The sequence below is a fragment of the Engystomops pustulosus genome, chromosome 4 (assembly GCF_040894005.1).
Source record: "Engystomops pustulosus chromosome 4, aEngPut4.maternal, whole genome shotgun sequence".
NCBI lineage: Eukaryota > Metazoa > Chordata > Amphibia > Anura > Leptodactylidae > Engystomops > Engystomops pustulosus.
This window is the reverse complement of record NC_092414.1, coordinates 16,337,449-16,481,627: the sequence shown is the minus strand read 5'-3', so window position 1 is coordinate 16,481,627 and position 144,179 is coordinate 16,337,449. Positions and strand designations below refer to the sequence as shown.

Sequence of the window (144,179 nt, the reverse complement as noted above, 5' to 3'; positions counted from 1 at the left end):
GTAAGGGGTAACTCTACAACCAATGAGTGGCCTCCTCGGACCAGGACAACAAAGGAAGAGAGCATAATCATTCAACCGGGAGTCAGGGAAAACTCTACATCCAATGAGTGCCCTCCTGGGACCAGAACAACAAAGGAAGAGAGGATACTCATCCAACAGTGCTCCGATACTTCCAGTTTTAGGCCGTAAATTTCTGGGAGTCAGGGGAAACTCTATAACCAATGAGTGGCCTCCTCGGACCAGGACAGTAAAGGAAGAGGGCATACTCATCCCACAGTGCTCCAATACTCCCAGTTTTAGGACGTAAATTTCAGGGGGTAAGGGCTAACTCTACAACCCATGAGTCACCTCCTCGGACCAGGACAACAAAGGAAGAGATCATACTCATCCCACAGTGCTCCAATACTTCCAGTTTTAGGATGTAAATTTCAGGGGGTAAGGGGTAGCTCTACAACCAATGAGTGGCCTCCTCGGACCAGGACAACAAAGGAAGAGAGCATAATCATCCCACAGTGCTCCGATACTTCCAGTTTTAGGCCATAAATTGCTGGGAGTCAGGGGAAACTCTACAACCAATGAGTGGCCTCCTCGGACCAGGACAATAAAGGAAGAGAGCATACTCATCCCACAGTGCTCCGATACTTCCAGTTTTAGGCTGTATATTTCAGGGATAACTCTACAGCCAATGAGTGGCCTCCTCGGACCAGGACAACAAAGGAAGAAGGCATACTCATCCCACAGGGAGTCAGGGGAAACTCTACAACCAATGAGTGGCCTCCACAGACCAGGACAACAAAGGAAGAAGGCATACTCATCTCACTGGGAGTCAGAGGTAACTCTACAACCAATGATTGGCCTCCTCAAACCAGGACTACAAAGATAGTCACGTCTCATCACCAGGGCAGTGACATCCCAAGGGGGTACATGGCATCTCCTGGGATATCTTGGAACTTTAGACTAATTGCTGCTCCGGAAACTAAAAGTACTCGAGTGACTCGGGTATCGGGAGCAAAGGTGAAGCCCCTGAGACCACTGGTGGGTGAAGCAAGAATGAAATGGAATTGTCTCAAGGCCACACTGCCTTGTCTTTGCTGTGGTGCTCCCATTATAGGGCCGGTCAACTAAGAGGCCTCATGGATCGGCTAGTATGGTCTGCACACGGCCTGTTACCAGGAAATGGCATCCAGAAATATATATATTTGTGACAGGTTCCCTTTAAATCCTTCTCGCCACTCTCCGGGTGTGATAATACGAATATAAATCACCCCTTTAACTCCATTAAGTGGAAGTGATCCAATGACTTGGAGTTTTGGAGTGGGAAATGACTCAATATTCGGAATACATGTCTTATCCCTGACTCCTCCAATCAATCACCGGGCCGAGCCTTCAGCGACTTCTTCCTGGGATAATAGCGGCGGCGGCGCAGGTTTTTCGGAGCTGTCGTAGATTTGTTTATTAAATGACAAGATCCTGGGAGAGAAGCGCGATCATATTGTCAGGCGGCGGAAATGCTAATCTCCCCCAATCACGTCTCTTATCATTAGCCAATATCACAGGGATGTGAGGAAGAAGAGTGTAGCCCGTAATATATACATCTATATACATCCCCCGAAGGGGCCACCAGGACGGGAGTGATGAGCGACACCAGCGATTATAATAACCGCACGGATATTATACAAAGGGAACCATCAAAAAGAGATATGGAAACACAGCGCCGTGTTCAGGGACTTGTATCTGTGATTAATGGTGACAGAGAAACTACAGGAAGAGAAGGTACAGACTCATCTCATCCGGAATATCTTCTCCAGAGTATAGGAGACACCACAAAGGGAATAACAGGAGGACCCCAAATAATACAGGACTGAAATCTGTGTATTATCCCTGTACTCTGTGTATTATCCCTGTACTGTGACATCACTGTGTGTATTATCCCTGTACTGTGACATCACTGTGTGCATTATCTCTATACTGTGACATCACTGTGTGTATTATCCCTGTACTGTGACATCACTGTGTGCATTATCTCTGTACTGTGACATCACTGTGTGTATTATCCCTGTACTGTGACATCACTGTGTGTATTATCTCTGTACTGTGACATCACTGTGTGTATTATCCCCTGTACTGTGACATCACTGTGTGTATTATCCCAGTACTGTGACATCACTGTGTGTATTATCCCTGTACTGTGACATCGCTGTGTGTATTATCCCTGTACTGTGACATCACTGTGTGTATTATCCCTGTACTGTGACATCACTGTGTGTATTATCTCTGTACTGTGACATCACTGTGTGCATTATACCTGTACTGTGACATCACTGTGTGTATTATACCTGTACTGTGACATCACTGTGTGTATTATCCCTGTACTGTAACATCACTGTGTGTATTATCCCTGTACTGTGACATCACTGTATGTATTATCTCTGTACTGTGACGTCACTGTGTGTATTATCCCTGTACTGTGACATCACTGTGTGTATTATCCCTGTACTGTGACATCACTGTGTGTATTATTCCTGTACTGTGACATCACTGTGTGTATAATCCCTGTACTGTGAAATCACTGTGTGTATTATCCCTTTACTGTGACATCACTGTGTGCATTATCTCTGTACTGTGACATCACTGTGTGTATTATCTCTGTACTGTGACATCACTGTGTGTATTATCCCTGTACTGTGACATCACTGTGTGTATTATACCTGTACTGTGACATCACTGTGTGTATTATACCTGTACTGTGACATCACTGTGTGTATTATCCCTGTACTGTAACATCACTGTGTGTATTATCCCTGTACTGTGACATCACTGTATGTATTATCTCTGTACTGTGACGTCACTGTGTGTATTATCCCTGTACTGTGACATCACTGTGTATTATCCCTGTACTATGACATCACTGTGTGTATTATCCCTGTACTGTGATATCACTGTGTGTATTATCTCTGTACTGTGACATCACTGTGTGTATTATCCCTGTACTGTGACATCACTGTGTGTATTATTCCTGTACTGTGACATCACTGTGTGTATTATCCCTGTACTGTGACATCACTGTGTGTATTATCCCTTTACTGTGACATCACTGTGTGCATTATCTCTGTACTGTGACATCACTGTGTGTATTATCCCTGTACTGTGACATCACTGTGTGTATTATCCCTGTACTGTGACATCACTGTGTGTATTATCCCTGTACTGTGACATCACTGTGTGTATTATCTCTGTACTGTGACATCACTGTGTGTATTATCCTGTACTGTGACATCACTGTGTGTATTATCTCTATACTGTGACATCACTGTGTGTATTATCCATGTACTGTGACATCACTGTGTGTATTATCTCTATACTGTGACATCACTGTGTGTATTATCCCTGTACTGTGACATCACTGTGTGTATTATCCCTGTACTGTGATGTCACTGTGTGTATTATCTCTGTACTGTGACATCACTGTGTGTATTATCCTGTACTGTGACATCACTGTGTGTATTATCTCTATACTGTGACATCACTGTGTGTATTATCCCTGTACTGTGACATCACTGTGCACATTATCTCTGTACTGTGACATCACTGTGTGTATTATCCCTGTACTGTGACATCACTGTGTGTATTATCTCTGTACTGTGACATCACTGTGTGTATTATCCCTGTACTGTGACATCACTGTGTGTATTATCCCTGCACTGTGACATCACTGTGTGTATTATCCCTGTACTGTGACATCGCTGTGTGTATTATCCCTGTACTGTGACATCACTGTGTGTATTATCTCTGTACTGTGACATCACTGTGTATATTACCCCTGTACTGTGACATCACTGTGTGTATTATCCCTGTACTGTGACATCACTGTGTGTATTACCCCTATACTGTGACATCACTGTGTGTTATCCCTGTACTGTGACATCACTGTGTGTATTATCCCTGCACTGTGACATCACTGTGTATATTATCCCTGTACTGTGACATCGCTGTGTGTATTATCACTGTACTGTGACATCACTGTGTGTATTATCCCTGTACTGTGACATCACTGTGTGTTTTCTCCCTGTACTGTGACATCACTGTGTGTATTATCTATGTATTGTGACATCACTGTGTGTATTGTCCCCTGTACTGTGACATCACTGTGTGTATTATCTCTGTACTGTGACATCGCTGTGTGTATTATCCGTGTGACATCACTGAGTGTATTATCTCTGTACTGTGACGTCACTGTGTGTATTATCCGTGTACTGTGACATCACTGTGTGTATTATCCCTGTGACATCACTGTGTGTATTATCCCTGTACTGTGACATCACTGTGTGTAGTATCCCTGTACTGTGACATCACTGTGTGTATTATCCCTGTACTGTGACATCACTGTGTGTATTATCCCTGTACTGTGACATTACTGTGTGTATTATGCCTGTACTGTGACATCACTGTGTGTATTATCTCTGTACTGTGACATCACTGTGTGTATTATCTCTGTACTGTGACATCACTGTGTGTATTATCCCTGTACTGTGACATCACTGTGTGTATTATCCCTGCACTGTGACATCACTGTGTGTATTATCCCTGTACTGTGACATCGCTGTGTGTATTATCCCTGTACTGTGACATCACTGTGTGTATTATCTCTGTACTGTGACATCACTGTGTATATTACCCCTGTTCTGTGACATCACTGTGTGTATTATCCCTGTACTGTGACATCACTGTGTGTATTACCCCTATACTGTGACATCACTGTGTGTTATCCCTGTACTGTGACATCACTGTGTGTATTATCCCTGCACTGTGACATCACTGTGTATATTATCCCTGTACTGTGACATCGCTGTGTGTATTATCACTGTACTGTGACATCACTGTGTGTATTATCCCTGTACTGTGACATCACTGTGTGTTTTCTCCCTGTACTGTGACATTACTGTGTGTATTATCTATGTATTGTGACATCACTGTGTGTATTGTCCCCTGTACTGTGACATCACTGTGTGTATTATCTCTGTACTGTGACATCGCTGTGTGTATTATCCGTGTGACATCACTGAGTGTATTATCTCTGTACTGTGACGTCACTGTGTGTATTATCCGTGTACTGTGACATCACTGTGTGTATTATCCCTGTGACATCACTGTGTGTATTATCCCTGTACTGTGACATCACTGTGTGTAGTATCCCTGTACTGTGACATCACTGTGTGTATTATCCCTGTACTGTGACATCACTGTGTGTATTATCCCTGTACTGTGACATTACTGTGTGTATTATGCCTGTACTGTGACATCACTGTGTGTATTATCTCTGTACTGTGACATCACTGTGTGTATTATCTCTGTACTGTGACATCACTGTGTGTATTATCCCTGTACTGTGACATCACTGTGTATTATCCCTGTACTGTGATATCACTGTGTGTATTATCCCTGTACTGTGACATCACTGTGTGTATTATCCCTGTACTGTGACATCACTGTGTGTATTATCCCTGTACTGTGAGATCACTGTGTGTATTATCCCTGTACTGTGACATCACTGTGTGTATTATCCCTGTACTGTGACATCACTGTGTATTATCCCTGTACTGTGACATCACTGTGTGTATTATCCCTGTACTGTGACATCACTGTGTGTATTATCCCTGTACTGTAACATCACTGTGTGTATTATCCATGTACTGTGACATCACTGTGTGTATTATCCCTGTACTGTGACATTACTGTGTGTATTATGCCTGTACTGTGACATCACTGTGTGTATTATCTCTGTACTGTGACATCACTGTGTGTATTATCTCTGTACTGTAACATCACTGTGTGTATTATCCCTATACTGTGACATCACTGTGTGTATTATCCCTGTACTGTGACATCACTGTGTGTATTATCTCTGTACTGTGACATCACTGTGTGTATTATCTCTGTACTGTAACATCACTGTGTGTATTATCTCTATACTGTGACATCACTGTGTGTATTATCTCTATACTGTGACATCACTGTGTGTATTATCCCTGTACTGTGATGTCACTGTGTGTATTATCCGTGTACTGTAACATCACTGTGTGTATTATCCCTGTACTGTGACATCACTGTGTGTATTATCCCTGTACTGTGACATCACTGTGTGTATTATCCCTGTACTGTGACATCACTGTGTGTATTATCTCTATACTGTGACATCACTGTGTGTATTATCTCTGTACTGTGACATCACTGTGTGTATTATCTCTGTACTGTAACATCACTGTGTGTATTATCCCTGTACTGTGACATCACTGTGTGTATTATCTCTATACTGTGACATCACTGTGTGTATTATCTCTATACTGTGACATCACTGTGTGTATTATCCCTGTACTGTGAGATCACTGTGTGTATTATCCCTGTACTGTGACATCACTGTGTGTATTATCCCTGTACTGTGACATCACTGTGTGTATTACCCTTGTACTGTGACATCACTGTGTGTATTATCCCTGAACTGTGACATCACTGTGTATTATCCCTGTACTGTGACATCGCTGTGTGTATTATCCCTGTACTGTGACATCATTGTGTGTATTATCCCTGTACTGTGACATCACTGTGTGTATTATCCCTGTACTGTGACATCACTGTGTGTATTATCCCTGTACTGTGACATCACTGTGTGTATTATCCCCTGTACTGTGACATCACTGTGTGTATTATCCCTGTACTATGACATCACTGTGTGTATTATCCCTGTACTGTGACATCACTGTGTGTATTATCCCTGTACTGTGACATCACTGTGTGTATTATCCCTGTACTGTGACATCACTGTGTGTATTATCCCCTGTACTGTGACATCACTGTGTGTATTATCCCTGTACTATGACATCACTGTGTGTATTATCCCTGTACTGTGACATCACTGTGTGTATTATCTCTATACTGTGAAATCACTGTGTGTGTTATCCCTGTACTGTGACATCACTGTGTGTATTATCTCTGTACTGTGACATCACTATGTGTATTACCCCTGTACTGTGACATCACTGTGTGTATTATCCCTGTGACATCACTCTGTGTATTATCCCTGTACTGTGACATCACTGTGTGTATTATCCCTGTACTGTGATGTCACTGTGTGTATTATCTCTGTACGGTGACATCACTGTGTGTATTATCCCTGTACTGTAACATCACTGTGTGTATTATCCCTGTACTGTGACATCACTGTGTGTATTATTCCTGTACTGTGACGTCACTGTGTGTATTATCCCTGTACTGTGACATCACTGTGTGTATTAGTCCTGTACTGTGACATCACTGTGTGTATTATCTCTGTACTGTGACATCACTGTGTGTATTATCCCTGTACTGTAACATCACTGTGTGTATTATCCCTGTACTGTGACATCACTGTGTGTATTATTCCTGTACTGTGACGTCACTGTGTGTATTATCTCTGTACTGTGACATCACTATGTGTATTACCCCTGTACTGTGACATCGCTGTGTGTATTATCCCTGTGACATCACTCTGTGTATTATCCCTGTACTGTGACATCACTGTGTGTATTATCCCTGTACTGTGATGTCACTGTGTGTATTATCTCTGTACTGTGACATCACTGTGTGTATTATCCCTGTACTGTAACATCACTGTGTGTATTATCCCTGTACTGTGACATCACTGTGTGTATTATTCCTGTACTGTGACGTCACTGTGTGTATTATCCCTGTACTGTGACATCACTGTGTGTATTATTCCTGTACTGTGACGTCACTGTGTGTATTATCCCTGTACTGTGACATCACTGTGTGTATTATCCCTGTACTGTGACATCACTGTGTGTATTATCTCTGTACTGTGACATCACTGTGTGTATTATCTCTGTACTGTGACATCACTGTGTGTATTATCTCTGTACTGTGACATCACTGTGTGTATTATCCCTGTGCTGTGACATCACTGTGTGTATTATCCCTGTACTGTGACATCACTGTGTGTATTATCTCTGTACTGTGACATCACTGTGTATTATCCCTGTACTGTGACATCACTGTGTGTATTATCCCTGTACTGTGACATCACTGTGTGTATTATCCCTGTACTGTGACATCACTGTGTGTATTATCCCTGCACTGTGACATCACTGTGTGTATTATCCCTGTACTGTGACATCACTGTGTGTATTATCCCTGTACTGTGACATCACTTTGTGTATTATCCCTGTACTGTGACATCACTGTGTGTATTATCTCTGTACTGTGACATCACTGTGTGTATTGTCCCTGTACTGTGACATCACTGTGTGTATTATCTCTATACTGTGACATCACTGTGTGTGTTATCCCTGTACTGTGACATCGCTGTGTGTATTATCCCTGTGACATCACTCTGTGTATTATCTCTGTACTGTGACATCACTGTGTGTATTATCCCTGTACTGTGATGTCACTGTGTGTATTATCTCTGTACTGTGACATCACTGTGTGTATTATCTCTGTACAGTGACATCACTGTGTGTATTATCCCTGTGCTGTGTCATCGCTGTGTGTATTATCCCTGTACTGTGACATCGCTGTGTGTATTATCCCTGTACTGTGATGTCACTGTGTGTTATCCCTGTACTGTGACATCACTGTGTGTATTATCCCTGAACTGTGAAATCACTGTGTGTATTATCTCTGTACTGTGACATCACTGTGTGTTATCCCTGTACTGTGACATCACTGTGTGTATTATCCCTGTACTGTGACATCACTGTGTGTATTATCCCTGTACTGTGAGATCACTGTGTGTATTATCCCTGTACTGTGACATCACTGTGTATTATCCCTGTACTGTGACATCACTGTGTGTATTATCCCTGTACTGTAACATCACTGTGTGTATTATCCCTGTACTGTGACATCACTGTGTGTATTATCCCTGTACTGTGACATCACTGTGTGTATTATCTCTGTACTGTGACATCACTGTGTGTATTATCTCTGTACTGTGACATCACTATGTGTATTATCCCTGTACTGTGACATTACTGTGTGTATTATCCCTGTACTGTGACATCACTGTGTGTATTATCTCTGTACTGTGACATCACTGTGTGTATTATCCCTGTACTGTGACATCAATGTGTGTATTATCTCTATACTGTGACATCACTGTGTGTGTTATCCCTGTACTGTGACATCACTGTGTGTATTATCCCTGTACTGTGACATCACTGTGTGTATTATCTCTATACTGTGACATCACTGTGTGTGTTATCCCTGTACTGTGACATCGCTGTGTGTATTATCCCTGTGACATCACTCTGTGTATTATCTCTGTACTTTGACATCACTCTGTGTATTATCTCTGTACTGTGACATCACTGTGTGTATTATCTCTGTACAGTGACATCACTGTGTGTATTATCTCTGTACAGTGACATCACTGTGTGTATTATCTCTGTACTGTGACATCACTGTGTGTATTATCTCTGTACAGTGACATCACTGTGTGTATTATCTCTATACTGTGACATCACTGTGTGTGTTATCCCTGTACTGTGACATCGCTGTGTGTATTATCCCTGTGACATCACTCTGTGTATTATCTCTGTACTGTGACATCACTGTGTGTATTATCTCTGTACTGTGACATCACTGTGTGTATTATCTCTGTACAGTGACATCACTGTGTGTATTATCCCTGTACTGTGACATCACTTTGTGTATTATCCCTGTACTGTGACATCACTGTGTGTATTATCCCTGTACTGTGATATCACTGTGTGTATTATTCCTGTACTGTGACATCACTGTGTGTATTATCTCTGTACTGTGACATCACTGTGTGTATTACCTCTGTACTGTGACATCGCTGTGTGTATTATCCCTGTACTGTGACATCACTGTGTGTATTATCCCTGTACTGTGACGTCACTGTGTGTATTATCCCTGTACAGTGACATCACTGTGTGTATTATCCCTGTACTGTGACATCACTTTGTGTATTATCCCTGTACTGTGACATCACTGTGTGTATTATCCCTGTACTGTGACATCACTGTGTGTATTATCTCTATACTGTGACATCACTGTGTGTATTATCTCTGTACTGTGACATCACTGTGTGTATTATCTCTGTACTGTAACATCACTGTGTGTATTATCCCTGTACTGTGACATCACTGTGTGTATTATCTCTATACTGTGACATCACTGTGTGTATTATCTCTATACTGTGACATCACTGTGTGTATTATCCCTGTACTGTGAGATCACTGTGTGTATTATCCCTGTACTGTGACATCACTGTGTGTATTATCCCTGTACTGTGACATCACTGTGTGTATTACCCTTGTACTGTGACATCACTGTGTGTATTATCCCTGAACTGTGACATCACTGTGTATTATCCCTGTACTGTGACATCGCTGTGTGTATTATCCCTGTACTGTGACATCATTGTGTGTATTATCCCTGTACTGTGACATCACTGTGTGTATTATCCCTGTACTGTGACATCACTGTGTGTATTATCCCTGTACTGTGACATCACTGTGTGTATTATCCCCTGTACTGTGACATCACTGTGTGTATTATCCCTGTACTATGACATCACTGTGTGTATTATCCCTGTACTGTGACATCACTGTGTGTATTATCCCTGTACTGTGACATCACTGTGTGTATTATCCCTGTACTGTGACATCACTGTGTGTATTATCCCCTGTACTGTGACATCACTGTGTGTATTATCCCTGTACTATGACATCACTGTGTGTATTATCCCTGTACTGTGACATCACTGTGTGTATTATCTCTATACTGTGAAATCACTGTGTGTGTTATCCCTGTACTGTGACATCACTGTGTGTATTATCTCTGTACTGTGACATCACTATGTGTATTACCCCTGTACTGTGACATCACTGTGTGTATTATCCCTGTGACATCACTCTGTGTATTATCCCTGTACTGTGACATCACTGTGTGTATTATCCCTGTACTGTGATGTCACTGTGTGTATTATCTCTGTACGGTGACATCACTGTGTGTATTATCCCTGTACTGTAACATCACTGTGTGTATTATCCCTGTACTGTGACATCACTGTGTGTATTATTCCTGTACTGTGACGTCACTGTGTGTATTATCCCTGTACTGTGACATCACTGTGTGTATTAGTCCTGTACTGTGACATCACTGTGTGTATTATCTCTGTACTGTGACATCACTGTGTGTATTATCCCTGTACTGTAACATCACTGTGTGTATTATCCCTGTACTGTGACATCACTGTGTGTATTATTCCTGTACTGTGACGTCACTGTGTGTATTATCTCTGTACTGTGACATCACTATGTGTATTACCCCTGTACTGTGACATCGCTGTGTGTATTATCCCTGTGACATCACTCTGTGTATTATCCCTGTACTGTGACATCACTGTGTGTATTATCCCTGTACTGTGATGTCACTGTGTGTATTATCTCTGTACTGTGACATCACTGTGTGTATTATCCCTGTACTGTAACATCACTGTGTGTATTATCCCTGTACTGTGACATCACTGTGTGTATTATTCCTGTACTGTGACGTCACTGTGTGTATTATCCCTGTACTGTGACATCACTGTGTGTATTATTCCTGTACTGTGACGTCACTGTGTGTATTATCCCTGTACTGTGACATCACTGTGTGTATTATCCCTGTACTGTGACATCACTGTGTGTATTATCTCTGTACTGTGACATCACTGTGTGTATTATCTCTGTACTGTGACATCACTGTGTGTATTATCTCTGTACTGTGACATCACTGTGTGTATTATCCCTGTGCTGTGACATCACTGTGTGTATTATCCCTGTACTGTGACATCACTGTGTGTATTATCTCTGTACTGTGACATCACTGTGTATTATCCCTGTACTGTGACATCACTGTGTGTATTATCCCTGTACTGTGACATCACTGTGTGTATTATCCCTGTACTGTGACATCACTGTGTGTATTATCCCTGCACTGTGACATCACTGTGTGTATTATCCCTGTACTGTGACATCACTGTGTGTATTATCCCTGTACTGTGACATCACTTTGTGTATTATCCCTGTACTGTGACATCACTGTGTGTATTATCTCTGTACTGTGACATCACTGTGTGTATTGTCCCTGTACTGTGACATCACTGTGTGTATTATCTCTATACTGTGACATCACTGTGTGTGTTATCCCTGTACTGTGACATCGCTGTGTGTATTATCCCTGTGACATCACTCTGTGTATTATCTCTGTACTGTGACATCACTGTGTGTATTATCCCTGTACTGTGATGTCACTGTGTGTATTATCTCTGTACTGTGACATCACTGTGTGTATTATCTCTGTACAGTGACATCACTGTGTGTATTATCCCTGTGCTGTGTCATCGCTGTGTGTATTATCCCTGTACTGTGACATCGCTGTGTGTATTATCCCTGTACTGTGATGTCACTGTGTGTTATCCCTGTACTGTGACATCACTGTGTGTATTATCCCTGAACTGTGAAATCACTGTGTGTATTATCTCTGTACTGTGACATCACTGTGTGTTATCCCTGTACTGTGACATCACTGTGTGTATTATCCCTGTACTGTGACATCACTGTGTGTATTATCCCTGTACTGTGAGATCACTGTGTGTATTATCCCTGTACTGTGACATCACTGTGTATTATCCCTGTACTGTGACATCACTGTGTGTATTATCCCTGTACTGTGAGATCACTGTGTGTATTATCCCTGTACTGTGACATCACTGTGTATTATCCCTGTACTGTGACATCACTGTGTGTATTATCCCTGTACTGTAACATCACTGTGTGTATTATCTCTGTACTGTGACATCACTATGTGTATTATCCCTGTACTGTGACATTACTGTGTGTATTATCCCTGTACTGTGACATCACTGTGTGTATTATCTCTGTACTGTGACATCACTATGTGTATTATCCCTGTACTGTGACATTACTGTGTGTATTATCCCTGTACTGTGACATCACTGTGTGTATTATCTCTGTACTGTGACATCACTGTGTGTATTATCCCTGTACTGTGACATCAATGTGTGTATTATCTCTATACTGTGACATCACTGTGTGTATTATCCCTGTACTGTGACATCACTGTGTGTATTATCCCTGTACTGTGACATCACTGTGTGTATTATCTCTATACTGTGACATCACTGTGTGTGTTATCCCTGTACTGTGACATCGCTGTGTGTATTATCCCTGTGACATCACTCTGTGTATTATCTCTGTACTTTGACATCACTCTGTGTATTATCTCTGTACTGTGACATCACTGTGTGTATTATCTCTGTACAGTGACATCACTGTGTGTATTATCTCTGTACAGTGACATCACTGTGTGTATTATCTCTGTACTGTGACATCACTGTGTGTATTATCTCTGTACAGTGACATCACTGTGTGTATTATCTCTATACTGTGACATCACTGTGTGTGTTATCCCTGTACTGTGACATCGCTGTGTGTATTATCCCTGTGACATCACTCTGTGTATTATCTCTGTACTGTGACATCACTGTGTGTATTATCTCTGTACTGTGACATCACTGTGTGTATTATCTCTGTACAGTGACATCACTGTGTGTATTATCCCTGTACTGTGACATCACTTTGTGTATTATCCCTGTACTGTGACATCACTGTGTGTATTATCCCTGTACTGTGATATCACTGTGTGTATTATTCCTGTACTGTGACGTCACTGTGTGTATTATCCCTGTACAGTGACATCACTGTGTGTATTATCCCTGTACTGTGACATCACTTTGTGTATTATCCCTGTACTGTGACATCACTGTGTGTATTATCCCTGTACTGTGATATCACTGTGTGTATTATTCCTGTACTGTGACGTCACTGTGTGTATTATCCCTGTACTGTGACATCACTGTGTGTATTATCCCTGTACTGTGACATCACTGTGTATATTATCTCTGTACTGTGACATCACTGTGTGTATTATCTCTGTACTGTGACATCACTGTGTGTATTATCCCTGTGCTGTGACATCACTGTGTGTATTATCCCTGTACTGTGACATCACTGTGTGTATTATCTCTGTACTGTGACATCACTGTGTATTATCCCTGTACTGTGACAACACTGTGTGTATTATCCCTGTACTGTAACATCACTGTGTGTATTATCCCTGTACTGTGACGTCACTGTGTGTATTATCCCTGTACTGTGACATCACTGTGTGTATTATCCCTGTACTGTGACATCACTGTGTGTATTATCTCTGTACTGTGACATCACTGTGTGTATTATCCCTGTGCTGTGACATCACTGTGTGTATTATCCCTGTACTGTGACATCACTGTGTGTATTATCCCTGTACTGTGACATCACTGTGTGTATTATCTCTGTACTGTGACATCACTGTGTATTATCCCTGTACTGTGACATCACTGTGTGTATTATCCCTGTACTGTGACATCACTGTGTGTATTATCCCTGTACTGTAACATCACTGTGTGTATTATCCCTGTACTGTGACATCACTGTGTGTATTATTCCTGTACTGTGACGTCACTGTGTGTATTATCCCTGTACTGTGACATCACTGTGTGTATTATCTCTGTACTGTGACATCACTGTGTGTATTATCTCTGTACAGTGACATCACTGTGTGTATTATCTCTGTACTGTGACATCACTGTGTGTATTATCGCTGTACTGTGATATCACTGTGTGTATTATCCCTGTACTGTGACATCACTGTGTGTATTATCCCTGAACTGTGACATCACTGTGTGTATTATCTCTGTACTGTGACATCACTGTGTGTTATCCCTGTACTGTGACATCACTGTGTGTATTATCCCTGTACTGTGACATCACTGTGTGTTATCCCTGTACTGTGACATCACTGTGTGTATTATCCCTGTACTGTGACATCACTGTGTGTATTTTCCCTGTACTGTGACATCACTGTGTGTATTATCCCTGTACTGTGACATCACTGTGTGTATTATCCCTGTACTGTGACATCACTGTGTGTATTATCCCTGTACTGTGACATCACTGTGTGTATTATCTCTGTACTGTGACATTACTGTGTGTATTATCCCTGCACTGTGATGTCACTGTGTGTATTATCTCTATACTGTGACATCACTGTGTGTGTTATCCCTGTACTGTGACATCACTGTGTGTATTATCCCTGTACTGTGATGTCACTGTGTGTATTATCCGTGTACTGTGACATCACTGTGTGTATTATCCCTGCACTGTGATGTCACTGTGTGTATTATCTCTATACTGTGACATCACTGTGTGTGTTATCCCTGTACTGTGACATCACTGTGTGTATTATCCCTGTACTGTGATGTCACTGTGTGTATTATCCGTGTACTGTGACATCACTGTGTGTATTATCCGTGTACTGTGACATCACTGTGTGTATTATCCCTGTACTGTGACATTACTGTGTGTATTATCCCTGTACTGTGACATCACTGTGTGTATTATCCCTGCACTGTGATGTCACTGTGTGTATTATCTCTATACTGTGACATCACTGTGTGTGTTATCCCTGTACTGTGACATCACTGTGTGTATTATCCCTGTACTGTGACATTACTGTGTGTATTATCCCTGTACTGTGACATCACTGTGTGTATTATCCCTGTACTGTGACATCACTGTGTGTATTATCTCTGTACTGTGACATTACTGTGTGTATTATCCCTGCACTGTGATGTCACTGTGTGTATTATCCCTGTACTGTGATGTCACTGTGTGTATTATCCGTGTACTGTGACATCACTGTGTGTATTATCCCTGTACTTTGATGTCACTGTGTGTATTATCTCTGTACTGTGACATCACTGTGTGTATTATCCCTGTACTGTGACATCACTGTGTGTATTATCCCTGTACTGTGACATCACTGTGTGTATTATCCCTGTACTGTGATGTCACTGTGTGTATTATCCGTGTACTGTGACATCACTGTGTGTATTATCCCCTGTACTGTGACATCACTGTGTATTATCCCTGTACTGTGACATCACTGTGTGTATTATCTCTGTACTGTGACATCACTGTGTGTATTATCCCTGTACTGTGACATCACTGTGTGTATTATCCCTGTACTGTGACATCACTGTGTGTATTATCCCTGTACTGTGATGTCACTGTGTGTATTATCCGTGTACTGTGACATCACTGTGTGTATTATCCCCTGTACTGTGACATCACTGTGTATTATCCCTGTACTGTGACATCACTGTGTGTATTATCTCTGTACTGTGACATCACTGTGTGTATTATCCCCTGTACTGTGACATCACTGTGTGTATTATCCCTGTACTGTGACATCGCTGTGTGTATTATTCCTGTACTGTGACATCACTGTGTGTATTATCTCTGTACTGTGACATCACTGTGTGTATTATGCCTGTGCTGTGACATCACTGTGTGTATTATCCCTGTACTGTGACATCACTGTGTGTATTATCCCTGTACTGTGACATCACTGAGTGTATTATCCATGTACTGTGACATCACTGTGTGTATTATCCCTGTACTGTGATGTCACTGGGTGTATTATCTCTGTACTGTGACATCACTGTGTGTATTATCTCTGTACTGTGACATCACTGTGTGTATCATCTCTGTACAGGGACATCACTGTGTGTATTATCTCTGTACTGTGACATCACTGTGTGTATCATCTCTGTACAGGGACATCACTGTGTGCATTATCCCTGTTCTGTGACATCACTGTGTGTATTATCCCTGTACTGTGACATCACTGTGTGTATTATCTCTGTACTGTGACATCACTGTGTGTATTATCTCTGTACTGTGACATCACTGTGTGTATCATCTCTGTACAGGGACATCACTGTGTGTATTATCCCTGTACTGTGACATCACTGTGTGTATTTTCCCTGTACTGTGACATCACTGTGTGTATTATCCCTGTGCTGTGACATCACTGTGTTATTCTCCCTGTACTGTGACATCACTGTGTGTATTATCCCTGTACTGTGACATCGCTGTGTGTATTGTCCCTGTACTGTGACATCACTGTGTATTATCCCTGTACTGTGACATCACTGTGTGTATTATCCCTGTACTGTGACATCACTGTGTGTATTATCTCTGTACTGTGACATCACTGTGTGTATTATCCCTGTACTGTGACATCACTGTGTATTATCCCTGTACTGTGACATCACTGTGTGTATTATCCCTGTACTGTGACATCACTGTGTGTATTATCTCTGTACTGTGACATCACTGTGTGTATTAGCCCTGTACTGTGACATCACTGTGTGTATTATCTCTGTAATGTGACATCGCTGTGTGTAGTATCCCTGTACTGTGACATCGCTGTGTGTATTATCCCCTGTACTGTGACATCACTGTATATTATCCCTGTACTGTGACATCACTGTGTGTATTATCTCTGTACTGTGACATCACTGTGTGTATTATCCCTGTACTGTGACATCACTGTGTGTATTATCTCTGTACTGTGACATCACTGTGTGTATTATCCCTGTACTGTGACATCACTGTGTGTATTGTCTCTGTACTGTGACATCACTGTGTGTATTATCTCTGTACTGTGACATCACTGTGTGTATTATCCCTGTACTGTAACATCACTGTGTGTATTATCCCTGTACTGTGACATCACTGTGTGTATTATCCCTGTACTGTGACATCACTGTGTGTATTATCTCTGTACTGTGACGTCACTGTGTGTATTATCCCTGTACTGTGACATCACTGTGTGTATTATCTCTGTACTGTGACATCACTGTGTGTATTATCCCTGTACTGTGACATCACTGTGTGTATTATCTCTGTACTGTGACATCACTGTGTGTATTATTCCTGTACTGTGACATCACTGTGTGTATTATCCCTGTACTGTGACATCACTGTGTGTATTATCTCTGTACTGTGACGTCACTGTGTGTATTATCCCTGTACTGTGACATCACTGTGTGTATTATCTCTGTACTGTGACATCACTGTGTGTATTATCCCTGTACTGTGACATCACTGTGTGTATTATCCATTTACTGTGACATCACTGTGTGTATTATCCCTGTACTGTGACATCACTGTGTGTATTATCTCTATACTGTGACATCACTGTGTGTGTTATCCCTGTACTGTGACATCGCTGTGTGTATTATCCCTATGACATCACTCTGTGTATTATCCCTGTACTGTGACATCACTGTGTGTATTATCTCTATACTGTGACATCACTGTGTGTATTATCACTGTACTGTGATTTCACTGTGTGTATTATCTCTGTACTGTGACATCACTGTGTGTATTATTCCTGTACTGTGACGTCACTGTGTGTATTATCCCTGTACTGTGACATCACTGTGTGTATTATCCCTGTACTGTGACATCACTGTGTGTATTATCTCTGTACTGTGACATCACTGTGTGTATTATCTCTGTACTGTGACATCACTGTGTATTATCCCTGTAGTGTGACGTCACTGTGTGTATTATCCCTGTACTGTGACATCACTGTGTGTATTATCCCTGTACTGTGACATCACTGTGTGTATTATCCCTGTACTGTGACATCACTGTGTGTATTATCCCTGTACTGTGACATCACTGTGTGTATTATCTCTGTACTGTGACATCACTGTGTGTATTATCTCTGTAATTGACATCACTGTGTGTATTATCCCTGTACTGTGACATCACTGTGTGTATTATCCCTGTACTGTGACATCACTGTGTGTATTATCTCTGTACTGTGACATCACTGTGTGTGTTATCCCTGTACTGTGACATCGCTGTGTGTATTATCCCTGTGACATCACTCTGTGTATTATATCTGTACTGTGACATCACTGTGTGTATTATCCCTGTACTGTGATGTCACTGTGTGTAATATCTCTGTACTGTGACATCACTGTGTGTATTATCTCTGTACTGTGACATCACTGTGTGTATTATCCCTGTGCTGTGACATTACTGTGTGTATTATCCCTGTACTGTGACATCACTGTGTGTATTATCCCTGCACTGTGATGTCACTGTGTGTATTATCTCTATACTGTGACATCACTGTGTGTGTTATCCCTGTACTGTGACATCACTGTGTGTATTATCCCTGTACTGTGACATTACTGTGTGTATTATCCCTGTACTGTGACATCACTGTGTGTATTATCCCTGTACTGTGACATCACTGTGTGTATTATCTCTGTACTGTGACATTACTGTGTGTATTATCCCTGCACTGTGATGTCACTGTGTGTATTATCCCTGTACTGTGATGTCACTGTGTGTATTATCCGTGTACTGTGACATCACTGTGTGTATTATCCCTGTACTTTGATGTCACTGTGTGTATTATCTCTGTACTGTGACATCACTGTGTGTATTATCCCTGTACTGTGACATCACTGTGTGTATTATCCCTGTACTGTGACATCACTGTGTGTATTATCCCTGTACTGTGATGTCACTGTGTGTATTATCCGTGTACTGTGACATCACTGTGTGTATTATCCCCTGTACTGTGACATCACTGTGTATTATCCCTGTACTGTGACATCACTGTGTGTATTATCTCTGTACTGTGACATCACTGTGTGTATTATCCCTGTACTGTGACATCACTGTGTGTATTATCCCTGTACTGTGACATCACTGTGTGTATTATCCCTGTACTGTGATGTCACTGTGTGTATTATCCGTGTACTGTGACATCACTGTGTGTATTATCCCCTGTACTGTGACATCACTGTGTATTATCCCTGTACTGTGACATCACTGTGTGTATTATCTCTGTACTGTGACATCACTGTGTGTATTATCCCCTGTACTGTGACATCACTGTGTGTATTATCCCTGTACTGTGACATCGCTGTGTGTATTATTCCTGTACTGTGACATCACTGTGTGTATTATCTCTGTACTGTGACATCACTGTGTGTATTATGCCTGTGCTGTGACATCACTGTGTGTATTATCCCTGTACTGTGACATCACTGTGTGTATTATCCCTGTACTGTGACATCACTGAGTGTATTATCCATGTACTGTGACATCACTGTGTGTATTATCCCTGTACTGTGATGTCACTGGGTGTATTATCTCTGTACTGTGACATCACTGTGTGTATTATCTCTGTACTGTGACATCACTGTGTGTATCATCTCTGTACAGGGACATCACTGTGTGTATTATCTCTGTACTGTGACATCACTGTGTGTATCATCTCTGTACAGGGACATCACTGTGTGCATTATCCCTGTTCTGTGACATCACTGTGTGTATTATCCCTGTACTGTGACATCACTGTGTGTATTATCTCTGTACTGTGACATCACTGTGTGTATTATCTCTGTACTGTGACATCACTGTGTGTATCATCTCTGTACAGGGACATCACTGTGTGTATTATCCCTGTACTGTGACATCACTGTGTGTATTTTCCCTGTACTGTGACATCACTGTGTGTATTATCCCTGTGCTGTGACATCACTGTGTTATTCTCCCTGTACTGTGACATCACTGTGTGTATTATCCCTGTACTGTGACATCGCTGTGTGTATTGTCCCTGTACTGTGACATCACTGTGTATTATCCCTGTACTGTGACATCACTGTGTGTATTATCCCTGTACTGTGACATCACTGTGTGTATTATCTCTGTACTGTGACATCACTGTGTGTATTATCCCTGTACTGTGACATCACTGTGTATTATCCCTGTACTGTGACATCACTGTGTGTATTATCCCTGTACTGTGACATCACTGTGTGTATTATCTCTGTACTGTGACATCACTGTGTGTATTAGCCCTGTACTGTGACATCACTGTGTGTATTATCTCTGTAATGTGACATCGCTGTGTGTAGTATCCCTGTACTGTGACATCGCTGTGTGTATTATCCCCTGTACTGTGACATCACTGTATATTATCCCTGTACTGTGACATCACTGTGTGTATTATCTCTGTACTGTGACATCACTGTGTGTATTATCCCTGTACTGTGACATCACTGTGTGTATTATCTCTGTACTGTGACATCACTGTGTGTATTATCCCTGTACTGTGACATCACTGTGTGTATTGTCTCTGTACTGTGACATCACTGTGTGTATTATCTCTGTACTGTGACATCACTGTGTGTATTATCTCTGTACTGTGACGTCACTGTGTGTATTATCCCTGTACTGTGACATCACTGTGTGTATTATCTCTGTACTGTGACATCACTGTGTGTATTATCCCTGTACTGTGACATCACTGTGTGTATTATCCATGTACTGTGACATCACTGTGTGTATTATCCCTGTACTGTGACATCACTGTGTGTATTATCTCTATACTGTGACATCACTGTGTGTGTTATCCCTGTACTGTGACATCGCTGTGTGTATTATCCCTATGACATCACTCTGTGTATTATCCCTGTACTGTGACATCACTGTGTGTATTATCTCTATACTGTGACATCACTGTGTGTATTATCACTGTACTGTGATTTCACTGTGTGTATTATCTCTGTACTGTGACATCACTGTGTGTATTATTCCTGTACTGTGACGTCACTGTGTGTATTATCCCTGTACTGTGACATCACTGTGTGTATTATCCCTGTACTGTGACATCACTGTGTGTATTATCTCTGTACTGTGACATCACTGTGTGTATTATCTCTGTACTGTGACATCACTGTGTATTATCCCTGTAGTGTGACGTCACTGTGTGTATTATCCCTGTACTGTGACATCACTGTGTGTATTATCCCTGTACTGTGACATCACTGTGTGTATTATCCCTGTACTGTGACATCACTGTGTGTATTATCCCTGTACTGTGACATCACTGTGTGTATTATCTCTGTACTGTGACATCACTGTGTGTATTATCTCTGTACTGTGACATCACTGTGTGTATTATCCCTGTACTGTGACATCACTGTGTGTATTATCCCTGTACTGTGTGATCACTGTGTGTATTATCTCTGTACTGTGACATCACTGTGTGTGTTATCCCTGTACTGTGACATCGCTGTGTGTATTATCCCTGTGACATCACTCTGTGTATTATATCTGTACTGTGACATCACTGTGTGTATTATCCCTGTACTGTGATGTCACTGTGTGTATTATCTCTGTACTGTGACATCACTGTGTGTATTATCTCTGTACTGTGACATCACTGTGTGTATTATCCCTGTGCTGTGACATTACTGTGTGTATTATCCCTGTACTGTGACATCACTGTGTATTATCCCTGTACTGTGACATCACTGTGTGTATTATCCCTGTACTGTAACATCACTGTGTGTATTATCCCTGTACTGTGACATCACTGTGTGTATTATCCCTGTACTGTAACATCACTGTGTGTATTATCCCTGTACTGTGACATCACTGTGTGTATTATTCCTGTACTGTGACATCACTGTGTGTATTATCCCTGTACTGTGACATCACTGTGTGTATTATCCCTGTACTGTGACATCACTGTGTGTATTATCTCTGTACTGTGACATCACTGTGTGTATTATCTCTGTACTGTGACATCACTATGTGTATTATCCCTGTACTGTGACATTACTGTGTGTATTATCCCTGTACTGTGACATCACTGTGTGTATTATCCCTGTACTGTGACATCACTGTGTGTATTATCTCTGTACTGTGACATCACTGTGTGTATTATCCCTGTACTGTGACATCACTGTGTGTATTATCCCTGTACTGTGACATCACTGTGTGTATTATCTCTGTACTGTGACATCGCTGTGTGTATTATCCCTGTGACATCACTCTGTGTATTATCTCTGTACTGTGACATCACTGTGTGTATTATCCCTGTACTGTGATGTCACTGTGTGTATTATCTCTGTACTGTGACATCACTGTGTGTATTATCCCTGTGCTGTGACATCACTGTGTGTATTATCCCTGTACTGTGATATCACTGTGTGTATTATCTCTGTACTGTGACATCACTGTGTATTATGTCTGTAGTGTGACGTCACTGTGTGTATTATCCCTGTACTGTGACATCACTGTGTGTATTATCCCTGTACTGTGACATCACTGTGTGTATTATCCCTGTACTGTGACATCACTGTGTGTATTATCTCTGTACTGTGACATCACTGTGTATATTATCTCTGTACTGTGACATCACTGTGTGTATTATCCCTGTACTGTGACATCACTGTGTGTATTATCTCTGTACTGTGACATCACTGTGTATATTATCTCTGTACTGTGACATCACTGTGTGTGTTATCCCTGTACTGTGACATCGCTGTGTGTATTATCCCTGTGACATCACTCTGTGTATTATATCTGTACTGTGACATCACTGTGTGTATTATCCCTGTACTGTGATGTCACTGTGTGTATTATCTCTGTACTGTGACATCACTGTGTGTATTATCTCTGTACTGTGACATCACTGTGTGTATTATCTCTGTACTGTGACATCACTGTGTGTATTATCCCTGTGCTATGACATCGCTGTGTGTATTATCCCTGTACTGTGACATCACTGTGTGTATTATCCCTGTGCTATGACATCGCTGTGTGTATTATCCCTGTACTGTGACATCGCTGTGTGTATTATTCCTGTACTGTGACATCACTGTGTGTATTATCCCTGTACTGTGACATCACTGTGTGTATTATCCCTGTACTGTGACATCACTGTGTGTATTATCTCTGTACTGTGACATCACTGTGTGTATTACCTCTGTACTGTGACATCACTATGTGTATTATCCCTGTACTGTGACATTACTGTGTGTATTATCCCTGTACTGTGACATCACTGTGTGTATTATCCCTGTACTGTGACATCACTGTGTGTATTATCTCTGTACTGTGACATCACTGTGTGTATTATTCCTGTACTGTGACGTCACTGTGTGTATTATCCCTGTACTGTGACATCACTGTGTGTATTATCCCTGTACTGTGACATCACTGTGTATATTATCTCTGTACTGTGACATCACTGTGTGTGTTATCCCTGTACTGTGACATCGCTGTGTGTATTATCCCTGTGACATCACTCTGTGTATTATATCTGTACTGTGACATCACTGTGTGTATTATCCCTGTACTGTGATGTCACTGTGTGTATTATCTCTGTACTGTGATGTCACTGTGTGTATTATCCCTGTACTGTGATGTCACTGTGTGTATTATCTCTATACTGTGACATCACTGTGTGTATTATCTCTGTACTGTGACATCACTGTGTGTATTATCTCTGTACTGTGACATCACTGTGTGTATTATCCCTGTGCTATGACATCGCTGTGTGTATTATCCCTGTACTGTGACATCGCTGTGTGTATTATCCCTGTACTGTGATGTCACTGTGTGTATTATCTCTGTACTGTGACATCACTGTGTGTATTATCTCTGTACTGTGACATCACTGTGTGTATTATCCCTGTGCTGTGACATTACTGTGTGTATTATCCCTGTACTGTGACATCACTGTGTATTATCCCTGTACTGTGACATCACTGTGTGTATTATCCCTGTACTGTAACATCACTGTGTGTATTATCCCTGTACTGTGACATCACTGTGTGTATTATCCCTGTACTGTAACATCACTGTGTGTATTATCCCTGTACTGTGACATCACTGTGTGTATTATTCCTGTACTGTGACATCACTATGTGTATTATCCCTGTGACATCACTCTGTGTATTATCTCTGTACTGTGACATCACTGTGTGTATTATCCCTGTACTGTGATGTCACTGTGTGTATTATCTCTGTACTGTGACATCACTGTGTGTATTATCTCTGTACTGTGACATCACTGTGTGTATTATCTCTGTACAGTGACATCACTGTGTGTATTATCTCTGTACTGTGACATCACTGTGTGTATTATCTCTGTACTGTGACATCACTGTGTGTATTATCTCTGTACAGTGACATCACTGTGTGTATTATCCCTGTACTGTGACATCACTTTGTGTATTATCCCTGTACTGTGATATCACTGTGTGTATTATTCCTGTACTGTGACGTCACTGTGTGTATTATCCCTGTACTGTGACATCACTGTGTGTATTATCCCTGTACTGTGACATCACTGTGTATATTATCTCTGTACTGTGACATCACTGTGTGTATTATCTCTGTACTGTGACATCACTGTGTGTATTATCCCTGTGCTGTGACATCACTGTGTGTATTATCCCTGTACTGTGACATCACTGTGTGTATTATTCCTGTACTGTGACGTCACTGTGTGTATTATCCCTGTACTGTGACATCACTGTGTGTATTATCCCTGTACTGTGACATCACTGTGTGTATTATCTCTGTACTGTGACATCACTGTGTGTGTTATCCCTGTACTGTGACATCGCTGTGTGTATTATCCCTGTGACATCACTGTGTGTATTATCCCTGTACTGTGATGTCACTGTGTGTATTATCTCTGTACTGTGACATCACTGTGTGTATTATCTCTGTACTGTGACATCACTGTGTGTATTATCCCTGTGCTGTGACATCACTGTGTGTATTATCCCTGTACTGTGATGTCACTGTGTGTATTATCCCTGTACTGTGACATCACTGTGTGTATTATCTCTGTACTGTGACATCACTGTGTGTATTATCCCTGTACTGTGATATCACTGTGTGTATTATCCCTGTACTGTGACATCACTGTGTGTATTATCCCTGAACTGTGACATCACTGTGTGTATTATCTCTGTACTGTGACATCACTGTGTGTTATCCCTGTACTGTGACATCACTGTGTGTATTATCCCTGTACTGTGACATCACTGTGTGTGTTATCCCTGTACTGTGACATCACTGTTTGTATTATCCCTGTACTGTGACATCACTGTGTGTATTATCCCTGTACTGTGAGATCACTGTGTGTATTATCCCTGTACTGTGACATCACTGTGTATTATCCCTGTACTGTGACATCACTGTGTGTATTATCCCTGTACTGTAACATCACTGTGTGTATTTTCCCTGTACTGTGACATCACTGTGTGTATTATCCCTGTACTGTGACGTCACTGTGTGTATTATCCCTGTACTGTGACATCACTGTGTGTATTATCCCTGTACTGTGACATCACTGTGTGTATTATCTCTGTACTGTGACATTACTGTGTGTATTATCCCTGTACTGTGATGTCACTGTGTGTATTATCTCTATACTGTGACATCACTGTGTGTGTTATCCCTGTACTGTGACATCACTGTGTGTATTATCCCTGTACTGTGATGTCACTGTGTGTATTATCCCTGTACTGTGACATCACTGTGTGTATTATCCCTGTACTGTGACATCACTGTGTATTATCTCTGTACTGTGACATCACTGTGTGTATTATCCCTGTACTGTGACATCACTGTGTGTATTATCTCTGTACTGTGACATCACTGTGTGTATTATCCCCTGTACTGTGACATCACTGTGTGTATTATCCCTGTACTGTGACATCACTGTGTGTATTATCCCTGTACTGTGACATCGCTGTGTGTATTATTCCTGTACTGTGACATCACTGTGTGTATTATCTCTGTACTGTGACATCACTGTGTGTATTATCCCTGTACTGTGACATCACTGTGTGTATTATCTCTGTACTGTGACATCACTGTGTATATTATCTCTGTACTGTGACATCACTGTGTGTGTTATCCCTGTACTGTGACATCGCTGTGTGTATTATCCCTGTGACATCACTCTGTGTATTATATCTGTACTGTGACATCACTGTGTGTATTATCCCTGTACTGTGATGTCACTGTGTGTATTATCTCTGTACTGTGACATCACTGTGTGTATTATCTCTGTACTGTGACATCACTGTGTGTATTATCTCTGTACTGTGACATCACTGTGTGTATTATCCCTGTGCTATGACATCGCTGTGTGTATTATCCCTGTACTGTGACATCACTGTGTGTATTATCCCTGTGCTATGACATCGCTGTGTGTATTATCCCTGTACTGTGACATCGCTGTGTGTATTATCCCTGTACTGTGACATCACTGTGTGTATTATCCCTTTACTGTAACATCACTGTGTGTATTATCCCTGTACTGTGACATCACTGTATGTATTATCTCTGTACTGTGACGTCACTGTGTGTATTATCCCTGTACTGTGACATCACTGTGTGTATTATCCCTGTACTGTGACATCACTGTGTGTATTATCTCTGTACTGTGACATCACTGTGTGTATTATCCCTGTACTGTGACATCACTGTGTGTATTATTCCTGTACTGTGACATCACTGTGTGTATTATCCCTGTACTGTGACATCACTGTGTGTATTATCCCTGTACTGTGACATCACTGTGTGTATTATCTCTGTACTGTGACATCACTGTGTGTATTACCTCTGTACTGTGACATCACTATGTGTATTATCCCTGTACTGTGACATTACTGTGTGTATTATCCCTGTACTGTGACATCACTGTGTGTATTATCCCTGTACTGTGACATCACTGTGTGTATTATCTCTGTACTGTGACATCACTGTGTGTATTATTCCTGTACTGTGACGTCACTGTGTGTATTATCCCTGTACTGTGACATCACTGTGTGTATTATCCCTGTACTGTGACATCACTGTGTATATTATCTCTGTACTGTGACATCACTGTGTGTGTTATCCCTGTACTGTGACATCGCTGTGTGTATTATCCCTGTGACATCACTCTGTGTATTATATCTGTACTGTGACATCACTGTGTGTATTATCCCTGTACTGTGATGTCACTGTGTGTATTATCTCTGTACTGTGATGTCACTGTGTGTATTATCCCTGTACTGTGATGTCACTGTGTGTTTTATCTCTGTACTGTGACATCACTGTGTGTATTATCTCTGTACTGTGACATCACTGTGTGTATTATCTCTGTACTGTGACATCACTGTGTGTATTATCCCTGTGCTATGACATCGCTGTGTGTATTATCCCTGTACTGTGACATCGCTGTGTGTATTATCCCTGTACTGTGATGTCACTGTGTGTATTATCTCTGTACTGTGACATCACTGTGTGTATTATCTCTGTACTGTGACATCACTGTGTGTATTATCCCTGTGCTGTGACATTACTGTGTGTATTATCCCTGTACTGTGACATCACTGTGTATTATCCCTGTACTGTGACATCACTGTGTGTATTATCCCTGTACTGTAACATCACTGTGTGTATTATCCCTGTACTGTGACATCACTGTGTGTATTATCCCTGTACTGTAACATCACTGTGTGTATTATCCCTGTACTGTGACATCACTGTGTGTATTATTCCTGTACTGTGACATCACTATGTGTATTATCCCTGTGACATCACTCTGTGTATTATCTCTGTACTGTGACATCACTGTGTGTATTATCCCTGTACTGTGACATCACTGTGTGTATTATTCCTGTACTGTGACATCACTATGTGTATTATCCCTGTGACATCACTCTGTGTATTATCTCTGTACTGTGACATCACTGTGTGTATTATCTCTGTACTGTGACATCACTGTGTGTATTATCTCTGTACTGTGACATCACTGTGTGTATTATCTCTGTACTGTGACATCACTGTGTGTATTATCTCTGTACTGTGACATCACTGTGTGTATTATCTCTGTACAGTGACATCACTGTGTGTATTATCTCTGTACTGTGACATCACTGTGTGTATTATCTCTGTACTGTGACATCACTGTGTGTATTATCTCTGTACTGTGACGTCACTGTGTGTATTATCCCTGTACTGTGACATCACTGTGTGTATTATCCCTGTACTGTGACATCACTGTGTATATTATCTCTGTACTGTGACATCACTGTGTGTATTATCTCTGTACTGTGACATCACTGTGTGTATTATCCCTGTGCTGTGACATCACTGTGTGTATTATCCCTGTACTGTGACATCACTGTGTGTATTATTCCTGTACTGTGACGTCACTGTGTGTATTATCCCTGTACTGTGACATCACTGTGTGTATTATCCCTGTACTGTGACATCACTGTGTGTATTATCTCTGTACTGTGACATCACTGTGTGTGTTATCCCTGTACTGTGACATCGCTGTGTGTATTATCCCTGTGCTGTGACATCACTGTGTGTATTATCCCTGTACTGTGACATCACTGTGTGTATTATTCCTGTACTGTGACGTCACTGTGTGTATTATCCCTGTACTGTGACATCACTGTGTGTATTATCCCTGTACTGTGACATCACTGTGTGTATTATCTCTGTACTGTGACATCACTGTGTGTATTATCTCTGTACAGTGACATCACTGTGTGTATTATCTCTGTACTGTGACATCACTGTGTGTATTATCTCTGTACTGTGACATCACTGTGTGTATTATCTCTGTACAGTGACATCACTGTGTGTATTATCCCTGTACTGTGACATCACTTTGTGTATTATCCCTGTACTGTGATATCACTGTGTGTATTATTCCTGTACTGTGACATCACTGTGTGTATTATCCCTGTACTGTGATGTCACTGTGTGTATTATCTCTGTACTGTGACATCACTGTGTGTATTATCTCTGTACTGTGACATCACTGTGTGTATTATCTCTGTACAGTGACATCACTGTGTGTATTATCTCTGTACTGTGACATCACTGTGTGTATTATCTCTGTACTGTGACATCACTGTGTGTATTATCCCTGTGCTGTGACATCACTGTGTGTATTATCCCTGTACTGTGATGTCACTGTGTGTATTATCCCTGTACTGTGACATCACTGTGTGTATTATCTCTGTACTGTGACATCACTGTGTGTATTATCCCTGTACTGTGATGTCACTGTGTGTATTATCCCTGTACTGTGACATCACTGTGTGTATTATCTCTGTACTGTGACATCACTGTGTGTATTATCCCTGTACTGTGATATCACTGTGTGTATTATCCCTGTACTGTGACATCACTGTGTGTATTATCCCTGAACTGTGACATCACTGTGTGTATTATCTCTGTACTGTGACATCACTGTGTGTTATCCCTGTACTGTGACATCACTGTGTGTATTATCCCTGTACTGTGACATCACTGTGTGTGTTATCCCTGTACTGTGACATCACTGTTTGTATTATCCCTGTACTGTGACATCACTGTGTGTATTATCCCTGTACTGTGAGATCACTGTGTGTATTATCCCTGTACTGTGACATCACTGTGTATTATCCCTGTACTGTGACATCACTGTGTGTATTATCCCTGTACTGTAACATCACTGTGTGTATTTTCCCTGTACTGTGACATCACTGTGTGTATTATCCCTGTACTGTGACGTCACTGTGTGTATTATCCCTGTACTGTGACATCACTGTGTGTATTATCCCTGTACTGTGACATCACTGTGTGTATTATCTCTGTACTGTGACATTACTGTGTGTATTATCCCTGTACTGTGATGTCACTGTGTGTATTATCTCTATACTGTGACATCACTGTGTGTGTTATCCCTGTACTGTGACATCACTGTGTGTATTATCCCTGTACTGTGATGTCACTGTGTGTATTATCCCTGTACTGTGACATCACTGTGTGTATTATCCCTGTACTGTGACATCACTGTGTATTATCTCTGTACTGTGACATCACTGTGTGTATTATCCCTGTACTGTGACATCACTGTGTGTATTATCTCTGTACTGTGACATCACTGTGTGTATTATCCCCTGTACTGTGACATCACTGTGTGTATTATCCCTGTACTGTGACATCACTGTGTGTATTATCCCTGTACTGTGACATCGCTGTGTGTATTATTCCTGTACTGTGACATCACTGTGTGTATTATCTCTGTACTGTGACATCACTGTGTGTATTATCCCTGTACTGTGACATCACTGTGTGTATTATCTCTGTACTGTGACATCACTGTGTGTATTATCCCTGTACTGTGACATCACTGTGTGTATTATCCCTGTACTGTGACATCACTGAGTGTATTATCCATGTACTGTGACATCACTGTGTGTATTATCCCTGTACTGTGCTGTCACTGGGTGTATTATCTCTGTACTGTGACATCAATGAGTGTATTATCTCTGTACTGTGACATCACTGTGTGTATCATCTCTGTACAGGGACATCACTGTGTGTATTATCTCTGTACTGTGACATCACTGTGTGTATTATCCATGTGCTGTGACATTGCTGTGTGTATTATCCCTGTACTGTGACATCACTGTGTGTATTATCTCTGTACTGTGACATCACTGTGTGTATTATCCCTGTACTGTGACATCACTGTGTGTATTATCCCTGTACTGTGACATCACTGAGTGTATTATCCATGTTCTGTGACATCACTGTGTGTATTATCCCTGTACTGTGATGTCACTGTGTGTATTATCTCTGTACTGTGACATCACTGTGTGTATTATCTCTGTACTGTGACATCACTGTGTGTATCATCTCTGTACAGGGACATCACTGTGTGCATTATCCCTGTACTGTGACATCACTGTGTGTATTATCTCTGTACTGTGACATCACTGTGTGTATTATCTCTGTACTGTGACATCACTGTGTGTATTATACCTGTACTGTGATATCACTGTGTGTATTATCCCTGTACTGTGACATCACTGTGTGTATTTTCCCTGTACTGTGACATCACTGTGTGTATTATCCCTGTGCTGTGACATCACTGTGTTATTCTCCCTGTACTGTGACATCACTGTGTGTATTATCCCTGTACTGTGACATCGCTGTGTGTATTGTCCCTGTACTGTGACATCACTGTGTATTATCCCTGTACTGTGACATCACTGTGTGTATTATCCCTGTACTGTGACATCACTGTGTGTATTATCTCTGTACTGTGACATCACTGTGTGTATTATCCCTGTACTGTGACATCACTGTGTATTATCCCTGTACTGTGACATCACTGTGTGTATTATCCCTGTACTGTGACATCACTGTGTGTATTATCTCTGTACTGTGACATCACTGTGTGTATTAGCCCTGTACTGTGACATCACTGTGTGTATTATCTCTGTAATGTGACATCGCTGTGTGTAGTATCCCTGTACTGTGACATCGCTGTGTGTATTATCCCCTGTACTGTGACATCACTATATATTATCCCTGTACTGTGACATCACTGTGTGTATTATCTCTGTACTGTGACATCACTGTGTGTATTATCCCTGTACTGTGACATCACTGTGTGTATTATCTCTGTACTGTGACATCACTGTGTGTATTATCCCTGTACTGTGACATCACTGTGTGTATTGTCTCTGTACTGTGACATCACTGTGTGTATTATCTCTGTACTGTGACATCACTGTGTGTATTATCTCTGTACTGTGACGTCACTGTGTGTATTATCCCTGTACTGTGACATCACTGTGTGTATTATCTCTGTACTGTGACATCACTGTGTGTATTATCCCTGTACTGTGACATCACTGTGTGTATTATCCATGTACTGTGACATCACTGTGTGTATTATCCCTGTACTGTGACATCACTGTGTGTATTATCTCTGTACTGTGACATCACTGTGTGTATTATTCCTGTACTGTGACGTCACTGTGTGTATTATCCCTGTACTGTGACATCACTGTGTGTATTATCCCTGTACTGTGACATCACTGTGTGTATTATCTCTATACTGTGACATCACTGTGTGTATTATCACTGTACTGTGATTTCACTGTGTGTATTATCTCTGTACTGTGACATCACTGTGTGTATTATTCCTGTACTGTGACGTCACTGTGTGTATTATCCCTGTACTGTGACATCACTGTGTGTATTATCCCTGTACTGTGACATCACTGTGTGTATTATCTCTGTACTGTGACATCACTGTGTGTATTATCTCTGTACTGTGACATCACTGTGTGTATTATCCCTGTGCTGTGACATCACTGTGTGTATTATCCCTGTACTGTGATATCACTGTGTGTATTATCTCTGTACTGTGACATCACTGTGTATTATCCCTGTAGTGTGACGTCACTGTGTGTATTATCCCTGTACTGTGACATCACTGTGTGTATTATCCCTGTACTGTGACATCACTGTGTGTATTATCTCTGTACTGTGACATCACTGTGTGTATTATCCCTGTACTGTGACATCACTGTGTGTATTATCCCTGTACTGTGACATCACTGTGTGTATTATCTCTGTACTGTGACATCACTGTGTGTGTTATCCCTGTACTGTGACATCGCTGTGTGTATTATCCCTGTGACATCACTCTGTGTATTATATCTGTACTGTGACATCACTGTGTGTATTATCCCTGTACTGTGATGTCACTGTGTGTATTATCTCTGTACTGTGACATCACTGTGTGTATTATCTCTGTACTGTGACATCACTGTGTGTATTATCCCTGTGCTGTGACATTACTGTGTGTATTATCCCTGTACTGTGACATCACTGTGTATTATCCCTGTACTGTGACATCACTGTGTGTATTATCCCTGTACTGTAACATCACTGTGTGTATTATCCCTGTACTGTGACATCACTGTGTGTATTATCCCTGTACTGTAACATCACTGTGTGTATTATCCCTGTACTGTGACATCACTGTGTGTATTATTCCTGTACTGTGACATCACTGTGTGTATTATCCCTGTACTGTGACATCACTGTGTGTATTATCTCTGTACTGTGACATCACTGTGTGTATTATCTCTGTACTGTGACATCACTATGTGTATTATCCCTGTACTGTGACATTACTGTGTGTATTATCCCTGTACTGTGACATCACTGTGTGTATTATCCCTGTACTGTGACATCACTGTGTGTATTATCTCTGTACTGTGACATCACTGTGTGTATTATCCCTGTACTGTGACATCACTGTGTGTATTATCCCTGTACTGTGACATCACTGTGTGTATTATCTCTGTACTGTGACATCGCTGTGTGTATTATCCCTGTGACATCACTCTGTGTATTATCTCTGTACTGTGACATCACTGTGTGTATTATCCCTGTACTGTGATGTCACTGTGTGTATTATCTCTGTACTGTGATGTCACTGTGTGTATTATCTCTGTACTGTGACATCACTGTGTGTATTATCCCTGTACTGTGATATCACTGTGTGTATAATCTCTGTACTGTGACATCACTGTGTATTATCCCTGTAGTGTGACGTCACTGTGTGTATTATCCCTGTACTGTGACATCACTGTGTGTATTATCCCTGTACTGTGACGTCACTGTGTGTATTATCCCTGTACTGTGACATCACTGTGTGTATTATCCCTGTACTGTGACATCACTGTGTGTATTATCCCTGTACTGTGACATCACTGTGTGTATTATCTCTGTACTGTGACATCACTGTGTATATTATCTCTGTACTGTGACATCACTGTGTGTGTTATCCCTGTACTGTGACATCGCTGTGTGTATTATCCCTGTGACATCACTCTGTGTATTATATCTGTACTGTGACATCACTGTGTGTATTATCCCTGTACTGTGATGTCACTGTGTGTATTATCTCTGTACTGTGACATCACTGTGTGTATTATCTCTGTACTGTGACATCACTGTGTGTATTATCTCTGTACTGTGACATCACTGTGTGTATTATCCCTGTGCTATGACATCGCTGTGTGTATTATCCCTGTACTGTGACATCACTGTGTGTATTATCCCTGTGCTATGACATCGCTGTGTGTATTATCCCTGTACTGTGACATCACTGTGTGTATTATCCCTTTACTGTAACATCACTGTGTGTATTATCCCTGTACTGTGACATCACTGTGTGTATTATTCCTGTACTGTGACATCACTGTGTGTATTATCCCTGTACTGTGACATCACTGTGTGTATTATCCCTGTACTGTGACATCACTGTGTGTATTATCTCTGTACTGTGACATCACTGTGTGTATTACCTCTGTACTGTGACATCACTATGTGTATTATCCCTGTACTGTGACATTACTGTGTGTATTATCCCTGTACTGTGACATCACTGTGTGTATTATCCCTGTACTGTGACATCACTGTGTGTATTATCTCTGTACTGTGACATCACTGTGTGTATTATTCCTGTACTGTGACGTCACTGTGTGTGTTATCCCTGTACTGTGACATCGCTGTGTGTATTATCCCTGTGACATCACTGTGTGTATTATCCCTGTACTGTGATGTCACTGTGTGTATTATCTCTGTACTGTGACATCACTGTGTGTATTATCTCTGTACTGTGACATCACTGTGTGTATTATCTCTGTACAGTGACATCACTGTGTGTATTATCTCTGTACTGTGACATCACTGTGTGTATTATCTCTGTACTGTGACATCACTGTGTGTATTATCCCTGTGCTGTGACATCACTGTGTGTATTATCCCTGTACTGTGATGTCACTGTGTGTATTATCCCTGTACTGTGACATCACTGTGTGTATTATCTCTGTACTGTGACATCACTGTGTGTATTATCCCTGTACTGTGATGTCACTGTGTGTATTATCCCTGTACTGTGACATCACTGTGTGTATTATCTCTGTACTGTGACATCACTGTGTGTATTATCCCTGTACTGTGATATCACTGTGTGTATTATCCCTGTACTGTGACATCACTGTGTGTATTATCCCTGAACTGTGACATCACTGTGTGTATTATCTCTGTACTGTGACATCACTGTGTGTTATCCCTGTACTGTGACATTACTGTGTGTATTATCCCTGTACTGTGACATTACTGTGTGTATTATCCCTGTACTGTGACATTACTGTGTGTATTATCCCTGTACTGTGACATCACTGTGTGTATTATCCCTGTACTGTGACATCACTGTGTGTATTATCTCTGTACTGTGACATTACTGTGTGTATTATCCCTGTACTGTGATGTCACTGTGTGTATTATCTCTATACTGTGACATCACTGTGTGTGTTATCCCTGTACTGTGACATCACTGTGTGTATTATCCCTGTACTGTGATGTCACTGTGTGTATTATCCCTGTACTGTGACATCACTGTGTGTATTATCCCTGTACTGTGACATCACTGTGTATTATCTCTGTACTGTGACATCACTGTGTGTATTATCCCTGTACTGTGACATCACTGTGTGTATTATCCCTGTACTGTGATGTCACTGTGTGTATTATCCCTGTACTGTGACATCACTGTGTGTATTATCCCTGTACTGTGACATCACTGTGTGTATTATCCCTGTACTGTGACATCACTGTGTGTATTATCCCTGTACTGTGACATCGCTGTGTGTATTATTCCTGTACTGTGACATCACTGTGTGTATTATCTCTGTACTGTGACATCACTGTGTGTATTATCCCTGTACTGTGACATCACTGTGTGTATTATCTCTGTACTGTGACATCACTGTGTGTATTATCCCTGTACTGTGACATCACTGTGTGTATTATCCCTGTACTGTGACATCACTGAGTGTATTATCCATGTACTGTGACATCACTGTGTGTATTATCCCTGTACTGTGATGTCACTGGGTGTATTATCTCTGTACTGTGACATCAATGAGTGTATTATCTCTGTACTGTGACATCACTGTGTGTATCATCTCTGTACAGGGACATCACTGTGTGTATTATCTCTGTACTGTGACATCACTGTGTGTATTATCCATGTGCTGTGACATTGCTGTGTGTATTATCCCTGTACTGTGACATCACTGTGTGTATTAACTCTGTACTGTGACATCACTGTGTGTATTATCCCTGTACTGTGACATCACTGTGTGTATTATCCCTGTACTGTGACATCACTGAGTGTATTATCCATGTTCTGTGACATCACTGTGTGTATTATCCCTGTACTGTGATGTCACTGTGTGTATTATCTCTGTACTGTGACATCACTGTGTGTATTATCTCTGTACTGTGACATCACTGTGTGTATCATCTCTGTACAGGGACATCACTGTGTGCATTATCCCTGTACTGTGACATCACTGTGTGTATTATCTCTGTACTGTGACATCACTGTGTGTATTATACCTGTACTGTGACATCACTGTGTGTATTATCCCTGTACTGTGATATCACTGTGTGTATTATCCCTGTACTGTGACATCACTGTGTGTATTATCCTGTACTGTGACATCACTGTGTGTATTATCCCTGTACTGTGACATCGCTGTGTGTATTATCCCTGTACTGTGACATCACTGTGTGTATTATCCCTGTGCTGTGACATCACTGTGTGTATTCTCCCTGTACTGTGACATCGCTGTGTGTATTATCCCTGTACTGTGACATCACTATGTGTATTATCCCTGTGCTGTGACATCGCTGTGTGTATTATCCCTGTACTGTGACATCACTGTGTGTATTATCCCTGTGCTGTGACATCACTGTGTGTATTCTCCCTGTACTGTGACATCGCTGTGTGTATTATCCCTGTACTGTGACATCACTATGTGTATTATCCCTGTGCTGTGACATCACTGTGTGTATTCTCCCTGTACTGTGACATCGCTGTGTGTATTATCCCTGTACTATGACATCACTATGTGTATTATCCCTGTGCTGTGACATCGCTGTGTGTATTATCCCTGTACTGTGACATCACTGTGTGTATTATCCCTGTACTGTGACATCGCTGTGTGTATTATCCCTGTACTGTGACATCACTGTGTGTATTATCCCTGTACTGTAACATCGCTGTGTGTATTATCCCTGTACTGTGACATCACTGTGTGTATTATCTCTGTACTGTGACATCACTGTGTGTATTATCCCTGTACTTTGACATCACTGTGTGTATTATCTCTGTACTGTGACATCACTGTGTGTATTATCTCTGTACTGTGACATCACTGTGTGTATTATCCCTGTACTGTGACATCACTGTGTGTATTATCCCTGTACTGTGACATCGCTGTGTGTATTAGCCCTGTACTGTGACATCACTGTGTATTATCCCTGTACTGTGACATCACTGTGTGTATTATCCCTGTACTGTGACATCACTGTGTGTATTATCTCTGTACTGTGACATCACTGTGTGTATTATCCCTGTACTGTGACATCACTGTGTATTATCCCTGTACTGTGACATCACTGTGTGTATTATCCCTGTACTGTGACATCACTGTGTGTATTATCTCTGTACTGTGACATCACTGTGTGTATTATCCCTGTACTGTGACATCACTGTGTGTATTATCTCTGTACTGTGACATCACTGTGTGTATTAGCCCTGTACTGTGACATCACTGTGTGTATTATCTCTGTAATGTGACATCACTGTGTATTATCCCTGTACTGTGACATCACTGTGTGTATTATCCCTGTACTGTGACATCACTGTGTGTATTATCTCTGTACTGTGACATCACTGTGTGTATTATCCCTGTACTGTGACATCACTGTGTGTATTATCTCTGTACTGTGACATCACTGTGTGTATTATCCCTGTACTTTGACATCACTGTGTGTATTATCTCTGTACTGTGACATCACTGTGTGTATTATCTCTGTACTGTGACATCACTGTGTGTATTATCTCTGTACTGTGACATCACTGTGTGTATTATCCCTGTACTGTGACATCACTGTGTGTATTATCTCTGTACTGTGACATCACTGTGTGTATTATCCCTGTACTGTGACATCACTGTGTGTATTATCCTGTACTGTAACATCACTGTGTGTATTATCCCTTTACTGTGACATCACTGTGTGTATTATCTCTGTACTGTGATGTCACTGTGTGTATTATCCCTGTACTGTAACATCACTGTGTGTATTATCTCTGTACTGTGACATCACTGTGTCTATTATCCCTGTAGTGTGACATCACTGTGTATTATCTCTGTACTGTGACATCACTGTGTGTATTATCCCTGTACTGTGACATCACTGTGTGTATTATCTGTGTACTGTGACATCACTGTGTGTATTACCCTGTACTGTGACATCACTGTGTGTATTATCCCTGTACTGTGACATCACTGTGTGTATTATCCCTGTACTGTGACATCACTGTGTGTATTATCCCTGTACTGTGACATCACTGTGTGTATTATCTCTGTACTGTGACATCACTGTGTGTATTATCTCTGTACTATGACATAACTGTGTATATTATCCCTGTACTGTGACATCACTGTGTGTATTATCTCTGTACTGTGACATCACTGTGTGTATTATCCCTGTACTGTGACATCACTGTGTGTATTATCCTGTACTGTAACATCACTGTGTGTATTATCTCTGTACTGTGATGTCACTGTGTGTATTATCCCTGTACTGTAACATCACTGTGTGTATTATCTCTGTACTGTGACATCACTGTGTCTATTATCCCTGTACTGTGACATCACTGTGTGTATTATCCCTGTACTGTGACATCACTGTGTGTATTATCCCTGTACTGTGACATCACTGTGTATTATCTCTGTACTGTGACATCACTGTGTGTATTATCCCTGTACTGTGACATCACTGTGTGTATTATCTCTGTACTGTGACATCACTGTGTGTATTACCCTGTACTGTGACATCACTGTGTGTATTATCCCTGTACTGTGACATCACTGTGTGTATTATCCCTGTACTGTGACATCACTGTGTGTATTATCCCTGTACTGTGACATCACTGTGTGTATTATCCCTGTACTGTGATATCACTGTGTGTATTATCCCTGTACTGTGACATCACTGTGTGTAGTATCCCTGTACTGTGACATCACTGTGTGATTTGATCTGGTTCCTATTCTCAGATCCGGGTGCAGACTCTTAACCCATCTGTCGCCCTCTCTGTGGCTATCCCTTGGCCCGGCACCATCTGGAAATTCCTTCTTCACATTCCAATTAACCCCTTCCTGGCTGGGGGCTGCTTGCGTGCATTGTCCTGGGTTGGGACCTGTAATATTCACCCTGCAAGGCTTTTGTCTGAGAAGTTGTGTCAGGAACGTCTGTAAATAAACTATTGTTTGAGTAACCTGAAGGGAAAAAAAAACTCAGAGCAACAAAGAGTTAAAAAGTCAGGAATCAGAAGTATCTACTGTCATTTATAGGACGGGACAATGGTAGCGGAACATGGGGCAGATGGCGGGGGGGTAAAGAAACTCTCAGAAATTATTTTTATTGTAATTTATTAATTCTCATATCTATCTATCTCATATCTATCTATCTATCTATCTCATATCTATCTATCTATCTATCTATCTATCTATCTATCTATCTCATATCTATCTATCTATCTATCTATCTATCTCATATCTATCTATCTCATATCTATCTATCTATCTATCTCATATCTATCTCATATCTATCTATCTCATATCTATCTATCTATCTCATATCTATCTATCTAATATCTATCTATCTATCTCATATCTATCTATCTATCTATCTCATATCTATCTATCTCATATCTATCTATCTATCTATCTATCTCATATATATATATCTATCTATCTATCTCATATCTATCTATATATCCATCTATCTACCTATCTCATATCTATCTATCTATCTCATATCTATCTATATATCTCATATCTATCTATCTCATATCTATTTATCTATCTATCTCATATCTATCTCCTATCTATCTATCTCATATCTATCTATCTCATATCTATCTATCTATCTATCTCATATCTATCTATCTATCTATCTATCTATCTCTTATCTATCTATCTATCTATCTCATATCTATCTATCTATCTATCTATCTCATATCTATCTATCTATCTATCTCATATCTATCTATCTATCTATCTATCTATCTATCTATCTCTTATCTATCTATCTATCTATCTATCTATCTATCTATCTATCTCATATCTATCTATCTATCTATCTCATATCTATCTATCTATCTATCTATCTATCTATCTATCTCTTATCTATCTATCTATCTATCTCATATCTATCTATCTATCTATCTATCTCATATCTATCTATCTATCTATCTATCTCATATCTATCTATCTATCTATCTATCTATCTATCTATCTATCTCATATCTATCTATCTATCTATCTCATATCTATCCATCTATCTATCTATCTCATATCTATCTATCTATCTATCTCATATCTATCTATCTCATATCTATTTATCTATCTATCTCATATCTATCTCATATCTATCTATCTCATATCTATCTCATATCTATCTATCTCATATCTATCTATCTATCTATCTATCTATCTCATATCTATCTATCTCATATCTATCTATCTGTCTCATATCTATCTATCTCATATCTATCTATCTACAGACACTGCAGACACTACAGATACTACAGACTTTACTTGCAGCCTCTGTTTACTGTACCTGCAGCTTCTATTTGCAAACAATCTGTTTGCTCAGAGCAGGATAGAAGAGAAGTGAGTGGAAGCTGCAGACAAGACAGAGAAGTGTCACTGTGTAACAGGATAGAAGAGAAGTGTGTGGGAACTTGCAGACAGGACAGAGAAGTGTCTTGTGTAGCAGGATGACCACACTGGTATCTGAGGGGGATACTGTGCAGAATTACAGGGGTGCAGCAGGAGACCAGCACTGGGGGATCCCCTCCAGGAGAAGCCACTGCTGAGGAGGTCACTGGGTGCAGGGAGTCACACACCTGGGTGCTGCTGTGGGGGTCATTCTCATGCTGGGGTGCGGGAGAGAAGCAGAGAGGAGCTTGTAGGAGGGTCACATGTAACTGCCCAAATTTAACATTGTGCCTAAAGTAAAGTGACTAATAAGAGGCAGGAACTCAACTCATCACAGATAGTTGTAACTTGTGATAATTCTGGTGCAACAACGAGACTTGAGCGCAGAACAGCGATACATCCGGCCCGATATATTTATTTACACAATTTTTTGGCGCAGTTAGTAAATTTGTCTTTAATTTGTGACTTTTTTGGGTGCAAGCAAAAGTTCGGCACTTAGTGGTTTTGAGTCCCTGCGCCTTATCTGACATAGTGGGGGTCATTTACTAAGGGCCCGATTCGCGCTTTCCTGACGTGTTACCCGAATATTTCCGATTTGCGCCGATTGTACCTGAATTGCCCCGGGATTTTGGCGCACACCATCGTATTGTGGCGCATCGGCGCTGTCATGCACACGACGGAAATCGGGGGGCGTGGCCGAACGAAAACCCGACGTATTCGGAAAAAACGCCGCATTTAATAACCGAAAATGTGTCGCTTGGGAAGCGCTTACCTTCACCTGGTCCAGCTCAGTGTATTCCGGCGCGTTCCGATGCTTTTCAGCGCAGCAGCACCACCTGGTGGACGGCGGAGGAACTACCTTCATAAATCCCGTCCGGACCCCGAATCCACCGCAGAGAACGCGCCGCTGGATCGCAAATGGGCCGGGTAAGTAAATCTGCCCCAGTGAGTGGCTGCTGTACAGATGTTTGCGGCATCTATCACAATTTTGTGCCTAAAAAGTCACAAAAAAGGCTCCAAAATACCATGACTTTGAGCAGCTGCACTTGAAAAAAAACAAACAAATTAGACACAAATTAGGCGCAAATGAATGGGACATGCGACAATTCCGAAACGCATTTACTAAGGCAGAACTAGATCCATCATAGATCACAAGCCAAAAAAAGAACAAACCAGGCGCAAAAATAGATGAACCTGAGACCCACTATGATTAAAGGGAACCTACCACCACAAATCTACCTATAAAGGTAGATTGGGTGGTAGGTGGATCATTGGGACGTGAGGATAGCCCTTTTAAGGGCTAATCCTCACGTCCCTGCACTTTTTTGAGAACTTTAATTTGATATTTATTCAAATGTACTTATGTGGCTACCGGGGCGTGGAGTAGCCGCTTATGAGATTACACGAGGCGGCTACTCCACGCCCCGGTAGCCACTTTACTCCTCCTACTCACCCATCTTCGGCGCGCAGCTCCGCGTAGCTGCGCGCCCTCGTCCGGCGAGCCTGCCGTCTGCGCATGCGCAGAAGAGCAGGCCCGCGCCTGTTTCGGAGTTGTGACCGCGCAGGCGCGGGCCTGCTCTTCTGCGCATGCGCAGACGGCAGGCTCGCCGGACGAGGGCGCGCAGCTACGCGGAGCTGCGCGCCGAAGATGGGTGAGTAGGAGGAGTAAAGTGGCTACCGGGGCGTGGAGTAGCCGCCTCGTGTAATCTCATAAGCGGCTACTCCACGCCCCGGTAGCCACATAAGTACATTTGAATAAATATCAAATTAAAGTTCTCAAAAAAGTGCAGGGACGTGAGGATTAGCCCTTAAAAGGGCTATCCTCACGTCCCAATGATCCACCTACCACCCAATCTACCTTTATAGGTAGATTTGTGGTGGTAGGTGCCCTTTAATGTCCCCCCTTATCTTCTAATAGAACAGCGCCCCTAGTGGTCCCCGCCGGAATAAAATTATACTTTTTCACTATTGGCAGCCATTTTACATCAACAATCGACCTCTAAAAAGCGTAAGATGAGAAAAGTGCGGTGTGTATCCATCCGGTGTCTCTACGGACGGAATAAACCTTGCGGCGATAGGCGACTTTAAGTGGAAGTGATGTATTTATGGGTGAAGGCTGCGGTGGATTTAATATACAAGTCAGTATAAGTATAATACACCCGGGATCGTCCTCCTGAGGAGAAACGTTGTGTTTATATGGCGGCAGATCTGTCATTACATCCCGGTGACATAGATCTCCCCCCTTACACTTCGGGAGGAGGGGGCCGCACTTGATTCATATCATTTCTCACAGTCCGTGGCAGTAGTCAAGGTGCTCGATGGAAACCTGCTTTTAGCCGCCAGAGAAAATTGTCTATTGACTAAAGGCACTTCCCTCCCTCGGCCCGGGGGCCGGCGGCGCAATATAAGTGGCATCTAACGACCGGCGACAATGCAATCTAATGTTTGATAGGTTGCGCTCACAATGGCGCTTTGTAATGTTATTTTTAGCTGTTAGGTGCGATTGACAAAATTGCAGGGTGACGCTGGGGAGAAAGTGGTAGTATGGAGGATGGAAGGAGAAGTGACTTGAGCCTATGGTGTCTATTTATCTCTCTCATTTCACTCAGTAGCTGTCAACCTATTCCATCTCTTCAATATCTATCTTTCCAATATGTAGACAATTGCACTGAGGAGATAGTATCAGGAAGGACGGTCTTGCACCGGCCCCTACGGTGTAGACAGTAAAGTAGCCACAATTCCTGGCTTTCATCTACTGATACTTCTAAACATGGTTGAGGAAAGACTAAGCAGTAAATATTGTACATGGAGTATACAGAGGGAGGGCAGCAACATAGCTCACAACCGTCCCAGATTCAACGGGACAGTCCTAGTTTTGCTTTACTATTCCACCATCCCAGGCGGTTGGGAGAATGTCCCTGCCTGTCCCGGTTTGTCCTGCCTCCTGGTCCCTGCCGAGACTGCAGAGTGCTGAGAACAGGATGCACTACTCCCATCTTCCTGGTCAGTTCAAAGCATCAGAAGAAGCAGGACTGCAGGGGAACCAGGGAAAGGTAAGTGCCAATTTTTTTTTTTTTAATACCAGCCACAGGATGATGAGAGGATGGAGGACAGGAGGACAGAATATGAAGAGGGTGGAGAAGGAAGACTATAATATGAATAGGATGGAGGAGAGAGGCCACAATATATGAAGAGGGGGAGACCATAATATGAGGTGGATGGTGGAGGGAAGCCATAATATGAAAGGTTGGAGGAGGGAGGCCACAGCATGAGGTAGATGGAGAAGGGAGGCCACAATATGAAGAGGATGGAGGAAGGAGGCCACAATATGAAGAGGATGGAGGAAGGAGGCCACAATATGAGGTTGAATGGAGGAGGGAGGCCACAATATGACAGACCATTACACTGTTACACTCTGGGCTGTGCTACATCTCACAGCTATGTGCCTGTATTCCCCTTCCCTTGGATCTCTTATTTCCTTGTAGCTTGCAGTTTGCAGCCTCTCTCTGCTCACGATCTCCTGGCAGGATGTGATCAGTGAGAGTCTCTGAGCTCCATGCAGGGGGCGGAGCTACAGTCACACAGCACAGACAGATAGAAACTCAGCTAAACGATCTCATCCAAGGCCGCCCGACCCTAAGAGAAGTTAAAGGGTCGTGTCTAGGGGAAACTGAAATTGTGTACAGCAGGACTGATAGAGACAGGTTGGACTTCTATCTGTGAAATGCTGCTTTTTTATTAATAACAGTGAATTAGAGAATGTGTTATTTTGTTATCCTGGGTACATATAAGAAACTTGTCTTTGTGGGAAAACCCCTTTAACCTTTCATCATGGGATCAGATAACTGTCTACAACTACTGTGAAATTATTCTGCTTTAAAGATGGCATCCGTGTCTGAAGACTACTCCCAAAGATGGCGTCTGTGTCTGAGACTGCACTCAAAGATGGCGTCAGCATCTGAGATAAAACTGGAATGTGCCCGCCCAGATGAGGCAACGCCTAATCTTGTTTCTATATGAGTTTGTGTACTTAATTGCCTTTCCTCGGACCAAGAGGGAATTATACTGAAATACCTTTTTTTGTCTGGTGTAATCCTTATGCATGCACTTGGTGTAAATCAATTTGGACAAGAGCAACAACCCATATAAAAAAGGGGGTCTCCTCATAAGGAGATTGTCCGACCTCAACACCACGTTAAGAGGTAGATGGTGGAGGTAGGCCACAATATGAGGAAGCAGGAAGGAGGCCATAATATGAAGAGGATGGAGAAGGGAGGCCACAGTATGAAAAGGAGGGAGGCCATAATATGAGGGAGATGGAGGAAAGGAGGCCACAATATGATGAGGAAGGAGGAAGGAGGCCACAATATGATTTGGAATGAGGAGGGAGGTCACAATATGAGGAGGAAGGTCACAATATGAGGTGGATGGAGGACAGGAGGCCACAATATGAAATAGAAGGAAGACAGGGCCACAGTATGAAGGGCAGGGGACCACAATGGGAAGGGGAGGAATGCATGTGGGGTATTATATGGGTCCATAGGGGGTTTGGCCACAGGAAAGGGGTATTATTCTATGTGGTGCCATTAAGATCGATATTATACTAGGTTTGGGGGTGGGGCAAGATGTGATACAATGGGTGTGGTTTAGGAAAAAGGGAGGGCCCTCTCTCTCTCGCCCAAAAATTGGGAGATATGCAGCAGGAATGTGAGCATGAAACGGCCATGACAGGCTGGGCTGGGAGGGAGATAAAATGGTGGGAGGAGTTCGGGGTGAGTGGAGTTTGTACGAGAGGTGAAAGGGGGAGGAGCCAGTAGGGGGTATAAAAGGGGTGGTTAGGAAGAAGACGCCATCTTTTGGCAGGAGAAAATTGTCCCCACCACCCTCACTCATACTTGGCCTCTGTATTAGTTTCCCTTATGTGAATTTGGGGGACTAGGGATACACATAGTTTAAGTGCTTTCAGGGAGGGCAGGGTGAGGTGGTGAGGGTTTAGATCTTTGTGAGCTGGGGCGGGTTCTTGGAAATAGCTAATTGGTTAAAAAGGAGGTAAATTTGGTGGTGCTCATAATGTCTGGGATTATTATGGTAAAAATTATATATGCTTCTTTAAGGGGTGAACCCTGAGGAGCTGGTTGGTTTTCCCTCTGGTTGGTTTCGATTCAACCACATCTGCTCCCACCACTTGCTAGGAGGATTTCGGCTTGTGGATATGGCCGGGGCCTGGTAAGGCAAGAGTTAACATTGTGATATGTGACTGTCCAATTAAGTTCCTATAATACAATACTGGAAGCTGATTGGAGAGGTGCTACCACCTGACCAGGGTGTATATAAACCCCTGCTGGGAGGAAGCACATGGTTCAGAGCATAGAGTCTGCAGACAGAATCAGACCTCAGGGTCTGTCTACCACAGCAAGTGTCCTAATACCAGGAACCATAGGTGCCTCAAGCCATCGCCTAGCACCCAAGGCAAGTCCGGAGACTTAAGCCCAGAACTGAGATCCACCACCTGGACACAGTTCCATTTGCACCAGTCCAGCCTGAAGCTACTACCAGGCTGCGTGTAACCTTCCTGCGGACCGGCTCTCCATGACTCTTCCAGCTTGAGAATCTCCTGTTAATCATTTCGCTGTTGTCTGCTATTGAATAAAGAACCATAAGTTGATTTCCATAACGTTGCCTCTGTCTGATCCCTGGATACAGCTGTTACCACCATGGGTTTCCCCATCGATTAACCAGGGATTCATCCTACAGACACCTCAGGGGTTGCCCCAGGGAGAAACCACTGCATCAGTCTCTCCTTCCATATTTCTTGCACACACCACCTGCTGGGGACCTGCCAGGCTGTAGGACCTCCGCTACCCATACCAAGCACCGTGACCACAGCCGCAACCGCCAGCCACTCCAGTATTCTGGGCACGGCTGTCTCCAGGCCCCAAGAGAAGGCTAGGCCCCGTGGGGGATGTTGCAAATGCTTTGGGTACTTATTTAGCTAGGGGAATGGTCAAACAGGTTTTTATCTCCCAGGCTTTTTCCCAGACTCAGCATTTGCCTGGTCATAAGTTGTATTGGACTGAGCTGTCTGTTGTGAGATGGGACAGGCATGTCTGATAGAGGGAAGCAGCGTAAATGATTTGTATTCGGCTGAGCTGGATGCTGTGAAATAGGAGGGTTGTTGCTTAGAGGGAGGCAGCAGGAATGTAGATGTATTGTGCTGAGCCATCTGCTGTGAGATAGAAGGTGGCATGGCTGCGGGAGGGATGAAGAAGGATTGAGCTTTGTTAGACTGAGCTGTGAGGGGTCGGTAGCAGGATTTGCTGTAGATCAGACTGAGCTGTCTGCTGTGAGATGGATTGTGTATGGCTGAGCTCTGTATTTTCTTTCTGTAGAAGAGGTTAGTGGAAGACGGGAAGAGAGGGCGGTAAATATCCGAAGAAGGATTTTAGCAGGAAAGCGGAGCGGCATATCGCAATCCATACAAACATGATGTGCTGCCGAGGGGGGTGGGGCACGGGTGAGCCCGCAACCCGAGACATGGGTCATGGGACCACCCGTGACAATTCTCTTATTTGTTTTTTCTAACTAACTTTGTTCCATAAAAGTTTTGACAAAAAAAGTGACCCCATCCCCTTTAATTCAAGTCACACCAAACTTTATTGCAATTCTATGGCAGTCACACAAACTTTCTGCATATATAAAGTAATGAAAATTGATCTCACCTTTAATTGGAAGAGCTTGAGTGAATGGACGCATTAGTGCAGGGCCCCCGCCGCTGCCGCCTCCCTGTCATCCTCCAAAACTCATCTTTGGCAGCAGAGAAAATGAGATGTCTGGATGACCCTGAGTGCGAGCGAGCCGGGCAGCAGAGAGTAATAACACGCTAACACCAGCCAGTCAGCAAATACCGGCTCATGTGTCGGAGCGGAGGAAAGGCGGAAAACAAACTGCAGTTTTATTTTTATGTGTTACAAATTATACTGTTCCGCTCCACCGACAGCAAATGCGCATAATAATAGTGCAGGGAATGCGAGTCAGAGCCGCTCCTGCAGGACCCCCGGCTCCATACAGAATATATACAGCCGGGCCGAGGGGAAATACTGCGCTCCACAGTCACTGCTCTCATACATGGCAATACTAAAGCCAGAGACGGATTTATCCACAAAGCAACACAAGATACTGCAGGTGCCCCCCGGAGATTAGAGGGGCCCCAAACTAACATCCCCAGGATGCCAAAACAGTATATAGCAGAGCAGGGAGCAATAGACTCTTTCATCTGACATTCAGAGAGGAGATCATTTTGTGTGACCCAAGAAATTCACAAAAGGTCATCTATCTATCTATCTATCTATCTATCTCATATCTATCTCCTATCTATCTCCTATCTATCTATCTATCTATCTATCTATCTATCTCATATCTATCTATCTATCTATCTATCTATCTATCTCATATCTATCTCCTATCTATCTCCTATCTATCTATCTATCTATCTATCTATCTATCTCATATCTATCTATCTCATATTTATCTATCTATCTATCTATCTATCTCATATCTATCTCCTATCTATCTCCTATCTATCTATCTATCTATCTATCTCTCTTCTCTCTATCTATCTATCTATCTATCTCATATCTATCTATCTATCTATCTATCTATCTATCTATCTCATATCTATCTATCTATCTATCTATCTATCTATCTATCTCCTATCTATCTCCTATCTATCTATCTATCTATCTATCTATCTCCTATCTATCTATCTATCTATCTATCTATCTCATATTTATCTATCTATCTATCTATCTCCTATCTATCTATCTATCTATCTCATATTTATCTATCTATCTATCTATCTATCTATCTATCTATCTATCTCATATCTATCTATATATCTATCTATCTCATATCTATCTCATATCTATCTCATATATATCTATCTATCTTTCTCATATCTATCTATCTAGCTATCTACTTCAGGAAATGCAAAAAACAGCACACTTCAAGTAAAGTCCACTAGGGGCAGTGACTGTTTGTATGAGTATATATATGTGTTGTTCACTGTTATCACTTGGCTTGAAAAAGGCTCCTTGGAGCCGAAACGTCGCTGTACTTCACTGTACTTTGAAGCATGGAATAAAAGAAACACTTTTTTCATCACTTTACCATTGCTGTTTTGGAGTGCTGCTTACTTTTCTGGAGTTATCTATCTATCTATCTATCTCATATCTATCTATCTCCTATCTATCTATCTCTCTCATATCTATCTATCTATCTCATATCTATCTCATATCTATATCATATCTATCTCATATCTATCTATCTCATATCTATCTATCTCATATCTATCTATCTCATATCTATCTCATATCTATATCATATCTATCTCCTATCTATCTCATATCTATCTATCTATCTCATATCTATCTATCTATCTCATATCTATCTATCTATCTATCTCATATCTATCTATCTATCTATCTATCTATCTATCTATCTATCTATCTATCTATCTATCTATCTATCTATCTCATATCTATCTATCTATCTCATATCTATCTATCTATCTATCTATCTCATATCTATCTATCTATCTATCTCATATCTATCTATCTATCTCATATCTATCTCATATCTATCTATCTATCTATCTCATATCTATCTATCTCTATCTCATATATATCTATCAATCTATCTATCTATATTATATCTATATCACTAGCGGATTATAATATGGGCGGATTGGGCTGCCACCTGGGGCTTCTCCATTATCACCTAAATCAATCACCAAATTTAGATAAAATAAAGACAGGGGCCTCCAGGCATGAAATCTTCATACTTTTGCTCCTGGTCTCAACTTTCCTTACCTTTGAAGGTCCTCCAAAGATCCTCAAACTGCAAAACTGAAAGGGGACAGAAAGGACCCTCCCCCCCTTTCCAAGTAACTCTAGTGATTCTAGTACCATATGCAGGAATTAAATGCCATTTACAAATTTGACTTTTGGGGACCCTCAATTTTCATACAGCCAGGAGCCATGACCATCTTAATCCGCTCCTGTATCTCTTATCTATCATCTATCTATATTCCATGGGGAACAGTTATCAGGGCTTTTTGGTGTACAAACCCTGAAATAAGCACAATTCCTGTCATACGGTCAGGATTTGCGCCTTTTTTTCGCTCTTTCCACACCCCACACCCCCCATGCCAAATGGGCATGGTTGTTCCTTCCCCGCACCTGCGCACTGCCCATAGCCTGCACCCGTTCTGGCGACGCTGCCGCCCGATAGGATTTTTCAGTTGGGCGGAGCCTCCTGATAACTCCGCCCACTGCTGGAGAACGGGGGGCAACATCATGTGCTGTCTCCCAACAACCAATCAGATTTCTTCTTTTATTTCCTGTTTGGCTTTGAGGAAAAGAAACCTGGTTGACTCAACTAGTTTCAACACTTGATATATCGCGAACCTTTCGGTTTTTACACCTTTCAGTCAGATTTGTCACATGTCTCTGTGTACTTTTGTCTGATGAAATAATTATGAAACGTGGAGACCTCTGTTGTCATGGTGATTTTCTTCCGCCGATACGAGAAACCTTCACCTTTTTCCCCCCGAACCTTTGTTCCTATTGAAATCCCCATTGTAAAATCTCATTGTTTCCCTCTATACGTATTCCGGCTACTCCCAGCAGGTCCAGCGCTGCGGGTGACATAAACTTCGGGAACTGCTGTCATTGGCATTCAGGCGGGCACCGGGGTCTTATTAGGACACTGTTCAGATGAGGGAAAATATGTATAGGATCTCTTCAGTCTTTATAAGGAGTTCTAGAATGTTCTAGAAAACCGCCACGTCTTTGTAACTTTGTACCTCTTGACTGCATTCACTACATATCTTATGATCATATACTGTCCCGGATTTTGGGGTCTGTCCCGCTGTCCTGGGATGTTGGGGCTGTGTACCAGATTCCAACACTATAGTCATAAATAACAGAGGGGAATGGAGTCGTTGGATTCCCGCTCCACCATACAACTTTGGCGCAACCGTGTGGAGTCTAGCTTCAAACCTGTGCACACCTTGGACCTGAATAGTTTGGACTGTTACCTTGTCCTGTTACCGTTGCTGTGTTAATGTTCTGGAATAAAGGAACTGTGAGCTGTTTTACATACTTTGCCTACGTGTCATCCCTGGCTGCCGCTAAGATCAAGAGCCTCACCTCTATCATCTACCCAGGAATCCTTGTACATGAATACAACTGATACTATGTCTATCCTACCATAGCTTCTACCTCTTCCAATAGCCAATAGGTCAGGCCCTGGCGTGGGATGTTGCACAGATTCCTTCTTCACCATTCAGATTTAAATGTAGTGACGTTACCATACCGCATGCTCTGAGAATGGAGACCTCCTGCGCGGGAATGGAGCGTGTTGGGTATTATAATGGGGCATTATACCACTAAGGGGGCGGAGTCAGTCATGTCAGACTAAATATATGCACATTTTTAAATGGCATTAAACTTCCCAGCGTCCTAGTTTTCGTCTTTTTTCACCCCTTTACTTACAGGCACCGCTACATTATACGATCACTGACAAGAAGAAAACAGGTGCACCAGCAGGTTAGGCTCTGCCCATTGTGCACAGAGCAGCTATTTTGCATAAAGATAAAAACTGAGTTCCCTCCGACATTCCCGATCACCAAGCAAGGTGTACAGGCAGTCCCCTGGATAGGGTCCATAGGTTTGTTCTTAAGTTGAATTTGTATGTAAGTCAAAACTGTATATTTTATTATTGTAGATCCAGAGCAAAAAAATTTTTCCCCAGTGATAATCGGAGTTTCAATTTTTTTTTCTGTAATGGGACCAAGGGCTATCAATGAAGCTTTATTACAGACACCTTACAGCTGATCATTGCAGTCTGGGACTAAAGTAACATCCAGAGACTTCACCAGAGGTCACAGGGGGCAGAGGGGTCCGTCTGTAACTAGGTGTCCTTAAGTAGGTGACTGCCTGTATCTGTAAAACATCTAAATTCACTTGGTGTATCCCAGGCCTTAAAGGGATTGGGGCTCATTTACTAAGGGTCCCGATTTCCGATTTGTGGCAAATTGCCCCGGGATTTTGGCGCATGCGATCAGATATTTGCGTATCAGCGCCGACTTTCGCGACAGAAATTGGGGGGCGTGGCCGTCGGACAACCCGATGGATTCGGAAAAACTACGGAACTCTCAACGACACCTGGTGGATATCGGGCGCACAATCTTAGTAAATCCCGGCAGAACCCGAATCCTCATCGGAGAACGTGCAACGCTGGATCGCGACTGGACCGGGTAAGTAAATGTGCCCCATTGTGCGAGATATATATGGTTCGCATTAAACTAATGTCTATGGAACATCATTGGCTGCGGTGAGTCGAGACAACCCCTTTAAGATGTTAACCTGTCGACTTTAGGGACCAGTTCAAGGGAAAGTTATATGATATTGTATAGTCGAGGTTTACGGGGTGTTATGGTCCCAGGGGTGTGTACGGTTTCCGCGAAGATGGTTTTTACGGACAAATCTTGTCACCTATCCGTTGATGTTTTATCCCTGATATCGTGTAACACTATAAACGTCGCGCTATTATTCAAATTGTCATAATGTGCCAAGTCTTTATCTATCAGCAAATAAACCTATCCGGGCCTGTGTGGAATATCCGGATATTTATGGGAGCGTCCGCTCGGCGCTGCGGCTATAAGCTCCGTGGGAGTAAATACTGATTATCAGCTGCGATGAGCGTCTTAAGGCCTAATTTATGGCGCCGTCATAAAGAGGATCTAATATGATGTGAAAATGTCACTCTCGCTGGAATTAATCTCCTGAGTTTGGCTGGGGCGCGGTGCCAAATAAACCGAGGCTGGGTAGACGACGGGTATAATCTCATTACAGATTTACTATCGCCTTGTAGCGCCGCGCTATTAGTGGTCACAATAAATAATGAATCACTTACACGCTCCGCCGCACAATCATCTCCCATCCCCGTATATATTGGACTTGTGGACGTTATGGCCCTTTTAATTAATAGGGTCACGCCAAAAAAAAAAAAAAAAACATGGGCGACTAATTATACCGGTCATATCGAAGGTATACAGGGTGGCGGTATAATTTATTCATACACGGGGACCCCCAGGGGGGAAAAGTCCAAATTAATTATCTTATTTTAGGAAATTAACTTGAACGCTGCATGTGGTATGTGGTATACGGTGACCCTCATTGACAGTGCCGGCAGACAAAATGCAGTGCCACCCTCTTTAAAGGAAATCGACCATCAAAATCAAGCATGGATAAACCAGGGACACTTACTCATAGATCCAGGCACCATGACTGTGGTTATCTGCTTATATTTATTATCTATGGACTGCTTCCTTCTAAAATCAACTTTTAAAATTATGCTAATGAGCCCAAGGGGCTATTCTAGCTCCTCTGTGACCTGGCTTTATGGGGTGTTACTCGGTCTTACTATTCCCCCATGATGAGTGCTTAAAGGAAACCTACCACCACGGATCTACCTATTATGGTAGATTGGGTGGTAGGTGCATCTATTGGACGTGAGGTGGATATCAATTTTAAGGGCTAATTCTCATGTCCCCGCAATCTTTTTATAACTTTTATTTCCCTAATATGTTAATTTTCTAAAGAGGCTTCTGGCTCGTGGAGTAGCCAGAGCTGAGGCTACATGGAGGGGCTACTCCACGCCCCGGTAGTTTCTTTGATCCTCCCACCAGATATCTTCGGTGCACAGCTACGAGGAGCTGCGCACCCTCGTCGGCGAGGCCGGCATTCTGCGCATGTGCAGAACAGCAGGCCCGCGGCTGCAAGGTCATTGCTCAGAAGACGGAGCTACTACGCATGCGCAGAACTCCGGCTTCGCCCAGCTCCTCATAAATGCGCGCCGAAGATATCTGGTAGGAGGATCAAAGAGACTACTGGGGCGGGGAGTAGCCGCGCCATGTAGCCTCAGCTCCGGCTACTCCACACCCCAGTAGCCTCTTTAGAAAATAAGCATATTAGGGAAATGAAAGTTATAAAAAGATTGCGGGACGTGAGGATAAGCCCTTAAAAGGTCTATCCTCACGTCCAATAGATGCACCTACCACCCGATCTATCTTAATAGGTAGTTCCTTGGTGGTAGGTTTCCTTTAAGAAGCAGGAGGGAGGGTGAGACAGTGTAACAGCCTGTAAAGCCAGATCACAGAGAGGCTAGGGTAGCCCCTCGGGCTCGTTAGCATCATTTTAAAAGTTGATTTTTAGAAGAAAGTCATGTGAGTGATTCCACGGACAGTGCCAGACAGAGAGCACAGTCACGAGAGCGCCTACATATACAGTGCCATAGAGAGATGATCCACATAGACAGCACCATCCTGAGGCTACCGCTATAAGTACCTTCTGCACCGATGTAAATCAACCAGGTCCCCCTGACCACAAATAGTAGATTTTGTTTGGGGCGTTGTAGGTTTCATCTCTTTCCTTTAGGGGCCCCCACAATGAGTCCATGGTAAAATGAACCATCATATACATGAAGGTTAAGTGGTACAAATGCGGAGGTTAAGTGTCTGACAGATGGCGGCAGATCTGGTCCTATACTCTCCATCTCGGGTTTCCCTCCCTACTTTGTAAGAACATAATCGTCCATGGCCAGTAAACTAACCTTCACATGTGACATGAGATACATCAGTACAGTGGAATCTGTAGGGCACCTCAGCCTCTCTATGTAATTATTGACATGTAATACCATGTTTCGCCTGTAGTGGCCACTGTTGGATAAATGCTTTGCTGGTATCTGAAGCATGATCGGCAACGATCAACCGATCACCGGGCAAAATCCCATATAAAAAGATGATTTATGATGAGACAACTTTCTCTACACATCCTCGGAACCGTAGGTCCAATGGGACCATCAATTCCATCGTAGAAACCGAAAAAAACAGACCCAACCTCACATTTTAATCTTTCATTCCTCCCTGGTTGAAATTAAACCTGAAATTGCTTAACTCTTCACCTGCCGGGGGATACGGAGCTCAGTGTCTGAACGTGTCAGCAAATCGTTATTTTCCAGAAGTGTTAGACGTGAACGAGGGAAAACCAATATATTTCATAATAGAATTTCACAGGTTTTCTACGTAGGAAGAGGCAGGAGAACGTTTCAGGAGATTATCTTCCGCTCACAAATACGTTCCCGTTCTCAGATTGTCAATGAACGCTGTAATCACTCTCCGGACTGACGCAACCGCGGTCCAATAACGTGAACGGCCGCGGAGATGACCGGTAATAGACTCACAAAGTTCTTCGTATTCTGAGATTCGACTTTCATGTAGGATTCTTTATATTTATTTTAGGTTGCTAAATCGCAACGAGACAATCCCAAAAATTTGTTCACCAAAGTAGAGCTGATGCAACGTTGGGGTCCCCCATTCTGTCGAATAGGGAAGTCCTAATGGTCAGGACCAACTGCGACCAGAAAAGAGGGGGCAGCAAGTCTTCCGCATTTGAATTTTATGTAGGATTCGTTATATTTCTTTTAGGTTTCTACTATAGTCATGGGAATTTAATCGAAACGAGACAATCCCAAAAAATTCGATCACCAAAGTAGAGGTGATGAAACATTGGGGTCTCCTATTCTGTCAAATAGGGAAGTCCTAATGGTCAGGACCAACTGCGACCAGAAAAGAGGGGGCTGCAAGTCTTCCGGATTCGACTTTTATGTAGGATTCTTTATATTTCTTTTCGGTTTCAACTATAGTTATAGGAATATAATCGAAAGGAGACAATTCCAAAAATTGGATCACCGAGGTAGAGCTGATGCAACGTTGGGACTGGCCCTATACAGACTGGCACTTATGGGATTGACAAAATTTCGTGCCAGAAATTCCAAAGCATTCAGAGGTTTACAGGATGAACTGATCCTACACTCTAACTATTTCTGAAGGGATTTTCAGGATAGTTTATAGGACAAGCAGATCCCGAAAATCCTATTTACTTTAGGGCCCTTACTTTTCCTTGTGAGATTTTCCTGGTTTTCAAAGTGAGCTGCACTATGGTTCCATCCGCTCTACTTTGGTTATAGAATTTTTGAGATTTCTCGTTTGATTAAATTCCCGTAACTTGTCTTGTGTCGCACGGTGGCTGAGTGAGTAGCACTTCTGCCTTGCAGCACTGGAGTCCTGGGTTCGAATCCCACCCAGGTCAACATCTGCAAAGAGTTTGTATGTTCTCTCCGTGTTTTGCGTGTGTTTCCTCCCACACTTCAAAACATTGGGGCAGATTTACTTACCCGATCCATTCGCGATCCAGCGGCGCGTTCTCTGCGCTGGATTCGGGTCCGGCCGGGATTCATTAAGGTAGTTCCTCCACCGTCCACCAGGTGGCGCTGCTGCGCTGAAAAGCATCTGAACGCGCTGGAGTTCACCGAGCCAGGCTGAGTGAAGGTAAGTGCAAGCTCCGCGACAGATTTTTTTTTTAAATGCCGCGGTTTTTCCGAATCCGTCAGGTTTTCGTTCGGCCACGCCCCCGATTTCCGTCGCGTGCATGCCAGCGCCGATGCGCCACAATCCGATCGCGTGCGACAAAATCCCGGGGCAATATAGGGGAAATCGGCGCAAATCGGAAATATTCGGGTAACACGTCGGGAAAACGCGAATCGGGCCCTTAGTAAATTACCCCCGTACTGTTAGGTTGTTTAGATTGTGAGCCCCATTGGGGACAGGGACCGATTTGACATGCTTTGTGCAGCGCTGCGCAATCTGTGTGCGCTATATAAATAAAGAATTATTATTATTATTGTGTCAGGATCAGCGGATCCTCTGAACCACCGCAGGAGATGGTACTAGCCGACACCTGGGAACGGAGTCTAAGTGGCACCTGGTCTTCACCAGAGCCCGCCGCAAAGCGGGATAGACTTGCTGCGGCGGGGTGCCACCAGACCATCAGGATTATAAGGAGAAGGAGTTCAGCCAGTGCACCAATCAGCGGTGTGCTGGCCGTTTAAATTAACGACAGCCAGCGCGCACGCGCCCTAGGAGACTGGGACGAGCGCACGGCAGTCCGCTGGGGAGCAGGAGCCGGGACAGGTGAGTCTGGAGTGGCGGCTGGAGCCGGGGCACACAGAGGAACACGGGTGCGCCCGCGATCCGAAACAGGGCTCGCGAGAGCACCCGTGACATCTTGCAGACAGTTCATTTCTATGGGATTTTAAGGGCCTCTTTACGGACAAGCAGCTCCCAGGAGTCCTACTTACTATAGTACCTTACGGTCCCCATCCCGACGGACACACGTGGTTCTGCTGGCTTGACCACCTGTGATCGTTGTCAGCACTGTTCACACTCCAAAGTTAGACTATCCTGCATCCAAGTTCTTTTCTTGACTATGTTTTTGGCCACTGATGTGCCAAAGGGTGGATACAAATTAGGGGCACTCAGGGGCAGGGTTGCACATGCCAAAAGGCGAGTTGAGCCACTTGTCTCAGGCAGCACCATAGGAGAAAGTCTCAAAAATACTAATAACTATTTAAATATGCAGGTCAAATTAGGGGGCAGTAGTAAAATCTACCAGCACCCAATTGGGGCAGAAACAAAAAATAGAGGTAATTTTTTTTTTACCTCCATGAGCTGAAACCTTACTGCACTGTCAATACTCGGAGTCAATACTGAGGGCACAGTCATTTCGGGGACCTTGTTCTCCAGGAGAAGTATCGAGCCGGAAAAATGAACATTCACGTTCAGCAAGTGATGATCTTTACCCAGTCAGATAGAAGTTGCCATGTGCATTAGTCACACAAGGCCATACAGTATAAATCTGTCTGGTCCATAGGCACATGCGCAACCATCAGGTCAAGTGGGCAGCTGTAAGTAATTTGTAAGCTATATGTATATTTGGGCACTTATTTGCAGTATTATATTTCCATGGTGTGGTAGTATTATTTTTATACATTATAGCAGTCATACATTTGCACAGTTTGGCAGTATTATCACTGCACTGTATGGTCGTATTATATTTCCATTGTATTGCAGTATTACATTTGCACCATATGGCAGAATTATTATATATTTGCACTTGATGGTATTATAATAATTGTACTGTATGGCAGTATATTTGGACTGTATGGTCTTATTATATTTCCACGGTATGGCAGTATTATTTTTATACTTTAAAGCAATATTACATTTGCACTGTTTGGCAGTATTATCACTGCGCTGGATGGTAGTATTATATTTCCACTGTATGGAAGTATTATATATGCACCGTATGGCAGAATTATTTTATACTTTTACGGTATGGTAGTATAATAATTGTACTGTACGGCAGTATTATCTCTGCACTGTATGGCAGTATTATATTTCCACTGTATGGCAGTATTACATATGCACCGTATGGCAGAATCATTTCATATTTGCACTGTATGGTAGTATTATATTTCCACGGTGTGGTAGTATTATTTTTATACATTATAGCAGTATTACATTTGCACTGTTTGGGAGTATTATCACTGCACTGTATGGTAGTATTATATTTCCACTGTATGGAAGTATTATATATGCACCGTATGGCATAATTATTTTATACTTTTACGGAATGGTAGTATAATAATTGTACTGTACGGCAGTATTATCTCTGCACTGTATGGTGGTATTATATTTCCACTGCATGGCAGTATTACATTTGCACCGTATGGCAGAATCATTTTATATTTGCAGTATATGGTAGTATAACAATTGTACTGTATGGCAGTATATTTTCACTGTATGGTAGCATTATATTTCCAAGGTATGGCAGTATTATTTTTATACTTTTTATCAGTATTACATTTGCATTGTTTGGTCGTATTATATTTGCACTGTATGGTAGTATTATATTTGCACTGTATGGCAGTATTATTATGACACTTGTTGCCACTTAATTATTTGAGTTCAGTGGTGCGGTATTATTTGGCTACAATACAGGGATAGGATTTAGATACTGTATCCTGGTATTGTTAGACATTTAGGATGGGTATGGAGTTATTGGGGGTTCCTGTGCCATTATTATGGGGGCACCATGTCTCATGCAGAAACTTTTGAGCAGATGGGTAAATCTTCCTATGAATCCTCCTCAGTTACTCCGCCACCTCCGGCTTTGTCCTCACTTACCTCACAAAAGTGCATTATCGCCATTTTATCACAAAGCAATGCGAAGCTTCCAGTGTTGTGCAGAGAATAGATGGAGGTCACCCTGGCCGGCCCCCATACAGCGTCTCCAGCCTCAGGGTGCCCCATTTACTACAGTCCGAAGGTTTACCGGCGCCAATCTGGCCTCGTGTTAAAAAGACGATAAATCACCTATTTGCAAATATAATTACATCTCCCCGGCTGCGAGGGAGAATATGGAAGAATTGGCAGAAAACGCAGAATGTGATAACGTATCGGGCAGAGCCTGCTGGGGACGCCGCTTCCAAGTACATCGGAGACGACGAAGCGCCACATGCTGTGAAAATGTTTAAAGAGATGGAGTACCAATTATATAATATCGTATTAGCGAAATAGCAGACATTTCCTTTAAAAGTAACTCCCTTTTAACATGTGCCCACATACAGTGAGTGTCCTGATTACTCCGCCCACACACAGTGATTGACAGTAAGAGTCCTGATTACTCCGCCCACACACGGTGATTGACAGCAAGAGTCCTGATTACTTCTCCCACACACAGTGATTGACAGTGAGAGTCCTGATTACTCCTCCCACACACAGTGATTGACAGGGAGAGTCCTGATTACTCCGCCCCCACAAAGGAGGATTATATAACCAGTGATAGCACAGAGTGATTGACAGGGAGAATCCTGATTATGCCTCCCACACAGAGTGATTGACAGTGAGTCCTTAATACTCCTCCCACACACAGTGATTGACAGTCAGAGTCCTGAGCATCCGCCCACACAATGATTAACAGTGAGAGTCCTGATTACTCCGTCCACAAATAGTGATTGACAGGGAGACTCCTGATTACTCCGCCCATACACAGTGATTGACAGGTAGAGTCCTGATTACCCCACCTACACACAGTGATTGACGGTAAGAGTCCTGATTACTCCTCCCGCACACAGTGATTGACAGTAAAAGTCCTTATTACTTGACCCAAACACAGTGATTGACAGTGAGTCCTGATTACTCCACCCACACACAGTGATTGGCAGGGAGAGTCCTGATTACTCCTCCCACACAGTGATTGGCAGGGAGAGGCCTAATTACCCCTCCCACACACAGTCATTGACAGTGAGAGTCCTGATTACTCCGCCCACACACAGTGATTGACAGTGAGCATCCTAATTACTCCACCCACACACAGTGATTGATAGTAAGAGTCCTGATTACTCCTCCCACACACAGTGATTAATAGTGAGTCCTTATTATTCCTCCCACACAGAGTGATTGACAGGGAGAATCCTGATTATGCCTCCCACACAGAGTGATTGACAGTGAGTCCTTAATACTCCTCCCACACACAGTGATTGACAGTCAGAGTCCTGAGCATCCGCCCACACAATGATTAACAGTGAGAGTCCTGATTACTCCGCCCACACACAGTGATTGACAGTGAGCATCCTAATTACTCCACCCACACACAGTGATTGATAGTAAGAGTCCTGATTACTCCTCCCACACACAGTGATTGATAGTGAGTCCTTATTATTCCTCCCACACAGAGTGATTGACAGGGAGAATCCTGATTATGCCTCCCACACAGAGTGATTGACAGTGAGTCCTTAATACTCCTCCCACACACAGTGATTGACAGTCAGAGTCCTGAGCATCCGCCCACACAATGATTAACAGTGAGAGTCCTGATTACTCCGTCCACAAATAGTGATTGACAGGGAGACTCCTGATTACTCCGCCCATACACAGTGATTGACAGGGAGAGTCCTGATTACTCCACCCACACACAGTGATTGACAGGGAGAGTCCTGATTACTCCACCCACACACAGTGATTGACAGGGAGAGTCCTGAATACTCCGCCCACGCACAGTGATTGACAGGGAGAGTCCTGATTACTCCACCCACACACAGTGATTGACAGGGAGAGTCCTGATTACTCCGCCCCCACAAAGGAGGATTATATAACCAGTGATAGCTTGCGTATGAATGATCTGCTAGTAGATTTACTTGGTGAAGCGACATGATCAGGACGTGTCCAGCCGCCTGTAGCCTGATCACTACCCAGGATTATGTGTGTAAGATAATACTCCCTCCAGTAAGGTTTATTCCCTGTGGGTCACTAATGGGATGTCGAAAACTGTACAAGACCTGAGGAGTATTCAGTGACATGTGACGGGGAAGTATCCATTACATACAGCAGCCCCAAAATCTGAGAGGGAGCAATATTCCTCGCTCTTGGGAATATGGTGGTTGTGGTAGTACTGATACCTCCATGGTATCTGCAGGTGATATTCAGGATTTAGTATCCGTTCAACAGCTCTGCCTCCTAGTGGCCACTCTCTGTATTGCAGAGCCTTATGGACAACATGGCATCCACCACCCCAGGGTTACAAGGACTTCTCCACCAACCACTGATGACCCTGAAACTAATGGGACACCCTGGAATCCCTTCTCCATCACTGCGACCTACGTGCCTCAAGGTGGAATATCCCTTTAAATCAAAAGTTAATTCTACAGTATCGCTTTCTTCATAGGGTTTATCTATATGTGAAAATACAACTCCACTTTTTTTTTAAGAAGAAAAAGCCAAATTCATTGTCCTGTTACATTACACTATTATCAGAGAGCAGTGCATTGTGGGAGATAAGTGACAGGTCACATGTTTGAATGTGTCATGGAAGTTACCTGTTTCCAAGGGCAACCAGCAGAATTTTAATTTCAGCTTTATCAACTTATATTAAAAATGTCTAGTCCTGGAAGGGACACCTTTATAACGTGGTCAGGTTGCTCTAAGAACCTCAGACTGGGAGGGCGGCCTCTAGGACCAGGGAGCGACACCTTTATAACGTGGTTGGGCTGCCTTAAGACCCTGGGACTGGGAGGGCAACCTTTAGGACACCTCAGAAGGTTCCTGTCACGGTTTGTGAGGGACGAACCGTCTGAGAGTCTCTTTGGGAAGAGTCTGTGGACCCTCTGGACCACCGCAGGTCTCATACCATCCCCCGCGGTCAACGTAACAAATGCAGGAAACAATCACAACCTGAGATGACAGCAGGAACGCAGAGGAACACTGGTAACGCTGGTACAGACTGAAGACACCGCTGGACGGGAACCCTGGAAGGCACAGCAGGAGCACGGGATGGCTGGAGGACAGGAGCACGGCAATGAACCACAGGACATGGACCACAGGACATGTACCACCGGATTCGGACCACCGGATTCGGACCACAGGATACAGACCACAGGATACGGACCACAGGATATGGACCACAGGACAGGAACCACAGGATACGGAACATCGGACACGGATCACAGGACACGGACCACCGGATTCGGACCATCGGATTCGGACCACAGGATACAGACCACAGGATATGGACCACAGGATACGGACCATCGGACACGAACCACAGGATACGGACCACCGGACATGGACCACAGGATTCAGACCAACGGACACGGACCACAGGATATAGACCGCCGGACATGGACCACAGGATACGGACCACCGGACACAGACCACAGGATACGGACCTCGGGATACACATAGGAGGCTTTCACTTCAGTGGGAAGAATGGAAGATCCGGCATGGAGTGAAGGAAGCCGCCGGCAGGGGAGACATGTCGCCACAGTGAGGAGTGTGGGTGTGCCTACAATCCGTGACATGGATTGTGCGGACACCTGTGACAGTTCCCTTTAAACATGGACACTAAGGTCACTTTAGGACACCAGGATTGCCTGGTAGGCCAGCCTTAGGGCCTGGAAGGGATGTTTTTAGGACACCTGGTTGGGCTACATTTAGACTTGGGAGTACTGCCTTTAGGGAATGAGAGAGGGCTGCTTATAGACCCAGGCAGGGCTGTCTTACAAACCCAGGAGGGTAGCCTTTAGTACTTGGGTGGGTTGTCTTTAGGATACCTGGTTGGGCTACCATGAGACTTGGGAGGGGCGATTTTAGGACCTGAAAAAAGCTGCCTTTAAGATCTGGATGGACCGCCTTTAAAACCTGAGAGGGATGCCTTTAAGACCTGGGAGGGATGTATTTAGGACACCTGGGCTACCTTGAGACCTGGGCGGGATGCCTTTAGGACCTGATAAAGCTGCCCATAGGACCTGGGATAGCCACATTTAGGGAATAAGAGAGGGCTGCACTTAGACCCAGGAAGGCTTACTCCTCTCCCAAATATCCTACGTCAATCATCTCACCTTTTACCCCAAAACACAAACTTGTATTGCAATTCTGTGTAATGTGTCTCCTCTGTTATTCCTCCTGTAAATTTGGGCACATCCCTAAATACTCTGATATTGTCCAACCGCTGCAACTGAGTACTGCCAGGAGGAATCACAGAGGGGCGTCATAGTGCAAAATACTCAGAAGGATGTTTCAGGATTTCGATTTTACTAAAATGAAATAAGGCGAGTCCACTGTCATTGGTTGCTCAACAGGGGGCGCCATTGTTGTAGGCGGTGTCTACTTATGGCATCAGAATCGGAACACAAGGAAGGAAATCTAAATTTAGTGCTAGAATTTACTAGAATGCTTATGTATGCATTGAAAAATTACCAAAAATATCAAAAATACACCCAAAACGGTATAAATAGCCGGTTGTACAGTTGTATTTGCCTTGTTTTTTTCTTTCCTAATAGCCTTCTGCTTGGCTTAGACAAGGACTGAGTTATTCCCTAAACCGTCCCCCCCCTCCCCATCCAATCTGTAGCCCCCATGCTGAGCCCTGCATAGTACAACACAAGCGGCACCATTAATCCCCACTGCGCGCAGATTGCGGAGTTGTTGTCTGGAGCGCAGTGGGGGAAATAACTTACCAGAGAAATCCAGGTAAAGAGGGATGAGGGAGAAGTCTCGCTGGTAATCAGTGTAAAATAGTAACAATTTATGATTCTCTCCCTCCGCACACATTCCACACTGTCCTCCTCGTCAGTTGAGAAAATTCTAAGGAACGCGGTGTGTGCTGCATGTGGGAGTTCAGTCACTTGATAATGGGGCAGATTTACTTACCCGGTCTAGTCGCGATCCAGCGGCGCGTTCTCCGACGCTGATTTGGGTTCTGCCGGGATTCACTAAGGTTGTGCGCCCGATGTCCACTAGGTGTGGCTGCTGCGCTGAAGTCTGCCAGAGTTCACCTCCTTCGTCTCGGTGTATGTGAGTGCTATTATTGCGGCACAAATTCTTTTTTAAATTCCGCGGTTTTTCGGAATCTGGCGGGTTTTCCAACGGCCAAGCCCCACATTTCTATCGCGTGAAAGCCGGCGCCGATGCACCACAATCCAAGCGCGTGTGCTAAAATCCCGGGGCAATTCAGCGCAAATCGGAAAAATTTGGGAAACCCGACGAAAATGCGTGATTCGGACCCTTAGTAAATGAGCCCCAATATGTCAATCAGAAAAGGGTACCTCCAAAGATTTTCTGCAAGGAAACCTTGTAGTAAACCTTGTAGTAAGTGTTCAGTTTTCCTACACTGCCCCCGCAGGTGAATGAAGGTATTACATAGTGTCCACCGAAATTAACAAGTTGCCTTTGTAAAGCAGGACAGGACAGGTCTTCCAGAATAAGAATGAGGATAGGTTTTTTTTTAGAGAGATCATAAACCATACATATAAGCCAAACAATTTAACATGGTAGTAAGTGTTCATTTTCCCTGCACTGCCCCTACAGGAGGAAGTAGGTATGACACAAGGTCCTGTGCAATGCAGGGCAAAACCGCCTTAAGCACCCTAATATAAGCCAAACAATTTTACATGGGAGTAAGCTTTTACTATCCCTACACTGCCCCCGCAGGGGAATGTAGGTAATGCAAAATGTCCTTTTAAATTAACAAGTTGTCTTTGTAAAGCAGGACAGGACAGGTCCTCCAGAATGAGTATGAGGATAGGTTTTTCCAGAGAGATCATACACCATACATGGTAGTAAGTGTTCAGTTTCCCTACACTGCCCCTACAGGAGAAAGTAGGTATGACACAAGGTCCTTTGCAATGCAGGACAGGACCTGCAGTGTGAGCATACACCATAACAGAAGCCAGAACATTTCATTTCATTTCAGTAGATGTTCAGTTTTCATATACTGCCCCCACAGGTGAAATTGGGTATTACACAATGGCCATTCAGATTTATGGGTTGTTTGTGTAAAGCAGGATCGGATAGGTCCTCCAGAATGGGCAAACACCCTAAATTAACATGGTAGTAAGTATTCCCTGCAGTGCCCCCTACAGGAGAAACTGGGTAGTAGAAAATGCCCATTCAAATCATGTGCATGTGGAAGGCAGAACAGATCCCCCAGAGTGAGCGTACACCCTAATAGAAGCCAAACAACTTGGTGGCAAGTGTTCAGTTTCTCATCAATGCCCCTGCAGGACAAAGTGGGTATTACACAATGGCCATTCAAATTTATGGGTTGGTTGTGTAACGCAAGATAGGATAGGTCCTCCAGAATCAGCTCAACACGGTAGTAAGTGTTCAATTTCCCTGCACTGCCCCCGCAGGACAAAGTGGGTATTACAGAATGCCTCTTGTGTCACCTCTTCAACCTCAGAAACTATAAGCTCTTGTGATCAGGGCCCTCACTCCTATTGTTCAATGTGATTGTTTTTACTGTGTAATGTAGTATTTTATTTGTATATGTCCCCTATGATTTGTAACGCTATGATGGCGCTATACAAAAAATATTATTATAATGTCCATTGAAATTAATAGGTTGCCTCTGTTATGCAGACAGGTCCTACAGAGTGAGCATACACCCTAACAGAAGCCTGGTATTAAGTGTTCAGTTTCCCTGCCCTGCCAACCTCAGGTGAAAATGGGTATTACACAATGTCCATACCCCCAAACAACAACAACGCCCATGCCACCCACTGTAGTGGACATAACACAACCTATAGGGACGTATCATTTTTTACCTTAGCCTGCAGAAGATTTCGAGAAGAATTGGACAAACCCTTTAAGCAGCGGCTAATTCCTTATTTTGTATTGGAAACAGTGACACCTAGAGGCCAAATGTTCAAATTTTTCAAAAAAACTCAAAAATCATTGGGGCAGATTTACTTACCCGGTCCGTTCGCGATCCAGCGGCGCGTTCTCTGCAGTGGATTGGGGTCCGGCCGGGATTCACTAAGGTAGTTCCTCCGACGTCCATCAGGTGGCGCTGCTGCGCTGAAGTCCGCTGAAATGCACTCAATTTCACCGGACTATTCCTGGTGAAGGTAAGTGCAAGCTCCGCGACACTTTTTGTTTTTTAAATGCGGCTGTTTTTCCGAATCCATCGGGTTTTCGTTCGGCCACGCCCCCCGATTTCTGTCGCGTGCACACCGGCACCTTTGCGCCAAAATCCGATCGCGTGCGGCAAAATCCCGGGGCAATACAGGGGAAATCGGCGCAAAACGGAAATATTCGGGTAACACGTCGGGAAAACGCGAATCGGGCCCTTAGTAAATGACCCCCATTATGTTTTTTTCAAAAATTTACCCACAATAATGGAGAAAAAAATCTGGTTGATTCGTAGATATTTAAAAACAATGAATTAGTTTATTATGAACTGCAGAGATTTGGGGTGTTTAACCCTCCGAGGGCCTCTTATGAGAATATACTAACAGCATGCGGCAGTAAGGTTTTCTTCGGTGCGGAATAGATAAATCTTTCTGCTCATCTGCTCGGCAAGCTGTTAGCGGGCATCTTCACAATTCAGAACAGGCTCCACAGTCTGCGATTCCTCTCCCTCGTATGGTAATTCGCGGGGACTCGGACAGACTTTTATAACACCTAGATAGGCAGAGTTCTGATATTTCCATAGTAATGTAGAAAAATAGTGAAAGGCGAATATGAATCAACAAATTTAATTTCCTCCTGGTTACCTGAAAAAAATCATTTCGAAGTTTTTGTGTTTCTTTTTGTATAATCTGCCCATAATTGCATCCAGTACGTTAAATTAAATACCCCCCTTCCTATAATACCCCCAACCAGTATAATGACCCCTATCTATATTCCCAATTGTATAATGCCTCCCATCCTGTGTAATGCCCCCAATGATGACCCACTAATTATCATGCCCGCTTTTTATTACCCTTCCCTTTGAATGCCCCTCTTTGTTTTGCCCTAAAGTCATTAGTTTCCTAAATATACTGCCCCCTATTTGTAGCCCCAGCTGTGTAATGCCCCCCATCCTCTGTATTGCACCCCACACTTACAATGCTCCACTAATAATCATGTCCCATCTTTCATTAACCTCCCCCTTGAGAGGCCTAAATTCTGTAACCCGCCCCCTACTTATAATGTTCCCTTTCTGTTGACCCCTCCACTAATAATACTTATCCTGTGCCCCCATGCTGTATAATGGCCCTCCACCATTACAATGCCCCCTATGATGCCCTCTTTTTGCACCATCCCCTTATATTCACCTACCCCCTCCATAATTATAATGTCTCCTTACTTTGGCCCGTACCTTCTAGTTTGCTGCTCCCCCACATATAACATGTAGCCCCCCTTCTCACTTTTTTCTAACCCAAAACTTATAATATCCTGCTCCCCAACAGTCTCGCTGATTATGGGAGGGTTGGGCGGTATCTAGGAGGGTTGGGAGATATGCCTCTTACTGCAAGACACCGCTCGTACCCTCCCACTGGATGAAAAACTCCCCTTGGTATGACTATTATCGTGGAGGTAAGGCGCATGCACAGTGCAATCTGCCTCATCTTTTTTGTCTCTGGGACAGAAGAGTTGGTAGAAGTGATGAAAGTCCTAAGAATGATCCAATCATTTATTCTTATTATAAGTGTAATGTCCCGCTGGATGGATCATTACTAAAGTTCCCTCTAGCTACTGTCCTGGTCAGCTGGAGGGTGTTTGGCCAGCTGCCCCATGCTACCTTTAAGCATCCTACCTCTTTAATTCCAAAATTATCATTTTCTGCCAGAAAGTAGTAATAAACACCTGCATTCCCATATCACTGGAGGTTTAACATGTAATGTTTGTGGTATGTTGAATCATTTGTAAACTTTTCCACACAACCCAGGCTGGTGATTGGTTGGTGCCCTGGAAATCCCCAGAATAGAGAGTTCATTAATTCTCTCTTTGTCGAGATTTATGAGTTATTGATGGAAATCCCGGCTCTTCAGGCTCTGTCTCATTAGGCTCCGCTCACTAAGAAGAGCCGGCTCTTCTGGCTCCTGAACGGCTCCCTATCAAATATATAATAGGGTGCCGTAGGCCACTCAGGCAACCGCACCACTCCACTTTTATCCCAATATTATCGAGTTAAACTGAGGTGAGCCGGCTCAAGTCGTTCACGCGAATGAGTCGGCTCTTTGTGCCGGCTCGTTCGCGAACGACCCATCACTATTATGAGTCTTTCTGCAGTGGTCTTTCTCTGAGCTTCTGTCTGTAGACAGGACTATGGTTGTTCTTCGTGGTATCCTGCTTCTAGTTTTTGCCAAGTCTGTGCCTCTGTGTGCTAATTCCACAGTTACTGTCACCTTGCTGCTCAAGCAGCAGAGCCAGTCTGGCTCCTGCTAGCTAGCCATTCCAGTTCCTGGGAATCCAGCTGCCCCCAAACTCCAGTCAGATCCCTTTGAGGTAAACTTGTATAAGCCTAATTAGGAAACACTTGAGCCAAGAGCTTACAATTCAAATATGTTTCTACGAGTAGTTGTAGTCGCTACGTCCAGGTTGCAGCCTGATCTTGATTCATCCTGTTTTCTTTGCAGTCTTGTAATACAGGGGTTTAGCACTTTGGGATAGGCGTCTGATGATCTGGGAAAAGAGCAAGTGGTGACATTAAAGTCTTAGATGTTAATTACAGGAAGAAACTTTCACGAGACACATGGAACCTGAAATCTAATTTGTTTCATTTGTCACACACCCTGAAGTAGAGGTTGAAATAATTGTCGTGTCGTCTGCCGGCGTGATCCCGGAAACCCCGTGGTTAACAACTGCTGTTCCCGGCCATATGGAAGTCAGCGTGCCAGTTATCCGGAGGATTTACAATTGACTTTGGTACATGTGGTGCTGGCTCGGAGCTTTGTGGATTTTTAAAACAAAGGGGTTTCTTACTCAATGGATACATTCAGCCAAGTCAGCAATTAATTCACAAGTATAAATACATGGGAGTTATGCCATAGTGGTTGTTATAGGATTCCTTTAAGAGATTAGAAAAACATGGCCGATTTCTTCGACAAATAGCACCCCACCTCTACTCAGGTTGTGTGTGGCATTGCAGCTTCGGTGGAACTGAGATGCAATATCATGGAAACCACTACCCGAAATCCACCACTTCCTATTCATGTCTAGGCACATGATTGCAAAGGTGATGGGTTAGGGATGGCACAGAGAGGAAAATGCCAGCCACTCCACATCCATGTCTGGGCACATTATTGCAGTAGGATGAGCTAAAAGTGGCACAGAGAGCCGATTGCCAAACCTTCCCCATCCAGATTCAGATTGGCACAGAAAGACAAATTCTAGATCCTCACCATCCACATCTAGACACGGGACTTCAAGGAGATGGGTTAGAGATGGGACGCAAAACCAAATGTCAGACCATCCTCTTCCGTGTCTAGGGCACATGATTGCAATGGGATGGGTTAGAGGTGGCACAGAAAACCAAATGCCAAACTGTCCTCATCCATATCTAGCAGCATTATTACAAGTGGATGGGTTAGGGATGGCACCGAAAGCCGAATGCAAGACCCTTCCCTTCTATATCTGGGTGCATGATTGAAAGGAGATGGGTTAGGGTTGGCATAGAAAGCCAATTGTCAGACCATCCGCATCCATATCTAGACACATGATTACAAGGGGGTGATTTAGAGATCGCTGATACCTCCTCCCTGTGCACCCGGAGCTCAGTACTTTCTCTTACCTTGCCAGGCTCCAGCGATGGTCTCCTCGTTCCAGCACATGCGCCCCCACCTCCCAGGGCGTGCTCACGATGGCCGTCTAGTATTTAAAGGCCCAGCGCACCAATGATTGGGGCTGGCTGACCGCCTTTCCAGTTAAATTCCCGACCCCCTCCTGTGTCCCCTGCCGGACCTTTGAGCCGGCAGAAAAGTCTTCTTCCTATGTCCTGTGTGTTTATAGTTGTGACCTCGATTCCGTTCCTGACTCTGATCCTGTGCTGCCTGTCCTGATCTTCTGCTACGTCCCCGACTCTGATCCTGTGCTGCCTGTCCTGACCTCCTGCCTGTCCCCGACTCTGATCCTGTGCTGCCTGTCCTGATCTTCTGCTACGTCCCCGACTCTGATCCTGTGCTGCCTGTCCTGACCTCCTGCCTGTCCCCGACTCTGATCCTGTGCTACCTGTCCTGATCTTCTGCTACGTCCACGACTCTGATCCTGTGCTGCCGGTCCTGACCTCCAACCTGTCCCCGACTCCATCTCTGCCTCACGGTTCTGCACCTCGCCTTGGCCACCACTGCAGACAAAGTCGCGGCTGTGGAACTACCTGGTGGTACCACGCCATAGCAAGTCCAACCCATATTGCTACGGGCTCTGGAGAAAACCGGGTGCTACTTAGACTCTGGTCCCAGGTGTCAGCTTACATCATCGTCCTTGGTGGTTCGGTGGCTCCGCTACCCCTTATCCTGACAATTCCCATCCCGATAATTACTCAATGGTGACACTCCTTTATGTAAATTCATATAGAATACCCCTTTAAGAATACCAGAAGAGTGCCCGATCATAAAGAGCATCCCTGTTACATGATACGGAGTAGTCTGCGGGTAGAAGACTAGATGTTCTCACGTCTATTGGCCTCCATTGGGTGACAAGAAAGGATCAAATGTCTCGGATCACGTAGCTGTGACACGCGCTCGTAATTCTGTGAATCTAAGATGGATGTTTCCCATTAAGATAAATTGCAGTGTGAATCACACAAATGTCATGTCAGACCACTTCAGTCCCACAACCCGCTCGTACCGGGAGCTGAAGATGAATATTGAGCGGGTGGAATTGCTCTTGAAAACATCGTGATCATCTTTGACTCATTCACGAGGAGAGAGATGGGTCCAGACATTGAGAAGAACAAAAAGTAAAAAGAAAAATTGAAGAAAAAAACCCCAATTTAGCGTCAGGGAATGGTTCACCACTAGGGGGAGCTCCTGATACCCTACACATGTTGCCCCTTCTATTGACTCCCATAATGACCATATTTATTTATATGTAGCTCCCCCTAGTGGAGGCTTCATGTAGCCAGAGTTTTATCAGTGACTGTTACTCTTTACTCCTATCTGAAAGGAAACCTGTCAGGAAGTGCTCAAATTCCCTGCAGTGCCCCCGCAGGAGAGATGAAATATTACACAACGTTCATTCATACCAATAGTTTGTTTTAGTAATGCAAGACATGGGGCGAGTCCTCCAAGCTGATTATTGCTCTTTATAACTAAAATAGATGTTTGACATCGGGGTTTAGTAGACCATCCATTGACCAAAGTCCATGACCCCTGAAACTGCCCCAATCCATGTCTGGGCACATGGTTGCAATGGGATGAGTTGGGGGGGGGGGGCACAGAAAACCAAAAGTCAGCCACTTCCCATCCATGCACATGATTTCAAGGGGATGATTTAGGACAAAGTAGGCCAAAGAGTAGAACTTAGGGCCAGGCACAAGGATGAAAAGAAGCTTTTAAACCATTTTTCTTCCCATTTATGGCCCTGACATCCACGACCCTTGGATCCACATTTCACCCATCCTCATTATACACTCACCGGTCACTTTATTAGGTACACCTGTCCAACTGCTCGTTAACACTTAATTTCTAATCAGCCAATCACATGGCGGCAACTCAGTGCATTTAGGCATGTAGACATGGTCAAGACAATCTCCTGCAGTTCAAACCGAGCATCAGTATGGGGATGAAAGGTGATTTGTGGCCTTTGAACGTGGCATGGTTGTTGGTGCCAGAAGGGCTGGTCTGAGTATTTCAGAAACTGCTGATCTACTGGGATTTTCACGCACAACCATCTCTAGGGTTTACAGAGAATGGTCCGAAAAATAAAAAACATCCAGTGAGCGGCAGTTCTGTGGGCGGAAATGCCTTGTTGATGCCAGAGGTCAGAGGAGAATGGGCAGACTGGTTCGAGCTGATAGAAAGGCAACAGTGACTCAAATCGCCACCCGTTACAACCAAGGTAGGCAGAAGAGCATCTCTGAGCGCACAGTACGTCCAACTTTGAGGCAGATGGGCTACAGCAGCAGAAGACCACACCGGGTGCCACTCCTTTCAGCTAAGAACAGGAAACTAACCCATCATTACTACAATTTGCACAAGCTCATCGAAATTGAACAGTAGAAGATTGGAAAAACGTTGCCTGGTCTGATGAGTCTCGATTTCTGCTGCGACATTCGGATGGTAGGGTCAGAATTTGGCGTCAACAACATGAAAGCATGGATCCATCCTGCCTTGTATCAGCGGCTCAGGCTGGTGGTGGTGGTGTCATGGATCCATCCTGCCTTGTATCACCGGTTCAGGCTGGTGGTGGTGGTGTCATGGTGTCTTTGGGCCCCTTGGTACAACGCCACAGCCTACCTGAGTATTGTTGCTGACCATGTCCATCCCTTTATGAGCACAATGTACCCTGTAACATCTGATGGCTACTTTCAGCAGGATAATGCGCCATGTCATAAAGCTGGAATCATCTCAGACTGGTTTCTTGAACATGACAATGAGGTCACTGGACACAAATGGCCTCCACAGTCACCAGATCTCAATCCAATAGAGCATCTTTGGGATGTGGTGGAACGGGAGATTCGCATCATGGATGTGCAGCCGACAAATCTGCGGCAACTGTGTGATGCCATCATGTCAATATGGACCAAAATCTCTGAGGAGCTTCCAGCACCTTGTTGTATCTATGCCACGAAGAATTGAGGCAGTTCTGAAGGCAAAAGGGGGTCCAACCCGTTACTAGCATGGTGTACCTAATAAAGTGTCCGGTGAGTGTAAGCCTACGTATGCGCACAGGAGTGTTACTACGGGAGTCCCCGGCATCTGGGGTATTGGGTGTGTATATGCTCTACGTGTATATAGTGTATGGGGCATATTTATCAAGGCCTCTGCACCACGTCAGTGGCACTTGCGATTATTTACCCCAAGCCACCACCTTCACGCCAGCGGGGGGGGGGGGGGGAGCGGACGTTATTGTCACATATGAAAAGTCGCCAGCTGCGTTTATTTCTACGCCAGGCTTTGCAGCACCCTGCCCGATACATCAAGAGGCAAAAATGCAGAGGCAGGGCTATCATACTCCGGCACATGATAAATATCTTCCTATGTGTGTATAGGCTGTATGTCTGTATATGGTATTGAGTGTATGTTTGTGTGTGTGTGTCTGTGATTTGTGTATGTGATGTGTATATGCTGTATGTTTGTGTACATGTGATGTATGTGTGTATATGTGATGTGTATTTGCTGTATGTGTGTGTGTATATTTGATGTGTATATGCTGTATGTGTGTGTATATGTGATGTGTATATGCTGTATGTGTGTGTATATGTGATGTGTATATGCTATATGTGTGTGTATATGTGATGTGTATATGCTGTATGTGTGTATATGCGTGTGTGTATATGTGATGTGTATATGCTATACGTGTGTGTGTATATGTGATGTGTATATGGTGTATGTGTGTGTGTATATGTGATGTGTATATGCTCTATGTGTGTGTGTATATGTGATGTGTATATGCTGTATGTATGTATATGTGATGTGTATATGCTGTATGTGTGTATATGTGATGTGTATATGCTGTATGTATGTGTGTGTATGTGCTGTATGTATGTGTGTGTATGTGATGTGTATATGCTGTATGTGTATGAGCTGCATTGGTGTATATGGTACTGTATGTATGTAAGTATATACTGTATATTGTATCTATTATAAGTATATAAAGAAGCTTGATTGTAACTGTACAAATATGGGGAAATGGGGCCCCTTTCAAAAGTCTGCTGTGGGGCCCAGCCTCTCCTTGTTACGCCCCTGCATGCGCAGTAAGCTTTTTTGAAATTTCTAAACCAGTGCACATGGAAGAAGCAGCACCCACTCTAGAGGCTAGGGTGAAAGGAGAACCTAATAGGGTTAGTAGGGAATTGCGCATGTCTAGGCCAAAGATATAAAGGATTAATAGGATAAGAGCGGCTAGGTTGAGGCGCTTTTCGTCCCTGTGCCCGGCTGGGGGGAGTCATGGGTTCCACTTTGCCCCCCTCATTGACTGATGTCTGGCTTTGCCAGAACTTCAGCCACTTTAAGTACTGGAGCAATACGGTAATTGGGATCAAAATTCCCGTAAAACCTCTTTAAGGGGGTTGTTTGTAATAGAGTCAGGAAGGTTAGATACAATATAGTGAAGGAGACGATTCTCCCCTTTAAGTGTCCATGACTATCTATCTGTAAGCGAATCCTTTAAGGACTTCATCCTCCAGGACGACTGTTGTCTCGGCAGACATCCCATCATTTCTGCATATCTCGGCTTTTCTTATCAGTTCCCTCCTCCTTTATGAAATTTTCCGTACATAATGTGAGCGATATGAAAGGCAGCGATAAAAATGAAACGTTTCTATCTGTCTGGCGCTGACATTTAAGGCAGCGCATCTCCCTCTTATGGTTTATGATGCCAGCCGAGGTTCTCAGAGAAGATACAGCCTCTTAGTTTATGTCGTCCATCCATAAAATTATATTTATCTTCTCCTAATACGGCTGGAGAAGGTGAATCTCTTCTCGGAAAAGCGGCCGCGACATCGAGGTTTAGCACATGAAAAGTTTTATTTGTGATCGGTGCATAAAGAAGAGAGAATGAAAAGTGCATGAAACCCACAACACCACATAATATACACCTCCTCCTCCTCCCAGAAGACATTGCTCCAACTTACACATTAAACTCAATATTACATATTTAAGAATCCGCCCACACACAGTGATTGACAAGGAGAGTCCTAATTACTCCGCCCAGACACAGTGATTGGCAAGGAGAGCCGCGATTACTCCGCCCACACACATTTATTCGCAGGGACAGTACTGATTACTCCGCCCACACACAGTGATTGGCAAGGAGAGTCCTGATTACTCCGACCACACATATTGATTAGCAGGGAGAGTCCTGCCCACACACAGTGATTGACAAGGAGAGTACTGATTACTCCGCCCACAAACAGTGATTGGCAGTGAGAGTCCTGATTACTCCACCCACACACAGTGATTGGCAGTGAGAGTCCTGATTACTCCGCCCACATACACTCTTACTGTCAATCACCGTGTGTGGGCGGAGTAATCAGGACTCTCACTGTCAATCACTGTGTGTGGGAATGGTAATCAGGACTCTCACGGCCAATCACTGTGTGTGGGTGGAGTAATCAGGACTCTCACTGTCAATCACTGTGTGTGGGTGGAGTAACCAAGACTCTCACTGCCATTCCCTGTGTGTGGGAGGGGTAATCAGTACTCTCACTGCCAATTATTGTGTCTGGGAGGGGTAATCAGGACTCTCACTGCCAATCACTGTGTATGGGCGGAGTAATCAGGACTCTCCCTTTCAATCACTGTGTATGGGAGGGGTAATCAGGACTCTCACTGTCAATCACTGTGTATGGGCGGAGTAATCAGGACTCTCCCTTTCAATCACTGTGTATGGGAGGGGTAATCAGGACTCTCACTGTCAATCACTGTGTGTGGGTGGAGTAATCAGGACACTGACTGTCAATCACTATGTGTGGGAGGGGTCATCAGGACTCTTACTGCCAATTACTTTGTACCGTACACACAGAAGCCTATGTGCAGCTTCCTCCCTGCTCTCCGTTCTCCCTCGGAGAGGTCCTTAATCGTTCAAGCATCATTTGATCGTCTGTGGAGAGTGAGACTTGTTGTGTTTGTTCCGTAAAAGCCTCTGTGAGTGGGGGGATCATAACCATCAGAGAGTCATAATGGGGGACGCGCCGCACTTCAGGGCTGTTTACAAGCTATTAATGGATAATAAATATGACAGGTAACGACTGCTGCTCTACAACGACACGCTCAATGGTGTAATATACTCCGGTTATACCCGAAGCCGGGAGTCATTGCTATTTATACATCTATACGGGAGCTGGAAACACAAACAAGTGGGCGCCGGATGCAGGGAAGCTCTGCCTTAAAGGGATTGTCTGTTAAAAAAAAATCACCTATCCTTAAGGTAGGTGTTCAATTTGAGATCTACAGTGAAGTTCCCCAGGAAAACGGATGTGACGTCACATGTCAGAGGAGCCAAGTTATTGAGCGATGCGGACAAGGAAGGCGGGTCCCTTCTTTCCCAGTTTAGTCCTGCAGTTTGAGGACCTTTGAAGGACTTTCAAAGGTCCTGGAAGGACCCTTATTTCAGTATGTGTTGAGGACATGATGATTTCATGGCTGTTTATTACCTCTAGAGGGCAGTATTAAACTTGGTGATTATTCCAGTTCGTCATGGGCCCCCTAGAAGCCTTGGGCCCTGGGCGGCCGCCCAAACTGCCTATATTATAATCCTGGTCCAGTGAACCCCTCCAGAGCTTCCGGCAACTCGATACCGGAAGTACCAGAGTGACGGGAGCCAGAATACCCTTAATATTAAACTGATCACAAGCTATCAGTGGAAAAATTGGGCAATAAGTGATCAATTTCTCCACAGCGCCCCCACAGGGGAAATATAGTATTACACCATGTTCAATCTATTTAATGGATTACCTATGTAACCAAAGACAGGTCCTACAGAGCTAGATACCCTCTTCATATCTACACTATTCAAGGATCTAGAGTAGACCCCCCCCCCTCTAATAACTCCCTAATAGGAGGTATAAAATGGGTTTTGTTACCTGGACATCCCCTTTAAGTAAGTACTTGATCCGGAGTGGCCTTTTGTTCCGCACACGTACTTCTGAAACTCTTCCCGGTGAAGTTTTGCTGAAGGAGGCACGTCCTCTGTGAATAGCGGAGCCCCTGATTGTCATTCATGAGGCGTTGGTGAATATTTTGTGATGTCGCTTACTCTATTATAGCAGATTCCATTATAGATTTGCCCGGGATATCAGTGTCTATCATTCATTACGGTTTAACAGTCTGAACGTGTGATGATGGACAGCTCCGCGTCCGCTCTCTCATCTGCACTAATGCTGCTGATATTTACCGCCTCGTGCTAATAGAAGGCAGAGATAATGTACTCAGAGTTATTACAGGACGGTTATTATCATGCAGACGTCTCCTGTCCTAGATGTAGTGTCTACAAGTAAGACATGTTTATTGTAATCCAATTTTCATGGTCAAATTTTTTTTCCAGAAATAGCGCCCCTGTGTGTCCACAGCCCGTAGCTGGTAGTACAGCTCAGCTCCCTTAATTAGCATACAAAACCACATCCAACCTGTCAATGGGACTTAGCTTGCAGTACCCTTTTTAGCCACTATAGTGTGTACAGAGCTGTGCTAGTCTAAGTGCATTATACTTACTACGCAGCCGGGTTGCCGGGAGTCGAACCCTTTACTGATCTGATAACAATGGGGCACATTTACTTACCCGGTTCTGTCGCGATCCACCGATCCGGACGGTCCAACGTAGATGAAGTCACTAAGATCGTGCACCCGATATCCTGCATGTGTCGCTTCCCCGCTCAGGTCCGCCGGAGTTCACCCTCTTCTTCCCGGCGTATGTGTGTGCATGTCTTGCGAAACAATTTCAGATGTTAAATCCGGCGCGTTGTTCGAATCCGTCGGAACATCCGATGGCCCGCCCCCGATTTGTGCCACGATCCGATCGCGTGCGACATAAACCCCTTCTAAATGCGGCGCACATGGGAAATCGTCGGATATTCCGATGATAGTGCGGACAGCGGACCCTTAGTAAATGAGCCCCAATGACTTATACTAAGGACATAAATTTTAACGTCTTAGAAAATCCCTTTAAGAATATGTAAACACTGCCACCTATAGATGTCAAAAGTCCAAGGATCCCCCTTCCATTACATATCTGATACCCCAGTAAGTGATGGATAAGGAAGCTATCTTTTAGGCTATATCAGAGAACATGGCCGCCATCTTAAAAGACACCATATTGGATCAAGGGCGAGTCTTTCCAATATAAAGGTGGTCATATAGCAGATCAATAAATTGCCACAAATAGACATAAATTTGCACAATCAGATGTGCAATATCCCGTGTGGTTCTAAATTTTTTAACATAAAGGGGTGCCCCAGCCGTGATGCAAGTTGAGCCTCTCGCCTCAGGCAGCATCACCTGCAGGGGAGCAGCATCAGGGCTGCAGTCACCTGCTGCAAAGCAGGACCTGACATTACTACTGGATGGGGCAGAGTGGGCAATGTTCTATAGCTCGCCTCAGGCATCAGAGAGTTTAGGTTCACCCCTGTCAACATAGAAGCATCAACAACTGGGAACGTTCCCTGTGATGTACAGCTACATTTCATGTTGTCCCTGGTGCCGAACACAGAGATGAAGGCGCTGGATCCAGTATCACATAGAATTCCTGTATCAATAACTTTTAATTCCAAATTCCCATTGGAAAAATTTGCCCTTGATCCAAGATGGCGGCCATGTTCCGGACACAGCCAAAAAGATAGACCCCCTCACCCTTCGCTTGCTGGGTTAGAAGATATGTCATTTTCCCTTTCATTTTGGAAATATCAGGATGTCCTAGGACTTGTGACTCCCCCTGTAGCTCTGCCCAGCGCAGTGGAGTTCCCCTTTAAATTGGAAATGTAATTCGTTCTCGCCCCCTGCTGACAGCCGGATGATTTCTCAGCGTCTCATATGTAATAACGTATAAAATAGATCTTCTCTGAACAGTTTGACCATAATCATTCCTTCTCGGCCTAAATCCCTGGGTTTTCTATTGCATTTCCCCGTCAGTTCTTGTAAATTTCTTTATCTGGTAGAGTTCGATTACAGAATCGTTTCCCTTGTGAGAGGCAACTGGAGTTGGTGTGGATTTCTCCCGAGTTTACTTATCACTAGGACTAAATGGAATCAGAAAACGAGAAACTTCTGATAAAAAATCTTCTAGTAACATAATAATACATCCTCAAAGACTCTTCAGTATTGAAACATCCCTTTAACCCCTTTAGGACTCTTTTTCATTTTTGCATTTCTGTGCCCCTCCACCTCCTCGTTCCAAAAGCCATGACTTTTTTTTTATTTTTCAGTTTACAGAGATGCATATGGGCTCGTACTGGAATGTACTAGAAAGTTGGAAATTCTTTTTCTTTTACTATTATTTCAGGCCCCCTAGGGCAGCGGTGGCGAACCTATGGCACGCGTGCCAGAGAGGGCACGCAGAGCCCTCACTGCTGGCACGCGCCCCATCCTCCCAACCACTGCCAGGTGTGGACAACCACTGTCCACACCTGGTTGTCATGGCTGTTAGCATGGTGCTGACACTTCCTGCTCTGTCACTTCGATCACAGCAGCGCACAGGACGGTAAGCGTCCCAGCGCTGGCAGCGTAGATGTCATTACGCTGCCAGCGCTGGACACCTTACTCCGTGTGCGCTGCAGTAATCAGCCGGAGGAACGCGGAGTCTGAGGTGAGTTTTTTTTTTATTCAGCGCTTCCACGGGGCATAGTAGCAGGAGGCTGATTTCCTGCCCGCTCCCGCCCCTCCCCTAAGCAACCGGCCCGAAACTCACTGCGCCGCTACCACAAGCCCCCCCACGCCCGAACCCCAGCCCGCTATCACACCCCTACCCCCCCGCCCAAACTCCGCCCACTACTGCCCGAACTCCGGCCGCCCTCACTCAACTCCGGTCACTGCCCCCCATCACCCCCTCCCCTGGAACTCATGCCTCATAACCCCATTGCCCAGAACTCCAGATGCTGCATTACCCCCCCCCCCCCCCCCAGCACTAACTCTGGCCGCCCACCCTCTGCCCATCTACCCTACTGACCCCCCCCACCTGGAACAACAGACACCTGAACTTCTGCCCGCCAGCATGGCCGCCACCTTGGACAACCAAAGAGTAAGTAACATATGTATTTCTATGTATGTATTTATGTATATACACATTATATTATATATTTATACCTGTGTGAGGGCTTATTTTTTGCGTATCATATTTTACTTTACTAATTTATTATTCCATGTCGTGTACTGGGAAGCTGTAGATTTTAATACTTTCGCTGTGCGCTCCAAATCATTTGTCTCCTTTATTCTTTGGTTCGGTAAAATCGCAGTGATACCAGATTTGTAGGTTTTATTGTATTTTAATACTTTTTCAATAATTAAAACAGTGTACGAAAAAGAAAATAGTTTCGCCATCTTGTGACGCTAATAACTTTAGTGCACGGAGCTGGGGAGGGGTGATTTTTTTGCTTAATGAGCCGTTGATTTCTTTGCTACCATTTTGAGGACTGCGTGACCTTTTGATAACTTTTTATTACTCTTTTACGTGATGTAAAATGGTGTAAAAGTGGCGTTTCAGTGTGTATAGGACTGCTGGAATCCGAGCTCAGGCAGTCCTGTGTAAATTGATTCTAAACTAAACCGTCAGTTTTCTGGTTAAATTGCCGTACTGGCACTTTGCGATAAGTAATTAGGTTTTGGGTTGCAGTTTGGGCACTCGGTCTCTAAAAGGTTCGCCATCACTGCCCTAGGGTATTAAACCCTGGGGGGTCTGATACAATATACAGCAATACTACTGTTTTAATTTTACTGCTGATCTCTAATAGCCTTGGGGAAACCCCCCACAATATCCTCACCTTCAGCTTCTTTTCCCTGCTGCTCCATCTTCTTTCCGTCCTTGGTGCACTAATTATAACGACACGCAGTTTCACGGACGTTTGATGTCATAGTTGCGCCCTGCTATAGGCATTACATTAATGGGGGGGAGGGGGGGTCTGCAGGGGACATTACATTACAGGGGGACTCTGCAGGAGACATTACATTAAAGGGGAGGCTCTGCAGGGGACTTTACATTAAAGGGGGGCTCTGCAGGGGACATTAAATAACAGGGGGACTCTGCAGAGGGCATTACATTAAAGGGGGGCTCTGCAGAGAACATTACATTAAAGGGGGAGGCTCTGCTGGGGACATTATATTAAAGGGGGGCTCTGTGTGGGGCATTACGTTAAAGGGGGGACTCTGCAGGGGAGATTTCATTAAAGGGGGGACTCTGCAGGGGACATTATATTAAAGGGGGGCTCTGCAGGGGACATTACATTAAAGGGGGGCTCTGCCATGGACATTACATTAAAAGGGGGCTCTTCTGTGGACATTTCATAAATGAGTAGCGTCTGTATTTCCCTCTCTAGGCTTGTGGTATAAATAGGAGCTTCGGCTCATACTTATATATACAGTATGTATACAGCCTGAGTCCTCTCCGTACAGGGCAGGTGTCTTCTGTATTTTACAGCAGACACTTCTGGTAACTACCTTGAGGGGGTCTGGCACCAATTGTTTACCTATTAACTCTACGTCGGCACCTATACAGTGCTGGCACTCCCACAGCTCCTTACAGCAAAGTATTAAAAAATTAAGGGTGTCAGAATATGGTACTCTAAGACAGTATCAAGACATAACCAAACTATATAAATTTTATGTCATTGTATTGATGGAAAATCCAATATTTGCAGATAACAAATCATTTTGTGGCTCTGTAAACGGAAAAACGAATGTTCGGTATCCCCCAAAGGATCAGACAGCACTGTTCTCTATATAGTGGCTGAACAGAATCACTGCAGCTTAGCTCACATTCAACTGAATAATTATTAGTAACATGGTCTGTCCGCAAAAAATGCTGTCTACTTTCTTTTATATTCTCTTTTATCAGCTGCTGAGAACATCTATTTTGTGTGTGTGTGTAGGGGGGGGGGGAGGGGTGCTGAATTTCGGACCCCCACCAATATAATATTGAAGACTTAATCTATGGATATGTCAACTTTATGTTTACTCCATAAAATCCTTTAAATAATACAACACTTTGACCCCTTTAAAGGGTTTTATTTACATTCTTGGGGCTGGGGAATAGAAGTGTTGGGGTCACAGGACTCGCTGCCGCCCTGACAGTGGTGTAACTAGAAGCTGATGGGCCCCAGTGCAAAGTCTGTGCCAGGCCCCCGACTATAATGTATGGTTTATAGTAATAGTCTTCTCATATGGGAAAGTGACACCATAAGGGCCACCTAAACCTCTTGGGCCCAGGTGCGATCGCAACCTCTGCACTCAAGTTACGCCCCTGAGCCCTGAGATGTAGACAGACAGACCTCAAACTAATATGGTGGCATATATGAATTACATAGCGAACATTTTGCTCATTATTTTATGTATATTGGTTCCAACATTTGAATGAAGGCCAAAATATAGCCCTTAGGCTACATTCACACTGCCGTTGCCCGCCGTACCGTACCGGGCAACGGCAGTGCACGGGGAGAGGAGGAGGAGGTGAGGTCCTATCTTTTTCCGGGCAGCACCGTAAAGCTCCCGTAGGGCGCCGGGCGCCCATTGCCGTCTATGGGGGACGTATATCGGCCGTATATATGTCAGCCGTATATACGTCCCCCATACGGCAGTGTGAATGTAGCCTAAACCTTACATTTTCTACTTTCACAATGCAACCAATCACAGAGCAGCTCTCAGTATTTCTGAGCAGTTTTAGAAATAAAAGCTGCAATTTGATTGGTTGATATGGCCAAAATTACATTTTGGGCACTTTAAGGATCATTGAGGCCCTATGATAAAACTTCTGGGATGCCTTTCTGTGGGTCCTCTTGCCTTTGTATAATCATTTTATAATCTGGAATCTTTAGTGATCCTGAACATGTTAGAAATTTGGGGTGAAATTTATCACAAGTGTCTGGAAAGCTAAAACTAGTCAAGTTGCTCTTGGCAACCAGTTACAGCTCAGCTTTCATTTTCCCACAGAAGTTTCTAAAATGAAAGCTGAGCAGTGATTGGTTGTCCTCTCAATTGTGATAAAGTCCCCCAATTCATTAAAAAAAAAAACTTTTATAGCTGGGGAAAAAAATAACAGCAGCAAAATAACTTAGAAATAAGTTTTATTTGGAATGTGACTAAACTGCGCATGCGCCTTTCTCTCTCACCGCTTTATCAATGGGACGCTTCATCGGAAGACCCGTATGCAGCCTAAGGCGCCTGCGCGGCAGCGGATCTCGCTCTTTCATGAATGGGGCCGTTGAAGCTCCGCCCTCTCCTCCCGGCCGTTACTGGCCGAGTCTGCGCACTAGCTCCCAACCTGTCGGCGCTCTTACAAAATGGCCGCTTGACGACGTTTCCCGCCCTCTTGGTGTTGCCGGGTGGAATGTGTCTGTGAGGGGAGAGCGGGCGGACGTGTGCGCGGCGTGACGTGAGCAGAGGCCTCGCTCGTGTCTGGCGGAGGTCAGTATGGAGGCCCCGGGGTGACGGGGGAGAGCGCCAGCCGGGAGGCTGCAGGGGCCGGGGCTGCCTCATGGCACCGGGGGCAGTGATACCCCATACACCTCTCTGTATATACAGTATATAGCTACCTCTATATATACCCTCTATGTATATACAGTATATAGCTACCTCTATATATACCCTCTATGTATATACAGTATATAGCTACCTCTATATATACCCTCTCTGTATATACAGTATATGGCTATCTTTATATATACCCTCTCTGTATATACAGTATATAGCTACCTCTATATATACCCTCTCTGTATATACAGTATATAGCTGCCTGTCTATATATACCCTCTCCGTATATAGCTACCTCTATATATACACTCTATGTATATACAGTATATAGCTACCTCTATATATACCCTCTCTGTATATACAGTATATGGCTATCTTTATATATACCCTCTCTGTATATACAGTATATAGCTACCTCTATATATACCCTCTATGTATATACAGTATATAGCTACCTCTATATATACCCTCTATGTATATACAGTATATAGCTACCTCTATATATACCCTCTCTGTATATACAGTATATGGCTATCTTTATATATACCCTCTCTGTATATACAGTATATAGCTACCTCTATATATACCCTCTCTGTATATACAGTATATAGCTGCCTGTCTATATATACCCTCTCCGTATATAGCTACCTCTATATATACACTCTGTATATACAGTATATGGCTACCTCTATATATACTCTGTATATACAGTATATGGCTACCTCTATATATACTCTGTATATACAGTATATGGCTACCTCTATATATACTCTGTATATACAGTATATGGCTACCTCTATATATACCCTCTGTATATACAGTATATTGCTGCGTGTCTATCTATACACCCCAGTATGTATACAGTATATAGCTGCCTCTCTATATATACCCTCTATGTATATACAGTATATAACTGTCTCTATATACCCTCTGTATGTATATACAGTATATAGCTTCGTGTCTGTATATACAATCTATGTATATACAGTATATAGCTGCATGTCTATATATACAATCTATGTATATACAGTATATAGCTACCTCTATATATACCCTCTATGTATATACAGTATATAGCTACCTCTATATATACCCTCTATGTATAAACAGTGTATAGCCTCATCTCTGTATACTCTGTATGTATATACAGTATAGCTGCATGTCTATCTATACACCCCAGTATGTGTATACAGTATATAGCTGCCTCTATATATACCCTCTATGTATATACAGTATATAGCTGCCTCTATATATACCCTCTGTATATATATATACAGTATATAGCTGCATCTCTATAACCTCTGTATGTATTTACAGTATATAGCTGCGTGTCTATATATACAATCTATGTATTTACAGTATATAGCTACCTATATATATACCCTCTGTATGTGTATACAGTATATAGCTACGTGTCTCTATATACCCTCTGTATGTATATACAGTATATAGCTACGTGTCTCTATATACCCTCTGTATGTATATACAGTATATAGCTACCTCTATATACCCTCTGTATGTGTATACAGTATATAGCTGCAGCTCTATATGTATGTACAGTATATCTATTTCTCTCATATGTCTATACAGTATATAGATACATCTCTATATACCCTCCCCATGTACATACAGTATATAGCTATATCCGTCTGGCCATAGTCAGATTGTATATAATACATCCTGTAAGTAGTTAAAGGGGTTTTCCATCTCTGTGAAGTCTGTGTGGTGGGGACTGTAGAACTGTCTCTTAATCCTTGGCGGTGATAGCACCTTGTCCTAGATGTGACAGTGGAGGATGAGCTGATCGCTGCTGCAGTGCGAATGGTGGTTGTGGAGGGTTGAAGGGGTTGGCCACTTATTCCTAACTGTACCAGGGTAAGTATAAGCCCCTCATAGCATCACCCACAGTATTAATAATCTACCACGAGGAATCTACCATCTGAAGTTGATCTAATGGTAGATGCCTCATGTCCGGCTCTAACCTTTAACTTGCTAATCCTAACCTGAAATTTTAACAACTTGAATAAAAATGTAATGTAAATTAGATGTAGGGGCTCCTGGGGAGTGATGTAGCTGTGCGGGCACGGGGTACTTCATGCCCCCGTGGCCATTGTGGTTACACCTCCCGGTACGATGTCCTGGTACTGCCTGCGCGGCTACTCCACTACCCAGGAGCCTCTGCACCTAATTTACATATAAGTTTATTCAAGTTGTTAAAATGTTAGGCTTCATCCCGGGGAGCTGCGTAAAGCCCTTTAAAGGGGTAGTCCAGTGACAAGTTATCCCCTATGATGGGATGGAGGATATTGTGCTGATTAGTGTGGGCCTTAGTGAGACCCTCGTGGATCACAAGAACGGGGTCCGTTGTTCCTTAAACAGAGCAGACGGTTGAATAAATCAGCAGGACACATGTCCATCTCTATGGTGGTGACGGAGACAGCCGGGCCGTTTCATAGGCAGTGACTGGAGCTGTAATGCACATGTGCGGGTGGCTGCTCCATTCACTTAGTGTGCAATGCGGTGGGGGGGGGATAATGGACCCTTGATGGTTATTAAATCCATGCGAGTCTCCTCACTGAGAACCCCACCAATCAGCAAGTCGGCCCCCATCCTGTGGATAGGATGGCTTGTTGTGACTGGTCATTCCCTCTAAAGGAAATCTACTATCAAATCCATCATAAAATTAGCATAAAGCTCTGCTAATGAGGGCATTACCAGAGCCTCCCAGTGCTGTAGCTTGACAGGCTGTCACCACCTCCCCGGCAGTGTGTGGACAAGTGAAAGAAGTAAAAAAAGAAAAAAAACTTAAAGGTGATGAACTGGATAGGTTATCCTGTGGGTAGCTGAAGAGCTGATCCCTAAGGCTACATTCAGACGGCCGTTGCCCGCCTCATCATGGCACAGTGGGCAATGGCGACGCGCTGGGAGAGGAGGTGAGCGCAGCTCACCCCTGCCCCTCTCCATAGGAACATATGGCGCACGGCGTGGTACTACGGAAAAAGAGCGCCCATTGCCGTCTATGGGGAACGTATATCGGCTATATATGCGTCCCCCTTGCGGCAATGTGAGTGCAGCCTTAGTCTGACAACTGGGACCCCGACCTGTTCATTGCAATGGGTAGAGCATGTGTTCTGCCACATTCGGTTGTATGGGAGTGATGGAAATCGCTGAGCACAGCGATGGGTTTCTACGGCACCTACATTTACGATCAGAGTATTGGAGATGCCCTCAGCTGACACCCGCCCCCCCTTCCCCCGGCACTCGCATGCAATCACGACTTGCCCATCCACCCATTAGTAAAACACTCTTCTATTTACAACCTGCAGCAAATATGCACATCCATGACAGCGACATTACAGACCCAAGCCCACACCCCCAAACACACCGTGAAAAATCTCTCATCTACGGTCTGGCTTTTTTTTTTGACTGACATGCTTTAGGGAGAAGTGAGATTTACCAAAATCTGGCTTGGTACCTAGCCCCAAAAGTGGACCTCTGTCTTGCTTTGCTTAGGGACTGTATAATTAATACAGGCACAGACCTTTGGATCCATGTCACTGATAAGAGCCAGATCCTGGTCAGCAGGTATCTATATATGTTCTCCGCCTAGTCCTCGGGTAACCCCGGCGGGTGAGGTCAGGAATGTTTTCTCCTTGTAATTAGTGGAACCTTTCCAAAGTATAAGGCTGGTAGCAGACGGGTGCGGCGTTCAGTTCATTTGTAACATTTTCAATGTTTTTGTTTCAACATATAAACAATAATTTTTTTTATTAAATATTGGACAAACTATTGAGAGCCTCTGCCCTCACTCAGAACTACTCTCCCATGCTTTCAGTACATGATAGAAGTCCCTTGGGAAGGTATGAATTTGGAAGTCAGAGTCCCCACATGGTGTTCAGTCCAGGGGCCATTGAAATCTGATGGTAGAGGGTTGAGCCTCAGCATAAAGAGGGGCCTCAAAGTTCTCCGTAGTGGGCGGAAGCTGTAATCAGTGATGGATGTAGTAACAGCTTCCGACCACTATATAAAGAGTTGTATATGACTTTATGCTGGGCCAAACGCTCATTGTGAACGCTACCAAACGCGTGTCCCCACCATCTCCCTGGCCAGGACGTTCCTACATATCTGCTTCTCGCTATAGTAAGGGGAATTGGACACCATAGACTACATTGCCAGATGTTCTGATTTACAAGGCGGATACAGCACAAGATCTGCCTGTGTGTTATACCGGATAGTATTTTGTAGCTTTTGCCTTGGGCCAGCCCCTTTAAGAACTTGCTGGCCAATTGGGTCCGACCCCATGGTGCCCCCCTGATTATGAGAACAGCAGTCACACGCCTCTCCTGAGTAATGGGGCCTATAAGTTACAGTTCTCACTGGCAGAAATGATGAGAATCCAGAAACTTTACATATTCTGTCCTTTTTCAGTGCAGGTAAAATGGCAAAGCGAGTAGCGGACAAGGAGCTGACGGATCGGAACTGGGATCAGGAAGAAGAGTCTGAGGATGTAAGTTTTATCCGCAGCTGGGTCCCAAAAAAGACGTTTGGGGGAATTTTGGTTGTTCACAAGACAAATCTGTCATGGCAGCGTCAGAGCAGAGAGTCCTGACTAAATATCTATAGTTTTACTGTGCAAAATTTTACACTGTTGTAGATGAAAAACCCATTGGTGTTCCCACTCTCTACACTACAGGACATGTGGATAGCTCTGCTTACCATGAACCTACTTTACAGGCCAGTTAGACAGCTTCTGTAAGTAGTGGTAGCTCTGTTTGGGCTCTTGTAGCCTTCTGATCATTGACTGTAATAAAATGGCTATTGAACCTTAACCCCTTACGACATGTGACTTAATACTACGTCACATGCCTGGTGCGGGTGCATGGAGAGGACTCACGGGCTGAGCCCTCTCCATAGCCGGTAAGTCTTTGCTGCATATTGCAGCAAACACTTACTGTTAACTCCACAAGTTTTCCCACCGCTATATCAGCACTTTGTAATGAATGAGGAGGAAAATCCCCATATACTGCCATACTGTAGTTAAAAAAAAAAATAAAGTTAAAAAAAATTATGATAAAAAAAATAAATTCAAATCTCCCCCTTTCCCTAGATCTGATATAAATATAAACAGTTAAAATCATAAACACATTAGGTATCGACGCATCCGAAAATGCCCGATCTATCAAAATTTAATAGTTTTTCACTGCGTTTAACCCCGTAACGGAAAATGGCGCCCAAAGTCTAAAATAGCACTTTTTTGCCATTTTAAAAAATTGGGGGGGAAAAAAAATCTATAAAAAGTGATCAAAAAGTCATACAGTCCTAAAAATGATAACATTGTAAACGTCATCAAAAGTCGCAACGACGCCTCCCAAAGCTCTGTACACCAAAGAATAAAAAAAAGTTATTAGCACCAGAAGATGGCAAAATCCCCCCCCAAAATTTTTTTGTATCCCCTAATCCGTAAAATCCAAGCCCACAAGAATACGGGGCGAATGCAAATTTTCACCAATTTCACTGCATTTGGAATATTTTCCCCGTTTTCCCAGTACGCGGCATGGAATATTACATACCACCATTTTGAAGTAATTTATTATGAAGAAAATAAGCCGTCACACAGCTCTGTAAATGGAAAAAATAAAAAAAGTTATAGATTTTCGAAGGTGGGGAGTGAAAAATGAAACCGCAAAAACGAAAAAGGGCAATGCAGGAGCAGGACTCGTTTTCATTGTATTCCTTGAACCTCCCTGTAACCTAGAGTCCTGCTCCTCTCTTCAGACCCTGCTGTGACTGGGGGATTCCTTTTTTAAGAGAGACATGTACCACAAGTGTCTGTATTTTGACTACTCCTTAAAGGGCTTTCTTTAGGAGCCTGGAGAACAATCCTTTCTACTATCATGTGAATAGGGGGTTTGTCTTTAAATCAAATCTACCATTTGATTTCATGCCTTATGAACCAAACACACACTGATACTGCTGTAGCTACACTGATGCAGGCACAAATCTTGTTTAATCCCTTAAATGACTGGTTTAAACAAGATATGTGCGTGCATCAGTGTAGCTACAGAAGTCTCAATGTATGTTTGGTTCATAATGCATGAAATCAAATAGTAGATTTCCTTTAAAGGGGTTGTCCCAGCTTTCATGTTATCCCATAACAAGAGGATAGGGCCTTATTTGCTGATCGGAGGGGGTCTCAGTGATGAGACAGTCCTGCTCCTTTAATTACTATGGAGCTGACGCTGAGCGCAGCGCTCAGCAATTTCCCTCAACTCCAATGAAATGTATAGAGCAGAACAGTCATCCAGGGCCGTCTGCTCCATTACTCTACTGGAGCGACGAGGGGTCTGACTGAGGTACCTTGGACCACTCGTTTTCGTGATCTGTGGGGGTCTCATCACTTAGACCTCCACCGGTCAGCAAGTTAAGCCCTATCCTGTGCATAAGGCCTAACTTTGGTTTGTGGGGACAACCCCTTTAAGGATAGTTTTATTTATTTATTTTTTTGACGATTATATCTCGCAGGCAGGAACGTTCTCTGTTGCCAGTAAAGATGTTTTGAAAGGCAGAGAAATCAAGAAGGCAAAGCGGAGGAATATAGGAAGTGAGGTAAGAGCTCTTCTTTTACGTAACTCTGTGTGATCCATGTGCTGGTAAACGCTTATATTTTTTGTATTTCTTTCCCCTGTCCAGTCTGAGGGTAGCGGTGCTTTTAAAGGTTTTAAGGGTTTGTTTGCACCGTCTGCACCCACAAGTTTTAGCGGATTTGGAAGTGACTCGACTGCAAAACCAGCTCAAGTTCTGACCAACGGGAGCCGCACAACATCCTTGTTCACTTCAAAGCCTACATCGGGGGAAAGCAAACCATCATTTGGTGAGTTACAAGCTCTGTCTGGTGACTGTTTGTTGTACACTCACCGGCCACTTTATTAGGTACACCATGCTAGTAACGAGTTGGACCCCCTTTTGCCTTCAGAACTGCCTCAATTCTTCGTGGCATAGATACAACAAGGTGCTGGAAGCTCCTCAGAGATTTTGGTCCATATTGACATGATGGCATCACACAGTTGCCGCAGATTTGTCGGCTGCACATCCATGATGCGAATCTCCCGTTCCACCACATCCCAAAGATGCTCTATTGGATTGAGATCTGGTGATTGTGGAGGCCATTTGTGTCCAGTGACCTCATTGTCATGTTCAAGAAACCAATCTGAGATGCTTCCAGCTTTATGACATGGCGCATTATCCTGCTGAAAGTAGCCATCAGATGTTACAGGGTACGTTGTGCTCATAAGGGATGGACATGGTCAGCAACAATACTCAGGTAGGCTGTGGCGTTGTACCAAGGGGCCCAAAGAGTGCCAAGAAAATATTCCCCACACCATGACACCACCACCACCAGCCTGAACCGCTGATACAAGGCAGGATGGATCCATGCTTTCATGTTGTTGACGCCAAATTCTGACCCTACCATCCGAATGTCGCAGCAGAAATCGAGACTCATCAGACCAGGCAACTTTTTTCCAATCTTCTACTGTTCAATTTCGATGAGCTTGTGCAAATTGTAGCCTCAGTTTCCTGTTCTTAGCTGAAAGGAGTGGCACCCGGTGTGGTCTTCTGCTGCTGTAGCCCATCTGCCTCAAAGTTCGACGTACTGTGCGTTCAGAGATGCTCTTCTGCCTACCTTGTTTGTAACGGGTGGCGATTTGAGTCACTGTTGCCTTTCTATCAGCTCGAACCAGTCTGTCCATTCTCCTCTGACCTCTGGCATCAACAAGGTATTTCCGCCCACAGAACTGCCGCTCACTGGATGTTTCTTCTTTTTCGGACCATTCTCTGTAAACCCTAGAGATGGTTGTGCGTGAAAATCCCAGTAGATCAGCAGTTTCTGAAATACTCAGACCAGCCCTTCTGGCACCAACAACCATGCCACGTTCAAAGGCCACAAATCACTTTTCTTCCCCATACTGATGCTCGGTTTGAACTGCAGGAGATTGTCTTGACCATGTCTACATGCCTAAAGCCGGCGCTTGCAAACGCAGACAAAGTCGCGCCCACCGGGGCGGGCCTCGGCCCGATCGCATCAGCGTTTCTATGGAAACGCCTGCGATCGGGAACGAGCCGCCGGTGTTTTGCGTTAATTGTTTTGGCGCCGGCCTTAATGCACTGAGTTGCCGCCATGTGATTGGCTGATTAGAAATTAAGTGTTAACGTGCAGTTGGGCAGGTGTACCTAATAAAGTGGCCGGTGAGTGTATGTTTAACTAGTAAAAACTGAGATTTCTTCATGACTTTGTTTCTGTATTTGTGATTTCTCAATGGCTCTGCAGAAGTTACTTCTCTAAAGTGCTAGAAAACATTTTACATTTCCATTCGGTGCTTGTGACTATATTATACTTCATATCTCTTTCATTCAGGAGGGTCTCTCTTTACAAATGGCCCGACATCCTCAGTCGTTGACGGATCTTCTAGCACTGCAAAAACCAATGGAGAGAATCCTTTAACTACCTCTAGTTCCGCTCCAAGTAAGTCCAACTCGAGTGACTACAACAAACAGCTGTCGTCCCTGAACACATCTGTGCGGGACTGGATTGTGAAACATGTGAACGCCAATCCACTGTGCGACCTGACGCCCATCTTTAAAGACTATGAGAAACACCTAGCAAGCATTGAGCAGAAATATGGCACAAGTACAGACAGTGGATCTGATAGTGATGGCTCCAAGGGCACCCCAACCCTTCCTTCATTTACCCCCTCAAAAGTGGAGACCAAACCATCTTTTACTTTCACCCTCAAAGAGAGCAAATCTGAACCACCGGCTGAGTCCTCCCCAGAGAAGAAGCCTCAGGCGTCTTCCCTGTTCTCATTCGGTCAAAAGACGGACACTCCTAGTGGTTTTGGTTCATTCGGCTCTGGGACAGCCGCTGGATTCTCGTTCACAGCGGGCGCCGCCAGTCTCTTTGGTAAAGATTCAAGTAAGGGCGGAATCGGAGCATCGTCTTTCTCAGTTCAGCCGGCGTCCACAAACAAGAAGGAAGAATCTGGTAAGTGGCTAGATGCCAAGTTTGGGTGCTAAACACTGACCGGGTCAGAGCTTTGTCTGTCCTACAATGGCCACTCTATGCTATTGCAGCTCCAAAATGAGTGTGAGCTCTCTGTATTAGCATAGCCAGAACTCTACACACTGTGCTGAGCTGTCTGCACCCAGCTTATAGGATAGGCCATTAACTGTCAGTATTGGTCCCCTATAACATTGCAGCATCTCAGTTGGTTACTTAGAAAATTGGTGGCTCACTAGATGATCAGTAATCTTCTGTACGTCACTAATCCAAAATAGATTTTACTTAGAAGCCACATGTTAAATAAGTTTGATATCAACCAGTCTGTGGATGGCGAGAACAATCTAATCGTAGAGCCTCTGACCTATCTCACCCCATCAGTTGGAATATCTCCTATAGCGGAGCACTGTTCTCCTCAATTTCCAAAGTATTGAATGAAGCGACCGGATGCAAGCACAACCTCCCGCATCATTCAGTTTTTGAGAAAGTGACCCCCATGCTCGTGGACTGGGGTGGGAGGGGGTTGGACCCCCATCAATCAGATTGTTACACCTTGTCCACAGGATAGAGAATAACAATCAAAGTTGGTACAGCCCTATGCATGGAGGCAACCTCCTTGGTCACATGGGAGCAAATAAGGCTAATGTTTAGGCTCTATTCAGATTGCTCATATGTTGGGTTTTTGTGCATTTATTTACTTCCCGCTGTAATTTCAGGAGGAGCAGCTGAAGAGGAAGAGGCCGAAGAGCCACCAAAAGTAGTTGTTCAAGAAATAAAGGAAGATGACGCCTTCTATTCCAGAAAGTTAGTATCTGATGTTCTGTGATTTTTCTTATTGTGCGATGTAAAACTTGCGCTCCGGTTATTACTTCAGATTCTCCATGAGAAATTCATTGTCTCCAGATAAACCTCTCTTACCATGTCTAGTCTATACTCCTTGTTGTGCTCGTATATTAGAGGCTTTAGGAAGGCATTGGGACTTTCACATGTAAGTCATAAATAGAAAGCCCTTCAAGCATAATGGCAGAAACTTTCTTCTAGACCTTTTCACTGGCCTAATGTGTGTCGTGTTACATCCATTGTCCGCTGCCCACTCATGAGTTTACATCCGTCTTCCAGGTGCAAACTGTTCTACAAAAAAGACAATGAATTTAAGGAGAAGGGGGTCGGGACCCTTCATTTGAAAACTTTAGAAGATCAAAAGACTCAGCTGCTTGTCCGTGCTGACACCAACCTCGGTAAGTGCCAAATCATCAACAGTGCAGAGTTAGACTGCATTCACACAACTGTACGGGGACATGTATACGGCCGCAAGCTTGTGGACGCACATACATCCCCCCTCCCCCCATAGGCTGGCAATGGGCGCACAGAGCAATGAGGTGCTGCACCGTACCGCTCCATACACGGGGAATCTTTCCCCTGTTACGGCGTCGTGCTTCGCTATGTAGAGGGGAGTTGTCACCACTCCTCTCCGTTACGGTTTCTGTAGCCTTTAAAGATCAAAGCACAATTTATAACAAATCCCTTGTGGGCCGTTTGTAGCCATTGAATGAATTGGGCAGTCGGACATGTGTGTGGCTGCTCCAATCACTACACCGATACTTTAGTGAATTGCTGAGTTCGCTGCTCTGTGTGAGCGTTTCCTGCATTGTTGTTCTCCTGCCAGCAGGTGTCTCTAGTGCATAGAATAGACTCGCCGAACAGACTTGATAGGTCATGGAGGTATAGACACCAGGATACAAGTGATGAAGGTTGGAATAACTTTATAGGAATGATTTTAGTCGTATGCCATCACACTGCCCCATGTATTTTTAGTGGGCCCATATGAACGGTCATGTCTGAGAGCTCCCGGAAAATAGATAGGTCAGGTGTGGCACTACCACACAACCTCCTTACAATCCCTTGGTGTTGCTCCTTAATTGCACGACTAACAATTTCTACGCAGTATGTTGTAGAATGCTTAAAAGGCTACTTTTAAATGTCAAAAATTACATTGTATTTTTTGGTAAAAAAAAAAAACCCCTGCAGTTTTATTTTTACTAAATTTCCTTCAAAATTTCAGGCAACATCCTGTTAAACATCTTGGTCCAGCCGTCTATGCCATGCTCTAGAACGGGGAAGAACAACGTGATGATCGTGTGCGTCCCTAACCCTCCCATTGACGAGAAGAACCCGACTGTTCCCGCCACCATGTTAATCCGAGTCAAGACCACAGAGGATGCTGACGAGCTGCACAAAATTCTCCTGGAGAAAAAGGGGGCTTAACACCCCCACCTCCCCAAGTGTCTTCATGGGATTCTTATCTTTTTGCCAAGTTGCTGCTCATTTATTATACTGGAGGGTTGCCATTCTTCAAGTCATGATCTTTTTGACCCACGTGTCTTCTCACTGCCGAGAGTGTTTTTCGTAAGTTTTTTTTTTTTTTCCCTCGGGGGAAAGATTCGGATGGTAATAAAGCTTTAAGGAAATCGGTGTGTTATGTGCGAAGTCACGGAGGGATGGAATGTGTCCGTGTGAACGGCGGGGGTCAGCGAGGTCAAAAGTTTAGTCCTGCAGGAGAAGCAAGGTGCGGTGTGATGGTCAAGAACTTCACGTGCGCCGCGCTACACTGCTCTGTGCTCTCCTCCACCCTGAGTGGAGATTATTTTCCTTTTTGTTTTGGACAGTCTGAGTTTTCTAATGTATAAATTGGAGAAATGTCTGTTTTAAAGTTTTGTTTTGGAGGGAGTTCTCTTCAAAACGGCGCAGATGTCTTAATGGGGTGGGGGGGGGGTTATCCTGACCTGTAATGTAAGTGATTATCAGATTAGATCATGTGGGGAAGGTCTGACCTCCATGACCTCAACCAGTTGTGAAATTGAACCAGTTGAGAAGCACTCAAATAATTTTTTTTTTTTTTTTTTTTTGGTTGAGAATAAATGTGGATTTTGGCCTCTTTAGAGCAAATAAGACCCAGTCTTATTTTCACAGAAACACGATTTTCTTCACTCAAAATTCTTAGTCTTAGATCTCATGGTGAACCCCTGTGGGTTCAGTATAAAATCTGGTTCCCAGGCTAATTTAAAAGCAGACGGGGAGGCAGCATTTTCAGTATTGATCCACAATGTAATCCTATAGTAGTGTATGGTGGCTCATCCATCCCACAATGCAGAGTAAATCCACTTCCACTCCCAGTGCAGAATTCTTCTTCTTTTGCATTGCAAAAGTCTGTCACATGATAAAATAAAAAAATTGTAGACGTTAAAGGGAACCTGTCATCAGCTACTGGCCTAATAAACCACTACCAGAATATTAGCAAGCAGCGTCTAGAGTCTTTGTTTCTATCATTATCCAGTGTGGTGGGATCATCCAGAAAATCAACTTTGAAGTGAGATGTAAATTGGTTGAATAAAGTCTATATTAGAGTTCAACACTGAAGTAAACGCTGAACATCTACCCCTCTATCATAGAAATCAGAGGTCTGGGGATATAGGGCCATCAATTTACAGTGAAGAGCTTTATGAGGAAGAGAGAGCTTGACTTCAGAGTTAAAATCTCTGCCTCCTTGACTACTTATACAAACAATCTCATTTCACAGTCAATTTTCTGGATGATGCCACCACACTGGGCCATGAAACAAACTTGGTCTGGGAGGTTTCTACTGCTTGGCAATGTACTGGTTTATTAGGTCAATTTCTGCCGACAAATTGCCCTTTAAGGGAACGTATTTGGCTGCAGATTATGCACTTACATCCCAGATGAATAATCTGATTTATTGTGAGTTTTCAGAATGTAGAGTGGATGGTTTTGGATAAAGTCTCTACTTGCCAATAAGATTTTGTGCTGAGGCATCATGGGAATTACAACAGAGAAATATGGATCTTTACTGCAGGTTGAGACACTTGTATTGTATCATCTCTATTAAGGTACAGGAGGCGGGGATGGAAAAAATATTGCTGCGGTGCTTCATGCAGGTGAATGAGGTTGGTTTCCATTTCCTTGCACAACTGTGCTACTCGGATGACATTGTGGACGGTGACTCTAGTATCCAGAGGTTAGACCCCCCCCCCCCAAAAAAAAAAATGATCATGGCATATCCTAGCATAGCCCTTTTATTGTTGAACCTGAATTTCCTTAGATCCCCCTTCCTAACACCCCTTAAAGGTCTTTACAGCCAAGGAACACCAACTCTTAAAATTGATACAAAGTGCCCTTGTCCTATGCCGGCAATGCGGAGGGGGGGTTCAGGTGCTTTGTCCTGCTCTAAAGTTCTCATGTTTGGAGGATTGTTTGAGATCCTGGAGCTTGGAGAATCCCCCATTCTGTACGCTGATATTTGTGGTCTTGGGGAAATGTGGCTGCTCCTTTGATGTAGAGACATTGTCCTTGAATATGTTGGGAGTTGTAGTTGCACATCCACCTTTTAATGTTCTAAAATTTGGTATGTGACAATCCTTACTGCTCCAGGAGCCACATTTACTAAAGTCCACACAACCCCTTGATGGAACTGAATAGAGCTTCTCCATGGCATGCTGGGACTTGTAGTCCCATATCTATTGAAACCACAGATGCCTCCTGCGTTTGAGTCACGTATGGGTAAAATGGATCCCAAATTTTTAGCACCTGTGATGCAACATAACTGCGTCGTCTTCTGTATGAACCGTTGCGAGCACTGGACGTCTGACTAACTGTACAATTACTTGACAATGTATTTCTCCTCCTCTGTTATGTTTTACACTTATGAATCAGATTGCACAGGAACGTACTAAGTATTTGACTAATAAATTGATTAGTGGTCACCCCACCCCGAAATGGCTTGTTAATATCGGGGAGGGTTACTTTAAATTTTTGCAAGTTTGGGTTGAATGATAACATTAAATTTGATATGACTGAGCCTGGATCCTGAGCAGGGCTGTGGAGTTGGAAAGCAAAATTTCTTACCCCAACTCCACTGTCCTGTTTTTCCTGGATATCCTAGCAGAGGTAAAAAGTAGCAAATAATGCCCAGTGCCTAGTTCCTCTGATCTGTAACAAAGGAGCTTCACTGCTGAGCATGTACATAAAGTGCAGCCACGTTAATCTCAACTAAAAGCCTGAAACTTCTGCATTTGGTATGTTTTGATGTACATTATTTAGGCTGGCATGACATGGTGTCTCTTCATGTTTTGGGGGGGGGGTAAAGTGGGAGCACCTAATGAAGGGGAAATGGGTGTATGACATTAGAAAAACATGGCTGCCTTCCAGAAACTAAGCCTTAGGGAAAGTGTGGGGAATACATTGAAAGTAATACCAGACATCGGTAAGTGGGTAAGTGTCTCTTATAATCCTGTTTTGACAAGAAATCTGTGACTATCTCCAGTCCAGGTGCAATCCATTCTACTCTAATGGGGTGAGTTTTTTTTAAAAAGAAAGTTTAGGCTTAACAAGTAGTCTATATATCGCTGTTACCGTGCATAGTAATGTCTATCCTTTTTGCCTTTTAGTAATGTCGGCACATCAGCTTATGAGTTCACCTTGTGCCAAAGCAAAAATTGCTGAACTTCTCTAGTTTGTCCTACGCCTAGAACAGAGACGCAACAGGGTGACGATTGCTTAGCACATAGCCGAGTTACCATCTTATCCCTGGTTCTGTGTACTACTCAAAGTAAGTTACACTTGTACATCCCTGCATCCACCAGATGTATAATACATGCACATTTCAGCTCATAGGATGCACCTGAAAGGAAAGGACTTCTCGGTGAGTGTCACAACGTGCAGGTATTTGTGCTCTTCCACTTTGTGATTCTTTAGTATTCTGAGCTCCAAACGCCAATACCCTGCATAGACCACCATAGCCACCACTAGGGGGAGCTTACTGCATACTGGATATATGTTGAACTGTATCCTGTATGTAGGGAGCTCGCTTAAGTCATGAATACAGTTTCTTGTCAATGCAGGGGGTTTGGAGCTCTGTGTCAGGGAAAATACTCCATGCTGGTTGTTGCCAACAAGCCCCTTCCCAATCCGGTTGCATTGCGTCTCTGAACACAATCCAAACGCAGCCTGAGAGGATTTACCTAACCTGGAAGTCTAAGCAGACATTTGGAACTTCCGATTGCTCGGATCGAACAGACGAGAAAAGAACAATCTCCCTCCGATCATATTTATGCCCTATTTACAAGATCTATAGTTAATGACACAACCCCATTAACTGATGAACCGAGCAGCACAGTGCAAGTGCAGCATAGTGCTCCGATATCAAGGAGTCCTACGGTTATCCCCTGGATGAAAATTTGGCACTGAACGCTAAATTCAAGTCACACAATTCCCGACTTTCACAGCCTGTATCTCCGAATTTATAACAGATCTGTTTTCTATCTGAGGTTCTTATCTTAAGGCTGCGTTCACATTGTGTTTTGAAGTGCATTACAACAGCTGAGGAGCGGAGATTTGCCCAATTACATTGCAAGTTAACAAAAAAAAAAAAACACGCCAGATCTGATCTGGTGGAGATTTCTGCCATAGTCTCTACCAGTTTCGGAGACTATAATAAATGTGGTGGGTTTAGGTGTTCATGCCCCTGCCCAGAGATGCTCAACGTGGCATAGGTGGTCGTAATATTCTTCGAAATGGTAAAGGTGAGATTTGCTTGCTTTCTGTTAACGGCACCATAATTAGGGATAGGGAATTGAGGAGCCGGTAATAAAATGGACCGACACCACAAACCTATAATAAAAATTTCCAAGTTTCCTTTAAATCTCTGTTCTATTTCTGGTCTAAGGATTACGGCCAGGAGTGAACAACATGTATCGGTCCAAAGGGCCTTATTGCACACTGTCACAGTACAGCACAAAATGTCACCCCAGAAATGGTAATACAGCAATAAATAGCACCCCACCAACCAAATGCTACATTCAGAGCAGATAACTATTGATTCTGAAGACCCTCAGAGCATAAAACGAATAATACTGGAGACAGAGCCCTGAGCAGACAAAAGAAATAAAATCCTCTCCTTTTCTGCAGCTTCATCTCTCCTCCATGTTTTGCTCCATGTCAAATGCTGGTTGTATGTGGGGACCTGCAGTACAGTATAGCTGACAAGTACTTGCCACTCCCGAGTCTTCACTGCTCTGGGTCCTGACATTGACACTTACAACCAGTGTCCGGATGCAAAGCCGCAGGAGAGGGGCCGGGAGCATTGACAACTTCTCAGCTTCACTAACCACTACCCGGCCTCCTGCAATGATCTGCCATCAGTTATGGAAGTGCTCATTGCAGGGTGCATGTGGAATGTATGTGGCTGCACTTTATGTACATGCTCAGTAGTGAAGAGGAATAAGACGCTGGGATGGAAAGCCGGGGTTTATCTCAGCACTGATAGAGAGATGAGAAAAACAGAATGGTGGAGTCGGAGATTTGGCTTTCTAACTCCACAGCCCAGAATGTAATTGGGCAAATCTCTGCACCTCAACCCAAGATAAGGGCTCCCCCTCTTTATATACTATAAGACGTGGCCTTATATATATACACACACGCACAGCAGGATGCCAGTCAGTAACGGGTTTTATAGAAATTATATGTAAAAATTGCACACACTCCGACATAAATGACATAGAAAAAGCATAGAAAACATTTGGCTGTTCTAGTCTGCACTTAGAATTACACTTCAGATATTAAAACAAAACAAAAAAAAAACACAACATAGACTCCTCAAAACCCGATCTAGCGGCGACCAATAAGTTTTTTTTTTTTACCTCGTGAGGCCATTGAGAGATTCCATGAAGGTTACATCACAGCAACATTTCAGTCTATGAATTGTTCGGACCAGCCCAGTGTGGGTGGAATTTAAAGGGCATCTACTACTAGGATTAAGGACTATATGCAAATTAACCTGAGGGGTTCCAGGCTTCATAGGTGTTAATGGAGCCTGGAGCCCCTCAGATTCATTTGCATACAGTCTTTCATCCTGGTGGTAGATGTTCTTTAAATAAACCTTATAGTATTTAGTCCCAGTTTTGTTACAAAAAAAAAAACAAAAACATTTGGGACGGTCACCAATGGCGTCTATTTTTCATTGAATAGCTTGCGGCACTTTTTGAATTTTTACATGATGGGGGTTGTAATCCACATTATCTTCATGTAAAACACAAATTTAGCAAAAAAGTAAATAAAAAGTTACATAAAAAAATCTGACACATTCTGTGACATAGTCATGACACAAGGGATTATACACCCGGCGATGGCCGACATTCCACACATTGGGACGGTCCAGCTCCTCATCACTAGGAGAGAAGGTAGCGTTACATGATATGTAATGTCATCATATGTATGACCCTTACTCCTAATTGCAGGGTTATATAAACATGTTCCCTTTATCTCCACAGGGGGGCGGCCCTTTATAGTTAAGGATCCGCTGATCAATATCCTCAATCTAAATAAAAAAAGGTTAGTCACATTGGTTAGTTGTCGTTACATTAGCTGCATTGTTAAGTTCATTAGTAAAAGCCTGTATTCTATTCCAGAGCAGAACTCGTTATACAGCGCAGGAATCTTTAAGTGTTACATCTTTATATCATGTTTTGTACAGTGATTATAGGAGTTATGTGTAGTGCAGGGTGATGTCATGTGTATACCCAGCAGAATAGTGAGTGCAACTCTGGGGTATAATACAGGATGTAACTCAGGATCAGTACAGGATAAGTAATGTCATGTATGTACACAGTGACTGCACCAGCAGCAGAATAGTGAGTGCAGCTCTGGGGTATAATACAGGATGTAACTCAGGATCAGTACAGGATAAGTAATGTCATGTATGTACACAGTGACTGCACCAGCAGCAGAATAGTGAGTGCAGCTCTGGGGTATAATACAGGATGTAACTCAGGATCAGTACAGGATAAGTAATGTCATGTATGAACACAGTGACTGCACCAGCAGCAGAATAGTGAGTGCAGCTCTGGAGTATAATACAGGATGTAAATGACCATATGCTGGGGTCATGGAGAATGTTCTGTGGCTACTAAATACGTTCTTATCTATGAAACGTAACGGCCGCCTCCAGTCAGTGAAAGGTTCATCAGTCCTAGAAGATGGTAACACATAAAAGATAAATCGGCCCGACCGATACACACAAATAATACTCTTCAAGGCGGTTACATGCAGTTTTATGGGTTGTGATCAGGAGAAACGATCACAGTGATAAGTGACAATGGGGTGTGGCCAACATGTCTACACTAATTTGGACTTTGTAAAGACTCACTTTGTCCACTGGGTATTACCATTTCCCTTATAAATGACCCAGTCATTTCCAGGAGCAGTAACAGAAGTACAGTGCACCTTTAAGGGGGTGGGGCCTGTTGCTCCCCCCCCAATCAGATTAGTTTTCAGAAAATGATGTTTATACATAATAAGCCTAAAGGATTTGTTGGATCCTAAAGATGAGGTGTCTGGGCCAAATTCTCTGCTTGCTAGTCCGAAATCTCTGCCAATCAGAGCAGTGATCCACCTCTGCCTGTGATTGGTTAAAAGTCACTTCCTGTTAGTTGAGAGGGGGTGGAGTTATCAGTTTAGTGCAAAAACGGGAGTTGTGAGGAGAGAATAAACACATAATGGATGGAGGATGGGACACAGAGAATGCCCGAGTGGCTCCCCCAGTGGTGACGATTGGTAATTACATCCACAGAAGAGCTCGCACCATCGTACCCCTCAACAACACGGAGATCCAGAGACAAAACAATGTGAAACACACAAATATACGCCCCCTGCAGGGTACAACAATCATGTCATCAATACATTGATACAACTGAGTTTTAATAGCCCCCTCCCCCCCCCCCACAACAAAATTGTATTAAATTTGTCCTTTTGCTCAATATTTCCCTTTACACACAAAAAAAAAACATAAAAAGTCTATAAAATATTTAACACAAAAAAAGACATTTTGCACACGTCACTTGCGCTCCTTGATCTCAACATGACATTCACCGAAATCTCTAGACCGAACCGCGTCCTGCCCTCCCCACCCCAATGTGCCGTAGCATCGAAAGGTTCCCGCCCACTGCCAGTCCACTAGATGGTGTAAGCGAGCAGAGTGAGGGCAGGGGATGAAAGGGTTAAAAAGAGGCACTTTTATAGACTGGCTGGTAATCTCCAGGTAGGAGGCGGCTCCTCCGTTCCTCTCTCGTTCGGGGCGGACACTAGGTGGCAGCGTTGTTGCACCAGGCGGACACTAGGTGACAGCGTTGTTGCACCAGGCGGACACTAGGTGACAGCGTTGTTGCACCAGGCGGACACTAGGTGGCAGCGTTGTTGCACCAGGCGGACACTAGGTGGCAGCGTTGTTGCACTGCAGCTCAGGTAGAGGCACTGTGGCAGTGAAAAAAAATTCAGTATTCCCCCAAAGTTAGTGCCGGCGTTATCTGCTACGACATCAGGATCGGCTTCTGTCGAACTTCCAAAATATCTAAAGAAGAATAAAAAAAAATTTTAACATGTAATTTCTCCATCATCAAAATCTAGAATTTGGCAAGACAACAGGAACTTTATCGCTGTACAAGATTTATTATATTTCCTAATTTCGGACTGTTTTACCCATAGTGGCATTTATAATCCTCACACTGCTGTGCTCTGTGCATTAAAGCTGCTGCACGGCTTTTCATCTCTGTTCAAATCTACATGGACACAAGCCATGTGAGGGGGTTATATACAGGAGAGGACACAAGCCATGTGAGGGGGTTATATACAGGAGAGGACACAAGCCATGCGAGGTGGTTATATACAGGAGAGGATACAAGCCATGCGAGGTGTTATATACAGGAGAGGACACAAGCCATGTGAGGGGGTTATATACAGGAGAGGACACAAGCCATGTGAGGGGGTTATATACAGGAGAGGACACAAGCCATGTGAGGGGGTTATATACAGGAGAGGACACAAGCCATGTGAGGGGGTTATATACAGGAGAGGACACAAGCCATGTGAGGGGGTTATATACAGGAGAGGACACAAGCCATGTGAGGGGGTTATATACAGGAGAGGACACAAGCCATGTGAGGTGTTATATACAGGAGAGGATACAAGCCATGTGAGGGGGTTATATACAGGAGAGGATACAAGCCATGTGAGGGGGTTATATACAGGAGAGGATACAAGCCATGGAGGTGTTATATACAGGAGAGGATACAAGCCATGTGAGGGGTTATATACAGGAGAGGAAACAAGCCATGTGAGGTGTTATATACAGGAGAGGATACAAGCCATGTGAGGTGTTATATACAGGAGAGGACACAAGCCATGTGAGGGGGTTATATACAGGAGAGGACACAAGCCATGTGAGGTGTTATATACAGGAGAGGATACAAGCCATGTGAGGGTATTATATACAGGAGAGGATACAAGCCATGTGAGGGTATTATATACAGGAGAGGATACAAGCCATGTGAGGGGTTATATACAGGAGAGGACACAAGCCATGTGAGGGGGTTATATACAAGAGAGGACACAAGCCATGTGAGGGGGTTATATACAAGAGAGGACACAAGCCATGTGAGGGGGTTATATACAAGAGAGGACACAAGCCATGTGAGGGGTTATATACAGGAGAGGACACAAGCCATGTGAGGGGGTTATATACAGGAGAGGACACAAGCCATGTGAGGGGTTATATACAGGAGAGGACACAAGCCATGTGAGGGGTTATATACAGGAGAGGATACAAGCCATGGAGGTGTTATATACAGGAGAGGACACAAGCCATGTGAGGGGGGAATATACAAGAGAGGACACAAGCCATGTGAGGGGGTTATATACAGGAGAGGACACAAGCCATGTGAGGGGGTTATATACAGGAGAGGACACAAGCCATGTGAGGGGGTTATATACAGGAGAGGATACAAGCCATGTGAGGGGGTTATATACAGGAGAGGATACAAGCCATGTGATGGGTTATATACAGGAGAGGACACAAGCCATGTGAGGGGGTTATATACAGGAGAGGATACAAGCCATGGAGGTGTTATATACAGGAGAGGACACAAGCCATGTGAGGGGGGAATATACAAGAGAGGACACAAGCCATGTGAGGGGGTTATATACAGGAGAGGACACAAGCCATGTGAGGGGGTTATATACAGGAGAGGACACAAGCCATGTGAGGGGGTTATATACAGGAGAGGATACAAGCCATGTGAGGGGGTTATATACAGGAGAGGATACAAGCCATGTGATGGGTTATATACAGGAGAGGACACAAGCCATGTGAGGGGGTTATATACAGGAGAGGATACAAGCCATGTGATGGGTTATATACAGGAGAGGACACAAGCCATGTGAGGGGGTTATATACAGGAGAGGACACAAGCCATGTGAGGGGGTTATATACAGGAGAGGACACAAGCCATGTGAGGGGGTTATATACAGGAGAGGACACAAGCCATGTGAGGGGGTTATATACAAGAGAGGACACAAGCCATGTGAGGGGGTTATATACAGGAGAGGATACAAGCCATGTGAGGGGGTTATATACAGGAGAGGATACAAGCCATGTGATGGGTTATATACAGGAGAGGACACAAGCCATGTGAGGGGGTTATATACAGGAGAGGATACAAGCCATGTGATGGGTTATATACAGGAGAGGACACAAGCCATGTGAGGGGGTTATATACAGGAGAGGACACAAGCCATGTGAGGGGGTTATATACAGGAGAGGACACAAGCCATGTGAGGGGGTTATATACAGGAGAGGATACAAGCCATGTGAGGGGGTTATATACAGGAGAGGACACAAGCCATGTGAGGGGGTTATATACAGGAGAGGACACAAGCCATGTGAGGGGGTTATATACAGGAGAGGACACAAGCCATGTGAGGGGGTTATATACAGGAGAGGATACAAGCCATGTGATGGGTTATATACAGGAGAGGACACAAGCCATGTGAGGGGGTTATATACAGGAGAGGATACAAGCCATGTGATGGGTTATATACAGGAGAGGACACAAGCCATGTGAGGGGGTTATATACAGGAGAGGACACAAGCCATGTGAGGGGGTTATATACAGGAGAGGACACAAGCCATGTGAGGGGGTTATATACAGGAGAGGACACAAGCCATGTGAGGGGGTTATATACAAGAGAGGACACAAGCCATGTGAGGGGGTTATATACAAGAGAGGACACAAGCCATGTGAGGGGGTTATATACAGGAGGGGATACAAGCCATGTGAGGGGGTTATATACAGGAGGGGATACAAGCCATGTGAGGGGGTTATATACAGGAGAGGATACAAGCCATGTGAGGGGGTTATATACAGGAGAGGACACAAGCCATGTGAGGGGGTTATATACAGGAGAGGATACAAGTCATGTGAGGGGGTTATATACAGGAGAGGATACAAGCCATGTGAGGGGGTTATATACAAGAGAGGACACAAGCCATGTGAGGGGGTTATATACAGGAGAGGACACAAGCCATGTGAGGGGGTTATATACAGGAGAGGACACAAGCCATGTGAGGGGGTTATATACAGGAGAGTGCAGCTCGGTCCCATTGAAATAAAAAGTCAGGCTGCGGTACCATGTATAACCTGAGGGAAGTGGTGGCGCTGTGGAGTAAGTGATGCAGGAGTGTAATACCTGGTTACACCAGTCTCACCTGACAAGATGCGCTGCAGGGGCAAAGTGACGTAGGTCAGGTGTGCATAGAGTAGGAAGTTCTCATCGGTTCTGTTCAGCTTCAGCCACGATCCCACCAGAGATCTCCCGGTCCCGGAGAGCGAGCGCGACCTCAGGTTGGTGACGCTATGGATATCTGTAAAGTCATAAGCAAGATATCTAGAACAGGATAAACCGATCCATCGTGCAGGGGCGTATATGACCCCGAGTCTATGCCTTCTCGGAATGTATGAATGAATTGATAAAAGGTTGCTACTCTCTGTCAAATGGGTGTGTCCATGTTGGACATGATGAACTGGTTCATCGTTCTGGTAATCATGGAGGTCCTCCCACGTTACCATACCTTTCAATTACAACTGTATACATATGTATAAATTGAGCTCCCCCTAGTGGCGACAGACATACATTTATCATTGATCTTTATCCAATCAAGGGGATTTGGACCTTTTATTACGAGAATGGAATTTTAGATGAGGATACCTCCACCATCATCATCCCGGAAGAATTCCTCGCTGTCATTGGCCGAGTGAGATTTCTTCATCTCAGCGATCCGGTTCCTCGGAACTTTCCTTTTTAGGGACGGAGAGAAGAAGGAAGGGCGGTTGTTCCGTTCCGGTGTGGGGGGAGTGCTGAATGAGGTTACCTGTGGGGGGAGGAATGGGGAATATGGAATTTAGATCACTGCTTGCTGTCAGTGAACAGAAACACCTGAAATTGCTGGACAACACTTACCCGCTCATGCAGGGGTGACCCAGGGTTGGAATCCTCCTCGGTGCCGTATGGGGAGGTGTCTCCGGTGGACACTCTGCTCACCGCCATCTCCGCGTGTCCCTTCCCTTGCGGCCCCTTCATCCGCACAAACTCCATGTTGTTGTATTTGTAAAACCCGAACGACATCTTCTGCGCCATCTTTGCCGCCACGCTGACCTGGGACGAAATACTCATAAGGACGGTGGGAAGACGTACAGGACTAGGGTTACGTCTAGACCCAACACTTACCCGGTTGTCGTAGACCTTCTTCAGGGCCTCGTAGCGGATAGACCCCTGGAATATAACTCCCTGGAAGGTGTTCGTCTTGTCGCTGGCCACCAGCTCCACGCAGACCATCTCTCCCTCGCCCACAGTCATGTCACTGAACACCTGCCGAGACAAAGGCCAACACTCTCCATAGTACACGGTACAGGGCGGTACGCAGCATACGGGATCGGATACAACGTCACCTCCTCAAAGTTGTCAATCATGAAGAAGATGTTGGGGTAGCTGATCTTGGACTCTTCCCCTTTGCTGTCCATGGGGTGTTTGCTCGGAGACGCGAATACTTGCTGAAAGAACATACATGTGTTATAGAAGATACATGTATGTGTTCTAGAAGATCTGGACAGAATCCCCAGAATTAGGGATCGTGGCCTCTCGATCACCTGGGATTTCTTCTTGTGTATGTGGATGTCACCGGCCTCAGAGCGTGTACACACTGCGCAGGTCACCATGTAATCCAGCTGCGGGGAGAACGAGAGAAGGAGGTCATGGCTATGACTGGTCATATATTCTGGCCACTAGGTGGCAGCACAACACAACATCTATTCACAGTGATCTCTATGGTAGAGACAAGATAAGCAGCTGGCACAAAGTCCACAACAAAACGATAGCCCGATAACAGGAGGGAATAACGTAAGGCAGGTCATGGAGGACATGGAGGATCTTAAAGGCGTTTTATAGGACTTAGACATTGATGACCTATCCAAAGGTCATCCGGTCGTTCACCGATACCAAGCACGGCGTAGTACAGTGGATGTACTTGATACTGCAGCTCCACCTTGTTTACTTGATCAAGACTGAACTACAATAACTACATGACCTTACAGATCTGCGAAGGGGAGCAATTCAGTGGGTGGGGACCCTAATGTCTTTTAGATGTTTCCGGTACAAGATCAGATTCTAAATATCCCTTTATTAAATTGTGAAGTCGTTAACAAACCTTTCCTTCTTCAAACCCCCACAGAAACTGTAGTTGAGAACAGACTTCCTGAGGAAATCGGGAACCGAAAGCTCTTCTGACATTTACAAAACTGCAAGAGTCAGGTATTTTCTGTACTGGCAGGAGGCCATCGCTGATAGGCAGAGTGGCATCGTTCCCCTCGCAAAAACTTTAACATCATAACTTTCCAACTTGGTGTAACTCCGAACCTACCAGTTCATCTAGGACCAGCCAATTTTTACGGGACAGGGGAAGAAGAAGGTGGACAGGGGAAGAAGAAGAAGATGGACAGGGGAAGAAGAAGGTGGACAAACCTCAGGACTTGAGCATAAGAGACAAGTACTGACCTTCTGCAATATAAGGTTCAAGTAGACGCTCTCCTCCCAGTCTATGTCGGGGTCTCCAAGGCCGGGAAGCTTCTTGGAATCCTTACGATAGACTTCAACATCCACCTGCTGGAAACAGAAGAATCTTGTGTTGAACCCAGAGGTCAGTGAACATCCATCAACAATATGGACCACCAATGACCTAACGAGTACAAGAATGAGCAGATGCCCCACTGATCCAATCAAGATCAAAGAATTAACATAGTTTTATGAAATCTGATCATTTGGTTTTCCGTGTTGCTACATAGATTGTCTATTGAGTATGGTCTCACATTCTCGTTGGAGGAAAGAAAAATTGGGTTGGAACCTTTAGTATCACAAGATTTATGCCAGATCCAGAAAGGAATTGGAGCAGTGTTCCTTCTCGACTTTTCAAACATGTGCATGCTCAGCCGAGCCAGGTGCACGTGTGTAGGAGAGTCAGGGGAATAGGTGTCCGCTAAACCAGAGTTTGGACAATATCTTAAGGGTAGATCATGATTTTCTGATTCTAACCGAGCTTCAAAAAGTCTCTTCTACAGACCTATCTCACCTCATGGAAGACCCGTTATTCAGTCCCTCATATACATCAAAACGATGGTTGGTCCTGATTGCGTCCATCCCCAACTATTCTGCTCAGCAGGAGGTGCGTGTGTAAGAATGGAGCCAGTAAGTGGCCTCCACAGGCCACTGGTCACATCCTTTGTACCAGGTCACCTCGGACCAACATATTATAGACTATTCAGGCCAGCAGCTGTTGTAGTCGGAGTAGACTACATTATATGTATTCCTCCCCCCCCCGCCCCCATGGAATTATCAAGAATTCCTGGAAAACTCTTTTAATAACAGTCTGATAATCCAGGATGCAATAACTATATAAGGTTTTGGAGAAAAAAAAAAAAAGAAAACATATACCCTACTGGGAATATTCAGTATTCGGAGCTCCGGCTCTTGGGATTTCTTTGCTATGAAATCTAATTAAAGCCAATTAGGAAGACAATAAAAGCGCTTCAGCACACAAACAAATAATCCATATAGTAATGAAGTCTGAAAAATTGGTCTACATCTAGATCTTCTATTCTACAGATCTGTCCACGCAATGTCCTAATGGAGTTTTTATAGAATTAAAAGGTGACCTGTGACCTATTAATAAAATTCTGCCTGACCTTCCTCGAGTGATTCCCGCTGTGCCCCTGATCAATTTGGCATCTGTTTTTTAAAAATCCGTCCAGCCGTTCAAAAGATATGGTCCCCGTTAGTTTATAACTGAATTAGCGCCTACCAGACAAAGGGGCGGTAACTTTATTTACACGCAGAACAGAGACACGCCCCTTAACTTGTGAGCGCTAATTCACATATAACCTTTCAGGGGCCGTATCTTGTGAATGGGTGGACGGATTTAGAAAAAACAAGCGCCAAATTAATCAGAAGCAAAGCGGCGACCACATGAGCCAAGTGTTCAGATTGTAGATTTTTCGCCCATTTCTTTTTATAACTTCTTGAAATTTGTGAAGGCAGATCTGAGGCCCTGAAGGAAAGTCATGCGGAGATGCAAAGAACTTTATACAGATGGTTCTTTGGTACAAATCCAGTTCCTTGTCAGGTGCTGCAAGGCATCAGTACTAAGCCATGTGCCACTCGGCTGCCCACCTACCCCCAGGCCACGAAAGCAAATGTAGCCACCCGCTGTACTGCGCTGATTTTTACATATATATTTTATTACTTCAGTATATTGTTTGTTTGTTTTTTTTCATTAACTCTAAGTTTTGTTTTTTTTAATTTTTTTTATTAGCTCAGTAGATTTTAAAAATATGTAGCTGACCTGCAATACCACAAACAGCCTGTTGGTGCTGTTTCTGGAAGCGAATAGCCATGTTTTTCTAATCCTACAGCCCATAGAGGTTATTCCTGTGCACAGAGCTGTCAGGTGGTGATAAAAACAAAGAATTTGGGAATAAACCTCTTAACCCCTTAAGGACGCAGGGTTTTTCGGCCGATTTCTCGCTCTCCAACTTCAAAAATCCATAACTTTTTCATTTTTCCGTGTAGAGACCTGTGTGAGGGCTTATTTTGTGCGTAACAAATTTTACTTTCCCGTGATGTTATTTATTTTAACATGCCGTGTACTGCGAAGCTGGAAAAAAATTCCAAATGTGGAAAAATTGAAAAAAAACGTCACGTGCGTCACGTTCTTGTGGGCTCAGTTTTTACGACTTTCACTCTTCGCTCCAAATAACACGCCTACTTTATTCTCTGGTTCGGTGCGATCGCGGTGATACCAAATTTATATAGGTTTTATTGTGTTTTAATACATTTTCAAAAATTAAACGAATGTGTACAAAAAAGAAAAAAATTTTTTTGCCATCTTCTGACGCTAATAACTTTTTCATACTTTGGCGCACAGAGATGTGTGAGGGGTCATTTTTTGCGAAATGAGGCGACGTTTTCATTGCTACCATTTTGAGGTCTGTGCGATATTTTGATCATTTTTTATTTCATTTTTTATGTTATGTAAAAAGGTGTAAAAGTCGCATTTCGGACATTTGGGCGCCATTTCCCGTCTCGGAGGTCACCGCCGGCCGTAACCGTTTTTATATTTTGATAGATCGGGCATTTTGGGACGCGGCGATACCTAATATGTTTGTGATTTTTACTGTTTATTATGTTTTATATCCGTTCTAGGGAAAGGGGGGTGATTTGAACTTTTAATATTTTATTAATTTTTTTTATTTTTTAAACTTTTTTTTTTATTTTTTTTTTCACTATCTTTTAGACCATCTAGGGTACATTAACCCTAGATGGTCAGATCGCTGCTACCATATACTGCAATACTTCTGTATTGCAATATATGGCATTTTTGCAGCACATTCATTACAATGAGCCACTGGCTCATTGTAACGAATCTGCAGCTGCCAGATAGCCTCGTGTCAAAAGAAGACACGAGGCTACCATGGCAACCGATCGCCGCCCCCCGATGACGTCGTCTTTTAAATGCCGCCGGCGACTTTGCCGGCGGCAACGGGGGGGTTAATAGCCGCGATCGGTGCTAGCACCGACCGCGGTTATTAGCGGTGGGGGTTTTATGCATTTTGCAAAAACCCCCACCTTTGTATGAAGAGGACTCAGCCCGTGAGCCCTCTTCATACATCCCTTATACCTCTGCGCCGTAGAGCTACGGCGCAGAGCGTTAAGGAGTTAACGCCTAAATGACCACAATAAACATGATAATCCCATAGCCTAGATCTGTCACAAGAGTTTACAGGGTCTTATCCTCCCTCTGCGTATGAGAAACCGAGGGATCGGCGCGGCAGAACACAAAGGGCACAACATATTGTATTATATATTATATATAATATTAATATTGATTATATATTTTTTTTAAAATGACAAGAGATTAATATAAATATATGTGTGGGCCCATACTGTATCTCCATATGGAGAACAGAAATCAAAGCCCTATGCAAACCACATGTTACAAAGCAAAAATTTACAACAATTACAATTAAAAAAAAAAAAAAATTTAAAAAGTAGATTTAGGGGGATTGAACATTTACCCTGCGGGTTACGCCTCTGCTAGTCACCTTTTTTCCTTCACTGACATCTGTGCTAACGTAAGAAAGTTTCCGTCGCACGTAGAAGAGCATGTCATCCTGCCGGGGAGCCCATTTCTCCATAAAATAGGTGGAATACATCCAAGTCCAAAATACAATACGATCATCTTTAAAGCAGCCTGAAAAGACAAAAATATGAGAATGGGTTAAGGCAGAGTCAAGCTGACCCCATATAACATTTCTGGAAATCTCTCTCGATATTAGTTCCCATTTCCGGCACTGAAGTCATTCTCCCGTCTTGTCTTAGATTCCTCCTCCGGAGCGCACAACACCCTCATTATTAATTTATCGAGCAAGGACAACAGGAAACAATAGGGCTTGTAATTAGACCTGACCAACGTTCTGACGAGATATCAGGGCTGTGGTTGAGAAACCACCATCTTAAAAAGGGTGTCCTTAATGTGACATGATATTAGTCAGTCACCGGAAGGAGAAGACCCTCTTCCTTATGAAAAGGTTTGCAAAGTCTGTTTACTTACCGAATACGTTCAACGGCACAGAAAGAACACAAAAGGTCAGAGAAGTGGGATACCGTGATCAATCCTCCCACGTAATTCTCAATTGAGTAACCTAGGACTGAACGCTTACCCACCATAGACGCCATACGACTAAACCCACCAGGCTGATCATCCTCGTAGAGATTGTTCAGACCCAACTGGTGGTACATAGCGCATCTATACTAGGTTGGGTGCACCAAGCTAATGGTCACAGTCTCAAACTGGGACTTCAAGATGGACAAGCCATCTAAACCGGTCATCGGTCAATTCAGGACATCTACTTTGGGTCGAAGGGAAGTGACAACTCTCTGTCGCTAGTATTGTCCATATTCTTTTCAGAGACCGAATGGACAAAGCCGTCCTTCTACAGAACTTTGGTCCAATATATGTGTGTACTGTAAAGTTGACGAAGGAGGACAATTTTAACCTACCAATAATCATTTTTTTTACCAAAAAAGTTATCCAAGAGTGTAATTTTCTTTGCCTTCAAGCCTAAGTACATCCCCAGAAGAATGGTTCATCCTACACCTGAACATGTATGACCATATTTACGAGAGAGCCTTCCACCAGGTGGTTGTTTCATCAATGGTTGTTCAGCCTAATGTGTACGGCCATCAACACCCACTCTTTACTACTCTGGTAGAGGACAACTCTAAAATACATTTGATGGAAATTATTAGAAATCAAGATTTTTTTTTAACATTTTTGTTTAAAATCTAAACGTGATGCCTCCCAACTCTTGTCTGATGGAACATCTCGAAGAACGTTGGTCAAGTTGGAATGTAACTGGCCGATCTTTTTGTATTGAACCGTTTTGTTATAGAGGAGAACGCAACAAAAAGTCAAGATGTGGCAAGAAGGAAAATGGGCAAGAAGGTCCTCAAAAACTTTTTGAATGAAGACCTCCTTAATACTTCTCCTCGACCTTGTAGACAGGTGGACATCTCCACATCTCATCAAGCGATACAACACCAAGAGCAGCACCGGTTTTAGTTCTTCGTTCCCCGTGCCTATTTTCTGCTCTGTTGAGAATCGTACCACTTAGAAGTAATGGAACTTTCATTACAATTTTTGAAACCATACCCAGTCCCGTCACGTTTCAAAGGTTCCAAATACGTGGAACATCTATAATCATCTATCAAAAGGCAATCGAGCCATTTATATGTAGGAAGCTTGGACAAGTTCCTAAAAATGAATCATGTGCCTCATATCCCAACACAGAATGATTAATATGAATTTCGTGACCGGCCTATAAATACTACGAGCGGAGCCTGGGGTTACCATGAAAAGCTTCTACCTACTGAGTCAAAGTTAAGGCCCCCCAGGCCACCATCTGTTTTGAATACGTATCATCACACATTATGGAAGCTTCACATCTCCTATCAGTCATTTTCTCCACCACCTGGGAAGAACAGTAGAAAATGTTAAAGGGATGTAGAGATTAGATTTTTTTAGGTAGATCTCACAATTTAAGTGTGATCCACCATCAGTCAAATATCCATGGGGAAGGTCCCCAAATTATTTGTGCATGTGTGAGGTAGTGTAAAGATGCGAAAGGTTGAATTTGACCTCAACGTATTCCTAGTGCACCCCAGAGATACAAATTTTCCAAACTATGTCTGGAAGCCCTTGTTCCTTCAACCCCAATCGGAGAACCTACATGATCAACCAAACTTCAAGTTTTGAAGGCCAATGACATTCAAAATTAAGTTAACAACCAAGCTTCTGGAGTTACTAATCTCTGAAAGGGGCGAAGAATTGGGAACTGAAAGGTTTCAATAATAAAACGGAACCATAATAAACCGGAACCAAAAAGTTTTATTTATTAGCGAGCAATGCAAGCAAACAACACATCCTTAACCCTAAGCTTCAGAGTGACCCTTATTAGCCAACGACAGACATATGGAAGAGTGAACACACAATTAGAACCAAAATTTTTGAAATTGTCAAATATAGGATGTGGAAAGAGGTTTTGGAGACCAAGTCAGTTTTCGTCCCTTCAATTTGAAGAACGTTTCGTTGGTTCTTCTTCTTCTCGAGAAGAAGAAGTAGATCTCTCGTGAGATATACCAACAAACCTGAAGAAGACGTCTGGTACCACCAAAATAGAAGATCTCCCACCTACACTACAACCATCTACGGTAGAACCATCAATACAATGACATGTAGAACTATGTTATCTCAAAAAGATACTACACCAGAAACTCGTAGTTTGGATTGTAACCATCCACTTTGGATTCACTGCACCATCAACCAGGTCTTGTGGAAGCTCAATTGAAGTCATCATGGTCATGGATGATGGAGTAATGCTCTTACCAACTCCAAAACATACAAAAAATGGGTAAATGTACTAGTTTTGCAAGATATTTGGGGGCTTCACTGCAAGACCTGGTTGAACATCACAAAAAATTCACTCCGATGGTAAGAACATTTAGAACCACTATGAGAATGACGTGTGATCTACTAAAATTTCCACCGAAATATTAAGATGCTCCCAATTTCCAATAGTTGTGTAATATGGTCTTTCAAATTACAGAAGACTTCTTTGGGAAATTGCAGATATTACAACCTCATTTTAGAAGACATTCTCCAGTACTGGCTCTTCTAGAGGAAGACAGTAGTCAAGTCAAGATGGTCTCCACCATCACCAAATATGCACCTAAACCAACATAACATAAACCCTGCCACGATGTAACACCATCTTTCGTATTCTACCCGACAAACCCAAGCTGTTAAAGGAGGACAATGTCTGGTTTTGCGCCATATCATCCTGCGGGGGAGGCAATTTTAGTAAGTTACATTGTACGCCAGTGGAAAAATGTTTGGGACGGATATTTGCCGAATTTTTTTTGTGAGATTTCCCAAAATAAGGGTCGGTGTTTGTACTGCGGTGCACCAGACGAGGGTTGTCTGTCGACAGTGGTACGAAAGGCTTCGAGGGTGGAGAGAGTTTGATTTTTTTCCTTCTTGCTAATTTTGGAATTACGTCTTCGAAGGGAGTGTTCGACGGAGACTCTGGCATGACTTCAACCTTTATGATGTCTTCATCGACCACGCTGCAGGTGCCGAACGGTTGGCTACTAAAGAACCTTTCGTGGAATGGAAGGTGGTCCATCCCGGCGTAACTATGCTCCTTGGCAGCAATTTCCGCTTCGGATAACATCAGGCTACCACCTCTTTTCGATCTTTTTAGTGAGGGGTGTGGTTCCTCATCAGTCACATCTCCCAGAAGTCTTCTTCGAGGGAATATGGTTGGGACCGCTCCCTTTTTAAGAAAAAACGAGCGTCCTCTAATTTCGTAGCACTCTTTGCCAAAGTGAAGAGAACACATCCTGTAACTTCCTCTCGGCGCCTCTGCAATTTTCTTTGACAATTCCTCGACGTTGCCGAAGTCTTGCTCCGTCTGTAGGAGCCACATCCTCACGTTGTCAACTTCTGGCGGGAAAGCGTGAAGAACCGGAGCCGGATCTTTGGTTTTCGAGGATGAAGTACAGCCGTTTACTATACAAGAAGGCATCCTAGAAAGATTGCGAGAGTGAGTGGGGTTTGAATTCCAATTTAGGAACAAGTCAAGTTAAAATTCTGGAAAATTGGAGGAAGACATGCAAGGCAAGTGGTTTGAGGTTTCTCAACTCAATAAACCTCGTTTTTCGATAGCTCTGGGATATATTTACCCAACTGTATCTAGATTTAGGCATTTCCTGCATGAGATATCCCTGAATTATGAGTTCTTAACGAGGCAATCTTGTGAAACACGAATAATCTCATCTTAAAGGAGTTGTCCAGTGGTTTGAAAAGACGTTTGGGGGAGGCTGTGCACAGTGGGGGGGGGGAGGAGGAGGCTGTGCATACTGGGAGTGGGGGGGGGAGAGGGGAGGCTGTGCATACTGGGAGTGGGGGGGGGGAGGGACGGCTGCGCATACTGGGAGTGGGGGGGGGGAGGGGAGGCTGCGCATACTGGGAGTGGGGGAGGGGAGGCTGCGCATACTGGGGGTGGGGGGAGGCTGCGAATACTGGGAGTGGGGGGGAGGAGGCTGCGCATACTGGGAGTGGGGGGGGGAGGGGAGGCTGCGCATACTGGAGTGGGGGGGAGGCTGCGCATACTGGAGTGGGGGGGGAGGCTGCGCATACTGGAGTGGGGGGGGGAGGCTGCGCATACTGGAGTGGGGGGGGAGGCTGCGCATACTGGAGTGGGGGGGGAGGCTGCGCATACTGGAGTGGGGGGGGGAGGCTGTGCATACTGGAGTGGGGGGGGGAGGCTGTGCATACTGGAGTGGGGGGGGGGAGGCTGTGCATACTGGAGTGGGGGGGGGGAGGCTGTGCATACTGGAGTGGGGGGGAGGCTGTGCATACTGGAGTGGGGGGGGGGGCTGTGCATACTGGAGTGGGGGGGGGGGGGGCTGCGCATACTGGAGTGGGGGGGGAGGCTGTGCATACTGGAGTGGGGGGGGGAGGCTGTGCATACTGGAGTGGGGGGGGGAGGCTGTGCATACTGGAGTGGGGGGGGAGGCTGTGCATACTGGAGTGGGGGGGAGGCTGTGCATACTGGAGTGGGGGGGGGGGAGGCTGTGCATACTGGAGTGGGGGGGGAGGCTGTGCATACTGGAGTGGGGGGGGGGAGGCTGTGCATACTGGAGTGGGGGGGGGGAGGCTGTGCATACTGGAGTGGGGGGGGCTGTGCATACTGGAGTGGGGGGGGCTGTGCATACTGGAGTGGGGGGGCTGTGCATACTGGAGTGGGGGGGGCTGTGCATACTGGAGTGGGGGGGGCTGTGCATACTGGAGTGGGGGGGCTGTGCATACTGGAGTGGGGGGGCTGTGCATACTGGAGTGGGGGGGGCTGTGCATACTGGAGTGGGGGGGGGGGGGGAAGAGCATTTTAAATTTTGCGACTCAGGCAGTAAAAACGCTAGAATCAGCCCTGTTCATTCTCTCTGTACAGCTGAGCTGCAATACCAGCACTTACCATCATCAGGTGTGGCGCTATTGCTGGTACTTGTAGTGGGGGACTGGATTGTGGACGTCTGGGTGCAATTTGTAAATTATTAAAATTAGGTGGCCCATATTTCCCAGGCTTAACCCTGTGGAGTGTGGACCCAGCACCGCGTCACCTACAATGCCCCTTAGTCACTGACTGATTATGGCCCTTCACCACGCAGTAAGCAGGGGCTCCCAGCATCACGGATGTCTGCGTCTCTTTACACAAAGTGTGGTCTGGAAAACATGACCGGCACAGCGCCACCCCTGTCCTCAGGTTGTGTCTGGTACTGCAACTCTACTTCCATAAAGTCGCGATACCATGCACAGCCTGTGAACAAGTGCGGCGCTACACTTCGATGGGAATGCAGAACTCGAATGAGAACTGCACAGAAAATGTATTATTAAAGGGGGACTTCATAAGAACATGTGAAGAGACGGCAGCATATGGACGCGCACAGCGCCGTGCAGTGTATAGTGGCTGCATCTGGCATTGCAGCTCAGCCCCTGCTCATCTGAATAGAACCAAAGGGCCACGATATGAAGCGATCAGGTGTCAGACCTCCACGATTGAAATACTGGAACACCCCTTTAAGAGATCCGTAGTCAGACTCGATCCCATTACTCTGCTCGCTCTGATGAGTGGACTCGATATGGCTAAGTATAACAAAGGTTCTGGCCTCAGGGGGGTCACTCGGGGGACCTCCTGATGTCAGAGTATCCCATGTGACTGCTGGGTATCAGACTACGAGGGCCGGACCAGTGAGCGGCTGCAGGGAACACCCAGCTAAACGGGAGGAGGAGGAGGAGGGGGGAGGGGAGCCGAGAGCGAGGGAGACACAGGGATATCGCTTCCTATATATTGCACAGTTAGAGGACAACCTCACAGGGTCCTAGTGCCCGCACGATGTGCAGTGTAAAGAGGGGGGGGGGGGGCTCATCACACACCAGTCACTTACCTCCTAGCTCTGCTGCATCAGTGCACAGCCACTCACAGAACAGACTGTAGTCTGAAATCCACCTCCTGTCTCCATCTGATGATGTCATCAGCTCAGGATATTCACTTCCTGTCTAAGCTCCTCCTCCCTTTCCATGTGCTGCTTACAATGGCTGAACCCTGCTCATTGTATGGAGTATAAACTACAAGCAAGAAGACTAGAGAGAGGTTTACTTAAAGGGTGGTCCCAAATTTAAAGAATCAACCGTGAATCACACGTGACGTTTCGATTGCGTTTTTTTTTAAAGGCTCCACCCCCTTATTCACACGTTGACTAAATGCTATGTAAGCGCAACGTGTAAACGCCTTAGAATTGGCGTTTATAATGCTAAATAGCGCCTCTCATTCTATAGTGGTTGTGCTTGGTATTGCAGCTCAGCTCTATTCACTTAGGAGGAAATGCAGAGCACGGCTGTACAGCTAACCCATAGGGGGGGCCAGCATCCAGGTAGCCATAACGTCTTTGGACGTCCCCCCCCCCCCGGAGTGATGAATATTACATGTGACAGACGCCAGTGATCTCATCCCAAAACGTGTCCGATTTTAAAGGCCAAACACATGAGTAATCTCTGCCAGTCATGTGATTGAGCCACATAGTCGTAGTCAGACCTTGGATGACCCATAAGGAGCAGGTGCCAGTCACATGGAAGGATTGAGTCACGTTCACATGATCTGCTTTCCACAATTCTGAAAGACACGCGAGTAACCGGTGCCAGTCGTAGTCCACAGACCGGAGGCCGGTGTTGCAGAGCCCGCTGAGGCCGGTGTTGCAGAGGCCGGTGTAGCAGAGGCCGCTGAGGCCGGTGTTGCAGAGGCCGGTGTAGCAGAGGCCGCTGAGGCCGGTGTAGCAGAGGCCGCTGAGGCCGGTGTAGCAGAGGCCGCTGAGGCCGGAGTTGCAGAGGCCGCTGAGGCCGGTGTTGCAGAGGCCGCTGAGGCCGGTGTTGCAGAGGCCGCTGAGGCCGGTGTAGCAGAGGCCGCTGAGGCCGGTGTAGCAGAGGCCGCTGAGGCCGGTGTAGCAGAGGCCGCTGAGGCCGGTGTAGCAGAGGCCGCAGAGGCCGGTGTAGCAGAGCCCGCTGAGGCCGGTGCCGCAGAGCCCGCTGAGGCCGGTGCCGCAGAGCCCGCTGAGGCCGGTGCCGCAGAGCCCGCTGAGGCCGGTGTAGCAGAGCCCGCTGAGGCCGGTGCCGCAGAGCCCGCTGAGGCGTGAGACTTAATGTGAATACTGTTGTACCCGCAGCTCGATGTCCCCTCCATTACGGCACGGTGAGGCGTTCGGAGCAGACAAGACAAGGTGATCAGTGTGAGCGGAGTAAATGTGGCCAGCGAAACAATTTTAAAACCGGAAAAGATCCCAGTCCTGTCCGGAGGTCGGATCATTCTCCTGCACTGAGCACGTGCTGAGCGGTTCCTCTGTTATTCCTCCGGGAAATGTAGAAATGATCTGATACCTGGACATTAATAATCCTCCTATTACACAGGCAGCTACTCCCTGCAACCTGCTCAGAAACACGCACGCTCAGCTTGGCAGGGGATGCATCCTCCTATTACACAGACAGCTACTCCCCGCGACCTGCTCAGAAACATGCACGCTCGGCTCGGCAGGCGATGCACCTCTGCTCAGCAGCCAATCATTTTCCATGTTGAAATAAAACACTCCTAATCCATCAGTGACTTCCGGGTAGAATATATTGAAAAAAAAAATCTAATAACCCCCCCCCCCCCCCCCCCCCGCACCTCGTTACACGTCAGCGTCCGCTTTTGTATTGCAGCAGATGTTTCATTACGATTCAATCTCATCCGCTTTATGACTCATTCCCCGTAACAAGCGCCGCACGAAACGCCAAAGAGGTGCGCAGCGTCACAGTCACAATGTGAACAGGAGCAATAAAAAAAAACCTGCCATACAATAGACCAGAAATCAGAGAGATGCAGCCTCCAGCAAGAGGATTATACAGCACTATATGGCGGTATTACTACAGCGCGGCACTATATGAGCCTCAAATTATGGTAATACTAGAGCTCCGTGTGGCGGTATTACATGAGCCTCATAGTATGGTACTATTTGAGCACCGCATGGCGGTATTACATGAGCCTCATAGTTTGGTACTATTTGAGCACCGCATGGCGGTATTACTTGAGCCTCATAGGATTGTACGAATTGAACTCCACATGGCGGTATTATCTGAGCTCTGCATCGCTGCACTGAGCCTCATATTATGGTACCACTAGAGCTCCACGTGGCAATATTACATGAGCCTCATATTATGGTACTATTTGAGCCACATTATTGTATTATTTCAGTTCTAAGTGGCGGTATTATTTGAGCCTCATATTATACAATTATTTGAGCTCCGCACGGTGGTATTACATAGTATTATGGTACTATTTGAGCACCATGTGGCAGTATTGTATGAATCACATATGATTGTACTATTTGAGCTCTGCATTGCGGTATTACATGATCCTCATGGTATGGTACTACTAGAGCTCCGCATGGCGGTATTATGTGAGTCTCAGAGGATTGTACTATTAGAGCTCCGCATGGCAGTATTATTTGAGCCTCATATTATAGCATTATTTGAGCTCCATGTGGCGGTATTACATGAGTCTCATATTATGGTACTATTTGAGCACCACGTGGCAGTATTGTATGAGTCACATATGATTGTACTATTCGAGCTCCACATGGCGGTATTATTTGAGCTCCGCATGGCAGCACTATTTGAGCCTCATATTATGGTACTTTTCAAGCACCACGTGGCGGTATTATATGAGCCACATATTATGACACCATTAGAGCTCCGCATGGCGGTATTATTATTATTTGAGCCTCATATGATGAGACTATTTCAGCCGTGTTCTCCTTCTATGGTTGATTCAGAAAACTGATTCCAAAGAATCCGGATTCCCGTCAGGTTTCTAAGAATACGGAAGATCTGGACACATCATTAGGCATCACTATTCAAAGCCTATAGGACCTATTAAAGGCACAACGCACCTTTAAAGGGATCATTCCAGCATCACATCCATGAGCCATCCAAAATAAGACTCCCGGGACTTCTCTATTCCCGGCACAAACAGCATCCGGCGCGGCCTCTCCGCACCCTTCTCCTAATATTTGGACAATGTAACTTTTTGAAAGCTCCATGAGGCTTGTGTGACCTCAGTGCGAGAGAGAAGTCTCCACCGCTGCACTCACACTAAGAGGAGATAATACAAAGCAAACACAACGGGTAAGTGCCATACAGCGACTACCACCGGCTGATTACACAATGGAGAGCGCACCGCATTAACCCTTCACAGCTCAACTCACAAGAGACAGACAACCGAGCAACTCATAGAGGAGGAGACCCCCATATTACCAGGAGATACTACAGGATAAGTAATGTCATGTATGTACACAGTGACTGCACCAGCAGCAGAATAGTGAGTGCAGCTCTGGAGTATAATACAGGATGTAACTCAGGATCAGTACAGGATAAGTAATGTCATGTATGTACACAGTGACTGCACCAGCAGCAGAATAGTGAGTGCAGCTCTGGGGTATAATACAGGGTGTAACTCAGGATCAGTACAGGATAAGTAATATCCTGTATGTACACAGTGACTGCACCAGCAGCAGAATAGTGAGTGCAGCTCTGGAGTATAATACAGGATGTAACTCAGGATCAGTACAGGATAAGTAATGTCATGTACGTACACAGTGACTGCACCAGCAGCAGAATAGTGAGTGCAGCTCTGGAGTATAATACAGGATATAACTCAGGATCAGTACAGGATAAGTAATGTCATGTATGTACACAGTGACTGCACCAGCAGCAGAATAGTGAGTGCAGCTCTGGAGTATAATACAGGATGTAACCAGGATCAGTACGGGCGAGGGGTTTTAGTTTAGTGTAGTGTTATGTGTATTCTGTGTTTGTTATTATATATATTTAAAAAAATAAATAAATAAAAAAAAAAATGGGTGTGGGGTGGTTTGTTATTAGAGGGTGTGGGGTGGGTTTATGTATATTTATAGTCATTTATGTTTAATTGTGGGTGTGGCTTGTCTTATTGTTTATTGGTTTGGTTGAGGGTGTGACAATCGGTTGGGTGGGGGTTGTGGTATTTGGTGTTTATTCATTTTGGTGTATTGTAAGTTATTATTTTTGCTAGGTATGAATGGGGCTGGTAAGATATTGTATATATTGTATATTATGTTTGGTTTGTGTTATGTTTTTTTACTTTTATATAAAATAAAAGATCTACAGGATGTAACTCAGGATCAGTACAGGATAAGTAATGTCATGTATGTACACAGTGACTGCACCAGCAGCAGAATAGTGAGTGCAGCTCTGGAGTATAATACAGGATGTAACTCAGGATCAGTACAGGATAAGTAATGTCATGTATGTACACAGTGACTGCACCAGCAGCAGAATAGTGAGTGCAGCTCTGGTGTATAATACAGGATGTAACTCAGGATCAGTACAGGATAAGTAATGTCATGTGTGTACACAGTGACTACACCAGCAGAATAGTGAGTGCAGCTCTGGGGTATAATACAGGATGTAACTCAGGATCAGTACAGGATAAGTAATGTCATGTATGTACACAGTGACTACACCAGCAGCAGAATAGTGAGTGCAGCTCTGGAGTATAATACGGGATGTAACTCAGGATCAGTGCAGGATAAGTAATGTCATGTATGTACACAGTGACTGCACCAGCAGCAGAATAATGAGTGCAGCTCTGGGGTATAATACAAGATGTAACTCAGGATCAGTACAGGATAAGTAATGTCATGTATGTACACAGTGACTACACCAGCAGCAGAATAGTGAGTGCAGCTCTGGGGTATAATACAGGATGTAACTCAGGATCAGTACAGGATAAGTAATGTCATGTATGTACACAGTGACTGCACCAGCAGCAGGATAGTGAGTGCAGCTCTGGGGTATAATACAGGGTGTAACTCAGGATCAGTACAGGATAAGTAATGTCATGTATGTACACAGTGACTGCACCAGCAGCAGAATAGTGAGTGCAGGTCTGGGGTATAATACAGGATGTAACTCAGGATCAGTACAGGATAAGTAATGTCATGTATGTACACAGTGACTGCACCAGCAGCAGAATAGTGAGTGCAGCTCTGGGGTATAATACAGGATGTAACTCAGGATCAGTACAGGATAAGTAATGTCATGTATGTACACAGTGACTGCACCAGCAGCAGAATAGTGAGTGCAGCTCTGGGGTATAATACAGGATGTAACTCAGGATCAGTACAGGACAAGTAATGTCATGTATGTACACAGTGACTGAACCAGCAGCAGAATAGTGAGTGCAGCTCTGGAGTATAATACAGGATGTAACTCAGGATCAGTACAGGATAAGTAATGTCATGTATGTACACAGTGACTGCACCAGCAGCAGGATAGTGAGTGCAGCTCTGGGGTATAATACAGGGTGTAACTCAGGATCAGTACAGGATAAGTAATGTCATGTATGTACACAGTGACTGCACTAGCAGCAGAATAGTGAGTGCAGCTCTGGAGTATAATACAGGATGTAACTCAGGATCAGTACAGGATAAGTAATGTCATGTATGTACACAGTGACTGCACCAGCAGCAGAATAGTGAGTGCAGCTCTGGGGTATAATACAGGATGTAACTCAGGATCAGTACAGGATAAGTAATGTCATGTATGTACACAGTGACTGCACCAGCAGCAGAATAGTGAGTGCAGCTCTGGAGTATAATACAGGATGTAACTCAGGATCAGTACAGGATAAGTAATGTCATGTATGTACACAGTGACTGCACCAGCAGCAGAATAGTGAGTGCAGCTCTGGGGTATAATACAGGATGTAACTCAGGATCAGTACAGGATAAGTAATGTCATGTATGTACACAGTGACTGCACCAGCAGCAGAATAGTGAGTGCAGCTCTGGAGTATAATACAGGATGTAACTCAGGATCAGTACAGGATAAGTAAAGTCATGTATGTACACATTGACTGCACCAGCAGCAGAATAGTGAGTGCAGCTCTGGGGTATAATACAGGATGTAACTCAGGATCAGTACAGGATAAGTAATGTCATGTATGTACACAGTGACTGTACCAGCAGCAGAATAGTGAGTGCAGCTCTGGAGTATAACACAGAATATAACTTGGTTCCTCTCTCTGGTTACTTGTACAGATGTGACTTATGTGATTTAGGATTTGGTGCAGGAAGGGCCAATACGATGACCCCTGTGATGTCTAGTAAAAGAATGGGTTAAGCTTCCCAATTTTAAAGGTACAATACCCTTTAAGAACTATGGGCCACACGTATCACTCGTTTTTTTTTGTTGTTTTTGCGCCTTTTCATTCAGGCGCACCGTTTTTGCACCATTTTTGCGATTAAACACCAAACTAGCCGCGCAGCACAAATAAGCAGCTTTCCCTCATCTATCTTACCAATCCAGATGTTTTGCTGCACCTAATGATATTCATCACTTGCAACGTTTTCATTTAGGCGCAAAAACACTCCAGCCCGAAGGTGGCGTTATCTGAGAAGAAAGCACTGAGCCCCTGTGCAGAACAGCTCATTTCTAGCAGCAAAGCTCAGCCAGACACTAGTACATATAATACAGACATTAGATACTCTGCAGACACTAGAACATATAATAGATACATTAGATACATTACAGACAGGAGCTGCAGACTATTTACAGTTCATCACCTTCTATTTACAAAACATTCTGCAAAACGCTGAGCTCACAGCAAGAGAGAAGAGAACTTTGCACAAGTTTGCAGAAGTTTGCAGAATGTTGCAGATACTACAGACAAGTGTCCCCCATGTAATTCTGCACAGTATCACCAGTGTATCTGAGGGGGATACTGTGCAGAATTACAGGGGTGCAGCAGGAGATCAGCACTGGGGAATCCCCTCCAGGAGAAGCCCCTGCTGAGGAGGTCACTGGGTGCTGGGTGTCACACACCTGGGTGCTGCTGTGAGTGTTATCTTCATTCTGGGCTGTGGGAGAAGCAGAGAGGAGCTTGTAGCAGGATCACATGTAAGTGCCCGAATCTAACATTGCGCCTAAACTGTGTTAAAGTAAAGTGATTAATAAGAGGCAGAAAATATACTTATCACAGATGGTTGTAGCTTGTGATAATTCTGGCAAAACAGTGCGCCTGAATTTAGGCGCAACTACTACACTTAGGTGCACAAAAGTGATAAATGTGGCCCTATGAATAGTAACAAGGAGGATAGAAGATGTGACCGGATCATCAGATTTATAGCGGCTATTACCTTATAGATGACATCACACAAGCTTAGAGCTTATAAATCAGAATGGGGGGGGTGATGTCATGTTCTAGAGGAAGACGACCCCGGAGCAGATGAAGTAATGAGGGAGGGGGGAGAAGATGTGACAGATTGGAGTCAGGCGGCTCCATGTGGAATTGGGATTAGCCTTTGTTTCCAGAAGAAGAAGAAATAAGACCCCCACACAAACACAAGACCCCAATAGAGAATAGAATGCGTCTTCTCACATACCGGACCCCCGGAGAGAGAGAATAGAACGAGCCCACCACCTCCTTACATACCGGACCCCCGGAGAGAGAATAGAACGAGCCCACCACCTCCTCACATACCGGACCCCCGGAGAGAGAATAGAACGAGCCCATCACCTCCTCACATACCGGACCCCCGGAGAGAGAATAGAACGAGCCCACCACCTCCTTACATACCGGACCCCCGGAGAGAGAATAGAACGAGCCCATCACCTTCTCACATACCGGACCCCCGGAGAGAGAATAGAACGAGCCCATCACCTCCTCACATACCGGACCCCCTGAGAGAGAATAGAACGAGCCCATCACCTCCTCACATACCGGACCCCCGGAGAGAGAATAGGACGAGCCCATCACCTCCTCACATACCGGACCCCCGGAGAGAGAATAGAACGAGCCCATCACCTCCTCACATACCGGACCCCCGGAGAGAGAAGAGAACAAGCTCATCACCTCCTCTAGTACCGGACCCCCGGAGAGAATAGAACGAGCCCATCACCTCCTCACATACCGGACCCCCGGAGAGAGAAGAGAACAAGCTCATCACCTCCTCACATACCGGACCCCCTGGAGAGAGAATAGAACGAGCCTATCACCTTCTCACATACCGGACCCCCTGGAGAGAGAATAGAACGAGCCCATCACCTCCTCACATACCGGACCCCCGGAGAGAGAATAGAACGAGCCCTTCACCTCCTCACATACCGGACCCCCTGGAGAGAGAATAGAACGAGCCCATCACCTCCTCACATACCGGACCCCCGGAGAGAGAATAGAACGAGCCCATCACCTCCTCACATACCGGACCCCCGGAGAGAGAGAATAGAACGAGCCCATCACCTCCTCACATACCGGACCCTCAGAGAGAGAATAGAACGAGCCCATCACCTCCTCACATACCGGACCCTCAGAGAGAGAATAGAACGAGCCCATCACCTCCTCACATACCGGACCCCCGGAGAGAGAATAGAACGAGCCCATCACCTCCTCACATACCGGACCCCCTGAGAGAGAGAATAGAACGAGCCCATCACCTCCTCACATACCGGACCCCCGGAGAGAGAATAGAACAAGCCTATCACCTCCTCACATACCGGACCCCCTGAGAGAGAGAATAGAACGAGCCCATCACCTCCTCACATACCGGACCCCCGGAGAGAGAATAGAACGAGCCTATCACCTCCTCACATACCGGACCCCCGGAGAGAGAATAGAACGAGCCCATCACCTCCTCACATACCGGACCCCCGGAGAGAGAATAGAACGAGCCCATCACCTCCTCACATACCGGACCCCCGGAGAGAGAATAGAACAAGCCCATCACCTCCTCACATACCGGACCCCCGGAGAGAGAATAGAAAAAGCCCATCACCTTCTCACATACCGGACCCCCGGAGAGAGAATAGAACGAGCCCATCACCTTCTCACATACCGGACCCCCGGAGAGAGAATAGAACGAGCCCATCACCTCCTCACATACCGGACCCCCGGAGAGAGAATAGAACGAGCCCATCACCTCCTCACATACCGGACCCCCGGAGAGAGAATAGAACGAGCCCATCACCTCCTCACATACCGGACCCCCGGAGAGAGAATAGAACGTGCCCATCACCTTCTCACATACCGGACCCCCGGAGAGAGAATAGAATGAGCCTATCACCTCCTCACATACCGGACCCCCGGAGAGAGAATAGAACGAGCCCATCACCTCCTCACATACCGGACCCCCGAAGAGAGAATAGAACGTGCCCATCACCTCCTCACATACCGGACCCCCGAAGAGAGAATAGAACGTGCCCATCACCTCCTCACATACCGGACCCCCAGAGAGAGAAGAGAACAAGCCCATCACCTCCTCACATACCGGACCCCCAGAGAGAGAATAGAACGAGCCCATCACCTCCTCACATACCGGACCCCCCGGAGAGAGAATAGAACGAGCCTATCACCTCCTCACATACCGGACCCCCGGAGAGAGAATAGAACGAGCCTATCACCTCCTCACATACCGGACCCCCGGAGAGAGAATAGAAGGAGCCCATCACCTCCTCACATACCGGACCCCCGGAGAGAGAATAGAAGGAGCCCATCACCTCCTCACATACCGGACCCCGGAGAGAGAATAGAACGAGCCCATCACCTCCTCACATACCGGACCCCCGGAGAGAGAATAGAACGAGCCTATCACCTCCTCACATACCGGACCCCCGGAGAGAGAATAGAACGAGCCCATCACCTCCTCACATACCGGACCCCCGGAGAGAGAATAGAACGAGCCCATCACCTCCTCACATACCGGACCCCCAGAGAGAGAATAGAACGAGCCTATCACCTCCTCACATACCGGACCCCCTGAGAGAGAGAATAGAACGAGCCCATCACCTCCTCACATACCGGACCCCCAGAGAGAGAGAATAGAACGAGCCCATCACCTCCTCACATACCGGACCCCCAGAGAGAGAAGAGAACGAGCCCACCATCTCCTCACATACCGGACCCCCAGAGAGAGAATAGAACGAGCCCATCACCTCCTCACATACCGGACCCCCAGAGAGAGAATAGAACAAGCCCATCACCTCCTCACAAACCGGACCCCCGGAGGGAATAGAATAAGTCCACCATCTCCTCACATACCGGACCCCCGGAGAGAGAATAGAACGAGCCCACCTTCTCCTCACATACCGGACCCCCAGAGGGAATAGAAGGAGCAGCAGTCATATGACACAATAATAATCACCGAAAATGATCAGAAAATGTAACAATTCTCATAGAACAATAATAACAAATAGAAGCAAATACAGAACAATAGGAAAGATACAAATAATAGGGAACAGGAACAATCGGGACAAACACAACAACTGAATGAACGTCAAAGGGAAGAAGAAGAATGAAAGTGTAAATATTCCTGTAGAACAAATCACCAAACACTCAAATATTTACACAACAACAACAACAACAACAAGACCTTTATACTGAGCGCAAAATAACAATAAAAAAACCGAAGAAATCGCTAATTCTCCACTCGTCCCGTATTTGGTCGCATTTCTCTCTTATATTTTTTTGGTTACATTATTGCAGTTATTTTCCAAGTTTTTGGTTTTCTGTCTTAAACATCATTTATGCATCATTTTTATCATTCACCTTTCAAACTTTTAACAAGTTTCATTTTTTTTTTAAATATTTTTTTCCCCCTCAATGGTATAATTTATAATTAGTCTTCTCTATACAGCGGTTATTATTATTATGTGTTCCCCCTCTATGTATCAGGTCACAGCCCTGTGAAGCGCATCTCCCCCGTGGTCCCCCTGCAGAGCATCTCTCCCGTGGTCCCCCTGCAGAGCATCTCCCCCGTGGTCCCCTTGCAGAGCATCTCTCCCGTGGTCCCCCTGCAGAGCATCTCACCCAGGCCGCTGATCTCCTGGCGGATGCTCAGGCGGTTCCGCTCGTCCACTATGGCAGAGATCATCTGCTGGAGGGAGCGGTCCAGGCCCCCGTTCTCCTCGTCCCTCCTCTTCACCGCCGCCATCCTCCCCCCGGAGCTGCTCTCATCGCACTGATCCCGGCGACTCCCCACCAGTGACTGAGCCTCCTGTCAGGCGACACTTCCGCCTCCCATAGCGGAGCGGCCGGGAGCTTCCTGCAACACGCTGCGAGCCGCAACCAATCAGAATCCGGAGCGGAGTGACAGCGGGCGGGATCTAAACAAAGCCGTCCAATCACCTCCGGGAAAGATGAAAGCTGGGGAGTAAACAGCCTATCGGAATTCGGAAATGTTTGACAGTGGGCGTAGCGTGGCGGAAACATCTCTAATTATTACTGGCCGGGGGGCGGGGCTTAGGGAACTCTGGGGGCCAATCAGCTGGCGCGGTGATTTAAAGGGACTGTAATGTGTCCTGAGAGGGGAGGGGCTGCAGGGTGTGAGGTCATGTGACTGCGAGGAGGGGGCTCATTCTCATCAGCATCTTACAGAACTATAGTGATCAGATTTACCCAATTATCGGGGTATGAAGGGTCATTGGTGGGGGCTCCACCGATAGCGGACCGCTCCTCGCTCTTAAAGGGATTGTCTAAGATTCATTGTTATCCTTTATCCATAGAATAGGAAACAACACAATGATTGGTCGGGTGTCGCCCTATCACTGGGATCACTAGAACAAACGCCCCGATCCACAGATATAAGGGGACCAAGATGGGCGCTATTAAAGGGATATGTCTCATTTACAGGGCGAGAAAGGGCGCCCCCTGTGCTTGACTTGTGGACCCCCATAGCGAAAAACATTTTAGTATCTGATTTACTTTTGGCGCGGGGGAGGGGGGCTTCACATTCCTAATAGACAGGACAGGAATACCCGAGCCGTGACCAAAAACTAAACACAGACTCCCCTTTAACATCCCCTTTTATTAGGGTTTATTTTTGGTGTGAGAAATCCATTATTTAGGGAACGCACGCGACTTACATCCCACGGGAAGCGGAGGACGGATACAGGACACGGCGTAAACATAGAAAGTACCAACAACCGTATCCGTAACGGGGGAAATCCTGAAAGACCTCCATACAGTCCATAAATAACCGCGCACAATGGATGGGACAGAACCAGAACATAAACACAGAGGGCACAGAGAAAAGCTGGGTCAGGCTGATCATGTGACACGGCTCAGCCTGCCATATGGTGCCCACATTGCGTCATACAGTGCCCATATACCGCTGCCCATATGGTGCAACACTCTGTGTAGGGTGGGGCTGCCCCCTGCTGGTAACACTAGTAATAACAGTACTAGTTCTGTATGTGACAAGTCACCCAGCTTTCCCAGGGTCAGAGCTGTAATGTATGACCCTCTCCAGTGCCCCCTCCCCTGAGTGTGAGTGCTCTCTCTATCCTGGTATAAACTGTGATATCATTAGGGACGTATTCACATCAGCCGCTGCTCTAATACTCCCCGGGGCTGGGGGTCTCCCTGTCCCCCCCCCCCCCATTAATAACCACGTCCTGTCCTATCATGTGATCAGAAATGTTTTATCCTATTCATCCCCTACTGGATCGTTGCCAGTAAAAGGGGAAACCAAAACCGACAACAATCGATTTGATTTCCAGGAGGAATAACGGAGGAACATTGCACAATAGACAGGAATAAGGAAAGATCATCCAGAATTGTTAAATGATGAGGAATCGATTGATTATTAAAGCTGACATTTCAGAAGAGGGGACAGTTGTTTTCTAAATATTTAAATGTGGAATACCTGCCACCACCACAAGGGGGAGCTCGATGCCTATGAATGTCTTGGGTTATTTCCTGCTTATAACACTGATCTCTCATCATCAGGAAAGGGAATTTCTGTCTGATTTTTGTGTGTGTCCAGTTGTGCAAAAGTTTTGTGAGATTTGGGATGATTTTGCAGCTGTATGAGGTACTGGATCTCAAGGAAACACCGTATACAATGGGTTTAAAGGGGATGTGTCACTAAGTACAAATTCCCGAGTGACTGATCTCAGGTGGCCGCCGCTGTGCACATGATCAGTTTGGCATTTGTTTTTTGAAAATCCGACCACCGGTTCACAAGATATGACCCGTGGAAGTTTATGTCTGAATTAGCGCATTGTATAGTAGGGGGCGTGTCTCCGTGTGATACAATGTGCTACTTCACACACAGAACTTCCAGGGAATGTATCTTGTGAACTGGTGGTCGGATTCTTAAACAACAAACACCAAATTGATCAGGGACCCAGAGGCAATCACACGAGGTAGGTCATTCAGTATTTGTACTTGGTAATATGTTTCCTTTAAATTTAACCCATCTGTTCCCTGGCAACCAATAGGACGTCAGGGCATAGACAGACCAGGCAGTATTATAGTAGTTATATTCCTGTACATAGGGGGCAGTATTATAGTAGTTATATTCCTGTACATAGGGGGCAGTATTATAGTAGTTATATTCCTGTACATAGGGGACAGTATTATAGTAGTTATATTCTTGTACATAGGGGCAGTATTATAGTAGTTATATTCCTGTACATAGGGGACAGTATTATAGTAGTTATATTCTTGTACATAGGGGCAGTATTATAGTAGTTATATTCCTGTACATAGGGGGCAGTATTATAGTAGTTATATTCCTGTACATAGGGGGCAGTATTATAGTAGTTATATTCTTGTACATAGGGGGCAGTATTATAGTAGTTATATTCTTGTACATAGGGGGCAGTATTATAGTAGTTATATTCCTGTACATAGGGGGCAGTATTATAGTAGTTATATTCTTGTACATAGGGGGCAGTATTATAGTAGTTATATTCCTGTACATAGGGGGCAGTATTATAGTAGTTATATTCCTGTACATAGGGGGCAGTATTATAGTAGTTATATTCTTGTACATAGGGGGCAGTATTATAGTAGTTATATTCTTGTACATAGGGGGCAGTATTATAGTAGTTATATTCCTGTACATAGGGGGCAGTATTATAGTAGTTATATTCTTGTACATAGGGGGCAGTATTATAGTAGTTATATTCCTGTACATAGGGGGCAGAATTATAGTAGTTATATTCTTGTACATAGGGGGCAGTATTATAGGAGTCATATTCCTGTACATAGGGGGCAGTATTATAGTAGTTATATTCTTGTACATAGGGGGCAGTATTATAGGAGTCATATTCCTGTACATAGGGGGCAGTATTATAGTAGTTATATTCTTGTACATAGGGGGCAGTATTATAGTAGTTATATTCTTGTACATAGGGGGCAGTATTATAGTAGTTATATTCCTGTACATAGGGGGCAGTATTATAGTAGTTATATTCTTGTACATAGGGGGCAGTATTATAGTAGTTATATTCCTCTACATAGGGGCAGTATTATAGTAGTTATATTCCTGTACATAGGGGGCAGTTTTATAGCAGTTATATTCTTGTACATAGGGAGCAGTATTATAGTAGTTATATTCTTGTACATAGGGGGCAGTATTATAGTAGTTATATTCTTGTACATAGGGGGCAGTATTATAGTAGTTATATTCTTGTACATAGGGGGCAGTATTATAGTAGTTATATTCCTGTACATAGGGGACAGTATTATAGCAGTTATATTCTTGTACATAGGGGGTAGTATTATAGTAGTTATATTCCTGTACATAGGGGCAGTATTATAGTAGTTATATTCCTGTACATAGGGAGCAGTATTATAGTAGTTATATTCTTGTACATAGGGGGCAGTATTATAGTAGTTATATTCTTGTACATAGGGGGCAGTATTATAGTAGTTATATTCTTGTACATAGGGGGCAGTATTATAGTAGTTATATTCCTGTACATAGGGGGTAGTATTATAGTAGTTATATTCCTGTACATAGGGGCAGTATTATAGTAGTTATATTCCTGTACATAGGGAGCAGTATTATAGTAGTTATATTCTTGTACATAGGGGGCAGTATTATAGTAGTTATATTCTTGTACATAGGGGGCAGTATTATAGTAGTTATATTCTTGTACATAGGGGGCAGTATTATAGTAGTTATATTCCTGTACATAGGGGACAGTATTATAGCAGTTATATTCTTGTACATAGGGGGCAGTATTATAGTAGTTATATTCTTGTACATAGGGGGCAGTATTATAGTAGTTATATTCTTGTACATAGGGGGCAGTATTATAGTAGTTATATTCCTGTACATAGGGGCAGTATTATAGTAGTTATATTCTTGTACATAGGGGGTAGTATTATAGTAGTTATATTCTTGTACATAGGGGGCAGTATTATAGTAGTTATATTCTTGTACATAGGGGGCAGTAATATAGTAGTTATATTCTTGTACATAGGGGGCAGTATTATAGTAGTTATATTCCTGTACATAGGGGGCAGTATTATAGTAGTTATATTCTTGTACATAGGGAGCAGCATTATAGTAGTTATATTCTTGTACATAGGGGGCAGTATTATAGTAGTTATATTCTTGTACATAGGGGGCAGTATTATAGTAGTTATATTCTTGTACATAGGGGGCAGTATTATAGTAGTTATATTCTTGTACATAGGGGGCAGTATTATAGTAGTTATATTCCTGTACATAGGGGGTAGTATTATAGTAGTTATATTCTTGTACATAGGGGGCAGTATTATAGTAGTTATATTCCTGTACATAGGGGACAGTATTATAGCAGTTATATTCTTGTACATAGGGGGTAGTATTATAGTAGTTATATTCCTGTACATAGGGGCAGTATTATAGTAGTTATATTCTTGTACATAGGGAGCAGTATTATAGTAGTTATATTCTTGTACATAGGGGGCAGTATTATAGTAGTTATATTCTTGTACATAGGGGGCAGTATTATAGTAGTTATATTCTTGTACATAGGGGGCAGTATTATAGTAGTTATATTCCTGTACATAGGGGGTAGTATTATAGTAGTTATATTCCTGTACATAGGGGCAGTATTATAGTAGTTATATTCCTGTACATAGGGAGCAGTATTATAGTAGTTATATTCTTGTACATAGGGGGCAGTATTATAGTAGTTATATTCTTGTACATAGGGGGCAGTATTATAGTAGTTATATTCTTGTACATAGGGGGCAGTATTATAGTAGTTATATTCCTGTACATAGGGGACAGTATTATAGCAGTTATATTCTTGTACATAGGGGGCAGTATTATAGTAGTTATATTCTTGTACATAGGGGGCAGTATTATAGTAGTTATATTCTTGTACATAGGGGGCAGTATTATAGTAGTTATATTCCTGTACATAGGGGCAGTATTATAGTAGTTATATTCTTGTACATAGGGGGTAGTATTATAGTAGTTATATTCTTGTACATAGGGGGCAGTATTATAGTAGTTATATTCTTGTACATAGGGGGCAGTAATATAGTAGTTATATTCTTGTACATAGGGGGCAGTATTATAGTAGTTATATTCCTGTACATAGGGGGCAGTATTATAGTAGTTATATTCTTGTACATAGGGAGCAGCATTATAGTAGTTATATTCTTGTACATAGGGGGCAGTATTATAGTAGTTATATTCTTGTACATAGGGGGCAGTATTATAGTAGTTATATTCTTGTACATAGGGGGCAGTATTATAGTAGTTATATTCCTGTACATAGGGGGCAGTATTATAGTAGTTATATTCTTGTACATAGGGAGCAGTATTATAGTAGTTATATTCTTGTACATAGGGGGCAGTATTATAGTAGTTATATTCTTGTACATAGGGGGCAGTATTATAGTAGTTATATTCTTGTACATAGGGGGCAGTATTATAGTAGTTATATTCCTGTACATAGGGGCAGTATTATAGTAGTTATATTCTTGTACATAGGGGGCAGTATTATAGTAGTTATATTCCTGTACATAGGGGCAGTATTATAGTAGTTATATTCCTGTACATAGGGGCAGTATTATAGTAGTTATATTCTTGTACATAGGGGGCAGTATTATAGTAATTATATTCTTGTACATAGGGGCAGTATTATAGTAGTTACATTCCTGTACATAGGAGGCAGTATTATAGTAGTTATATTCTTGTACATAGGGGGCAGTATTATAGTAGTTATATTACTGTACATAGGGAGCAGTATTATAGTAGTTATATTCCTGTACATAGGGGGCAGTATTATAGTAGTTATATTCTTGTACATAGGGGGCAGTATTATAGTACAGTAGTTATATTCTTGTACATAGGGGGCAGTATTATAGTAGTTATATTCTTGTACATAGGAGCAGTATTATAGTAGTTATATTCTTGTACATAGGGGGCAGTATTATAGTAGTTATATTCTTGTACATAGGGGGCAGTATTATAGTAGTTATATTCCTGTACATAGGGGGCAGTATTATAGTAGTTATATTCCTGTACATAGGGGGGCAGTATTATAGTAGTTATATTCCTGTACATAGGGGGCAGTATTATAGTAGTTATATTCTTGTACATAGGGGGCAGTATTATAGTAGTTATATTCCTGTACATAGGGGGGCAGTATTATAGTAGTTATATTCTTGTACATAGGGGGCAGTATTATAGTAGTTATATTCTTGTACATAGGGGGCAGTATTATATTAGTTATATTCTTGTACATAGGAGCAGTATTATAGTAGTTATATTCTTGTACTTAGGGGGCAGCATTAAAGTAGTTATATTCTTGTACATAGGGGGCAGTATTATAGTAGTTATATTCTTGTACATAGGGGGCAGTATTATAGTAGTTATATTCCTGTACATAGGGGGCAGTATTATAGTAGTTATATTCTTGTACATAGGGGGCAGTATTATAGTAGTTATATTCCTGTACATAGGGGGCAGAATTATAGTAGTTATATTCTTGTACATAGGGGGCAGTATTATAGTAGTTATATTCTTGTACATAGAGGGCAGTATTATAGTAGTTATATTCTTGTACATAGGGGGCAGTATTATAGTAGTTACATTCCTGTACATAGGGGGCAGTATTATAGTATTTATATTCTTGTACATAGGGGGCAGTATTATAGTATTTATATTCTTGTACATAGGGGGCAGTATTATAGTAGATATATTCTTGTACATAGAGGGCAGTATTATAGTAGTTATATTCTTGTACATAGAGGGCAGTATTATAGTAGTTATATTCTTGTACATAGGGGAAGTATTATAGTAGTTATATTCTTGTACATAGGGGGCAGTATTATAGTAGTTATATTCCTGTACATAGGGGGCAGTATTATAGTTGTTATATTTTTGTACATAGGGGGCAGTATTATAGTAGTTATATTCCTGTACATAGGGGGCAGTATTATAGTAGTTATATTCTTGTACATAGGGGGCAGTATTATAGTAGTTATATTCTTGTACATAGGGGGCAGTATTATAGTAGTTATATTCTTGTACATAGGGGCAGTATTATAGTAGTTATATTCCTGTACATAGGGGGCAGTATTATAGTAGTTATATTCTTGTACATAGGGGGCAGTATTATAGTAGTTATATTCCTGTACATAGGGGGCAGTATTATAGTAGTTATATTCCTGTACATAGGGGGGCAGTATTATAGTAGTTATATTCCTGTACATAGGGGGCAGTATTATAGTAGTTATATTCTTGTACATAGGGGGCAGTATTATAGTAGTTATATTCCTGTACATAGGGGGGCAGTATTATAGTAGTTATATTCTTGTACATAGGGGGCAGTATTATAGTAGTTATATTCTTGTACATAGGGGGCAGTATTATATTAGTTATATTCTTGTACATAGGAGCAGTATTATAGTAGTTATATTCTTGTACTTAGGGGGCAGCATTAAAGTAGTTATATTCTTGTACATAGGGGGCAGTATTATAGTAGTTATATTCTTGTACATAGGGGGCAGTATTATAGTAGTTATATTCCTGTACATAGGGGGCAGTATTATAGTAGTTATATTCTTGTACATAGGGGGCAGTATTATAGTAGTTATATTCCTGTACATAGGGGGCAGAATTATAGTAGTTATATTCTTGTACATAGGGGGCAGTATTATAGTAGTTATATTCTTGTACATAGAGGGCAGTATTATAGTAGTTATATTCTTGTACATAGGGGGCAGTATTATAGTAGTTACATTCCTGTACATAGGGGGCAGTATTATAGTATTTATATTCTTGTACATAGGGGGCAGTATTATAGTATTTATATTCTTGTACATAGGGGGCAGTATTATAGTAGATATATTCTTGTACATAGAGGGCAGTATTATAGTAGTTATATTCTTGTACATAGAGGGCAGTATTATAGTAGTTATATTCTTGTACATAGGGGAAGTATTATAGTAGTTATATTCTTGTACATAGGGGGCAGTATTATAGTAGTTATATTCCTGTACATAGGGGGCAGTATTATAGTTGTTATATTTTTGTACATAGGGGGCAGTATTATAGTAGTTATATTCCTGTACATAGGGGGCAGTATTATAGTAGTTATATTCTTGTACATAGGGGGCAGTATTATAGTAGTTATATTCTTGTACATAGGGGGCAGTATTATAGTAGTTATATTCTTGTACATAGGGGCAGTATTATAGTAGTTATATTCCTGTACATAGGGGGCAGTATTATAGTAGTTATATTCTTGTACATAGGGGGCAGTATTATAGTAGTTATATTCCTGTACATAGGGGGCAGTATTATAGTAGTTATATTCTTGTACATAGGGGGCAGTATTATAGTAGTTATATTCTTGTACATAGGGGGCAGTATTATAGTAGTTATATTCTTGTACATAGGGGGCAGTATTATAGTAGTTATATTCCTGTACATAGGGGGCAGTATTATAGTAGTTATATTCCTGTACATAGGGGGCAGTATTATAGTAGTTATATTCTTGTACATAGGGGGCGGTATTATAGTAGTTATATTCTTGTACATAGGGGGCAGTATTATAGTAGTTATATTCTTGTACATAGAGGGCAGTATTATAGTAGTTATATTCCTGTACATAGGGGGCAGTATTATAGTAGTTATATTCCTGTACATAGGAGGCAGTATTATAGTAGTTATATTCTTGTACATAGGAGGCAGTATTATAGTAGTTATATTCTTGTACATAGGGGGCAGTGTTATAGTAGTTATATTCTTGTACATAGGGGGCAGTATTATAGTAGTTATATTCTTGTACATAGGGGGCGGTATTATAGTAGTTATATTCTTGTACATAGGGGGCGGTATTATAGTAGTTATATTCTTGTACATAGAGGGCAGTATTATAGTAGTTATATTCCTGTACATAGGGGGCAGTATTATAGTAGTTATATTCCTGTACATAGGAGGCAGTATTATAGTAGTTATATTCTTGTACATAGGAGGCAGTATTATAGTAGTTATATTCTTGTACATAGGGGGCAGTGTTATAGTAGTTATATTCTTGTACATAGGGGGCAGTATTATAGTAGTTATATTCCTGTACATAGGGGGCAGTATTATAGTAGTTATATTCTTGTACATAGGGGGCAGTATTATAGTAGTTATATTCTTGTACATAGAGGGCAGTATTATAGTAGTTATATTCTTGTACATAGAGGGCAGTATTATAGTAGTTATATTCCTGTACATAGGGGGCAGTATTATAGTAGTTATATTCCTGTACATAGGAGGCAGTATTATAGTAGTTATATTCTTGTACATAGGAGGCAGTATTATAGTAGTTATATTCCTGTACATAGGAGGCAGTATTATAGTAGTTATATTCTTGTACATAGGAGGCAGTATTATAGTAGTTATATTCTTGTACATAGGGGGCAGTATTATAGTAGTTATATTCCTGTACATAGGGGGCAGTATTATAGTAGTTATATTCTTGTACATAGGGGCAGTATTATAGTAGTTATATTCTTGTACATAGGGGAGGTATTATAGTAGTTATATTCTTGTACATAGGGAGCAGTATTATAGTAGTTATATTCTTGTACATAGGGGAGGTATTATAGTAGTTATATTCTTGTACATAGGGGGCAGTATTATAGTAGTTATATTCTTGTACATAGGGGGCAGTATTATAGTAGTTATATTCCTGTACATAGGGGGCAGTATTATAGTAGTTATATTCTTGTACATAGGGGGCAGTATTATAGTAGTTATATTCTTGTACATAGGGGGCAGTATTATAGTAGTTATATTCCTGTACATAGGGGGCAGTATTATAGTAGTTATATTCTTGTACATAGGGGGCAGTATTATAGTAGTTATATTCTTGTACATAGGGGGCAGTATTATAGTAGTTATGTTCTTGTACATAGGGGCAGTATTATAGTAGTTATATTCTTGTACATAGGGGACAGTATTATAGTAGTTATATTCCTGTACATAGGGGGCAGTATTATAGTAGTTATATTCTTGTACATAGGGGGCAGTATTATAGTATCACAGGTCACATTCCTGGCGGAGCCGGTTCTGTCACATTCTGGGCATAGACAGAATTGTAAGGATGTTGTAAATAACTGAGTAGATGGATCTCAGCACAATACTGATAAGTGAGCACTCACCTGCAATAGGGGGGACCCAACAGGAGACACTTAGGACCATTGATGTGTCCAGTCTGTGCAGCTGTCCTGTGGGGAAAAGTCCAGTGGGTCAGTGATTCAAATCTGGTGTCCCGGTAGTATAATGTCTAATACTATGTAACACCAGACCACACAATGGATGGGAGCCTCCTCCTTGGTAACACTGTATTTCAATGTACATTTATAAAAGCCAAAATGATGCCCCAGTAGCCCTGGTGGGCCAGTGGTATAAAATACAGCACTAGTATTCACTGATTTCTGTCATTTAATGAGAAAACTAGAAGTCCAGTCCACAGTTACTTAACAAGTTTCAAGAATTATCACCCTGTGCCACATCAACTCTCTGGTCACCTGGTGGTCCAGTGCCAAAAACCCTGTGCCTTAAAGTATAGATTATGGTCCCCAGTTATTGAAAAGTACAACAGTTGTCATTTTGTTGGACTGTAGAAGCATAACTGTTCCCTGTCGGGATAGTGGTGCAGTCTAGTCCCTGGTGGACAAGTGGTACAGTCCATTCCACTGTAATCCAGGGCCCATAAGTATAGAATACATCAGGGGTCAGGAACCTTTTTGGCCATGAACACCACATATATTAAAATGTAATTCTGAGAGAGCCGTACATTATGCACATGCCCCCCAGTAGATAGGTAGTCACAGCACATGCCCCCCAGGAGATAGGTACATGCCCCCCAGGAAATAGGTAGTCACAGCACATGCCCCCCAGTATATAGGTAGCCACAGCACATGCCCCCCAGTATATAGGTAGTCACAGCACATGCCCCCCAGTATATAGGTAGCCCCAGCACAAGCCCCCAGTAGATATGTAGCCCCAGCACATGCCCCCAGTAGATAGGTAGCCACAGTACATGCCCCCCAGTAGATAGGTAGTCACAGCACATGCCCCCCATTAGATAGGTAGTCATAGCACATGCCCCCCAGTATATAGGTAGCCCCAGCACAAGCCCCCAGTAGATATGTAGCCCCAGCACATGCCCCCAGTAGATAGGTAGCCACAGTACATGCCCCCCAGTAGATAGGTAGTCACAGCACATGCCCCCCAGTAGATAGGTAGTCACAGCACATGCCCCCCAGTAGATAGGTAGTCACAGCACATGCCCCCCAGTAGATAGGTAGTCACAGCACATGCCCCCCATTAGATAGGTAGTCACAGCACATGCCCCCCAGTATATAGGTAGCCCCAGCACAAGCCCCCAGTAGATATGTAGCCCCAGCACATGCCCCCAGTAGATAGGTAGCCACAGTACATGCCCCCCAGTAGATAGGTAGTCACAGCACATGCCCCCCATTAGATAGGTAGTCACAGCACATGCCCCCCAGTAGATAGGTAGTCACAGCACATGCCCCCCAGTAGATAGGTAGTCACAGCACATGCTCCCCAGGAGATAGGTAGTCACAGCACATGCCCCCAGTAGATAGGTAGCCGCAGCACATGCCCCCAGTAGATAGGTAGCCGCAGGACATGCCCCCAGTAGATAGGTAGCCACAGCACATGCCCCCCAGGAAATAGGTAGTCACAGTACATGCCCCCAGTAGATAGGTAGCCGCAGGACATGCCCCCAGTAGATAGGTAGTCACAGCACATGCCCCCCAGTATATAGGTAGTCACAGCACATGCTCCCCAGGAGATAGGTAGTCACAGCACATGCCCCCAGTAGATAGGTAGCCACAGCACATGCCCCCCAGTAGATAGGTAGCCGCAGGACATGCCCCCAGTAGATAGGTAGCCGCAGCACATGCCCCCCAGGAAATAGGTAGCCACATCACATGCCCCCCAGGAAATAGGTAGTCACAGCACATGCCCCCCAGAAGATAGGTAGTCACAGCACATGCCCCCCAGTATATAGGTAGTCACAGCACATGCCCCCCAGTATATAGGTAGCCACATCACATGCCCCCCAGGAAATAGGTAGTCACAGCACATGCCCCCCAGAAGATAGGTAGTCACAGCACATGCCCCCCAGTATATAGGTAGTCACAGCACATGCCCCCCAGTATATAGGTAGTCACAGCACATGCTCCCCAGTATATAGGTAGTCACAGCACATGCTCCCCAGGAGATAGGTAGTCACAGCACATGCCCCCAGTAGATAGGTAGCCACAGCACATGCCCCCAGTAGATAGGTAGCCACAGCACATGCCCCCCAGGAAATAGGTAGTCACATCACATGCCCCCAGTAGATAGGTAGTCACAGCACATGCCTCCCAGTAGATAGGTAGTCACAGCACATGCCTCCCAGTAGATAGGTAGTCACAGCACATGCCCCCAGTAGATAGGTAGTCACAGCACATGCCTCCCAGTAGATAGGTAGTCACAGCACATGCCCCCAGTAGATAGGTAGTCACAGCACATGCCTCCCAGTAGATAGGTAGTCACAGCACATGCCCCCAGTAGATAGGTAGTCACAGCACATGCCCCCCAGTAGATAGGTAGCCACAGCACATGCCCCCCAGTAGATAGGTAGCCACAGCACATAGGTAGTCACAGCACATGCCCCCCAGTAGATAGGTAGCCACAGCACATAGGTAGTCACAGCACATGCCCCCCAGTATATATGTAGCCACAGCACATGCCCCCAGTAGATAGGTAGTCACAGCAAAAAAAAAAAGGGGAATACTCACCTACCTGCTCTCCCTTCAGCGTCTTCTCATAACTCCCGTGCTCTTCTCTATGACCCAGATCCCGCTTGGGTCATAGAGAAGAGTGGATAGGGCACTATTCTACGGCACAGGCACCGTCACCTTAGCACTGGTTCGCAGAAAGGACGCAGGCAGTGGTAACATCCCGGCCGGCATCCAGTGATCATCGCTATGCGTGTCTTAGATGTACTCACTGCCCATCGCTATTAATCAATGATCTGTCTGAGAGCCACATGCAGCCATCAAAAGAGCCACATCCCGAGCCACAGGTTCCCTACCTATGGCTCAGTACAACTGTTGTCACCTAGGGGAACTGTAAACCCCTGTCCTGTCCCTGGGGGGCTAGGGGTGCAGCCCACTCCTGTGTAGAATGTTTGTCTCCGAGGGACATGGAGTAAGATTTCTCCTTACGGAGAAATATCATATGGTGAGGCTCATGCGCTGGCGAAAATTAGAGGCCCCCTGCCCCCCCCCCCCCCCCCCCGTGTCCCTCCGGATACGTCAAGAGGCTCAGGTGCAGGGAAAAGCTACAGCGGGTCCGACCTCAGTACAAGGGCTGCGCCCCTCTGCACCCACACGGCGAGGAGGGGGTGCAGTCACAATAATTATCCAAAATTCTTGCACTGCACAAGAAGTGTTAATTATATCCCAGCATCTACGCCACAAAACTGGTGCAGAGCACTGACAAATCTCCCCACTTTTTTGTATATTTCCCAGTGTCACCTAGGGACAGTCCCTGGTGGGCTAGTGTTGCAGTCTAGTCCCCGGTGGACCAGTGGTGCAGTCCAGCCTCTGGCGGGCTAGTGATGCAGTCTTG

The 144,179-nt window shown here is 43.9% G+C and overlaps 2 protein-coding genes and 1 long non-coding RNA gene across 7 annotated transcripts in view; 1 reads left to right on the top strand and 2 right to left on the bottom strand.

Moving 5' to 3' along the window:
- The window catches only part of LOC140128871 (uncharacterized), a 63,409-nt gene extending 15,012 nt beyond the window's left edge, over positions 1-48,397 (bottom strand). Inside the window, exon 1 of the long non-coding RNA XR_011855163.1 lies at positions 48,208-48,397. This is a non-coding gene — a long non-coding RNA (uncharacterized lncRNA). The remainder of the gene's footprint in view (positions 1-48,207) is intronic.
- A 35,382-nt stretch (positions 48,398-83,779) lies between these two features.
- NUP50 (nucleoporin 50) lies at positions 83,780-95,569 on the top strand. Of its 3 annotated transcripts, none has more exons than XM_072145317.1 (8): positions 83,780-83,980; positions 88,480-88,553; positions 90,569-90,652; positions 90,737-90,917; positions 92,460-93,086; positions 93,818-93,905; positions 94,221-94,339; positions 95,164-95,569. In XM_072145317.1, exons 2-8 carry the CDS (start codon positions 88,485-88,487, stop codon positions 95,364-95,366), a joined length of 1,371 nt encoding a protein of 456 aa, XP_072001418.1. In that variant the 5' UTR covers positions 83,780-83,980; positions 88,480-88,484; the 3' UTR covers positions 95,367-95,569. The 3 variants fall into 3 exon arrangements, with proteins under 3 accessions (XP_072001418.1, XP_072001416.1, XP_072001417.1); XM_072145315.1 differs by having other exon boundaries at positions 88,475-88,553; XM_072145316.1 differs by lacking the exon at positions 83,780-83,980 and adding an exon at positions 83,987-84,087 and having other exon boundaries at positions 88,475-88,553.
- Positions 95,570-101,862: 6,293 nt separating this feature from the next.
- KIAA0930 (KIAA0930 ortholog) lies at positions 101,863-130,355 on the bottom strand. Of its 3 annotated transcripts, none has more exons than XM_072145313.1 (10): positions 119,115-119,233; positions 112,625-112,800; positions 109,053-109,160; positions 108,149-108,226; positions 107,951-108,052; positions 107,730-107,870; positions 107,463-107,657; positions 107,211-107,373; positions 106,711-106,866; positions 101,863-103,518 (listed from the first exon to the last, which is right to left on the bottom strand). In XM_072145313.1, the coding sequence occupies exons 1-10, from the start codon at positions 119,200-119,202 to the stop codon at positions 103,478-103,480; spliced, it is 1,248 nt and encodes a 415-aa protein (XP_072001414.1). In that variant the 5' UTR covers positions 119,203-119,233; the 3' UTR covers positions 101,863-103,477. The 3 variants fall into 3 exon arrangements, with proteins under 3 accessions (XP_072001414.1, XP_072001413.1, XP_072001412.1); XM_072145312.1 differs by lacking the exon at positions 119,115-119,233 and adding an exon at positions 130,100-130,355 and having other exon boundaries at positions 101,866-103,518; positions 112,652-112,800; XM_072145311.1 differs by lacking the exon at positions 119,115-119,233 and adding an exon at positions 130,100-130,355 and having other exon boundaries at positions 101,867-103,518.
- Between the last annotated feature and the right edge of the window lie 13,824 nt (positions 130,356-144,179).

Coding starts and splice junctions, on each gene's coding strand:
- NUP50 (XM_072145317.1), top strand. CDS start 88,485: ATGGCAAAGCGAGTAGCGGACAAGGAGCTGACGGATCGGAACTGGGAT. Junction 90,653..90,736: donor GGAGGAATATAGGAAGTGAG/GTAAGAGCTCTT, acceptor TCCCCTGTCCAG/TCTGAGGGTAGCGGTGCTTT. Junction 93,906..94,220: donor GACGCCTTCTATTCCAGAAA/GTTAGTATCTGA, acceptor TCCGTCTTCCAG/GTGCAAACTGTTCTACAAAA.
- KIAA0930 (XM_072145311.1), bottom strand. CDS start 130,223: ATGGCGGCGGTGAAGAGGAGGGACGAGGAGAACGGGGGCCTGGACCGC. Junction 109,161..112,624: donor GCAGAGGCGTAACCCGCAGG/GTAAATGTTCAA, acceptor TTCTGTTTCCAG/CAGGTGGATGTTGAAGTCTA. Junction 107,871..107,950: donor TGATTGACAACTTTGAGGAG/GTGACGTTGTAT, acceptor TTGTCTCGGCAG/GTGTTCAGTGACATGACTGT.